At 41.4% G+C, this 121,896-nt stretch overlaps 10 protein-coding genes, 1 long non-coding RNA gene and 1 pseudogene across 11 annotated transcripts in view; 11 read left to right on the top strand and 1 right to left on the bottom strand.

Moving 5' to 3' along the window:
• Nucleotides 1–21,547: 21,547 nt before the first annotated feature.
• Nucleotides 21,548–27,409, top strand: pbk.L (PDZ binding kinase L homeolog; the record flags this gene model as incomplete). Its single annotated transcript, NM_001095491.1, is given in 8 exon segments — nt 21,548–21,645; nt 22,466–22,544; nt 23,184–23,277; nt 24,162–24,304; nt 25,119–25,288; nt 25,638–25,767; nt 25,936–26,109; nt 26,749–27,409. Coding segments are annotated over 7 exon segments (978 nt in total). The 3' UTR covers nt 26,955–27,409.
• Nucleotides 27,410–33,148: 5,739 nt separating this feature from the next.
• Nucleotides 33,149–46,067, bottom strand: LOC108717277 (N-acetyltransferase ESCO2-like). Its single transcript, XM_018264161.2, is given in 11 exon segments — nt 33,149–33,655; nt 34,353–34,534; nt 34,667–34,807; nt 36,873–36,962; nt 38,805–38,936; nt 39,363–39,501; nt 40,291–40,336; nt 40,507–40,582; nt 41,243–41,576; nt 41,578–42,468; nt 45,731–46,067. Coding segments are annotated over 11 exon segments (2,208 nt in total). The 5' UTR covers nt 45,775–46,067; the 3' UTR covers nt 33,149–33,522.
• Nucleotides 38,933–40,660, top strand: LOC108717278. Its single transcript, XR_001935837.2, has 3 exons — nt 38,933–39,026; nt 39,422–39,528; nt 40,100–40,660. It is a non-coding gene; the product is annotated as an uncharacterized LOC108717278 (long non-coding RNA).
• A 2,322-nt stretch (nt 46,068–48,389) lies between the features above and the next one.
• LOC108716395 (taste receptor type 2 member 40) lies at nt 48,390–51,408 on the top strand. The gene has a single exon (XM_018262486.2). It carries the CDS (start codon nt 49,237–49,239, stop codon nt 50,149–50,151), a length of 915 nt encoding a protein of 304 aa, XP_018117975.1. The 5' UTR covers nt 48,390–49,236; the 3' UTR covers nt 50,152–51,408.
• Nucleotides 51,409–59,805: 8,397 nt separating this feature from the next.
• On the top strand, nt 59,806–60,835 carry LOC108716394 (taste receptor type 2 member 13). The gene has a single exon (XM_018262485.2). It carries the CDS (start codon nt 59,806–59,808, stop codon nt 60,727–60,729), a length of 924 nt encoding a protein of 307 aa, XP_018117974.1. The 3' UTR covers nt 60,730–60,835.
• An 8,754-nt stretch (nt 60,836–69,589) lies between these two features.
• Nucleotides 69,590–70,612, top strand: LOC108716289 (taste receptor type 2 member 9). The gene has a single exon (XM_018262411.2). It carries the CDS (start codon nt 69,590–69,592, stop codon nt 70,610–70,612), a length of 1,023 nt encoding a protein of 340 aa, XP_018117900.1.
• Nucleotides 70,613–75,784: 5,172 nt separating this feature from the next.
• Nucleotides 75,785–76,914, top strand: LOC108716393 (taste receptor type 2 member 39). Its single transcript, XM_018262484.2, has one exon. The coding sequence runs from the start codon at nt 75,974–75,976 to the stop codon at nt 76,874–76,876; it is 903 nt and encodes a 300-aa protein (XP_018117973.1). The 5' UTR covers nt 75,785–75,973; the 3' UTR covers nt 76,877–76,914.
• Nucleotides 76,915–84,685: 7,771 nt separating this feature from the next.
• Nucleotides 84,686–85,846, top strand: LOC121393576 (taste receptor type 2 member 7-like). The gene is given in 2 exon segments (XM_041562398.1): nt 84,686–85,352; nt 85,355–85,846. Coding segments are annotated over 2 exon segments (882 nt in total). The 5' UTR covers nt 84,686–84,881; the 3' UTR covers nt 85,766–85,846.
• A 15,783-nt stretch (nt 85,847–101,629) lies between these two features.
• Nucleotides 101,630–102,507, top strand: LOC108716288 (annotated as a pseudogene).
• Nucleotides 102,508–105,538: 3,031 nt separating this feature from the next.
• On the top strand, nt 105,539–106,492 carry LOC121393575 (taste receptor type 2 member 39-like). Its single transcript, XM_041562397.1, has one exon. It carries the CDS (start codon nt 105,539–105,541, stop codon nt 106,490–106,492), a length of 954 nt encoding a protein of 317 aa, XP_041418331.1.
• An 8,373-nt stretch (nt 106,493–114,865) lies between these two features.
• Nucleotides 114,866–115,984, top strand: LOC108716287 (taste receptor type 2 member 102). The gene has a single exon (XM_018262409.2). The coding sequence runs from the start codon at nt 114,947–114,949 to the stop codon at nt 115,922–115,924; it is 978 nt and encodes a 325-aa protein (XP_018117898.2). The 5' UTR covers nt 114,866–114,946; the 3' UTR covers nt 115,925–115,984.
• Nucleotides 115,985–121,021: 5,037 nt separating this feature from the next.
• The window catches only part of LOC108716392 (taste receptor type 2 member 39), a 1,356-nt gene continuing 481 nt past the window's right edge, over nt 121,022–121,896 (top strand). The window contains exon 1 of the mRNA XM_018262483.2: nt 121,022–121,896. This exon is cut by the window's right edge and continues 481 nt beyond it. Coding sequence (XP_018117972.1) covers nt 121,022–121,896 — 875 coding nt within the window.

Genomic DNA, 121,896 nt, shown 5'->3' with positions numbered 1-121,896 from the left:
CTGTGCACTCTCCACTAGCTCGGCTATCATCCAGCTAAGCTCTCTTACTGCCCTGTAGGTGAATATGGTGTCTAAGAACATGTTGGACCTCCACAGACTGATATGGCTGTGCCAGTAACAGTTTCTTTGCCAGGACAATCAAACGTAATAGCTAGAACATGCCCCAAATGCTGAATTTCCCCTTTGTCTTCTCTTTCTGATGTCAATATCAAGTGAAAGGAATAAAAGCAGTTGTAGAGCCACAACTATAGTTTTACGATCGCAGTGAGGTCACTTCTAAAAGAGGCAACAACCTTTTTTTATACTTGGATTTGGATCCAAGTATAACATTTGGAACATTCCTGCGGTGGAACATGATGTTGTCAAGTTTGTACTTGCTGATTGACTCATAATGGCATCGCATGGTAACATACTGTTTATTATGGCAAGAGATGGGCGGAAAGAGGGGCACGAGCTTAGCCGTTCTATATTGGTGTGTTGCATTTCATAACATGGAGACAAATATGTTTTTGTCCTTGATGTTCAATTAGAAATAGAAAATGTTACTTCACTATGTTTATAATGCTCCTGTAGTTCTAACCACAAAAAGTAATTGCTCCATAGATTATATTGTAAATAGAGGGATTAAGGGCATAAATTCCTCCATTTGAAAAGTAAAGTAAATGGGGAAGTTCCAAGGGAATGATGTTGCAGTTGTACAATTCCCCATGTAGGGTACTTATCTGGATTAGGGTAGGGATGTGGATAAATAGATGGCGTAGTCGTCAGGGAACGATGCTGCAATGGTGCTGATCTGCATTTAGGATCTGGCTTAGTCTAAGAAGGTGAAGCCATCCTCAATAGAATGATGTTCAGTGGTACCATTACTAAAGGTACAGAGTCAGAGCCAGCTTGGTGTAGGCAGGTGAAGTTGTCCCCAATGGAAAGCTGTTGCAGTTATACCATTACAACGTAGTTGGCCATCTTAAATACATTGCAATATATGGACAAACAATCCCTGTTTTTCTTAAAGGGTAAGGCATTTTTCAGTAGCAGTAGCACAAATGTCTCTGTCTTAAATATATTGATAATGGGTTGGGTGCAGAGGACCTCTTGTATTTGCAGTTGTACCGTTACTCAGTTAGGGTATAGTGTCATTTTAATGTAGGAATGTAATTGTTCCCAATAACCTTACACTGGAAATATGGAAATAGTATAGTCTGATATGTCTTATTTTCCTCACGCTCTCCATCCAAGGCAGAGCCAGGGGGTCTTGAACTGAGAAACACAATAGCTAAAGGGGAAGTATTTGCCTCTTTCCCCCAATAACAGATCTGCTGTAGAACTCTTCCTAATGATTATATTGAGGGTTTGGGGCAGATAAGGCAGAACTTGGGGCAAGAAGCAGTCAGGGCTCACGTGTTGGGCAAACAAGACCCAGGTTTGGAGAAGGAACTCATGTCCGGGTATAATAGGAAGAAGAAGTGCCATGGAAGCAGACTTATTACACATAGTAATCAAGCTGATATTCGGATAAGAGCCCGCCCCTTCCCTACAGAAGGGCCTTGAGTGTAACCAGGAATCCTTTGCAGAAGGAGCTGCTCCATTTCTGTAGCTGGAAGGGGGGTCAGGGATGTGACCAATGGGAACGTGATTCATCTGTCGGCCCAGCTGCTTCCTAAACCCATCCAAGTTCTACACAGCGATGGGAAAACCTTGAGGCCGATGTTTCTGAGGAGAGACTGGGAACGGGTGCTGAGCCATTGCCCTAATTGCAAGTGACGGCTCTGGGAAAGTGAGTCTGACACGGAGAAGCTCAACAGCAAACTGCAAAGAAATCCCACTTATTTCTATGAGACTCAATGACTCTTCCTCTAAACCATGACATATGCCTGATTTTTAATCTATTGCTCCTCCCATTGCTGTTACTCTGATTGGCTACTTGTTCCAGTCCTGTTACCATTCTTATGCTCTAATTGGCTACTTATTCCAGCCCTGTTACCATTCTAATGCTCTGATTGACTATTTGTTCCAGCCCTGTTATCTTTCCAGTGCTCTGATTTGCTACTTGCTCCATCCCTGTTATCATTCAAATGCTTTGATTGGCTACTTGTTCCACCCCTGTTATCATTCTAATGCTCTGATTGGTCCTGGATCCAGTCCTGTTACCATTGTAATTCTCTGATTGCCTATTTATTCTGTCCCTGTTATCATTCTACTGCTCTGATTGGCTACTTGCTACATCTCTGTTTTCATTCCAATGATCTGATGAATGCTATGATTGGGTTTAGGCGGGTTTTGCTGTAGCAATGTTCTGATTGGCTACAGGTTGGCGAAATCCAGTGCATGAAAGGGGGAAGGAGAGAAGGCATAAGATTATAATGGGTCAGACAATCATAGTGTATGTATAAGCTGGTACACACATTTACTAATGGACCACACGCCGGACCTCATGGGCTGCCTAGTCTTATTATTAGTGGGAAAATAAAAACAAGATTTTATTCTGTGTAAACAACATGAATTACAGCCCTGTGATATTAATATGACAAGACACGGAACAGTCTGATCCGTAATTCAGTGGCCACCTGCAGAGCATATTCCCTGCTCCGCACACCCAACAGCTCCCAAACTGACAGTCTCTTGGCTCTGCCAATAACGGCTCCGCTTGTTCCTGACTTTCTAACCTATTCCCTGTGGGCTTTCATAGTGTAGATCCAAGCGACATTCCTCTGCGGTACTGACTGTCTTCTACAGCATTGCACTTAGTTTTTCTTAAAGGGGAACTATGCTAAAATGAAAATTTAATATAAGCTTTCTCATATTGAAAAAGGAAATATTGTAAATATAACCAATTAAAAATTCTGACCCGTTTCTGAAATCATCAAATTACTCTTCACTATTTCTCTGTCTATCTTCATGCAGGAGTAGGGAATCTGCCCTAAGCTCCCTGTGTGTAGCAATCGAATGATTTGATCCGTGTGTGGGGTTCAGCCCACAAGCCACACTTAAGAAGAGGCCGAGTATCAGTAATTACCTCTTTGTATTTTCTCACTAAGGATTAGATGGAATTGGCCTACGACTGCCAATATAACAACAATGCACCTTCTCCATCTCCCAGCAAATACAAAGGGAAGGGACCCCGTGCTGTTTCAGGGCCCGGGCCCCAGAGAGCCAAATACAGGCAGTGGGTGAAGAATAATAGTATTTGTGCTGGAGCAGATATGGAGGGGTCAGACAAGGGACAGGCTCAGTGATATTAAAATGTGGTCAGTAAATATGTGCCGGGGACGGTGCCAGGAAAGCAGGTTTTTATTTAGGTCACATCATTAATTGCGAGCTCTAATGCCGACTAAAACTCTACTGCTCCTCTGAGAAATGGGAAATGGACAAAGGATTAGGTGCGTTGGAATCAGTGTCCAGAAGTGGAGTAAACAGGCCCTCAGATTCCTGACAGCGATTCATATTTTGTTCCGTACTTTGCTCCGAGGGAAAAATATGTTCCTCTTATTATTATTATTATTGGGGCTGCTGCTAATTTAATTGCACTGGGCACAAGCATTACTGGTACTGTAACCTGGTTATAATATTGCCATGAAACAGGGGCAAGATTCAACCAAGAGAGTTTAGCTTTCCCTTTAAAATCAGCCGAAAACAACAATTACATTTGTATCACAGCCGACAAACCTTCCCATTTTCTCTGTATTATGTACCACGTGTATTGGGCATGAGATCCCGAGGGTCCCCGTCCCACCGCCTGGGTGAATGGGGCTTGTAACCCTTTCTTTTGGGGGAAATGATGTTCTGTGTAAATCCCCACACTGTATTCAATACATGGAATAAAGAACTTTGGGATCCTGATGCCAAAGAACATTATTGATAATGGCATGTCTATAACAAGGGCGTGCCACCAGCTAATTACATCCCTGTACTTGGGCCCAGTTTGCCTCTGGCTGGAATTCTCTCTTTGGACTCACGCACATTGTACTGGTGCCATATTGGGAAGGATCTGAGCAGAAACGTAATTGTGTTGCTATTGTCTGGAAAATAAATATAATTATTTAGCTTTATTCCCTGGCTGGTATTCTACACAAGGGACAGGCACAGGACTTGTATGTGCTTAGCAACTCCATATTGGCCTGAGGTTTAGTGCAGGTGGGCAAAGCACATTGTTTTCGGAAGACCCCGTGTCCTGGAGTGTAAGTAAAGCAGAGCCTTCACCCTAAATCCATCTTAATAGATTACACAGAAGAAGCCAAAGTTCTCCCAAAGTGACACCTCAGGCACCTCCACTAAATAGTGTGTTTCCATTATATCAGTTTCCCAATCTCCCCCCAGACTCCTCACTTTCCCACCCTGTCAGTAGAATGACCAGTCCCAGGCGCTGGATGTGGAGGAGTATCAGAATATTCCGATGTTACTGGGGTTCTATTGTATCACATCAAGTCAGGGGGTCCAGCCATGTACATGAATGTGAGGTTAGGACAGTGGGGGTGTAAGCTGTGGGATCCATAACAGACACTTTTCTTCTCTTTAAGACATTTTATTTACACACAGGTTACAAAACAAATCATAAAAATAACTTCTGCCCACTGGGCTCTACCTTCACACATAAGAGTTCCCTTACTAAACTGGGCCCCTTGTGGACTACCAGTAAGTAAACACATAAGTTGGGGTCACCATTATATGAAAGTATATGTTAGTGCAGTTGAAAAAGGTCACAAGCAGGAGCCGAAACGTTGGCAAAAATTATAAAACAAAGCACTTTAATAAACACAGATACTGGGATGAGGACCAACTTTATTAATATATATATATATATGTATATATATATATATATATATATATATATATATATATATATATATATATATATATATATATATATATATATATATATATATATATATATATAGGGAATCCGTGCAAAATCATTGCACTTATCCCTGTAAGGGCAGAGAGCCTGTGTCTGTCTGTAAGCTGTTACCTAGCAACCAGCTAGGAAGTGACACAGCAGCTAAGGAGGCAGGCAGGAAAAGGAAGTCACAGAGCCTGGCATAGAGAGTCGCATGGTGGACAGAGAGAGACCAGAGAGCTGCTGGTGGGACCAGAGAGCTGAGAGGCTGCACCACAATATTCATTTGTATCAGACTGGCACAGGGAAGCCACATACTGTGCCTGGAGAGACAGAGAGTGTGAGAGGAATCCAGACTGGAGGAACAACCAGCAGGAGATTCTGAGCATCCAAAGGGGCTGCTAGTCTCACTGTATGTCTGACTGTGCTGGACTCACCTGGAGAGACTCTAAAGTATCCAAAGAGGATTTGTGTGAGTATCCTGTTTAAAGGGACAGTACCCTAAAGAGCGCTGAAGATAAACAGACTGTGTATTAAAGGACATTAAAGGACTTTACCTTTTTTCTTAGCTAGACAGATTGCGCTAGCAAGTTAGTTAGTGAGGCCCTATTGCCACCGGTTAGGAGTTCTGCCTGTATTAGGTGCCCATTTATTTTATATAAACCGTTATTCAGTTTAACCAATAGTGTGTGTTATTATTGTATTCCTAGTGGGGCCAACCGTAGGTGCATTCCCGGATCCCACTAGGTGGAGGCACAGTGCTAGTAAGTACCAGGTACCCAGTCTCTCCCAATACCACTGTGGAGTGGCTCAGGTTTGTCCCGTGTCATCAGGTAAGTGCCACACGTGGAGTGTAACACCGACAAAGGGGTGTCGAAATATATATATATATATATGTACTGTAACGATCGCCGCCCGGAGCAGGCCCAGGAGCTCCGGGCGGCGCGTCCTCTCCTGCCGGCGTCGCTCCCAAGATGGCGGCGCCCATGGCCGCCACGTGGGTAAGCGGCGCCGGCGCGATGACGTCAGTGCGCCGACGTCGGCGCAAGGACGTCAATGACGTCATTAAGGTGCCAAATTCAAATAAAAAGCCTGTTTAGACGCCAGGATGGCGCCCAAGTATAGGAAACCTTGCCCTAAGTATTTCCTGGGTTCCCTGTGTGCTAATATTCCTTATCCTGATCCTGATTATTATCCTTGACCCCTGCCTGGCCTTTGGACTTTGCTGTTATCTGCCTGCCCCTGAACTCTTGCCTGGATTCTGACTACTCTCTGGATTAACCCCTTGGACACCGCGACCTTGCACCCTCAAGAAGGCTTCCTCCTTGATCCCGACTACCTCCCTGGAGGGAGCTCCCGGCTCCCTGACATTATACTTGGGCCATGGATCCTACTGAGGAAGCTACGCCTGATGTCGGACGAGCGCTCCGCGGACTGGCATCCCGCATGGAGGAATATGAAGCCCAGCAGTACCACATTGCACAGGCACTCGATACCCTTCTCTCCCGAGTGCCTCCAGCGCCTCCTGCTTCCCAAGCGGCTGCAAATCCTCCCTTGGCGGACGTCTCATCTAACACAGGTTTCTCGTCTGGTGAGCCTCGTATTCCGCCTCCTCCTCGCTTCAGTGGGGACCCACAGGCTTGCAGAGGTTTTGCTACACAGTGCCAGATCCAGTTCGAGTTTCAACCCTCGCACTTCCCCAATGAACGTTCCAAGGTGGGGTATGTAATGTCTCGTTTGGTGGGCAAACCGCTTGAGTGGGCAACATCTCTTTGGGAGAAGAATTCTCCACTGACTTTTGATGCCAAGGCTTTTCTGCAAACATTCCGTACTGTGTTTGATGCCCCGGGTCGGGTCACTAATGCTCCTTCTCGTCTCCTGCAACTCCGACAGGGAAACCGCAGCGTCAGTGACTATGCTATTGACTTTAGAACTTTGATGGCTGAAACTTCCTGGAATGACGATGCCTATAAGGCCGTATTCTATCAAGGTCTGTCTATTCGCATTAAAGATGATCTTGTCTCCAGGGAGTTCCCTGATCTGCTGGAAGATCTGATTGCACTGTCCATTAAAGTGGACACTCGTCTCAGAGAGCATCAAGTAGAGAGGGAGCATTGTAAACGATTTCAACCCGTGTTGGCACCTCGCTTCCAGAGACCTCTCTTGCAAACTCCAGCTGCTCAAGCTCCTCCTTCTCCTCCGGAGGAACCGATGCAGGTTGGAAGGGCTCGTCTCTCCGAACAAGAAAGACTCCGTAGACGAATGGCTGGCTTATGTCTGTATTGTGGCGGACAGTCTCATTTTGCGAATTCTTGTCCAGCGAAGCCCACGAGTTCTGTTCCCCGAGGTATATCTAGGGTAACACATGTAGGGGGCACTACTCCAAAGTCTCAAGAGAACACTCACAGGTTTCTCCTTCCTTTACAGATTCGCCTAGCCACTAAGACTATTGTTGGCTCTGCTTTCATTGACTCTGGAGCTGCTGGGAACTTCATGGACGCTCTGTTCGCCAAACACTTGGAAGTTCCCTTATTCCCATTGTCTACTCCTCTCCGAGTCACAGCCATTGACGACAGACCCCTGGAGGCTGAATTTATCTCCATGACGACTGGGGAATTGCCTGTGCAGGTTGGGACATTGCATAAAGAAAGACTTTCGTTCCTAATTATTTCCTGCCCATCCGTTCCAGTTGTGTTGGGTCTTCCTTGGCTGCGCCTGCATAATCCTTCCATTGATTGGTCCGCAGGACAGATTTCCCGTTGGAGCCCATTTTGCCAGCAGCACTGCCTTCCTGCTGAACCCCTCCGGAGGGTGAATATCTCTTTGTCTGATCTGAAGACTCTACCCCCCTTTTACAAGGAATTCGCTGATGTGTTCTGTAAGAAGTCTGCAGAATTCCTTCCTCCACATCGACAATACGATTGTCCTGTCGATCTCCTGCCTGGAACCATGCCCCCTAGAGGTCGTACTTATCCTCTCTCTCCAGCGGAGACCACTGCTATGAAGCAGTATATCCAAGAAAATCTTCAGCGGGGGTTTATTCGCCCTTCTACCTCTCCTGCCGGGGCTGGATTCTTCTTCGTGGAAAAGAAGGATGGAGGCCTTCGTCCTTGCATCGACTACCGGGGTCTTAATAAGATTACGGTTAAGAACCGGTATCCCTTGCCCTTGATTGCCGAACTCTTTGACCAATTGAAGGGGGCTAAAATCTTCACTAAGTTGGATCTCCGTGGGGCGTACAACCTCATTCGCATCCGTGAGGGTGATGAATGGAAGACGGCTTTCAACACTCGTGACGGGCACTATGAATATCTCGTTATGCCCTTTGGCCTTTGCAATGCCCCTGCCGTCTTCCAGGAGTTTGTTAACGATGTGTTCCGGGATCTCCTAGGAAGGTTCGTAGTCGTGTACCTGGACGACATCCTGATCTTTTCTAAAGACCTAGAAAGCCATCGCTCCCAGGTGAAGGAGGTACTCTCTCGTTTGAGGAAGAACTCTCTCTTCGCCAAGTTGGAGAAGTGCGTCTTCGAGGTGTCTAAGATCCCCTTCCTAGGATACATTATCTCTCCTGAGGGATTTGAGATGGATCCCGTGAAAGTGTCTGCCATCCAGGAGTGGCCTCTCCCGCTGTGTACCAAGGCAATCCAGAGATTTATCGGATTTGCTAATTACTATCGGCAGTTCATCCGGGGGTTCTCTTCCCGCATTGCACCTATCCTGGCCCTCATCCGGAAAGGGGGTAAACCCAGCTTGTGGCCTCCATCTGCCATTGATGCTTTTCAGTCCTTGAAAGAGGCCTTCACGTCCGCTTCTGTCCTCCGACACCCCAATCCTGAACTACCCTTCTGCATCGAAGTTGATGCTTCTGAAGTCGGAGCCGGAGCCATCCTGTCTCAGAGACACCCCGCTGATGGGAAGTTGCACCCCTGTGCTTATTTCTCCAAGAAGTTCTCGTCCGCAGAGCAGAACTACGATGTCGGGAACCGAGAACTCTTGGCTGTTAAACTCGCCCTTGAAGAATGGCGTCACCTCTTGGAGGGTTCTCTGATTCCTGTTCAGATTTACACCGATCATAAGAATCTCGAGTTCATCCAGTCCCTCAAGAGGCTAAACCCCAGACAGGCAAGGTGGGCTCTCTTCTTCTCTCGATTTAATTTTATCTTGACTTATCGCCCAGGCTCCAAGAATCGGAAGGCCGATGCCTTGTCTCGTAGCTTCACTCCGGTGGACCGCTCTCCTGAGAGACAAGAGCCAATCATCCCTCCAGTCAAGATTATTGCCTCCCTGTATCCACAGTTTGCCGACCAAATCCTGGCTGGTCAGTCTTCTGCTCCTTCCGGTACTCCCATTGGGATGGCATTTGTTCCTCCTGAGCTGCGTCTGCCTATCCTGCAACAGACCCATTGCTCCAGGCAAGCCGGACACCCTGGCCCAGCTAAAACTCTTGAACTCTTACGACGCCTGGTCTGGTGGCCTGATATCCGCAAAGATGTGAAAGACTTTGTTGCTGCTTGTAATGTTTGTGCCACATCTAAGTCAAGCCACTCCCGCCCCAGTGGGTTACTACAGCCCTTGCCAGTTCCTTCCCGTCCCTGGACCCACCTGTCCATGGACTTCATTGTCGAACTTCCTCCCTCCTGTGGGAACACGGTGATCTGGGTTGTCATTGATCGTTTCTCCAAAATGGCCCATTTCATCCCTCTGAAGAAGTTGCCCTCTGCGGTGGAGTTGTCCCAGCTATTTATCCAGTACATCTTCCGCCTGCATGGTTTCCCGGTGGAGATCGTCTCCGATAGAGGCACACAGTTTACTGCCAAGTTCTGGCGTTCCCTATGCAAAGACCTGGGAATTGTTCTTCAGTTTTCATCTGCATACCACCCGCAGACGAATGGGGCAGCTGAACGTGTCAACCAAGCCCTGGAACAGTTCTTGAGGAACCACGTTTCCCTTTGTCAAGATGATTGGTCTGATCTCCTCCCGTGGGCGGAATTTGCTCATAACAATGCCTGCCACACTTCCACTGGAAGGTCCCCATTTATGGCGGTGTATGGTCAACATCATCAAGCCTTCCCACAAGACTTTGTGTTGTCCGATGTTCCGGCCGCTGATGACCATGCAGCCCACATGTCTGCTATTTGGGCCGCAACCAAGTCCAATCTGGAGAAGAGTGCTCTGGTTCTTAAGACGTTTGCAGATCGTAGACGTAGACCCTCTCCTCCCTACAAGGTCGGTGATAAAGTCTGGTTGTCTTCCAGGAACATTCGGTTGAAGGTACCATCTCCTAAGTTGGGTCCGAGGTTCGTAGGTCCTTTTTCCATCCTGGAGGTGATCAATCCTGTGGCTGTCAGACTTCAGCTTCCTCCTGAGATGCGAATTCCCAACGTGTTTCATGTCTCCTTGGTGAAACCCGCTACCTCCAACCGCTTTTCTGTTGTCCAGCCTCCTCCTCCTACTATCTCTGTGGATGGTCAACAAGAATATGAAGTGGAGAAGATCCTTGACTCCAGAATCTCCAGGGGGTCTCTTCAGTACCTCATCAAGTGGAAGGGCTTTGGCCCTGAAGAATGCTCCTGGGAAGGATACTCTGATGTCCATGCTCCTCGTCTGGTGAGGGAGTTCCATTCCAAGTTTCCCCAGAAGCCAAGTCCTGGTGGTCCGGAGGCCCCCCGTGAAGGGGGGGGGTACTGTAACGATCGCCGCCCGGAGCAGGCCCAGGAGCTCCGGGCGGCGCGTCCTCTCCTGCCGGCGTCGCTCCCAAGATGGCGGCGCCCATGGCCGCCACGTGGGTAAGCGGCGCCGGCGCGATGACGTCAGTGCGCCGACGTCGGCGCAAGGACGTCAATGACGTCATTAAGGCGCCAAATTCAAATAAAAAGCCTGTTTAGACGCCAGGATGGCGCCCAAGTATAGGAAACCTTGCCCTAAGTATTTCCTGGGTTCCCTGTGTGCTAATATTCCTTATCCTGATCCTGATTATTATCCTTGACCCCTGCCTGGCCTTTGGACTTTGCTGTTATCTGCCTGCCCCTGAACTCTTGCCTGGATTCTGACTACTCTCTGGATTAACCCCTTGGACACCGCGACCTTGCACCCTCAAGAAGGCTTCCTCCTTGATCCCGACTACCTCCCTGGAGGGAGCTCCCGGCTCCCTGACATGTACTCACTCAACCAAACAGCATCTTCCCTGGGTTCCACCAGCATGAATAGAACATAAGGTATTGTAATTGAGCCTGTTGAGTGTGGTACCTTTTGTGTCTATTTTACATGCACTCACTTTAAGTTTTCATTCGGTTTTTTTGAGGTCCCACCAATATATAGACTTCATTTACCTGATTTTACATTTTCCTGGATTTTACATAATTTTTTTCCCGGATCCTGATGTAAAATAGGGGTTCTATATTGTTTTGACCCAGAAATAAAGAATAAAAAGTGCCTTGCAAATCAGTAATCCTCCCATATACACATACAAGGCAAGTTTGACTTTATCTTCACTAATCCGGGGAACTCATTCAATTGTGTTTCTGTTCGGAATTGCTGGTCCCAGTTGAACACAGAGCTTTGCTTTATTCATCTGCTATGTGTCAAGTTATCAGTCTGGCAGGGATATAGGATTTATTTGCTGGCTCAGAGATTTGGAACTGGTATTTACAATCTCCAGGAGAGCTGGAAAATGGATCCGCACCAGCGAAATAAACCTCAAACTTTCCCACCCAAACTGCCACCCAATAAGTTCATCTGCAAAGAAATAACAGTGGTTTGGAAGGCAATATATTGAAAGGGGGCTTTTAGCTGTTAAAGTTACACTAATACTGAAATAGTCTTAGTCTGAAGCTTAGAAAATCAGTCCCACTGAACTACTTGCCCTGCGTCTGTGCCACAGGCAGGGGCTCTCTCGCCTACATTCCTCTTCCAAAATCATGGAGGAGCTCTCCCATAGTCTGAAAGGTTTTATTTCTTTTTATTGAAAACTATACTTCATTTTATATAAAATATAATATAGCTCAGTTCAGCCCAACAATAAAGCAACGGAGGAGCAGGGAACATAAAGGTAAGTAGGACCACAGGACCAACACATTTAAGGAAGGGGGGAAGGAGAGAGACACATTTTCTCCCTCTTTAAAATGAAGCAATTCCTGGAGAACCTCCTGGACTGCTTCTTCCATGTGGAACAGTCCATAAAATAACAGGTGGTACATATGTGAGACACCCGGCTCTTAATGGAATCAGACTACTGACGCAATTTCTCTTTTGCATGAAGTCTAACTTCATCAAAATCCTTGGAGTTTGGATTGATGGTGGGATGAGAGGATGGTAACATAAGATTGGTATTTGAAGCAACAGAGAGAAATTTAGATTCTTCTTGTCCTGCAGTAAATGGCCCAGGAATGGCTACAGAACCATCACTAGGACAATTTCTACTTTAGCTGGGGCTACCTTGCTAAAGAATCCATCAGTGGAGATGGTTGGCTATTGTGATAGCCACTTGTTTTTGAACCTTCCTATTGTACCATGTTCTTCTGGGTTGCTAAGTTGTCATCATCTTGCTTTGGATTTGCTCAGGGCCATTTCTGGATCCATTTAGATGACTGTTATCTCAGTCACTGCCATATTAGTAATTGTGGAACTCTTCCATGAGTATTCAAAAAAAGTAATCAACAAACATCCCCGAATATCAGCCACAGACTAGCCCCACTTCTCCTGCTTTGAGAACCAAGTTTGAGACTTTCTGCAAACCTCAATGAATAACCCCAATCTTGGAACAAAAATGATTGACTCCCTTATCAATATCTGCTCAGAGTGTGTCCAACTACTGATTGAGTGACTAAAAAGTCCTGTCTGGGAAGCTGTGCCATAGATAATATTCTTGTTTAACGTATGTGCAGGTTAGTTCGGCAATCAGTCATTTAGTTCTACACTCAGCACATCCATATGTAACGTATCTCAACTGCAGGGCTGATTTAACTTCTCCCTCAATCTGCACCCAAAGGAAACAGGCCTGTCTTGCAGTTCACTTACTACCAGGTCCATAATGGAGACAGAGCTTGGAGTCCTTGCAGACGATAAACTTGGCTGTAGCAAGCAATGCCAGTCAGCAGCATCAAGGGCAAATAAGGTCTTGACTTGTATTAAATGGGGCAGAGAGTCACGGGAGGAGGGGATCCCACTGTATAGAGCACTTGTAAGGCCCCATCTAGAATATGCCCTACAGTTTTGGTCTCCATCACTCAAACAGGACATTATTGTATTAGAGAGGGGACAGAGAAGGGCAACTAAGCTGGTAAAGGGAAAATCTTAGCTATGAGGAAAGACTGGCCAAATTGGGGATGTTCACTCTGGAGAAGAGGCGCTTAAGGGGTGATATAACTATGTATAAATATATAAGGGGATCATATAATAATCTCTCTAATGATTTATTTACCAGTAGGTCTTTCCAGCTGACACAAGGTCACCCATTCTGATTAGAAGAAAAGAGGTTCCGGGGCATTCGTCAATCAGGGATTCCTAATTTACTTTATTCATACATGTTAATGAGTATAAAATTTGCATCAAATGTTATTTACTTTTTACACAATCTTCTAAGGCACAGAACATTTACACAAGTGTTAAAAGTATATAACCACACAGATTTAAACGTTATATGAGTGGGAATAATAGAATCCCAGCTTTTATCACACTCGGGACACACACTTGCAATTATATTGTAGCATATCACTGCCCTCTTCAGGTACAATATCAAAGTTAGCTTTCCAAATAAATTGAATGTAAATGAAATGCAGCCATTAAAGTACCATACGCCAAGTTGCATGAGGTGAAAGGTGCAAGGGAACACTGTAACTAAGACCTGGCCTGACCAGCCAGTAAATATAGAGCTAGATTTGAGTGGCGCTCCATGTTGCACCAGTTTTATCAAGCTCCTATTGTACATATGTCAAAATCCCTGGCCCATCTCACTGTATAGGTGTCACGGTCGGCACCCTAAATCCAGAACCCAAGCTAAGCTCCCTGGTCTCGGCTCTCACTTCTGCCTTTAACCGCCGCCCTTCACCTCGGAAGGAGCCCTCGGCTAATCGAATGCCGCCAGGTCTTAACAGAGAGAGGAGCAAAGCTAACGGTTCTGAACGAGCAAAGGGGCACGATCGTCTCACCAGGATACTGGAATGGAAGAACACCACAGGAGAGCAGACAACACAGCTGGAGCAGGCAGGCCGGGCCAGCACAAGCAGATAGAATGGTCAGACAGGCCGGAATCAGGATAGAGAGCGTAGAATAGTCAATGGACAGGCAAAGGTCAGATTGGAGAGGTCAGGGTAGTAAATCAGGCAGGCAAGGGTCAAAACACAATAGATCAGTCAGGCTTCACGAGGAATAACACCCAGGAACTTCTAAATAGAACCTAATAATGGGCAATTAGCTGAATACTGAATTCCCCTTTTAACCGTTTGAATTTGGCGCCATTGTGTTCTGACGTCACACGCCAGCGTCACTGCTCCTTTAAGAAACAATCGTGCACGCCGCTGAAGGAGCAGCGGTGGACCTCGCTGCCCACTAGACCACCAGGGTAAGTCCTGACAATAGGGGTCAGTCATATACACACAACACACAAAAACCCACTTAGACATCTATTACCTATTGGGAAATGTATGAATGTCAGGAAGCCATTTGGAAACGTGAATGTGGTGTTTGGATACTCTTAGTTGGAACCACTTTGAGGTTCCTGATGAGCTTGTTTGCTGAATTAAGAAGAAAGTCTTCATTGGTTCTCCATGGGGTGTGATCTGATCATTGGCTAACAGGGGAAGCCTTTATAAATCTAGCAGAATATCCTACATCCCATATGATAGAGATCTTCAACTCAAATTTTCAGTGGTGTCTCAACCTCCCTTAGTTAGGATAGATTATATGTGTGTGACACAGAATATAAGGGTACAAACTCCAAAACTTCACCATAAGCATCTGTAGGTACCATAAGTGGGACATATCAGTGGGACATATCAGTAGGAGTTGGAGTCATATCATCTCCCCCCTTCCCAGCAGCCCTTCAGCAGGCTAACAACAGAACAATGGGAAGCTAACCAGATAGCAGCTCCCTGACACCTTTGCTGAAAGATTTTGTTTGCATTGCTAAAGGTTCCCTAGCCCCACCTAGTGGTAGGCATGAGAATAGTATCCAAGCAGGAAACATGGCGGGATGACTTGGGTCGTATTGAAGTACAATGGGAAGGGGAGAAAAAATATCTGTCTCAAAGCAGTTCCATCTTAAAGTGCTGGCTTCTTCTCAAAGCTCAGGATCAGGCACAATGCACTGAGATGCACCTACACACCAATATTACAGCTAAAAAAATAATTTTTTTGGATCAAGAATAAAATGTTATATGGTAGAGTGAATTATGTGCAATGTAAAAAGTGTAATTTAAAAATGAAAAGTAAACCATAAAAATCAAGACAGAATCCCTTAAACCAATCCTAATCCTAGGGATACACAGTGATGCTGAAACACAAGTTTTGATTTGGGAATATATTCTTTATAGGAATATTTCAGAGAATTCTTTTGGTTGCCTCTGTCTAAACCGACAATTCAGTAGCTGCCGAGTCTATGTTAAATACAGAAATGATTACGGTGCTGGGAACATCTAATCAGAAGTTGGAGCCTGAGCTCTGATGAGGGTTCCAAGTTGGACAATTACAATGGCCCCAGACTTTTTCCATTAATATGTCAGTTGCGCCGTAGGGTTAAATCCAATCAAACCGAATGGAAACAACAAAATACTTGAATTTCAGAATTTTTTTTGAAGATGAGGAAATCATTGATTAAAAGGAATGATCATTAGACCCTTTGCCTGAGTTCATAACCTTCCACTGACATCATTTGGCATTAATTAGTGTTAAGTAGGAGCTGTCGATTTTAATATTACGTATCAAAGGGGAAGTACAGACGGAATGCGTTGCTAATCCCAAAAGAAGAGACATACACTGGACTGAAGCTGGTCATACATGGTCCATCCAGGCTGATTCAACAGGTTATTGGCCCATGTAGGGGCCCCACTGATGAGCCTGCCCGTCCCAACCACTGTCTATAATCAACCAGATATGTACAGGTATGGAATCCATTATCTGCAAACCCGTTATCCAGACAGCCCCAAATTACAGATTGGCCATCTCCCATAGACTCCATTTTATTTAAATATTTCAAATTTTTGAAAATTTAATTTTTCTCTGTAATAATAAAACAGTAGCTTCACCCAAACTAAGATGTAATTAATTCTTATTGGATCTTATTGGGTTTATTTAATATTTTGATGATTTTTTAAAAGGCCTGGAGGTCCAAATAATGGAAAGACCTCCTATCTGGAAAATCCCAGGTCCCACACATTCTGGATAACAGATCCCATACCTGTATTGGGCAGGTTTTATCCTGTCAGAAGAGTATTGATGTGGTCTTCATCCAACAGTTCTCTGTAGGCTCTGGGGTCAACAATCAGATCTGCTTAATTTGGCCCATTGTGTGGGTGGCTAAACTGGGCCGAGATCCACTTATGATCTCACTGTGTATGGCCAGCTCAATGTTTTATGTAAATATCTGGCATACACTTTATATGTATATGTTACTGAGAAGCACTTTATATTTGAAGTGTCAGAACATTCCATATCCATTACTTCCTTCTACGCCCATCCAATAGGCTGCTGCAGTGTAGAAGTCCATCTATAAGTGTAATGGAGTACAATGCAAAGTTCTATATGCCCCAATTTGGTGCATAAAGACTGGCAAGAGTGAGAATGGACTGTAGAATGGCAGCAATGTCATGTAGAAGAAAAGAACTTGTGGGAACCAGCATGGGAAACTGTTGATTACACAACACAATGTTATTAATTACATCTGGACCTGGGGAATGAGAGTTGATTGAGAGCCTTAGGGGTTCTTGTTGGTTGCTGTAATCCAAGAAGTCTTCTTTCAGCACTGAAGAACCTTTAAAACATTTGAAATCAGTTAAGTACACAAAGGCCTATGGAGCAAGTAGTACACAGTTCTCTTTGCACAACACTCCTCCTCCTCACCACCACCACCACATTTCCTTGGAAACAGAATGTTGCATTATAGGTAAAACAGGGTGGGTTTAGTGCACTTACTGCTTAGCCCCTGTTGGTAAATGAGGTCCTTAGTCCTTATTGGTCAATTAGACCCATCATTTATGCCCCCCATTTAGACAGTGATGTAACTTGTTGTTGGGCTGGAAGGGCAAATCTTTCAATGAGTACCTCATTTTACCCTTACCATATCATTGATGCAAATTCTATCTAAAATCAGAACTGAGATGGAAGAAGCTGAAGGTTTACTGTACTGAGCATGCCCATGAGCCCAGGCAGCAGCGAGGATGCTGGGAGTGGAGGTAAGATGGCGGGATGCTCATTAGAATGTACCCTGGGCCAATGTATTTTTCAGAAAAGACTAGCACTGGCCCAGAGATCACCGTTTACAATAATTTGGGGGATGGTGCGTAACATACTAGCACCCCCTCACAAATCCACTTCTATCATAGGAGGAAGGTTTGGGAGATTAAAGAGATACTGACACCTGAAATTAAACTTTTTTTTACATCTATTATAATATTGGCTTTGCAAGCTACTTCTAACTTTGCCATAAAGTATTTGCATGATGCTTTTACATTACCTGTCTGATCCCCCATGTTCCTGTATGAGGGGCGGCCATATTTGTGCAGCAGGAGTCCGTTAGCATTAGAAACTCTAACTCACAGGCTGAGATGGGACAGTCAGGTTGGCAAAGTCAGTGTGTCAGAGAGTCAGGCTTAGGAACTTCAACTAACAATTATATACAAAAACAAACCTCTCAGCAAAAAATGATCAACATGACCTATAGGTAACAATCAATGTACATTCATATGCTAAAATTCATTTTTTAGTGTCAGTATCACTTTAAGCACAAGAGAAACAAACATATTATATATTATACTTCATCTCAGCACAGGAATAAAGATCAGGAACAAAAACACTGAATGTGGGAAAGAAAAGTCAACTGGAAAATAAAAGATGAGCCAATGGTTTCTGTTTTGATTGGTCTGATTTCTATCCCACGCAGCGGCGCAAACCAATGAGACACAGCGACTCACAAGAACATCATCCTTGTCCAACTGGAAGTCTAGTGAGATCTCTGAGTATCTCTGATATGAAAACTCAGTGTGAGTGAGAAAGGCCACACCCAAGAGCTGATAGAGAGTAAGCCCACATGGTGCAGGGTAGTAGTGTTTAGAACAAATAGTAATAATGGAAAAGATCCAGCCAGTGAGCGGTGCTGTACACTCACACTCATACCTGCCTCCTGATAACCACATGCCGGAGCTCTTTCCCATCACTGCAGAACATAAATGTATTGTGTGGAACGATGGGACAATAAGAGATGATTTACCTTGGGATTGGGCACTCGCTCATTATGTGCTTATGTCTAGAGAAGGATCAGTCGATGGTCCCTGTTTGTATGTTACACGTGTGTGGGTGAGAGAGCCGGCGACTCCTTTATTATGGATCCATGTCACCCAAATTAGCTGCCTGCTCCAGGATCAACCTCCCACTGAGGGGGCTCAGTGCTCACAAGGGGGCTTTACTGAAAATAATACTGGTGTTCTGTCCCATGGCAATGAGGGCTCAGATAAATACTGTATATAGGAAGGTCAGTGATCCCAATGTTATTAATAGGGAATAAAGATAAATATATAGGAAGGTCAGTGATCCCAATGTTATTAATAGGGAATAAAGATAAATATATAGGAAGGTCAGTGATCCCAATGTTATTAATAGGGAATAAAGATAAATATATAGGAAGGTCAGTGATCCCAATGTTATTAATAGGGAATAAAGATAAATATATAGGAAGGCCAGTGATCCCAATGTTATTAATAGGGAATAAAGATAAATATATAGGAAGGTCAGTGATATGATTCTAATGTTATTAATAGGGAATAAAGATAAATATATAGGAAGGTCAGTGATATGATTCTAATGTTATTAATAGGGAATAAAGATAAATATATAGGAAGGCCAGTGATCCCAATGTTATTAATAGGGAATAAAGATAAATATATAGGAAGGTCAGTGATCCCAATGTTATTAATAGGGAATAAAGATAAATATATAGGAAGGTCAGTGATCCCAATGTTATTAATAGGGAATAAAGATAAATATATAGGAAGGCCAGTGATCCCAATGTTATTAATAGGGAATAAAGATAAATATATAGGAAGGTCAGTGATCCCAATGTTATTAATAGGGAATAAAGATAAATATATAGGAAGGTCAGTGATCCCAATGTTATTAATAGGGAAAAAGGTAAATATATAGGAAGGTCAGTGATCCCAATGTTATTAATAGGGAATAAAGATAAATATATAGGAAGGTCAGTGATCCCAATGTTATTAATAGGGAATAAAGATAAATATATAGGAAGGTCAGTGATCCCAATGTTATTAATAGGGAATAAAGATAAATATATAGGAAGGTCAGTGATCCCAATGTTATTAATAGGGAATAAAGATAAATATATAGGAAGGTCAGTGATCCCAATGTTATTAATAGGGAATAAAGATAAATATATAGGAAGGTCAGTGATCCCAATGTTATTAATAGGGAATAAAGATAAATATATAGGAAGGTCAGTGATATGATCCCAATGTTATTAATAGGGAATAAAGATAAATATATAGGAAGGTCAGTGATCCCAATGTTATTAATAGGGAATAAAGTATATACAGACATATAATATACATATAATATATACAGACAGACAGGTGTGGTGCTCGGGGGTCAGTTAGGGTTGCCACATGGCCAGTATTTTATTGGCCTGGTCAGTAAAAATGTTGCTTGATGTCAATGTTATTTATAGGGAAAAAACACGAAGGTGGGTATTTTTTTTTTTTTTAATAAAAATAAAATCTGGGTAAATAGACAGGCTGTGCAAAATAAAAAATGTATCTAATATAGTTAGTTAGACAAAAATGTAATGTATAAAGGCTGGAGTGAGTGGATGTGTAACATAATAGCCAGAACACTACTTCCTGCTTTTCAGCTCTCTAACTCTGAGTTAGTCAGTGACTATAAGGGGGGCCACATGGGACATAAGTGTTGCTTTTGAATCTGAGCTGAATGCTGAGGATCAATTACAAACTCACTGAACAGTTATGTCCCATGTGGCCCCCCTTATAGTCACTGACTAACTCAGAGTTAGAGAGCTGAAAAGCAGGAAGTAGTGTTCTGGCTATTATGTTACACACCCACTCACTCCAGCCTTTATACATTACATTTCTGCCTAATAAACTATATTAAAAACATGTTTTTTTTTGCACTATTTTGTCTATCTATTTACCCAGTTTTTATTTTCACACTGAACTGTTCCTTTAAGGATGGGGCAGTTGGGAATGTCACTGGTGGAGACGTTTGTTTCTGGGGGAAAAAGGAGACAAATATGACAGAGATCAGTAATTATTGTGGCACAAATACCACTGAGGTGGGGACCCTCCTGCTTACAGTTGCCATTTCTTGAAAAAAATTATCTTTTTTTGCCTATTAACAACATTGGGATCAGCCATCATTTCTACTGGCCAGACCAATAATACAGTGGCCAGGTGGCAACTCTAGTCGTGCTGCTGGGAGGGGCAGATGAGGAGCAGGTATTGGCTAATGGAGTGGGAGTGGCACATGAGGGGCAGGTATTGGCTAATGGAGTGGGAGTGGCACATGAGGGGCAGGTATTGGCTAATGGAGTGGGAGTGGCAGATGAGGGGCAGGTATTGGCTAATGGAGTGGGAGTGGCACATGAGGGGCAGGTATTGGCTAATGGAGTGGGAGTGGCACATGAGGAGCAGGTATTGGCTAATGGAGTGGGAGTGGCACATGAGGGGCAGGTATTGGCTAATGGAGTGGGAGTGGCACATGAGGGGCAGGTATTGGCTAATGGAGTGGGAGTGGCACATGAGGAGCAGGTATTGGCTAATGGAGTGGGAGTGGCACATGAGGGGCAGGTATTGGCTAATGGAGTGGGAGTGGCACATGAGGGGCAGGTATTGGCTAATGGAGTGGGAGTGGCACATGAGGGGCAGGTATTGGCTAATGGAGTGGGAGTGGCACATGAGGGGCAGGTATTGGCTAATGGAGTGGGAGTGGCACATGAGGGGCAGGTATTGGCTAATGGAGTGGGAGTGGCACATGAGGGGCAGGTATTGGCCAATGGAAGTGAGAGGACTGGGAATCACGTGAGGCTTGTGTGGGAGGAGGAGTAACAGTCACTATTAGTGGCTCTGTGTGTAGAATACAATGTCAGGGCCTAGTTCCACTCCCAGACCAGACACACAGGGAGAGACACAACTGCCCTCTGATGTGACAGGGACAAGTTTAACGCGGGCTCCTCCAGCTTGTGACAGAACTCTCATCAAGCCCTGACAGATAACTGATACAGACACAATTTAGCCGAGTACAACAGCAGAGGGCGCCATGTTCAAGCCCACAGGCCGCACCACTAATCACACCCTCGCCGCTTTCTCAAGTGCAAATAGTTTCCCGCGCGCGCTGAGGTGGGAGGAGCTTATCCGGTCGCCTGTTTCCCGCGCAAGCGTTAGTTGAAGGGAGCGCGCGGGAGTAGAGCGGCGAGAGCGCGCTCAGTCAGTTTGAAAATTCAGGCGGGAAGAGGCGGAGCTTCCAGTCAGTGTTGTTACCGGCGTTATCTGCTCTCCTCACCGGCACCGTATGTAACGTCACTGTCCCCCTCACTGTCCTACTCACTGTCCTTCTGCTGTCTGTCCGCTTGTTGTGAGGTTCTTTCTGTCTCTCTCTCTCTGAGATTTGTCTCTTATCCGCAGCTGCACTACTGTCTGTAGGCTGCCGGGAGTTGCCTGACATTTCCGGCCTGCTGAGAGCGAGGCTACAGGGAGTTGCTCCTCTAGGGTCACAACTCCCAGCGGCCCGAGAGGAGCAACTCCCTGCGACCCGAGAGGAGCAACTCCCTGCGACCCGAGAGGAGCAACTCCCTGCGACCCGAGAGGAGCAACTCCCTGCGACCCGAGAGGAGCAACTCCCTGCGACCCGAGAGGAGCAACTCCCTGCGACCCGAGAGGAGCAACTCTGGGAGTTGCTCCTCTTGGGCCACTGGGAGTTGCTCCTCTTGGGCCACTGGGAGTTGCTCCTCTTGGGCCACTGGGAGTTGCTCCTCTTGGGCCACTGGGAGTTGCTCCTCTTGGGCCACTGGGAGTTGCTCCTCTTGGGCCACTGGGAGTTGCTCCTCTTGGGCCACTGGGAGTTGCTCCTCTTGGGCCACTGGGAGTTGCTCCTCTTGGGCCACTGGGAGTTGCTCCTCTTGGGCCACTGGGAGTTGCTCCTCTTGGGCCACTGGGAGTTGCTCCTCTTGGGCCACTGGGAGTTGCTCCTCTTGGGCCACTGGGAGTTGAACTGACCAATAGGAATGACTGTATTAATGAGTGACAATGATGCTAAGAGATGATTGGTTGAGAGCTTTATAGCTGTTATACTGTGACCAGTAGAGGTGCTGCTGCTGCATGGAGCTCATGCTGTGACTCAATGGTCCCACACATTGTATATATTGAATATAACCCTATTATTTTCCCTGTGTGTGCGCAGGTCACTCTGGAGCCCAAAATGCAGGACACGAATAGTTTCAGAACTCCCTGCAAGGTGCCCATGCTGAAGTCTCCTCCCGGTAAGTTACTGCGGGTTCCCACTAGGGTTGTCACAATTTCTTCTCCTTCCTATGTATTTATCTTCCCTATTAGAGGAACCATTCAGTGTGAAAATAAAAACTGTGTAAATAGACTGTGCAAAAATAAAATAAAAATGTATCTAATATAGTTAGTTAGGCAAAAATGTAATGTATAAAGGCTGGAGTGAGCGGATGTGTAACATAATAGCCAGAACACTACTTCCTGCTTTTCAGCTCTCTAACTCTGAGTTAGTCAGTGACTATAAGGGGGGCCACATGGGACATTTCTGTTCAGTGAGTTTGTAATTGATCCTCAGCATTCAGCTCAGATTCAAAAGCAACAGATATGTCCCATGCGTCCTCCCTCAAGTCTCTGATTGGTTACTGCCTGATAACCAATCAGTGGAAAGCAAGAGAGCTGAAAAGCAGGAAGTAGTGTTCTGGCTATTATGTTACACATCAACATTAGCATGAAGCATCATTTCTAGCAGCTGATAACTACACTTCCTGCATTCGGCATTAGCGCCCGGGTGCTCCCTGCTGCGGCCACGGCAATAATGTTCATACACAGACTGTGAGTACACGTGGTCATACCCCAGGGCTTGATCTCATCTTAAACATACACACCTTTCTTTTTAGGGGTTAACACGCCTCCCCCTTTTGTGATTCCGGCCTCTCCGTTTATGCAGAAGTTTGGCTACGGCACTGGCGTCAGCGTCTATCTTATGAAAAGGTGAGTCACGTGTGTTCTACCCTCTAATTCTCATGCTCTCTCTCTCTCTCTGCAGCGACCCCCAGTTCCCTATATTCAATTCCATCTCTATTGGCAAGAGACAAATGGTGCCTGACCCCTTAGCAATATTCGGTAAATAATATCATTGTAAATGGAGCTTAGAGATGTCATCAAATTACTCACTGAAACTTGTTTTTTTAGATTGCGAATGTACCCCCTACTTGCAGATATAAGGATATTGTATGTCATCAGGGAGTTCCATCACCATATAATGGCACAGGCGAAGTGCTTTTATACAGGTCATAAAACTCCAATAACTGATAGACACCATTTACAAGATACTCATGGTTCATGTGTATTGGACAAAATTAATATACCCAGCCAGAACCCCTCGGTGAATTCTCATATCCTTATCATTTACAGTAGGGGGTACATTATCCCTTATAATACATGAGTGATACTCAGAGTTCCCTGTATAACTCAGCCTGCAGCCTTGTGCCTTTATATGGTCACAGAACAACCCCTCAGTGACATCTAATATCCTTATCATTTACAGTAGGGGGTACATTATCCCTTATAATACATGAGTGATACTCATAGTTCCCTGTATAACTCAGCCTGCAGCCTTGTGCCTTTATATGGTCACAGAACAACCCCTCAGTGACTTCTAATATCCTTATCATTTACAGTAGGGGGTACATTATCCCTTATAATACATGAGTGATACTCAGAGGTCCCTGTATAACTCAGCCTGCAGCCTTGTGCCTTTATATGGTCACAGAACAACCCCTCAGTGACTTCTAATATCCTTATCATTTACAGTAGGGGGTACATTATCCCTTATGTCATTCCAATGATCAGTTCATTATTGTTCCATTGTGCAGATCCCCCAAGGGTCTGTCTCATTCCCCTTGGGCAGTAAAGAAGATAAGCAAGCTGTGTGATGCCTCCAGCCGGAACCTCTATGAACATAGACTCAATGAAGAAGCCAAAGTATTACGGAACTTGCAGCACCCCAATATTGTAGGTAAGTGGGTGCTGCTTTGTTAGTTCAGTGGTACTATTGAATTCAGGCCTGTGTGGGTTTGTGCTGTACATAGGAACAGTTCAGTATAAAAAAAAAAACTGGGTAAATAAATAGACTGCAAAATAAAAAATGTATCTAATATAGTTAGTTAGGCAAAAATGTAATGTATAAAGGCTGGAGTGAGTGGGTGTGTAACATAATAGCCAGAACACTACTTCCTGCTTTTCAGCTCTCTAACTCTTGAGTTAGTCAGTGACTATAAGGGGGGCCACATGGGATATAACTGAGTTTGCAATTGATCCTCAGCATTCAGCTCAGACTCAGTGGAAAGCAAGAGAGCTGAAAAGCAGGAAGTAGTGTTCTGGCTATTATGTTACACATCCAGTCACTCCAGCCTTTATACATTACATTTTTGCCTAACTAACTATAGATACATGTTTTATTTTGCACATACTATTTATTTACCAGTTTTTATTTATACAGTGAACTGTTACTTTAAATCAGAGACATGAATTGTATTTTTGGAGCAGATTTTTCTGCCCCTTTGCCTTCCTAAAGGAGTGGGAGAAGACATTTTTGAATTTTTTGGTTTTCCTGAGAAAAATTTTGCTTGTGGTTATGGTTTTTAAAGTAAAGGATTAGGTACCGGCAATCTAAGCGATTCAAACAGGGGACAAGCCCCTTATGTGTTTATTAAGTAACAAGGTTTCAGTGGCGTTCCCCCTTCGTTAGGTGATTTTTTTTTTGGGGTGCAGAGACCATGGTTGGGGCATGGAGTGTTGTTGCTCTAACGAACAAGTCTGTGTGCTTTAAGGTTACCGAGCCTTCGCTAAATCTAAAGATGGCAGCTTGTGCCTGGCCATGGAATATGGGGGCGAGAAGTCTCTGAATGATCTCATAGAGGAGCGGAATGAGAAGGAGGAGGGGCCCTTCCCAGCATCTGTCATTCTGAAGGTGGCAGAGAACATGGCAAGAGGCCTGAAGGTGAGAGCCCTCTCCCCACGTGTGTTACAGCTGATGCATAGGCTTCTCATTGGATTGGACTGTTATATACCCCTCTCTGTGCCTGACCAATAGCATACGGCTTGGCATCTATATATCTCATTCAGCAGCTTCCTTCATACATGATCCTACAAAGACTTTTACACAATATCACGGATATATGCGATCTATAAGTGAGCGCCATACCTAGGTCCAAAAGCATTATTTGCTTTATCCTACAAAGACCCCAAAGTCACATAAGAGGGGTCTGCACTGGATGTGAAGCATGTGCAATGGAATATTTCACACATAATCGGGCAGAGCAAACTGTTCTTTTCTTCTTACCCTTTAGTATCTGCACAATGAGAAAAGGATACTGCACGGGGACATCAAGTCGTCTAACGTTGTTATAAAGGGAGACTTTGAATCCATCAAGATCTGTGATGTTGGGGTGTCTCTGCCTCTGGACGAGAACATGACTAGTAAGCAATCTATCACATGGAGGTCTGTCCGTACTCTCCCTAATGTATACTGTGTCCATGTGTCATAATTAGTACAACTGGTAGTTGGTGCTGAGTAAATTATGAGTAAGATAGTGTTGCTTTTTGTTGTTAAGCAAGTTGCATCCAACTCCCTCTCTCCCTTTGCAGTGAGCGACCCAAAGGCCTATTACATTGGCACCGAGTCATGGAAGCCAAAGGAAGCCTTGGATGAAGGCGGAATCATAACGGACAAAGCCGACATCTATGCATTCGGCCTCACCCTGTGGGAGATGATGGCCCTGTCCATACCCCATTTAAATCTGCCTCCTGAAGATGATAAAGGTTTGCAACAAATTATTCAGAATTCGTTTAAAAAAGCCCAGTAATTCCCAGATCATTATATACGTCCCAATCGGGAATGGGAGAGCAACGACAATGTTAAGTTGAGGTAGAGTCCTGCAGCAGGTCGGGTACCCGCGGATTACCCGCAAAAACCTGCAGTACCCTGTGGGTTGCGGGTAGACGTTCCGGGTGCGGGTACAGATGTGGGTCAGCCAGCGGGTCTTCTCAATAGCAATTTTCACTCCTTTTTTCGGATCACGTCTACTTCCGATGATGCCACTTCTGGTTTACAATGACAGCACTTCCTGATACTTGATGTCAGTGGGTCCGGGTTGCGGATAAGGTACTTGCGGGACGGGTAGCGGGTCCAAGCGAGTAAGAACGTGGGTTGCGTGTTCGGGTTCCAGGTATGGGTTCCAAAAAATGGACCTGTGCAGGACTCTAGGTTGAAGCACCAGCAAATGCAAGTAAAATTCTTGAGTTTTGCCAATCCACCAAAAGATACTGATGGTCAGTCAAGGAGTCCGAAGGTTACAGTAGTTTAGGATGTATGAGGTCAGTGTTGGTATCATCTCCCTGTGCCCTCAGTAGGGAGTTGTTCTGTTGAATTCTAGTTGTGTATGTGTTTCCTTTGCACAGACGATACATTCGATGAAGACGACTTTGATGAAGACGCTTACTATGAGGCTTTGGGGAGCCGGCCTCCCCTCAATGTGGAGGAACTTGACGATTCCTACCAGAAGGTTATCGAGCTCTTCTACATGTGCACAAACGAAGACCCAAAGCTTCGACCCTCCGCTGCCAAAATCATTGAGGTTTTGGAGGCAGAAGAGAAGAAAAGCTAAACATTTTGTTCGTTTTGTAATTCGTTCCGTCTGTAATTTAGTTGAAACCAGAATGTTCCAAGACTAAATGTCCACATAGAAGTAAATAACTAGTCGCCCTGAGATTTGTGTTTTTATTTAAAATGTGTCCGTTCAGTTGCATATTTACCTGCCAGCACATGGTATTGTACACATGAGCCGTGCTTACTGGATATGATATAATCACATTTCCCTGTGTGAAGGTGGACGTTTGAGACTGATCTGCACCCCTTAACAGTATCTCCCAGTAATTGGCTAATGCTTGTAGTTTGGGGGTACAAGAGTGGCTTGTGCTGCATGTGATAACGTATGTACAGATTCCTACAAACGTTCCTTCTCTTTCATGTCCCTGTTTGTGTTATATCTATGTTTGATTCCACTTCCTACTTACTAAAATTGATTATAAAATAAACCTAAGACTTTTATACAAAGCTAAAGGTGGTGTTTGTTAATGGTGAAAAATGCAAGTTCTGGATAGAGGAACTGAAAATTGGACGCAAGGCCTCGTGCTAAAGCCCTGCAGGAGGATGGGCCCCACAGACTGATTTACCTGCAGAGCAGCTCTGCTTATCTACATAGAGGACTATCCTCACTTCAGTCACGTTGGCAATTCTACCAATAGGAGGGTAAGACCCAGAAGTTTTGGAGGATATAAAAATGGATTTTAAGCCTGCACAGTTATGACTCCAGATCTTCTAGTTCATTGCTTCCCAGGCTGGTGCTTCCAAGCAGTGGAGTGTGGGGCTATCTGATACCTGTGGGTCTGGCAGTTTTAGATCACAAAGATGGGTTGCTGGTGGTGGACTCCATTTGTGGTAGTGTGAGACCTACCATCTTGATCTGCTGCACATTACCTTCTAGGTAGCCCTCTCTGGTGCTCTCATCAGCAGGCTCCTCCTCCTTGATGACCACCAGCAGGTTCAGTTCCAAGTAAGGGTCGACAGATTAAGTACAGGTCTCAGTTTCACCACCAAGGCTTCTCTCCATGAGGGTCTTTAATGGTACGGAGGTTCCAGTGGGCCGTACAGCTGCTTTCCAAGGTACTTTATAGATTATAAAGAGCCTTTCACCATTGGTGATGCGGTTTGTCTCCAGTATATAAGAGAGGCGTCTAACTGGAAACAGATAGATGGCATACTCAAAAAAGTATTAAATGCACTCATACTTAATGTAATTATTCATTAGGGCACTATGGGAAGGGAATTACCAGATTCAATGTACAAAGCTGCAATTGCACTTAACTGGACAAATACCCCAGAGTCCCATTTCTTTAGCAGCTGCTGAGTGAAACAGTGTCTTTCCTGATCCTCACATAGCAGTGGTCAGTCATGGGTTAACATCTCACTGACTGGAAATGGCAAGCTAATAACCCCCCAAGACTCTCACCTCGTCTTTTTTTTATCCTGTTGTAGTGAGGAAAGTATTCATGGGTTTAAATACCAGCAGGTGCCTCCTTAAAGACGTGTGGAGGCATGAATGGCTGGGACGGGAAACTGCTGAGGAGAATGGTGAGCGTGATGTGCACTGGCTAGCCGCCACCAGAGTCAAAATGGTTTTCACGCTGGAACACATTAGGCATAACCTGAAGTTAGGGTGCCATTATCTGACTAGCCTTGTACAGAATGTCACATTCCTTGCACAGGGGGCAACTCCAGAGACAACCTTGGTCAGGAGGAACACAGAAAGGAGTGTGAAGCCACGATAATTATGCCTTGGTCCCGGTACGTCAGATCAAATCTCCCATCTCATGAATTGGATGCTTTTGTGGATTCTATGGCATCCAATGGCAGTGAAATCTGGGTCACTCAGCTCTTTGGTCAAAATCAGATTCTTGTGTCTATGTCTGATTCTTAGGAATCTGTAGAATATTAGTCTGATGAGGAGGCAAGATCAGGGCTGTCCCCCCTTGTGAGGTCCCCACATGAAAGTCTGCCTGCTGTGTCTGTTTACCATGTGAAAGCTTTAAAAGGTATCACTACAGAGATTAACTGGCCCCTGCATTGTTTAAACTTCAAATTCAGACTAATCCCCTGTATTCACACCTGTGATCCCCCTGCATTTTTCCACTTGTAACACTTCAATTGTTCACACCTAGTTCCCAGACTGAAACTGGCCACATTGTTCACCCTCATACAAACTGCTGAGGGGGGACACCAGCACTGTGTCACTGTATTTAGTACATATTAGACTGGTCCTGATTCCGTCTCCTGCTCTGCTCTGCCTTCCCTATGCTCCCTGTGTGTGCCTGAGTTTATATGCCCAGGACTTCCCACACCAGTCAGTTGTACTGAAGAAGCTGCTCGGATGAGTAGTGAAACATCTTTAATGATTACTCAGCAAGTCCAGTTGCTTTAGAATTACCTATGCTACTGTATATATACCCTGACCTGGATGAATGAAAATCTTCATAATCGCATGGTGGGAATTTTCTCCACCCAACCGCTGAATCTGTATTAGAATTTCTACAAGGGTTTGAGAAAGGACTAAGCTTGAATACATTGAAAAGTCATATATAGGCTTTCTCTGCTCTTTCATCAATGGGCTTCTCATCCCTTGGTGGTTATATTGATTCAAACTGTCAAGCACCTTTAACCAAACATCAGAGACAAAGCACCTCCTTTGGGATCTTCCTCTAGTCCTCAAAGCATTGATGTCCGATCCTTTTGAGCCTATTGAAGATATTCCTTTAAGCACATTAACCTTAAAATAATCTTTTAGCTGACACATTTGCCAGTAAAAATACTAAGTGAGCTTCAAGTGTCGGGGAAACATTGATTTTTCCGGATAATGCAGTTTTAAAGCTGAGGTGATTTTCTACCCAATGTAGTATCAGATTTTCACATCAATCAACTAGTGGTGCTACCTACCTTTTTCACAAATGAGGAGCAACTTTTATGGCATAACATGGACATGGTTAGGTGCCTTAAATGCTCCATTAAAAGTACAGAAACTGTTTCGGAATCACGTCGGCTCTTTTTGTAATTTCTAAAGGAATCAGAAGAGAAAGGCTTCTAAAAACATTTTGGCCAAGTGGATTAAAGATCGCATCAGCAAGGCTTATTCTTTAAGTGCTACGGCTAGTCCTAAAGTTTTAACGGCCCACAGCCCAGAGCAATGACAGCGTCTTGGCCATTCATGGCTCAGGCTACTCCAAAGGAAATTGCAAAGCAGCAGCTTATTTCACACTATAAAATTGATGATGTGTTTTCAGCAGCCCAGACTTACCTAAATTTGGGCTTAAAGTTCTTGAGGCTGTTTAATAAATCTGTTTGGAGGATGCCAAATCCCAGTGCCAGCTTGATCAGACCACCTTTATTCCAACGTCAAACTACTCTCTGAGAATTTATCTTCATTGTGTGTGTGTTCCATTTACCTGTATATTAAGCAGGGCTTTCTGGTGTATCTAGTATAGAAAATACATTCTCTCATTAACAGCTCCAAGTCTCCTAGTGGGCAACCCCAGTTGGTGAAGGGCACATGGAGCATTGGCTCAGCTGCTCTTATTGTGCATTTTGTTTTTCATGCTGAGAAGCAGATCCGCTCCCTTCCCCAGCTCCCTTAATCTGCACTGAACAGTACAGCTTCCACTTGCATGCAGGCCCATGGAGCAGAGGTTGGAGCGAAAACCAAAAAGCAGGCTTTTTCAGGCTGACATCCTCTCCAGCAGGGCCAACGTTCTATGAGCCCTGGCCCTTTAGGTGGCCATACAAGGGCAGATTAAAGATGCCAATATAGGTCTTTAGACCAATTCGTCCGCTTATCTGCCCGTGTAGGGGGTGTTCAGACAGGTCTCTCTCAGGCCAAAAGTTGGGCAGATATCGATCGGGCAGGTTTGATTTTTTTTTTGTCGATCGAGGAACGCACCAGCTAGTTGTTGTAGTCTTCGTCCCATCAGCACCCATTTCTTTTGTTGTAATCCAATTGTTTGGCCCTAGGGCCGAATGATAGGATTAAACCAATATTACCCTGCCTTTGATGGGCATATTGGCCAAACGAGCAGATCTTATCGTGTATGGCCACCTTTAGCCCCACCAAGATGGCTATAAATCATGCAATAAGGTAATGGAGCAGCCTTGATGATCTTCAGCATAGGACAGCCGTCTCACTATTGGGGTTATGTAATAAAAGCCACTAAATTTGCCCAGTAGCATAAACCCATAGCAGCAGGTGGAATCTACTGGTCACCTGCTTAAATGCAAATATCTTATTGGTTTCTATGGGTTACTGCTCCTAGTGCCTTTTATTTTCATATGGAGGTGTGTGTCTAATTCTATGCTCTGCTGGAGCAACAAGTCTTGCAAGATTTAGGGGCACATTTATTACCATAAAACACCGGTGATGCAACAATCAGCAATTAGATTTGACCAGTCAAAAGCAAAGATCTGATTGGTTGCTATGGGCAACATCACCTGTGTTAATAAATATGCCACCCCCAAGCTAGCACAGGAATGTGCACAACGATTTCAGAAGACTCTCACGTGTATTTGCTTGAAATGTTTAATGTTAACCAACGTTTCTCAGAGAATAAAAAACAGTGAGCAGGTACCAAACACTTCCCGTTCTTATTTCATGAAAGAGAGAGGAACCGGGAGTCATCCCAACGGAGCAGAACTCTCCTTCCCTGCAACAAGACACTTACTCCATCGAAGCAACGCACGCATCTCTGCCGTTAAACACTTTACATATTTACATATAAAAGAAGTCATGTGACAGACGTATAGTAATTGCACAGCGAAGACGGAAAAACGCTGCCTCGTGAGATGTTTGTATTATAATGGGAATTCTGGGATTATTCTCACATATAAAAGAACTCCTAGAGACAATTTGCCTAAAAAGAAACAAGAGAACGGTGGAAACTGCTGATTTAATGTAACGACACACAAGGGGATTAGTCGCCTGCGGTAAATCTCCTCTTCTGCGGTCTCCTCCCAATGTTTTCCAAGTGCTTCGGTTTTTTTTTTACAAAGTTGCCTCAAGGTGAAACTTTCAGCGACTTCAGAAAAAATAAAGCACCGCGAGCACTCCTCGCGAGTCGTGACCCGTAGGAAGTTCCCGGGGCGAGTACAAAACGGCACAATGTGAATAGGGATGTACCAAATCCAGGATTCAGTTCGGGATTCTGCCTTTTTCAACAGGATTTGGCCGAATCCTTCTGCCCGGCGGGGAGGGAAATCATGTGACTTTTTGTCAGAAATCAAGGAAGTAAAAATGGTTTTCCCCTTCCCACCCCTAATTTGCATATGCAAAGATTCGGCAGAAGGATTCGGGGGTTTGGATTTGATGCATCCCTAGTGAATAATGAGCCTCATTCTGGAGATGAAAACAGATACAACCAACAGAACATGAACAAATAATTAAGTATTTACAGAACATACAGATTTGCACAAATATACACACAACTCCTTATGCAACTAGGGGACATTGGCTGTTCTACATTCCAATGGATCCCCACTGATGGGTATCCCCCATTTTGGCCTCTAATCTCGGAGGCACTTTTGGGGTGGCTGAGTACCTGCCCCCCTGCAGATATGCACCATAGACTCTTCATTCAATATGAAACCCTAATAAAACAAACATTCTTACTGGTTATTTATCATGGCAACGCTGGGGCTTTTAGTTTGAAAGGGTATTGTTTTAAAGGAGAACTTAACCCCCCAATAAGAAAAGCCCCTACCTACTACCCTAGATAGTCCCCTCCCCCTGCTCGCTCCCACATGGTTGATTACCCGTGAAAGAGCCCCTAACACAGTACTCGCGTATAGCTGCAGAGTAAGCACAGCGGAGCTCATGGATGCATCTTCTGGCTCTTCGGTTTCTCTTCTTTTCCTTCGGCAATTTCCGTCACTTAAAGGAGAATTAAACTGTTTTTAAAGAAAAACCCTACCCCATGTAGACCCCCCCTCCCAGCATAGCTGCCCCCTGGGGAAATGCATCTAACTGGCTTCGGAGTTCCGGGTCTTCGTGTTGTCTTCCAGCGCTTCAGCAATTTTCGGGAGTTTTGCCGCATGGGCAGTTGTTGGAAACAGGCAAATTGCTCCAACTGCGCATGTACCACGGTCTACCACTCAGATTACCGAAGACCTGGAAGATAGCTGCGTGGAACTCTGATGCCTGTATCTGCGCTGAGGGGTAAGTATAAAGTTAGGGGCATTTCCCCAGGGGGCAGCTATGCTGGGAGGAGGAGGGAGAGGGTAGGGGTTTTTTTTTTGAAAATGGTTAAATGGTTGGATTCTCCTTTAAGGCGCATGCACAGTTGCTATGAACAGGAAAACTGCTCCAACTGTGCATGCGCCAATATGACGTTCAGAAGATGTCGGCCATGTGCTCTGCTGTGCTTACTCTGCATTTATCCGTGAGTACGGTGTTATGGGCACTTTCAGGGGTAATCAACTATGTGGGGGGGAGAAGCAGGGATAGGGGCTTTTCTTATTGGGGGGGTTTAGTTCACCTTTAAAGAATTTTTAGAGATCCACCCACTGCCATCAATTAAAACCAAAGCATTTATTGCATGAGGGAAGGTGCAATGGAACAACAACAACACCTCTCCCTCCTAACTGACAAAATTATACACCAGGAAATCCGGAACCTTGCAGTAAGTGCTGGCAAACAGTTTGCCATCAGGAGTCGGGTCGGAGAAGGCGATTTCTTCAGCGGAAAGGACTGAGCCGTATATAAAGGAACTTCTGCAGCAGCAAAAACCAAGCAATAGTTTTACTACATGTCCCAAAGAAGGTCTGGAAAATCCACTTTCTTCTAATGTCAACTCTCAGCAGTCTCTGAAGCTTCACTTAAACCTGAACGTGTAATGTCACTAATGTAGAGATGCCCCGAATCCACTATTTGGGAATCGGGCCGAATCCCAGAACCAAATACTAATCTGCATATGTAAATTAGGGATGGGAAAGGAAAACGTAGAGGAAAAAAATGTAGCTTTCTCGTTTTGTGACAAAAAGTCATACGATTTCCCTTCCCATCATTCGTAAATTCGAACGTGAGATTTATCAACCTTGACCCTGGAAACAGTCCTAATTTGAATATTCTCCGCCTAAAACCTGCCGAGTTCATGTACAAGTCAACGGCAGAGGTCCGTCGAGCCGTCCTGACATCCAAATTTTATTTCGGAGGAAAACTCTATTCATAAGATTCGAAATTTCGGGTCGGAACTATTCGATTGAATATTAGACGTTTGAATTTTTTCTTAAATAACCTCCCAGTCGAATTGTGAGTATATTCGAATTTATTAGAGTAAAAAAAAAAAATTCACATGAATTTGAAATTCGACCTTTGATACATTGGCCTCTGTTTTTGTGCTCGGATTTCCTGACCAGTCAGAACCTTTTATATTGAACCTTAGGTAATAATGGGAAAACAACAACTCACCTGACTGCATCCACCATGCGGCTAGCGATGGCTTTTCTGCGCATGAGGGCAAACACCCAAATTCTACTGATGCCACATAAAGCAGGTTCCGGCTCAGTGGAGCACCTCCAAGCTCGATGGTGTTCTAGAGGTTCCCTGTGTAACGAGTGTGGAGACGGGGGCTCTGTGAGAACTCGATATGCCTAAAAGAGATGCAGCAAATGTAAACTACACAGACGTGGTGCAAGCAGATATCTAGAGCACCACCAGCTCCTGGGCTCTGTCTCATATTCAGGAACATGTTCTGTATAACTCCATAATGAAATGAGACGCACCTCTCTGATTGGCTCTGCAATTAAACAGCCAACAATCTTCTCGTTCGATACAAACATGTAGGTTCTGGTCTGGCTTGGGCACCTCAAGGAAACCTGCTGAAATCCCAGCTCTGAATCCACCAGCTCCCGAACTTCTTCCGCCTTTAAAATAAATCACAGGGAAGGTCACGAGATGGGAAGTCGGGAAAGGGTTAAGGAATTGGTATAAATGTCAGCTGATCAGTTTGTCTGCGCTGATCTGTCAAACACTTTTAAAGGGGAGGTTCGCCTTTGAGTTAACTTTTAATATGTTATAAAATAGCTAATTTTAAGCAACTTTTTAATTTGTCTTCATTATTTATTACAGTTTTTTAATTATACGCCTTCTTCTTCTGACTCTTTCCAGCTTTCAAACGGGGGTCACTGACCCCATCTAAAAAAACAAATGCTCTGTAAGGCTACAAATGTATTGTTATTGTTACGTTTTATTATTCCTCTTTTTATTCTGTTCCTCTTCTATTCATATTCCAGTCTCTTATTCAAATCAGTGCATGGTTGCTAGGGGACTTTGGACCCAGATTGCTGAAATTGCAAACTGGAGAGCTGCTGAATAAAAAGCTCAAATAATAAAAATCAATTACAATATTCCTCTCTACATCATACTAAACAGTTCAAGGTGAACAACCCCTTTAATGTGAATGGGGTGTTAGAGTTCAGTGCTGCTGCTGATCAATAAAAGCCCTCTGTATGCTAAGCCCTGATGCTCTTGGTTGGTGCTCCAGCTCCTGGATTGGGGTAGAGAAGTATCAGTGAGTGCAGGGCAACACATAAAAAGATACCGTATATACTCGAGTATAAGCCGACCCGAGTATAAGCCGAGGTACCTAATTTTACCTACGAAAACTTATGGACTCTAGTATAAGCCTAGACACAACTACAGCCCTGTCTCCCAGCAGCGCACATTCCACCAAAGCGACCCCCCCCAGCGATCAACCGGACTTCTTTGCAAAGTTGATGGTGACAGAGAATTGCCAAACGGATTACTGTGTGCATTGTCCCACTGTCCCACTACCATGTGCAGAGGGTGCTGTTTGATATTGTCATCACTGTTAATCTTTCGTATAACCAACAGAGGATGCTGTGTGATATTGCAGTCACTGTTATTCTTTCATATAACCAACAGAGGACACTGTGTGATATTGCAGTCACTGTTATTTTCATATAACCAACAGAGGGCGCTGTGTGATATTGCAGTCACTGTTATTCTTTCATATAACCAACAGATGGCGCTGTGTGATATTGCAGTCACTGTTATTCTTTCATATAACCAACAGAGGGCACTGTGTGATATTGCAGTCACTGTTATTCTTTCATATAACCAACAGATGGCGCTGTGTGATATTGCAGTCACTGTTATTCTTTCATATAACCAACAGAGGGCACGGTGTGATATTGCAGTCACTGTTATTCTTTCATATAACCAACAGAGGGCACTGTGTGATATTGCAGTCACTGTTATTCTTTCATATAACCAACAGAGGGCGCACTGTTATTCTTTCATATAACCAACAGATGGCGCTGTGTGATATTGCCATCACTGTTATTCTTTCATATAACCAACAGAGGGCACTGTGTGATATTGCAGTCACTGTTAATCTTTCATATAACCAACAGAGGACGCTGTGTGATATTGCAGTCACTGTTATTCTTTCATATAACCAACAGAGGGCGCTGTGTGATATTGCAGTCACTGTTATTCTTTCATATAACCAACAGAGGGCGCTGTGTGATATTGCAGTCACTGTTATTCTTTGAAACAACCAACAGAGGGCGCTGTGTGATATTGCAGTCACTGTTATTCTTTCATATAACCAACAGAGGGCGCTGTGATATTGCAGTCACTGTTATTCTTTCATATAACCAACAGAGGGCACTGTGGGATATTGCAGTCTCTCTCCAAGTGAACTGTTGGTATAGGAATGATTAAAAGTGACTGCAATCTCAGCTACTGCCTCTGACCCGAGTATAAGCCGAGGTAGACTTTTTCAGCACATTTTGGATGCTGAAAAATTCGGCTTATACTCGAGTATATACGGTACTTATTTCCCAAAACAGTGACTTGGACAATATGGGAGGCTGAAAGGAATGTGCGTTTCCGTTGGCAATAGCAACAGGGAGCCATGAGACTTGTTCTACAAGAGATACCAGAAAGCATTAGGGGTCCCACCTTTTTCAGGGCGTATTTAGGGTCATCCGGCGACATCATTATGATTTTTCCATCCCAGAATTCCGTAATAACTCGCTCTTTCTTCCAGCCCTGGAACACAATGAAGTCATTAGTAATCAGTAAACTCTGCATTCTCTACTAGAGTCTCCCCTTATATTACACTGTGGCCTTAAAGAGATACTGTCATGGGAAAATGATTTTTTTTTTCAGTTAACATCGGTTAATAGTGGTGCTCCAGCAGAATTCTGCACTTAAATCAATTTCTCAAAAGGGCAAACTGATTTTTTTATATGTAATTTTGAAATCTGACATGGGGCTAGACATATTGTCAATTTCCCAGCTGCCCCCAGTCATGTGACTTGTGCTCTGATAAACTTCAGTCACTCTTTACTGATGTACTGCAAGTTGGAGTGATATTACCACCTCCCTTCCCCCACAACCCCCAGCAGCCTAAAAACAGAACAATGGGAAGGTAACCAGATAGCAGCTCCCTAACATAAGATAACAGCTGCCTGGTAGATCTAAGAACAGCACTCAATAGTAAAATCCAGGTCCCACTGAGACACATTCAGTTCCATTGAGTAGGAGAAACAACAGCCTGCCAGAAAGCAGTTCCATCCTAAAGTGCTGGTTCTTTCTGAAATCACATGACCAGACAAAATGACCTGAGATGCACCTACACACCAATATTACAACTAAATACACTTGCTGCTTCAGGAATGACATTTTATATTGTACAGTCAATTATTTGCAGTGTAAACAACATTTAGAAATAAAAATCATGACAGAATCCCTTTAAGGGCAATGTTCCTTTTATTTTAAAGGAGAACTAAATTCCTACTTAACCATTAGGGACACTGCACAGGCCTCCTCCCCAATCACATGAACCCAACCCCCAGCAGTGCCCCCCTGTACTGGCTCAGGTTATATTTCAGACTTTACAGATACATCAGTTTATAAGTAGAGCCCAGACTCCCTTGTCTCCTATTATAGGGTCCCCACCATGCGGTTCCCCTTGGCAGACCCTGGGCACTATTGGTATGGGACCTGTTATCCAGAATGCTCAGGACCTGGGTTTTCCGGATAAAGAATCTTTGCATAATTTGGATCTTCATACCTTAAGTCTACTAGAAAATCATATAAACATTAAATAAACCCAATAGGCTGGTTTTGCTTCCAACAAGGATTAATTATATCTTAGTTGGGATCAAGTACAAGTTACTGTTTTATTATTACAGAGAAAAAGGAAATAATTTTTAAAAAATTTGAATATTTAGATAAAATGAAGTCTACGGGAGACGGTCTTTCCATAAGTAGAGTTTTCTGGAGAACGTTTTTTCCAGTTAACGGACTCCATATGTGTAATTGAAAAAAGTAAAGAAGTGCAAACAGTTAACGTAGAAATTATATAAATCTTAGTTTTATCATTTTTTTTTATATTTAATTTGTTTATTCAGTTTATGGAAAAAAATACAAGATAAAGCAGAGCAATCAAAGGGAGTTTGTCATTACACAATCATAATCGATATATCAAAAAAGTTGTACATATACATCAAAGAAAATGAGAGATTAGTTTTATCATTTATACAATTTATATATGTACAATTATGGGACCTGTTATCCAAAATGTTTGGAACCTGGGAATTTCTGGGATAACAGAATTTGGATCTTCATACCTTAAGTCTACTAGAAAATCATATTAACATGAAATAAGGCCAATAGGCTGGTTTTGCTTCCAATAAGGATTAATTATATTTTAGTTGGGATCAAGTACAAGCGACTGTTTTATTATTACACAGAAAAAGGAAATCATAAAAATTTGGATTATTTGGATAAAATGGAGTCTATGGGAGACAGCCTTTCCATAATTCAGAGCTTTCTGGTTAACAGGTTTCCAGATAACGGATCTAATACCTGTAGCACAGCACTTACCACATATCTTATTCCCTCTAGAAGCCTCTGGTGATACTGAACGTGCTGAGTTTCATCCTCCAGATTGGCTGCAGCATAGACCATCCCACACGTGCTGCACGTTACTGGCCCAAAGTGCCTCTGCCCGGCATCCTGGGGGGAGAAGAAGAAGCAATAATGCTCATCAGCAGGATTCAAGATCAAGAATATTTGCAGCTGCTTTCGGATTTAACAGATGGAAATGTGTGACAAACAGGAGTATCCGTCCCAGATCACTAGGGGGCACCACATACAAATGAGATTCTCAATTGAAATATTAGTGTGCCATGGCAATGTTGATATTTATATTAAATGCATACGGCAGCTTTGGCTACTTGTGTCTCAGTGCCCATAACTGTGGCTATAATCTCTCTATATCAGTGGGTTATGTGTAGCCAGTGCTTTGTGTCGGAGTCCAGTAACCCATAGCAACCAATGTGATACTTGTAATTATTCTAACTGCTGATTGGTTGCTAGAAGTGGCCCAGATCTGTAGCCATTACCAGGAGACACGGGGGGGGGGGGGATAGAGGAACTTACAATGACGAGCTGGTCCTCAGTCACCCTCCTTCCTTCTCTCTTCTTCTTGCCTTCTTTAGGGAATCTGAAGGGAGCAGGGGCATCAGTCGGGGGGCTGGAGAAGGCAGGGGAGGCCAGATCTCCTCTCAGCTGCAAACGTCTGGATCCAGAAGAACAACAAACAAAGGTATTTCCCCAGCTACACGGGGACATATATCCCACCCTTGTTCTGTGCAAGAAATGGGATTTCTATCCTACATGATAAATCCTTTTAAGCATTGGGGGTGCAAAGAGAAACACAAAGTTCCTGCCTGATTAGGGGAGATCCAACAGGATGTTCCCTAACTAAAATAGGGTGACTAGGGAGCACTGGGAAAAAACCACATTGGTACCCAATCCAACAGCAGCTGCTACGCTACATCCCACATAGAGATGCTGATGTTCACTCACCCTAAAGTAAGGATGCACTGAATACAGGATTCGGCCGAATCCTTCTGCCTGGTCAAACCAAATCCAAATGTGCATATGCAAATTAGGGGCGGGGAGGGAAATTGCATGACTTTTTGTTACAAAACAAGGAAGTAAAAAATGTTTTCCCCTTCCCACCCCTAATTTGCCTATGTTAATTAGGATCCGGATTCAGTTCCGTCCGAATCTTTTGCGAAGGATTCAGACGAATCCAAAACAGTGTATTCAGTGCATCTATTCTAAGTCTATTGTAAATCCCTAGAACTGACCACAATGCTCTCTTTCTGCAGCTTCCAATCACATCCCTCAGGTACAATGGAGGGGAGAACTCACTGTCCAATTAGAAGCTTCAGCCAGTTTCCAGCCCTGCATTTGTTGCTACACATGATTGTGGGAGCTGCAGTTCAGCACCAGGTGGTTGGCAGATACATACTGTGAGTGTATAGACCCTGCACAGGACACATAAAGGAATAGCACTTACCTCTTATTGGCCGCCGGGGTGCTGAAGATTGGAAAGGCAGTTGAACCTAAAAGACAAAAGGGAAGAAAAGAATTACAGCAATTCTTTGCCGATATCTGATAGGCCGATAGTCAAATGGGAAGTGAATAAAGCACCCCTGATATCTATGGATGAATAGATCAGCTGAACTACAAATAACTGCAGCATGTGCGCAGGAACCCAGATGCCTCACATTACCTTTATTATCACACGGTTTTTGTACAACTCTGTCCTGATGCTCCGAGTCCATCACAGAAGACTCCGGCTCCGCTTGCTGCCCACAGAAAGGATCAGTTATTAACAGCTATAGGTAACCCCCCAGAGTTTATTTATAATAAAAGCCTGACACCAATGTACTGTGCCCTGTACCCTTTATTGTTATTATTATTATATGCCACAGATCCGAATGGGACAATCAGGCAACGCCACCTCTTTAAAGGAGAAGGAAGCTACCAAAGTAGTTTATTAGCCACAATAGTGCAATAACTATATTTATTCTGTAGAATGCTTTACCATAGAGCTCTAGAAGCTCTGTCTGTTTGGGATAGCAGCTGCCATATTAGCTTGCTGTGACATCACTTCCTTTCTGAATCTCTTCCTGCTCACTCATAGCTCTGGGCTCAGATTACAGCAGGGAGGGGAGGAGGGAGAGAAGCAAACTGAACATGCTCAAGCCCAAGCCCTGGAGGTTTAAGCTGAAAACAGTTAGTCTGATACAGAAGCCCATGAGTACACAATAGAAGGAAAGAAACGTGCTGTTTTTTTTGACAGAGGACTACTGTTACTGGTGTATTTATATAGACCTTTCTGATTTAGCCTTTCCTTCTCCTTTAAATAGCAGTGTACTCTCTATGCAGTAGGGCAGAGATGTAGAACTGGTGGCATATAGTGGGCAGAGCATGGTTGGTGAACTATAACTAGATATATAACCTACCTGCATGCCAGTATCTGCTTGCTCTGGAGAGGTAGGTAGACTCTCTTGACCAACATTATCTCTCCGGACTTTAATTTCCTCGCTGCTTTCAGACTCCTCGGCCACATGATTCAGTTTCATTCCTCCCTTCTCTTCAGAGGGCTCATTGCGCCTCTTCCTCCCCTCTTCTTGTCTCAGCTTCTGTCCTTCAGCCACACAGACTACCCTTTTAATTACACTGTGAGGTGGCAAAGCTTTAGTGATGGGCATGGAGCCTTGCTTCACCCACTTTGCAGAATGGGGGAATTTAATATTTGGAGACGGCCTCTTGGGAGCAGAGTGGGGTCTCTTGCCTTGCTGCTCCGACCGTGAGTTTGGGCCTTGGCTTCATCTTCAGCCCCAGAAAGGTGGTCTTCATGCCGAGAGTGCTGGTGGGTTCTGGGGTGGGCTTAGAAGGAAGGGCATTTATCTCAGTTCCCCTTTCACTGGTGGATTTATCACTGTGAGGGGATGGGGTGGGCCTATGAGGGGTCTTCCTTGCACTGTGAGGAGATGGGGTGGGCCTACGAGGGGTCTTCCTTGCACTGTGAGGAGTTGGGGTGGGCTTATGAGCGGTCTTCCTTGCACTGTGAGGAGATGAGGTGGGCTTATCAGAAGTCTTCCTTGCACTGTGAGGAGATGGGGTGGGCTTACGAGGGGTCTTCCTTGCACTGTGAGGAGATGGGGTGGGCTTACGAGGGGTCTTCCTTGCACTGCCCGTAGGAGTTTTCTTGCCTTTATTGCTGGACTTACCCTTGGCTTGCAGCTGCTTGTTGTTGGGCTCAGTCCTGGGACTGGGTGAAGAGGAGATGGAGCCGTCGCTGCTGCTCGATGATGATTTACTTTCATTGATCAGTTTCCGGTCCAGAGGGGTCATATAGAACTTGTCCCGTTTGTAAAAGGACCGAGTTGAGAGGGAGGCAGTGAATGGGGACGCAGGTCGGGGTGAAGAGACAAGTGGGGGGTTTCTATTCACTGCTCTGGGCACGGCCTCTGTCTGGATGGGTGAGACCACAAGTTTCCTGGCAGTGTTACACTTCACCCCGATAATCTCCTTCTCTGTAAGGTCAGACATGTCTGTGCAGCTTGTGACGGGGGGGCTCTTCTTTATATTTCGCCCACTGCAGTTCCAGGTCGTAAGGGGTGACTGGCAGTTGATGTACGAAACCGTCAGTTTTTTCACTGGAGTTCCATAGAAAGCCTGGCGCCTGGGCACAGAGAGACACACTCAATGGAAATATTCATGTAACAAACACTTTCAGTTACTGGCACTACAGGGGTTACTTTTTCACCCCCACACCCAGCCAATCAGCTGCCTCCAAGTTCCCCATGTGTGATACCACCCTGATATTACATTATAGCTGCCCCGCACAGGCACTTCAGCTCACAAGTCTGTCTCCCCCCACCTTCAGCCTGACCTTATTACACTGGCACTGGAGGACAAGCTGAAGGGAGTTTTGGGCAGGACTTGGGGATCTCCTCCAAGGAGAGCAGGCAGGACAGGAGTATTTGGCACATGATGGCCACAGGGGTCAATATCCCCTTTATAAGAAGAGACACTTGCGTATTCAGTGTCCAAAAAAATTAATATTTGAACAAAATTCCCTTTCTAAACAAAAGTCTGCCAACCCAGTTATAGAGGTTTCTATGGAAATGGTCACAACTCTATCCGAGTCCCCTCCATCCTCCAAAATGAAAGAAGAGCTTGATCTGAGCTGGTTGGTGGGAGGTTACTCACGTGATTAAAATCCGACTAATAAAAGCAGTAATAAACAATAACAATAAGTGTGTAGCCTTAGACAGCATTTGTTTTTTAGATGGGGTCAGTGACCCCCACTTGAAAGCAAGGAAAGAGTTGGAAGAAGAAGGCACATAATTCTAAAAATATAACAAAATAAATAATGAAGACCAACTGAAAAGTTGCTTAGAATTAGCCATTCTACAACATAATAAAAGTTAACTACCTCTTTAATGTTAAAATTATTTTTAAGTAGACTTATTATTTGGTGATCCAAGTTATAGAAAGATCCCTTATCTGGAAACCCCTAGGTCTCATACCTGTATAGGGAGGGGCCAGGTCTCTGAGGGGAGTGCTGGGAGTTACAGGTCTCTGTGGGGAGTGCTGGGAGTTACAGGTCTGTGAGGGGAATGCCGGGAGTTACAGGTCTGTGAGGGGAATGCTGGGAGTTACAGGTCTGTGAGGGGAATGCCGGGAGTTACAGGTCTGTGAGGGGAATGCCGGGAGTTACAGGTCTGTGAGGGGAATGCCGGGAGTTACAGGTCTCTGAGGGGAATGCCGGGAGTTACAGGTCTCTGAGGGGAATGCCGGGAGTTACAGGTCTCTGAGGGGAATGCCGGGAGTTACAGGTCTGTGAGGGGAGTGCCGGGAGTTACAGGTCTCTGAGGGGAATGCCGGGAGTTACAGGTCTCTGAGGGGAATGCCGGGAGTTACAGGTCTGTGAGGGGAATGCCGGGAGTAACAGGTCTGTGAGGGGAGTGCCGGGAGTTACAGGTCTGTGAGGGGAATGCCGGGAGTTACAGGTCTCTGAGGGGAATGCCGGGAGTTACAGGTCTCTGAGGGGAATGCCGGGAGTAACAGGTCTGTGAGGGGAATGCCGGGAGTTACAGGTCTCTGAGGGGAATGCCGGGAGTTACAGGTCTGTGAGGGGAGTGCCGGGAGTTACAGGTCTCTGAGGGGAATGCCGGGAGTTACAGGTCTCTGAGGGGAATGCCGGGAGTTACAGGTCTGTGAGGGGAATGCCGGGAGTAACAGGTCTGTGAGGGGAGTGCCGGGAGTTACAGGTCTGTGAGGGGAGTGCCGGGAGTTACAGGTCTGTGAGGGGAATGCCGGGAGTTACAGGTCTCTGAGGGGAATGCCGGGAGTAACAGGTCTGTGAGGGGAATGCCGGGAGTTACAGGTCTGTGAGGGGAATGCCGGGAGTTACAGGTCTGTGAGGGGAATGCCGGGAGTTACAGGTCTGTGAGGGGAATGCCGGGAGTAACAGGTCTGTGAGGGGAATGCCGGGAGTTACAGGTCTGTGAGGGGAATGCCGGGAGTTACAGGTCTGTGAGGGGAATGCCGGGAGTTACAGGTCTCTGAGGGGAATGCCGGGAGTTACAGGTCTGTGAGGGGAATGCCGGGAGTTACAGGTCTGTGAGGGGAGTGCCGGGAGTTACAGGTCTGTGAGGGGAATGCCGGGAGTTACGGGTCTCTGAGGGGAATGCCGGGAGTTACAGGTCTGTGAGGGGAATGCCGGGAGTTACAGGTCTGTGAGGGGAATGCCGGGAGTGACAGGTCTGTGAGGGGAATGCCGGGAGTTACGGGTCTGTGAGGGGAATGCCGGGAGTTACGGGTCTGTGAGGGGAATGCCGGGAGTTACGGGTCTGTGAGGGGAATGCCGGGAGTTACGGGTCTGTGAGGGGAATGCCGGGAGTTACGGGTCTGTGAGGGGAGTTACGGGTCTGTGAGGGGAATGCCGGGAGTTACGGGTCTCTGAGGGGAATGCCGGGAGTTACGGGTCTGTGAGGGGAATGCCGGGAGTTACGGGTCTGTGAGGGGAATGCCGGGAGTTACAGGTCTGTGAGGGGAATGCCGGGAGTTACAGGTCTGTGAGGGGAATGCCGGGAGTTACAGGTCTGTGAGGGGAATGCCGGGAGTTACAGGTCTCTGAGGGGAATGCCGGGAGTTACAGGTCTGTGAGGGGAATGCCGGGAGTTACAGGTCTGTGAGGGGAGTGCTGGGAGTTACAGGTCTCTGAGGGGAATGCTGGGAGTTACAGGTCTGTGAGGGGAATGCCGGGAGTTACAGGTCTGTGAGGGGAATGCCGGGAGTTACAGGTCTGTGAGGGGAATGCCGGGAGTTACAGGTCTGTGAGGGGAATGCCGGGAGTTACAGGTCTCTGAGGGGAATGCCGGGAGTTACAGGTCTGTGAGGGGAATGCCGGGAGTTACAGGTCTGTGAGGGGAGTGCTGGGAGTTACAGGTCTCTGAGGGGAATGCTGGGAGTTACAGGTCTGTGAGGGGAATGCCGGGAGTGACAGGTCTCTGAGGGGAATGCCGGGAGTTACAGGTCTGTGAGGGGAGTGCCGGGAGTTACGGGTCTGTGAGGGGAGTGCCGGGAGTTACAGGTCTGTGAGGGGAGTGCTGGGAGTTACGGGTCTGTGAGGGGAATGCCGGGAGTTACAGGTCTCTGAGGGGAATGCCGGGAGTTACAGGTCTGTGAGGGGAATGCCGGGAGTTACAGGTCTGTGAGGGGAGTGCTGGGAGTTACGGGTCTGTGAGGGGAATGCCGGGAGTTACAGGTCTCTGAGGGGAATGCCGGGAGTTACAGGTCTGTGAGGGGAATGCCGGGAGTTACGGGTCTGTGAGGGGAATGCCGGGAGTTACAGGTCTGTGAGGGGAATGCTGGGAGCTGTAGTTCAGTAGATCTAATAAGACAAGTTACATCAGATCCCCGTGTCTCACACTTACCCGTCCGAGCTTAGTTTCCTCTTTTGGGGGGTTCTCGCCGCCATGTCACGTGGGAATGAGACTGATACTTGAGGTTAATGTTTATCCCGCCCTGTGTCCCCCGATACTCAGCCTGGGGGTCTCGGAGCCGCTCACTATTAGGCGCCCTGACACATTTGCCGCCACTCAGTTCGAAGCACTTCCCGTCAGTCAACGCGGCTTCTGACCAATGAGCGTCAGCCTGGCATTCCCGCCCCCTCGCTCGCTCCTCTCACCAGCTGGAACAGACAGCGCGCGCTCCCGGGAACCAGGTCACGTGATGTGGGCGCTAAAGACAAGTGTGTGGAAACAAGTGTGTGGTACATTGACTCCCAGTGGCCCTTCCTCTGTCACTCCTACACTGACACCCTGAAGTACAACTCCCTGCACCTCATAGCACCAGGGACAGTGACTATTGCACTTGGGCTGGGCCTCTGAACTGGTAACACTGGGGCCTGTGTACAAATATAGAGCTGAAGCCCCGTGTTATTATGTACTAGAGACTCCCAGAGACTCCCAGAGACTCCCAGAGACAGCACTGAGACCTGGAGACAGTGAGTGAGACAAACCAACAGTACAGATTATAAATATATATACAGTAATTATATGTGTTCTCCATATTAGCAATGAAGCAGGGTGTCCCCCACATCCCATTCCCAACCCATGGTGCTAATATATATATATATATATACACTGAGCAAACTTAGGGACTGTTCCTGCTGAATTGTGCTTAGTACAGGGAATACCTATGCTGTCATAGTTTTATGGGATCTCTCTGTACAGACTATGAGCAAACTTAGGGACTGTTCCTGCTGAATTGTGCTTAGTACAGGGAATACCTATGTACCATAGTTTTATGGGATCTCTCTGTACAGACTATGAGCAAACTTAGGGGACTGTTCCTGCTGAATTGTGCTTAGTACAGGGAATAACTATGCTGCCATAGTTTTATGGGATCTCTCTGTACAAACTATGAGCAAACTTAGGGGACTGTTCCTGCTGAATTGTGCTTAGTACAGGGAATACCTATGCTGCCATAGTTTTATGTTATCTCTCTGTACAGACTTTGAGCAAACTTAGGGGACTGTTCCTGCTGAATTGTGTTTAGTACAGGGAATACCTATGCTGCCATAGTTTTATGGGATCTCTCTGTACAGACTATGAGCAAACTTAGGGACTGTTCCTGCTGAATTGTGCTTAGTACATGGAATACCTATGCTGCCATAGTTTTATGGGATCTCTCTGTACAGACTATGAGCAAACTTAGGGGACTGTTCCTGCTGAATTGTGCTTAGTACAGGGAATACCTATGCTGCCATAGTTTTATGGGATCTCTCTGTACAAACTATGAGCAAACTTAGGGGACTGTTCCTGCTGAATTGTGCTTAGTACAGGGAATACCTATGCTGCCATAGTTTTATGTTATCTCTCTGTACAGACTTTGAGCAAACTTAGGGACTGTTCCTGCTGAATTGTGCTTAGTACAGGGAATACCTATGTACCATAGTTTTATGGGATCTCTCTGTACAGACTATGAGCAAACTTAGGGGACTGTTCCTGCTGAATTGTGCTTAGTACAGGGAATACCTATGCTGCCATAGTTTTATGGGATCTCTCTGTACAGACTATGAGCAAACTTAGGGGGCTGTTCCTGCTGAATTGTGCTTAGTACAGGGAATACCTATGCTGCCATAGTTTTATGGGATCTCTCTGTACAGACTATGAGCAAACTTAGGGGCTGTTCCTGCTGAATTGTGCTTAGTACAGGGAATACCTATGCTGCCATAGTTTTATGGGATCTCTCTGTACAGACTATGAGCAAACTTAGGGGACTGTTCCTGCTGAATTGTGCTTAGTACAGGGAATACCTATGCTGCCATAGTTTTATGTTATCTCTCTGTACAGACTTTGAGCAAACTTAGGGACTGTTCCTGCTGAATTGTGCTTAGTACAGGGAATACCTATGTACCATAGTTTTATGGGATCTCTCTGTACAGACTATGAGTAAACTTAGGGACTGTTCCTGCTGAATTGTGCTTAGTACAGGGAATACCTATGCTGCCATAGTTTTATGGGATCTCTCTGTACAGACTATGAGCAAACTTACGGACTGTTCCTGCTGAATTATGCTTAGTATAGAGGAATACCTATGCTGCCATAGTTTTATGGGATCTCTCTGTACAGACTATGAGCAAACTTAGGGACTGTTCCTGCTGAATTGTGCTTAGTACAGGGAATACCTATGCTGCCATAGTTTTATGGGATCTCTCTGTACAGACTATGAGCAAACTTAGGGACTGTTCCTGCTGAATTGTGCTTAGTACAGGGAATACCTATGCTGCCATAGTTTTATGGGATCTCTCTGTACAGACTATGAGCAAACTTAGGGGCTGTTCCTGCTGAATTGTGCTTAGTACAGGGAATACCTAAACAAAAGTAACTATAAAAGTAACAGCTTGGCTACATGTATTATTATTATTATTATTATTATTATGACTCCTTAAAGGAGAAGCAAAGCTACAGATGCAGTTTACTGCCAATAGATTAGCCACAATAGTGGAAGCCATAACACTATATTTATTCTGTAGAATGCTGTAGAATGCTTTACCATACCTGAATAAAAAGCTCTAGAAGCTCTCTGTTTAGTATAGAAGCTGTAGTATTAGCTTGGTGTGACATCACTTCCTGCTTGAGTCTCTTGTTGCTGGTCAACCTCTCCGTCTTCTCCATTCTCCCCAATGAACAGGTCAAGCGTGTTTTGTTCAAGGATCCAGTTGTTTGTTTTCTCGTCAGTCTGAGTCTGAGTTCAGAGATGTCAGCATCAGAACTTTCCCTGCACTTATGTCCTCATCCATGTGTTTATAGATACATCTGTAGATATATATATATATGAAGATCTTTTCTAGCTAGTATAGTGTTGTACCAGCCCCAACCTACCCAATCCATGAGTTTCAGGCCTGCCCAAACAGCACCTTTCCCTGCCTCCGAAGCTCCACCCACAACACATAGAATTATTTTTTTTGATTGGGGTTAGCATAATAGACAGAAAGACAAGGGCATATACAGTATATATCTTGTTTATGCATCTGCAAAGAAACCATACGAATGATTCCAGGATACCCAGTGCTCATGGGAAGTTCCGACAGGCAGACACAGGTTTAAGCGTCGGGATTTTATGTCTTATTACAGTTATGAGATAGAAGGAATGTTCTGTGGCTAATTTGGTCTTGGGGTGCAGAAGAACTTGGCAGTGAAGATTGTTGAGCAGGAAGGGAGCCCATCTGAGGCTTCAGAGTTATCATACACTACTTATCCCACATGCAAACCATTGAGTGAAAAGTGGATTTGCATCATAACCAAACGACCTTACTGGTTGTGCGTTTACCGGATGCACTCTATATAATCACCACTTGCATCGCTAATAATTTCTGTACATCTGAGGGACCTGTTCCGTGGTTGAGGACACAGTTTGCATCAAGTCTGGAGCAATGGACATGGAATTGTCTGTGACTGTCACACTGTTCAGCCAACTGGCCCTGGGGGTGGCAGTTAACGGCTTCATCGTTGGGACGTATCTGCTGGAATGGAGGAAGAACAGAAGTCTCCATATAAGCGACACTGTGCTGATGTCCCTGGCCTTGAATCGATTCCTGTGGCAACTGTTTCATACGTTGGCATCATTGTTTTCATTCGTACAAGTCACCCTCACAGCCACGTACAAGTTTCTCTATTGCTTCTGTGCCTTTCTCAACTGGAGCAGCCTGTGGTTTGCCGCCATACTCAGTGTCATCCACTGCGTGAAGATCTCAAACTACAACAACTCCCTGTTCATCTGGCTCAAGCTGAGGCTCTGCCGGCTGGTGAAATGGCTCATTGTAGCCAATCTACTGACTTCTCTGGCTTTCACCATTGCACCTCTGTGGTTTGTATTTCCCCACAATCAATCCACTTCAATAGATGTTCCGCAGAACAACGCAACCTTGAACCCACTACAAAACATTCCCAGCCCATTATTTGTACTGTGCTTGGGTTCTCTTCTGCCGTTCCTCATATTCTGTGTCGCCGTTTCGCTTCTGATCAATTCGCTGAGAATGCACGTCCGACAGATGAGAAGCCGAGCAACAGGTTTCCAGGTGTCTCACGTGGAAGCTCATTTGAGGGTGATAAAAGGCATGGTCTTTTTCCTTGTCCTCTTTCTCCTGTATTTCTCAGTCATTATTTTGGGAGCAGATAAGAAGACTGACAGTAATTGGATATATTTCTATCTAGGCTTAGCCTTCTACCCATCTCTCCATTCTGCTGTCCTGATCTATTCCACTCGCCAGTTAAGAACGGCATGCTTAGCAATTTATCATGGAGCCAAAACGTGCATTTGTGTACCCCATGGAAATATATGTGACTGATTACCACCGGATCTATACTAACTTGTAGTCCACCTGTATTGCTTCTCAAACTCTTGTAGTTTCCTTTTACTTATCCACAGTCCGGCTGGCCACAGCCCTATTCACCTCCTTCCATAGGCTTCATATTGTTGTGGTATGGTGTCACTGAGAGCTCAGCCAGTCATGAATACTCTCTGATGGACTTCTTCTAGTTCAGCATTAGCAGACTTGCCCTAAGTGTCTTCTGACGAATACCAGCATACCTTTAGTTTCAGGTTCTTCTCTTGTCTTTTAGGGGCACCTCTGCTGTGATGAGAACCTTCTGTAGGTAGCATTTTAGCATAGAAGCATCCAATAACCTTCTCTATGCTAGCCATCCTATTCTCCAAAGCCCCATTTGGGTTAGAGAAGGAGGACAGTTGGGGGGGGGGGCAGCGAGATGGCTCTAATGCCTTGGGCTGCAGAACATCCATTCCACATAGATTATTTGATCATCCCTGTGGCAGATTAAGGTTTCCTGGAGTCTAAGGCAGTACTTTGTACGTTGTTGCCCCTTTCAAGACTAGTCCAGTCCAATTCTACTGATGGTTCCAACAGTAACTTTGCACCACCATTGGTGGTTATCTGATTCTGTAGTACTAATGGTGGCAGTTGGTTTGGTTGGGGAGTAGGACAGGCTGGTTTAGGAGGAAGAGTTGGCCTATTGGTTATGTGCTCAGCCTTTGATGAGGCATTTCATGCTAGGTACCCTGGTTCTATTCCCCGAGGCATCTCTTTATGACTCTTGGTGTCTTGACATACTTGGCTCACCTATAAGGCTAATGCCACACAGGGCTGATTCTCAGTCTGTGAAGAAGTATGGCTTGAGTGTATTGGGGTGCCAGATACATGAAATAATGCCATTGCCATTCACAGTAAATTCACTAATTTACATTACCCAGTTCATTATGCCCCCCATCAGTCTCCATCAAAGCCAGGACCAACATTTAATATACATCAGGATTTCCCAGCCTCAAAGATGGAGAACCAAGGACACAATGGAGGACTTTCATTCTTTGCATGGCCATTATTCTAAAAACTATCTCAGCTTGTACATTTGTTATGTTGCACGTCTGTCCAACTGAATCTAATCCACCTATGCCACATGCACTTGCACCATCCATATGTCTTGCCTTAAAAGGGTGTTGTGTTACTGCTGAACCAGCCCTGTTGGCTGTTTTACTGAGAGCGTGCTGATTGGAAGAGATCCGCAGCCAATCAAGCCCCTGTATCTATCAGCAGGCAATAATCTTATGTAATTATTGAATATGTTATAATTATATAATCTACCAAAACAACAATAAAGTCTAGTATTGCTGTGTATTTCTTTTGGTGATTGATCCTAAATAATTCTGTATATATCAGTCATATATCAACAACACCGGTGGTGGGAGCTCACAACAACGCAGCCTTTATTGACAGGACATAGTTCAACTCAGTGGACCCTTTCGCTTTGGGCCCTTTCAGAATCCTGTGCCCCGGGTAGCTGGCAGATTTGTCTATATTATCATCCACTGGCCTGTGTCACCAATGAATAAATAAAAGTAATAGAGTTCCCAGAGCCCATCGCAATCCCTAAGCAACACTGGGATATTCCAATATGGCGGATTGAATGAAAAATATCTTTCTCTGTGATATTTCTAAACCTTAGATTGGGAAAGACACGACTGCTCTACTAACTAAAACGTCAATTTCATGTGACCTCCCTGCTTTGGTTATAGGGCCACATTAATGGGGTTATTTAACAGATGGGTTTTTTGCCTTCCTCTGGATCAACTGGCAGATAGGTAGTTAATAAAAAAAAAAAAAAAAAAAAAAAAAGGTTGAACTCGATGGACATGTGTCTTTTTTCAACCTTACTTACTATGTTACTATGTTACTATGTATGTAAAATTCTAATTTTTCTGATTATTTAATTTTAAAAAAAGTCCGACCAAACTAGAATTCACGATTTTGACCTTGTTTATTATTAAAAAAGCAGGATTTAATTGGAGCGGGGAAAAACTAGATAATATCGAGCAAAAACCCAAATCGTACAATTTTTTCCCTAAAAAGATAGAATTTTTCGGGCTTTTTCCTGAAAAGCCAGAATTTTTCAGAATTTTGCCCGAAAAGTCAGAAATAGTCAGATTTTGGGTTAATTCCAGCTCAGACCATAGAAACTTCCAAATAGGATACAGACCACTCCCATTGACTTATATACAACCTCGGCAGGTCTGAGAAGCCAGACTTTCAGATTCAAACAGTTTTGCATCCTCAGGGTATAATAAATCTCGAAAAATTCAAGGTTTTTTTTCCACTAAAAATTTGAATTTTATAGTAAAAAAAACCTCAATATTTTTGAGTTTTTAGCATTCAGACTTTAATAAATACCCTCCTACGCCTTGTTGTGACGAATATTGGCATTGTTTTTCAACTTGCCTTTCCCCATAACTGATCCATTCCATTCCCTTTATCAGCTTAGTCGCTCTTCTCTGTACTTTCTCTATTTCATTAATGTCCCCCTTATATATTTATATATAATGATCATATCCCCTTATATATTTATATATAGTGATCATATCTCCTTATATATTTATATATAGTGATCATATCCCCCTTATATATTTATATATAGTGATCATATCCCCTTATATATTTATATATAGTGATCATATCTCCTTATATATTTATATATAGTGATCATATCCCTCTTACATATTTATATATAGTGACCATATCCCCTTATATATTTATAGATAGTGATCATATCCCCCTTATATATTTATATATAGTGATCATATCTCCTTATATATTTATATATAGTGATCTTATCCCTCTTACACATTTATATATAGTGACCATATCCCCTTATATATTTATATATAGTGATCATATCCCCTTATATATTTATATACAGTGATCATATCCCTTATATATTTATATATAGTGATCATATCCCTTTATATATATTTATATATAGTGATCATATCCTCTTATATCTTTATATATAGTGATCATATCTCCTTATATATTTATATATAGTGATCATATCCCTCTTACATATTTATATATAGTGACCATATCCCCTTATATATTTATAGATAGTGATCATATCCCCCTTATATATTTATATATAGTGATCATACCCCCTTATATATATATATATCCCCTTATATATTTATATATAGTGATCATATCTCCTTATATATTTATATATAGTGATCCTTATATATTTATGTATAGTGATCATATCCCCCTTATATATTTATATATAGTGATCATATCCCTTTATATATTTATATATAGTGATCGTTTCCCCTTATATATTTATATATAGTGATCATATTCCCCTTATATATTTATATATATCGATCATATCCCCTTATATATTTATATATAGCTATCATATCCCCCATATATTTATATATAGTGATCATATCCCCTTATATATTTATATGTAGTGATCATATCCCCCTTATATATTTATATATAGTGATCATATCCCCTTATATATTTATATATAGTGATCATATCCCCTTATATATTTATATATAGTGATCATATCCCCTTATATATTTATATATAGTGATCATATCCCCCTTATATATTTATATATAGTGATCATATTCCCCTTATATATTTATATATAGTGATCATATCCCCTTATATATTTATATATAGTGATCATATCCCCTTATATATTTATATATAGTGATCATATCCCCCTTATATATTTATATATAGTGATCATATCCCCCTTATATATTTATATATAGTGATCATATCCCCTTATATATTTATATATAGTGATCATATCCCCTTATATATTTATATATAGTGATCATATCCCCTTATATATTTATATATAGTGATCATATCCCCCTTATATATTTATATATAGTGATCATATTCCCCTTATATATTTATATATAGTGATCATATCCCCTTATATATTTATATATAGTGATCATATCCCCTTATATATTTATAAATAGTGATCATATCCCCAGTGATCATATCCCCTTATATATTTATATATAGTGATCATATCCCCTTATATATTTATATATAGTGATCATATCCCCCTTATATATTTATATATAGTGATCATATCCCCTTATATATTTATATATAGTGATCATATCCCTCTTACATATTTATATATAGTGACCATATCCCCTTATATATTTATAGATAGTGATCATATCCCCCTTATATATTTATATATAGTGATCATATCTCCTTATATATTTATATATAGTGATCTTATCCCTCTTACACATTTATATATAGTGACCATATCCCCTTATATATTTATATATAGTGATCATATCCCCTTATATATTTATATACAGTGATCATATCCCCTTATATATTTATATATAGTGATCATATCCCTTTATATATATTTATATATAGTGATCATATCCTCTTATATCTTTATATATAGTGATCATATCTCCTTATATATTTATATATAGTGATCATATCCCTCTTACATATTTATATATAGTGACCATATCCCCTTATATATTTATAGATAGTGATCATATCCCCCTTATATATTTATATATAGTGATCATACCCCCCTTATATATATATATATCCCCTTATATATTTATATATAGTGATCATATCTCCTTATATATTTATATATAGTGATCCTTATATATTTATGTATAGTGATCATATCCCCCTTATATATTTATATATAGTGATCATATCCCTTTATATATTTATATATAGTGATCGTTTCCCCTTATATATTTATATATAGTGATCATATTCCCCTTATATATTTATATATATCGATCATATCCCCTTATATATTTATATATAGCTATCATATCCCCCATATATTTATATATAGTGATCATATCCCCTTATATATTTATATGTAGTGATCATATCCCCCTTATATATTTATATATAGTGATCATATCCCCTTATATATTTATATATAGTGATCATATCCCCTTATATATTTATATATAGTGATCATATCCCCTTATATATTTATATATAGTGATCATATCCCCCTTATATATTTATATATAGTGATCATATTCCCCTTATATATTTATATATAGTGATCATATCCCCTTATATATTTATATATAGTGATCATATCCCCTTATATATTCCCCTTATTTATATATAGTGATCATATCCCCTTATATATTTATAAATAGTGATCATATCCCCAGTGATCATATCCCCTTATATATTTATATATAGTGATCATATCCCCTTATATATTTATATATAGTGATCATATCCCCCTTATATATTTATATATAGTGATCATATCCCCTTATATATTTATATATAGTGATCATATCCCCTTATATATTTATATATAGTGATCATATCCCCCTTATATATTTATATATAGTGATCATATCCCCCCATATATTTATATATTTATATATAGTGATCATATCCCCTTATATATTTATATATAGTGATCATATCCCCCTTATATATTGATATATAGTGATCATATCCCCCTTATATATTTATATATAGTGATCATATCCCCCTTAACTGTCTCTTCTCCAGTGTAACAATCCCAACTTGTCTTTCCCCATAACTGATCCCTTTCATTCCCTTTATAAGCTTAGTTGTTCTTCTCTGTACTTTCTCTATTTCAATAATGTCCATTTGGGCTCTGGAGACCCCACAACAGAAACAAGTGCCCCATAATGTTTGTGAAGAAGACATTTTTCATAAATTCATAATGAATGTACCTATTAGTCAGTACCCCACTATACCATACCATTTTTGTTTATTGGGTAAGCATTTGCAGACTTCACTTTGGCTATGTTCATACTCCCCGTTCTGTCTCTGCTTGTAGAATCTGCCTCCTTTTGTCTAATAATTTTCATGGTACCCAGTTAAGCAATAAACAAAGTTGTTCTATTAACATTCAAAACCTCTCAAAAAACAAAACAAAACCAAACTTTTTTATGGAAAAAAGTTGGTGGATGCAAAGTGTTTCTATATGACCCTGTGATCACATAAATGCTGGAGACACACATCTAAGGCTTTAATTGACTTCCAAATAGCTTCGGCCATAAATAAATCTCCTTTCTGCTTTGGTTACAGGATGGACGAAAAGATTGTGGTGGATTATATTAGAATCATTTGCACATGTTACGCAACGCCAGATGGAACTTGGGGCCCATTGAGCCAACAATAGTCAAATCCTAATTTCCTATTTATCCGAGCCTTAGAATAAGCAGAACACTGGTACAGGACATTATAAAACCCAAAGAATTCATGTTTTGCATTTGCACGGAATTCTGTTTTTCATAAATAAGAATATCCTCAATAGACATTTAAAGGAGACATTTTGTGTTAAAAATAAGAATATACAAGTGCCTTATACTCATTTAGATATAGAAGAATTGTGCTTAAAAAAGTAGTGTTTCAGGCTGATTTATTGAATATTTCTGCAAAAACCCTAATAATCCCTCCCTTCTCTTCCACTTCCTGCTCCCTGAATTCAGTGCAGGGGAGCCGGCTGCTCTCAGCTCACTGTACTGTAGGACAGGAACCAGTCAGCAGCTAGCAGGACCTGATAGGGAACTGAAGACTGTCTGTACTTTTGGAACTGCTGGGCTGTGATTGGCTGTCCCCCTCGTACTGTGCTTCTGGCAGGGACCACTCATTTGTATCAGGGACCATAGCAGATCTATAGAGAGCTCCAATAAAGGGACCATTTAGTTAAATGGATTCTGTCATGATTTTTATGGTATTGTTTTATTTCTAAACTACTCTGTTTACAAATAATTCACACTACCATACCAAAATTTATTCCTGAATCAGCAAGTGTATTTTTTATTTTGGGCATCTCAACCAATTGTGCCTGATCATGAGCTTTTAGAAAGAGCCAGCACTTCACAATGGAACTGCTTTCAGATAAGCTATTGGTTCTCATACTCAATGTAACTCAATGTAAATATTGCAGTGGGACTAGGATTTTTACTATTGAGTGCTGCTCTTATCTGCCAGGGAGCTGTTATCTGGTTACCTTCCCATTATTCTGCTGATGGGCTGCTGAGGGGGGGGGGGAGTGAGGGCGTGATATCACTCCCTAGTAAAGAGTGACTGAAGTTTATCAGAGCACAAGTCACATGACTGAGGGCACCTGAGAAACTGACAACATGTCTAGCCCCATGTCAGATTTCAGAATTAAATATAAAAAAATCTGTTTGCTCTTCTGAAAAATGGATTTCAGTGCAGAATTCTGCTGGAGCAGCACTATTAACTGATGTTTTATTATTCATTATTGCCTACAAGATTAGGGGTTTCACTTTTACTACATGTCTCCTTTAACTGTTGCCATGCATTTTAAAATGATTGGGAAACAATGAAAACAAAACACTTTCAGGCAACAGGGCAGGGCTGGCAGGTCAGGTAGGCAAGGGTCAATATAGGAACAAGCCTGGAGCTCCTACTATCGTTGCAATGACCAGTGAACTGGCAACATTGGGCTTTAATGGTTTGAATTTTGTATAATGCTGATGTCACATTCGGAGTTTCCTGGGAGATCTCTGGTGTCTAGTGAGCATCCAGCATCTAGTGAACTCCAGTCCTCTGCATGACTGTCCTGACATTGTGGATCCATGTTGGCTTAGTGCTGTCACTGCCGAGGGTTGGAGAGCTCAGGACATGATGGATTAATGTGGAGTTAAGGCGCAGGCATGCATTATGTTACATCATGTTACTGATATCAAGCAAGCTACTAAAAGCAGTGGATATGCGCTTAAAGGCAAAGAGGCAAATTTACTAACAGGAGTAGAGGGCAATTCGCTAGTGAAGGAGACTGTTACGTGTAGTTTTGTGCCCTATCGCCAGACAAATTTTGCTCAGGCAAATGCTCATTACTCAGCAAACTCACAAAAGTGAGAATTTTACAGAAAGTTACCTCTTTCGCCAGTTTTCTTCGTCAACTTAGACCTGGTGAACTGATAAGATGAAGCTTCATCCTCCTCAATCTTATGTCAGTGACATCATACCCTGTATGCTGAAAAGTCATAAAAGGTCTAAATAACAATGGCGTTTTTCATATTTTAAAGCGGGGTTGCCTTCAAAAGTTATAACTATTAAAGATTTTTGTGTTAACAATTTTTTTAACCATTTGAGGGGCATGCCACATTTGTTTTAGGGTGGGCTCATGTCTAGGGCATTAGAGGGTCTCTTGTGTCTTTATTTTGCTTCATCACTAATAAAGACGTATATATGACCTATATGTACCCGCCCTATTCAAATTGACCTGTGTAAGTGTACTGACGAAATTTCGCTAGACAGATTTGAACGTTAGCAAAAGATCTGTCACGGTCGGCACCCTAAACCAGAACTAATGCCAAGCTCCCTGGTCTCGGCTCAGCTTCACCAGTAGTGTGACCGCCTTTGGCTTCGGGAGGAGCCCTCAGCGTACTCAGATGCCACCTGGACTTTTCGAGAATAGCAAAGCGAGGAGTTCTGGCAAGCAAAGGGGCACGACTGTTGTTAAAGTCAGTTAGGCCGATGGTCATGGTACAAATGGAGCAGGCAAGAGAATTGTCAGACAGGCAGGATTGAGGCAGGCAGATATCGAGAATCGTCAGGCAGGCAAGGGTCAAACCGGGTTGTCAATCAAGGGATTTAGCAGGAAGAGTTGTCGAAGGCAGGCAAGGGTCAAAACAGATAATCAGGATCAGATTCAAATGGAATAGCAATTGCTAACAGCACCAGGAACAAATCCTATCACGGGCAATGCAAAAAGTAAAACTGCAGCGTTAAATACATTTGAATTTCACTCCATTGCGCGCTGACGTAATCACGCCAGCGCGCATGCGCCTATAAAAAGCGGAAGTGCGCGCCGCGCGCACACTAGGAAGCGGGCACACAGAGGGAAGAGGAGCGGCATGGCGGGCGTCCCCGCCGCACCACTAGACTACCAGGGACAGGTAATTTTATTGCAAGATCACTATGAAATGTTGGCGCTGACGAACTAACGATAACGAAACTTTGCAGAGTTTGCCAACTTCGCATTTTAATGAATTAACGTAGTGGTAACAAATTTGCGCCTGGCTAAGTGGTGCGAAGTGCGGCGGAGTGTTCTATGGCGAAGATTTGTCCTTTAGTGAATTTGCCCCAAAGTGTTTTCTTTTTGTCCCAAAACTATGGAAGCAGACCAAGATGTGCAGTGTATTTCAAAAGAAATCAATGTGAGAATTGTGGAAAGTGTAGAAAAGCAGGAGAAGAAGAAAAGCTCTTATTTGTTCCCTGTGGAGATGGTGTACATGGTGGCTATTGAACTGCTTCAAACGTTTCACCTTGGAAGGAGACATGAAATCCCACAGTTATAGTTTGCTTTGCTGCCCTATGATGTAGTTCTGTAACAGCCACTTAAAACGGATCCAAAGCTTGGCCTGGGCTGCACCAGCATCTGCACAATGCAAAACATACAGTAAAAAATAGATTGAATGGCAGATTTGCATCATAATCAAAGTAACGTATCACATGTGCTGGACAAGCAGGACATTGGCTGCTCTATATAAAGACCTGAGCAGATGATATCCGTAACATAACCTGTGACACTGGGGATCCCGTTCCCGTGTCAGACCTCAACTCTGAACCGCAATCATGTTCTAAGGAATAACTATGGATTTGGCTCTGCAAGTCATAGTGTTGTTTCAGTTCTTCCTGGGGATCACTGTAAATGGATTCATCGTCGGGGTATTTTTCACGCAGTGGATAACTGGTGGAAACCTCAATACCATTGACACAATCCTTATTGTTGTGGGTCTAATGAGATTCCTCTGGCATTGGGTCATTTCTTTGACCAATTTATTGCCTGACATTGAGTTACCGGTATCTGCTACTTTTATTTCTTTTATCAGCTCTTTATTAAACTGGAACAGCTTTGGGCTGGTTTCCGTGCTCTACGTCACCTACTGTGTCAAGATCTCGAACTATAACAACGCTGTTTTCCTTTACATCAAGCTCAGGATCTCCAAAACATTAAAATGGCTAACTGTGGCCACTCTGGTGATTAATTTGGCTTACAGTGTCATTTCAGTTCCGTGGGATGTTGTTTTGTCCCATCAGAATAATTCCGACATTTTGCTTGGGAACAGCCCATTTATCATTACAGGGATAACCACGGACTATAGCTTCGTTCTGTTCTGCATTGTGTTTTCCATTTCATTTGTAATACGCTTGGCCTCTATGTTGGCTTTGATCCACTCTCTCAGGAGGCACATGCAGCAGATACAATGTAGTGGGACCCCCATACAAAACCCGCATCTGGCAGCCCATTTAAGGGTAATAAAAGTACTGATATTATTTCTGTCCCTTTACATTATGTATTTTACATCATTGATCATTGGTTCACTTGATAAGTATAAAACAAAACGGCTATCCATTCCCTATGTTATTATTCTCTGCTTCTACCCCTCTGTCCATTCCGGGGTCCTGATCTTCTCCAACAGGAAATTGAGAAAAGCCGGTCTGGCCATGTATCATAGATCCATTAATTGTGCAAAGACCAGGAAACCAAACACCCAAATCCAGAACACAGTGTGAATATGTTGAGTACGTATTTGCCTACTGTAACTGTTCATTATTGTTTCACGTCTGCCAGTTTGTTTGCCTCTGTCTTTCCTACTGATGCTAGACGGAGATTTGATACTCTAACATCCACAGTCCCATACTGTGTTATGGCTGACAACATATCAAATTCACTTGCTAATGGACCTTCAAGAACATATTGAGTAAAACGGAATGAAGCCTCATAATAATCCTTCCTTGGAGACTTAACATCTTTTGACTGATCATTGCTCTAGTCACATGGATGGTAGTGAGGGGTAGACTTGAAGCTACAGTCCTTGTTTGTAGGCCAAGTCAATTGTCAGAATGTCTCTACACCGATAAATGTAGGTAACATCACAGTTTTGGTCAACGGTTGTAAGTCTCTTCACTGTGCTAGTGTCCACTGGACTGGACTGGGAAAAGGAGCTTTGTTCCATGCTGTACTGTCATCTACAAACGATTGAGTCAATCAATACATTAGTGTGCAAGGTCTACAGATTCTAAATAAGCAATGAACCTGTGGAATTATTTCAACTGGAGGGTTACTCTACTATGTATGACCATTGCCATGCTCCCTCATTTGGTGCTTGTGGTACAAGACTCAAAAATAGATGTCTATCCAGAACAGAACTCATTTTATTAATGGCCACATCTGAGGAACCAAGACTTTATTATCCAGTGAGAAAGAAACACAGAGATACAGCCATCAGCATCTACAAATCTACAAGCATTACATTCACAATGTCCAATTGTTTTGTAAATTGCTTTTTACCCTGTTATATCATTGACTTGCTGTCTGATGTCCTTTGTTTGGGACTAATCCTTCTTATATTAACACGGCGCTTTTCTCTTATATAGTTCAGCTGGGTTGAGGTCAGGTCTTTGTGCAGTCAGGGTCTGCCACCCCTATCTCAGTAAACCCATTGTGTATGGACCTGACTTTTTGCATGGGGGCATTATCCTGGGAAAATGGCCTTTTCAATTATTGCCATAAATTAGGAAGCACAGAATTGTTAAGAATATCACTGTAGGCCGTAGAGTCAAGATTTCCTTTACCATGAAAACAGACCCAGACATAGATTTTTCAGCTGGCATTAATGATTCAGTGTGAAGAACATGGGTCCAGAGAACATGATTCCATTGCTCCAGAGTCCATTGGAGGTGACCATTAAACCATCCATGTATTATGCATATACAAAGGTACAACACTTAAAAATACAATATAAAAAATATATATATACACAAATACTCACTTTAGACCTGGATATTTTGCCTGTTTGTAATGATACATATTTTTTTTAGATATTGCAGTCTATGTTTTTAATAAAATCAAAAAATAATTAATCACCCAGCACAAAATAGTCTTCTTTCCAGGCAGAAATTTGTTGTTGCAACTTTTTTAAATGTAAATATTGTCCCTGTAACTTTATAAGGATCAAATAGGAGCAAAGGCAAGAAATATTGTTTTGTTTTTTGTCATATTTTTTTGATGTTTCAAAATGTTTTCTATGACATATGACAACCTGCTGCATTGTGATAGGTACCTTCATCAAAACATTTATTTTAATACCTATAGTATATTCTGTCTTAATAGGATATTTTACAATAAAGTCACATAATCTTGTGTGCATTTTGGTTCCACTTCAATAAACAATGGAATATACTTATTATTGCTATCTTTTAGCAAGGTGAGTGAACTTGTTTTTATGGATTCTTTATATTGTGTTAACTTATGATTAATCAAAATGCATTGAATTAGCTTCTCTAAACAGCAAGTGCTTGAGAGTGTCTTATAAGTCATAATAGAGAATTCCAGACACAAGCAGAACTTGAAGAAATAAGAAGAGAGACAAAGGTCAGAAGCAGCGAATAGGGCACACAAAGAACTGTATTTTGATATCTGAGCTAGATATAGAAAATATAATCAATACATTTTAGAGAGGTTCAGTTTTAGGTATCACTGCAACATTAAAGAGGAGACCACAGAAAGTCCATCTGTGAACTGGTTAAGGACAGACGAGGTGAAGTCTGGAACATAGATAGATAGTTCTGGTTCAGATGAAGCTCTAGAACAGTGATCTCCAACCAGTGGCTCAGGAGCAACATGTTACTCACCAACCCCTTGGGTGTTGTTCTCAGTGGCCTCAAAGCAGGTGATTATTTTTAAATTCCTGGCTTGGAGGCAAGTTTTGGTTGCATAAAAAAACAGGTGTACTGCCAAATAGAGCCTCCTGTAGGCTACCAGTCCACATAGGGGCTACCGAATAGCTGAACAGCACTTATTTGGCACCCCCAGGAACTTTTTCTATGCTTGTGTTGCTCCCCAACTCCTTTTACATTTCAATGTGGCTCATGGGTAAAAAAAAGGTTGGAGATCCCTGCTCTAGAAGGATGACTATGGAATAGTGACTTTTGTGGGTTATTGGTTACTTTGGTGAGGGCAGTTTCTGTTGAGTATACTAGTTTGAAGCCAAGTAACAGTGTTCAAGAATGAAGCTGTGAGTGAGGTGTTGGATCAGGTGATGGTAAACAAACATGACCAACTTTTGGAGGTAAAAGTTAGAAGAGAAACTGTAGGCTACTTGGTAGGAGAGCTGGGTTAAGGTCTTGCTTTATAGAGGATGGGATTAATTAGTGCTTGTATGAACAAGGATGGAAAAGAGAAAACTAGGTTGTAACAGGAAAGCATAAACTTCAACTACTAGAAGAACTTGGAGTCAATTCATGGCTAAGCAAAGGATTGAAGTTGCTCAGTGTATCAGTCATATCATTATGCCATAGTGCAGATTGTTGCAGTGTATTATTATGATGATGCTACCATACACATCAACTCATCTCATCATGTCTAATGATCCAGGTTTCACACTTAAAGAAATTTGGATTAATAATTATTGTAGTATAATGATGTTTTGCATTGATTAAGATATCAACAATGTGTCACTGTCAACTATAAGAACTGATAATCTAATATAGTGAAAACAATCTATATACTCTAGCCAATATACCCACGTGATACAAATAGATAGTGGTGTGAATTACCCATATATATATATTTGAATAGAATGTGGATACATTAGAGGCCCATTTACTAAGGGTCGAATATCGAGGGTTAATTAACCCTCGATATTCGACCATTGAAGTAAAATCCTTCAAATACTTTGATCAAACGATCGAAGGAAAAAACTATTAAATCCTTAGAATCGAATGATTCAAAGGATTTTAATCCATCGATCAAAGGATTTCCCTTTGATCGAAAAAAGCTTAGAAAGCTTATGGGGAAGGTCCCCATAGGCTAAAATTGGTGCTCGGTAGGTTTAAAGTGCCGAAGTAGGTAGTCAAAGTTTTTTTTAAAGAGACAGTACTTTGACTATTGAATGGTCGAATAGTCGAACGATTTTTAGTTTGAATCGTTCGATTCGAAGTCAAAGTCGTAGTCGAAGGTCGAAATAGCCTATTCAATGGTCGAAGTACCCAAAAAAAAAAATTTGACGTTTTTTCAGTTCGATTCCTTCGCTCAAGCTTAGTAAATGTGCCACTTAGACTCCATAGAAAGTTGCTCCAATGAACAAAAATTACATAATAAAACAAAGCTGCTCAGGAACTAAGTATCTTACTGATTGAAGAACTAATGACTTCTTTTCCCTCTCTGGATGTATAAAGCCTAGAACCATAGAGAAGGACAGAGAGAAAGTCAATAAGGTTTGCGTCATTGTTCCATTAATAAAATCCCAGTCATAGTCAACAATATGCTGAATAAAAGTGGCTTCTTTTCTGCCAGTGGGTGGGTGATTATGGGTTGGAAATATAGAGTAGAGGAGCAGTAGATATTCAGATTAGGTTAGGATTTTGTTGGCTACAGTAAGGCTTCAGGTAGAGGTCATGTCACCTATGTGTGGTTAGAATGTATCTGTAGCTTAGAGAAGATGATCCCGTAAGTTAGATCCAAGATCTTTAGAAACAGATTTTAAAACCAAATTTAGAACTAAGAGGATGTTGTACCTGCTTCAGGTGCTGTTCTTGTGATGCTTGTTTTAAGGCGTTGTACTGCTCAATGGAGTCACTGAGCAGTCAGTTTTCCCAAGGGACATGTCCCACAAATTGGCTAATTGGTCATCAAAATAAAGGAAAATAAGTTTATGCAAAAGTATATTTGCAAAATTAAGGCACTTTTATCGTCATTATTATTCTCACATAGTAACAAAGTAAGAGTGAGGTTGAAAAAAGACACACATCCATCAAGTTCAACCTTTTAAGTTTATATATATTTATACTGTGTATATATATATATATATATATATATATATATATATATATATATATATATATATATATATATATATATATATATATATATATATATATATATATAAGCAATGCAGAAGAACAGCACTCACTGGACTTGCTGAATTAATCTTCCAAAGGTTTATTTTGCTCAAATTTTCGGTCCCCCACCGAAAGGGACCTTCACCATGAATCAAGCAGTGCACAAAATTTTTGTGGGTAAAAAACAACTCAACCTTTAATAAATAGCCCCCAAAATGATTTGGTATTCCATATGTTTTTGAACCAAAGACTCATGCTGCTTGTTTGTGATAAAAAACATTAGTGAATTATTGCACAGGCAACTTCTTTCACATTTCCACACTGTCAGTCACCACAAAATATTTCCTTTCAGGGAAACAAGGCTAAATCTAATAACATTAAGGGGGTTATTTACCAAAACTCAAATTAATCTAATTTTGTTACTGAAACAAAGTTGGCCTGACTCCCATCCACAACTTTGACTCATTTATCAATAATTCTTTTTAAAAAAGTTAGAGTGAAAACACATTGTGACAAAATCAAGCATCAATTCAAATTGTACAATTGATGCCAAAAAACCCGACTTTATCGAATTGTCACAATTAAAACTTGAATTTATGGGATGAAAACCAACGTGGATCAACCATCTTCAGGGACATCTGCCACTGACTTCTACATGACCTCGACAGTTTTGAGGTGGATTTTTTCCAGATTTTTAGCAGCTTTGGGATATAATAAATCTCTAAAAATTTGATTTCTTTTTTCCTCTAAAAATTTGAATTTCCCTTTTAAAAACATGGCCAGAAAAATACGATGTTTATTAAATAGGACCCTAAATATCCTTTAAATTGTAAGAAGATAAAGCTGTTTTTTTTAATTAGCTCAACCTGCTCAGTTTAAAAAAAAATAGAAAATTAGATTTTTGTTTACTTAGAATATGTGTTATATACATCGATTTCGGTTACAGTAGATTTATATGTTACTTTTAAAATATGTTCACTTTGAAAGGAGAGTTCTGTAGTTTTTATCACACACACTCATGCGCAGTGGATCAAGAGTTTTCATAAAGTTTTTTCTAGCTTTGTCCCTGTTTTCCAACGTATTTTTTGAATACATTCTAAAGACTCAGGGAGGAAGACTTATGAATCAAATTGTTTTCCAAAATTCAATCGTAAAATAAATCACAGATAAACAGGATCTGTTTTTTTTTTCTTGAAATGTTTTTGTTGAGTTTTCCAATGAAACATACACAACTTTTTGACAATTACATTAGTGTAAACTGATGAACATAAACAAAAAAACTTGACCTCTTTGCTGCTGTTTCCTGTTCTAGAACAAATGCTTTATATATAATTCATATAATTTAATAAAAGGAACAATAACATAACATGACACCACTCAGTGAATATAATGTGAATATAAATAATATACAGTGTCTGCATCTATACTATGAAAACAATGAAATTATTTCAATCCTCATTACAATCTAACGTATATCTGTAACATTCGATCCACTTGGCTTTTGTATCCAAATAAAATACCAAGTTTCTATAAAATCTTGTTTTAAACAAGGCTTTCCTGTTCTCTCATCGCTTCTTGCCAACTATGTGATTTTCTTGGGATAAAATGTCTGTTTAGGATGGAGTCACATCTTTCAAACAAAACAGAAATAAAGTTTTCATGGTGGCTGTAGTAAATTAATACTGTAAATCATATTGGGAATTGTTTATCTCTAGACCTTCCAACATAACTTGTTAAAATCAATATTTAGCCAAATATTGGAGATCATTTTTGAGCATTTCTTATAAAGAAACTTTTGCAAATGCAACCAAACCATATGTGTAACGGTTGGCACCCTAAACCCAGAACCGATGCCATCACCCTGGTCTTGGCTCGTGCTTCCGCCTGTAGCAGCCGCTTTGGCCTCGGGAGGAGCCCTCAGCTACTCAGATGCCTCCAGGTCTTATAATAAGAGGTGCAAGGCGAGGGTTTCTGGACAAACAAAGGGGCACAACTGTAAGCAAAAGTCTTTGGGCAGAAGGTCGTGGTACGAGGCGTTAGGATCGTAGTCAGATCAGACCGGGTCGAAGCAGGCAGAGAGTAAACATAATCAGGCAAGGGTCAAACCAGGAAGTCAATCATAGGGGTTAAGCAGAATCGAAGTCGGATAACAGGCAAGGGTCAGGTTTCAGAAGTCAGGATAGTCGAATAGCCAGGCAGGGGTCACAACAGGAATCAATCAGAACAGATAGCTCAAAGCTCAAAAGCACCACAGGACAAACTTATCACGGGCAAAGTCCTGTAGCTTTAACAGGCTATTTATACTTTAAAACTTACGCCAGCGCGACTGCGCCTTTAAATAAAGCAGAGGCACCGCACGCGCCCTAGGAACCTGGAAGTTCGGGAGAGGAGCGGCAAAGAAGGCGTCACCACCAATGTCGCGGCGGGCGTTCCCACAGCACCACTAGGCCACCAGGGTAAGTTCTTATTACAATATGGCTCCTAGGGCAAGTGCATATATAACAAAATGGAATTTTCTTTTATTTATTTATTTTTTCACCCACACCTATTAATATTACTATACAGTTTTCCATATCCTGGATTAAATCATTTAGAATGTTGGACCTTATAATAGTACAAAAAAAAAATATGTAAAAAAACTTGATCATTTGTCAAGTGTTTTCCTGACCGTATGCTTCTGAGATAAGAGATACATTTATCAAATCAGTAATAAATTCAGCTATAGTTTTAGCCAACCACTATTATTAAATATATATATATATTTATTTACTTTGTGGCTCACAAGTTAAGTGCAAGTCCCAAACCACACACAAGAGTTCGAGTCTGGGCTGGTCCTGACATTGTTGTTTTCTTTTTTTCTTTATGTTTTGTATTAAATAGAGGACATTCTTGTCTCTTATGGGCAGCTTGAACCACCTTGGCTCATGTTCTGTATTGTTATTTCACATTTCTACCCCACTGCCCATTCTCTTATCTTGATTTATTTCAACATCAGACTGAGAAAAGCCTGTGTAGCAAAGGACCATGAGTCGGACAAAGACCAAACCCAGAGTGTAGATTCCTTTGATTTTATCTGATTGCTAATGGGACTCTGCTTTACATTTTTGAATGATCTATTTTTCATCTTGAAATGTACTTGTTCTTATATAAAGGAGACTTTTGCTCTATTGACAAGTCTATCTTTACATTTCCAGTATGCAAGGTATATGAAATAAATGTATATTTTACTCCTGTATGTTTCATTTATATTAAGTATCAAATATCTATTAGGTTACACCTAACAACACAAGATAACACTTCCTTATACTCCTGAATCTCAATTCCTTTCACTCCAGTAGAATTTAAACAGAAACACAAGGTAATAGTATAGATGATTTCTTGTATATAATATAAATATAACATGATAGGCATCTGTACAATGGACTGTAACTTTGTTCTTCCCTTTTCCCCTCATTACAGAGTGAATATGGTCAATGTTACTTGTATGTTGGGCACAATCACATGAAAGCATCAAGTACTTACATGGCTTTGTCCTGATGTATTTCAACTGAAGCTTAGAACTACATCTCCTTATACCTTCCGAATGCCATCTCTGTGGGATCTTTCACGTGACTTGTTTTAGGAGAGAGATAGGTCGATAGGATTGTGAATTGGTGGGGTCTCTATCCTTTTTTGGAGGAGGATTATTCGGGCTTCATTTGCTTCTGGCCATAATGGAAGACATTGGAGTGTATTGTTCACGAGTGTGTGAAGTGTTGTGATGATATCTGGCAATAGGATTTTGTAAAATTCATTTTTGCTAAAGCCATCTGGGCCTGGAGATTTGCCTAGTTTCAAGGTTTTGATTGATTGTAAGATTTGGGCTTTTGTAATTGGTGCATCAAGTGTGTTCCTTTCCTCTACAGTTAGTTCAGGTAAGTTTGCTTCTCGCATGAATTTGAGTCCTTCTTCAGGGTTGTCAATCTCTGAAGCATAGAAGTTTTGAAAATAATTGTGTCATTGTTTTGGTAATTTGTGTAGGAGATACAATCCATCCTTGGTTACCCTGGAGTTTATGAATGTATGTTTGTAGGGTTTGTTGCTTCATGCATTTTGCTAGTAGTTTGCCTGTTTTGTTTCCCCATCGAAAGTATCTATTGCGCATGTGGTCAATACTTAGTTGTGCTTTTTCTGTTAATAGAATATCAAAGAGTTCTTTGGTTTTGTTTGTATTTCTCGTGGGATTCCTTTGAGTTAGTGGTTTTAAATGTAGCATATGTTTGTGTGAGTTCCTTTAGTAAGGTCTTATATTTGGCATTATATTGGTGTTCCAAATATGTGATGATATTGCCCCGTAATACCTTAATATACATTTTATACAAATATTAATATGGTAAAATTATTTACACAACATAATCATGATAGATTCCCTTTCATCCATGACATCGGTTTCACAGCTCATATAACAAGGCCTTTTCACAGGAAGGCACAGTTTATTTAGAAGCACCATGCAAATCCTACTAGGGAAATCTCTATCTACGGCAAGTACCAAATGGCTGTATTTGGTTATGTTCATTTGCATGGCAGACAGTTTTTCTGTACAGAGACGAGGTGGAGGATATCAGTCTCGGCCATTTCATGCAATGTTCATTGTTTTAAGGGTGCCTCCTGGGGAACAATGGATTTTCCACTGAAGATATCGCTATTGATTCTGCTGTGGATTGAGACTGTACTGGGAATTCTTCTCAATGCTTTCATTGTGGCCATGGCCGTCATTCGGTGGCTTGAATCTAACAATCTACAAATGATTGACTTCATGCTGGCCAATGTGGGTATGTCCAGAGTGGCTCTGCTGATATCATGGGAGTTCATCTACCCCTATGTACCCACCAATACAGCCCTGTTAGGGGTGACTGCAATATTTCTCAGTTTGTGGAGCCTCTGGAGTGCTACAATTCTGTGCGTATTCTATTGTGTGAAGATCTGTCATTATCAGCATTGGTTCTTCATGTATCTCAAGCTGAATATGTGCAAGTTGGTTCAGGGCTTGTTCTTGGTGTCGGTTGCAAGTTCTTTGATATTCAGCCTAACCTTCAAATGGCTTGTGTACACAAATCTCATCAGCAACTCTACCAACTCTACTGCGCAGGGAAGTATCATCGTCGAGGTCAATAATGCCAACCAGTTCTTGCTCATCCTGACCGGATTCTCTGTGCCGCTCTTCATATTCTGTGTGGCAGTTACTATTCTGATCAGATCCCTGTGGACACACGCTAGGAATATGGCCGGTGCAGATTTTATCAACCCTCAGCTTCAGGCACATTTGAGTGCAGTTAAAAACATGATTTCTTTCTTGTTTTTCTATATCGTTTTTTTTGGAGTGGTTGTTGTAGCGAGTATACCCTCACTGGTGGATGATACTGTGTTGCAGCTGGTCTTTAACATTCTTTGTTGTTCCTACCCACTGCTACACTCTCTCATTTTGGTACTGAACCACAGAAGGCTCAGAGAAGCTCTTTATTGGTGTTTCCATTGTAAGTTTAAAACCCATTCCACACATAGAAATGCATCTTAGCTCAATCAAACGATGGAAATATGAATATTCCCATCTTCACTCTTACGAGCATAAACTGTATGTGCACTACTTGTACTTTGTGTTGCCTTATCTGCATGTTCTCATTCAACAATATACTACTATCTGCAAATTAGTAGTAGTAATCTGTTGGGTTGTGTTTTTCCTTCTTTAATTAGTTGTATTGTGGATCAGAACAATACTAGTTGTATGAAACTTTGATGAAAAAAACCCAAAAGCATGACATAAACAAAAATTCTATAAATGACCTGTAATATCTATTCTAATAAACATTGCATATGATTGTCATCAGATAATCAGAGTTTAAGTGGTCTTATTGCAACTTACATATTATTATAGAATATGCCTTCTGTTGTAAATTACAAGCATATTTGTAGTTCCCTGAACTGTATAACTCAGCCTGCAGCCTTGTGCCTTTATATGGTCACAGAACAACCCCTCAGTGACTTCTAATATCCTTATCATTTACAGTAGGAGGTACATTATCCCTTATAATACATGAGTGATACTCAGAGTTCCCTGTATAACTCAGCCTGCAGCCTTGTGCCTTTATATGGTCACAGAACAACCCCTCAGTGACTTCTAATATCCTTATCATTTACAGTAGGGGGTACATTATCCCTTATAATACATGAGTGATACTCAGAGTTCCCTGTAAAACTCAGCCTGCAGCCTTGTGCCTTTATATGGTCACAGAACAATCCCTCAGTGACTTCTAATATCCTTATCATTTACAGTAGGGGGTACATTATCCCTTATAATACATGAGTGATACTCAGAGTTCCCTGTATAACTCAGCCTGCAGCCTTGTGCCTTTATATGGTCACAGAACAACCCCTCAGTGACTTCTAATATCCTTATCATTTACAGTAGGAGGTACATTATCCCTTATAATACATGAGTGATACTCAGAGTTCCCTGTATAACTCAGCCTGTAGCCTTGTGCCTTTATATGGTCACAGAACAACCCCTCAGTGACTTCTAATATCCTTATCATTTACAGTAGGGGGTACATTATCCCTTATAATACATGAGTGATACTCAGAGTTCCCTGTATAACTCAGCCTGCAGCCTTGTGCCTTTATATGGTCACAGAACAACCCCTCAGTGACTTCTAATATCCTTATCATTTACAGTAGGGGGTACATTATCCCTTATAATACATGAGTGATTCTCAGAGTTCTCTGTATAACTCAGCCTGCAGCCTTGTGCCTTTATATGGTCACAGAACAACCCCTCAGTGACTTCTAATATCCTTATCATTTACAGTAGGGGGTACATTATCCCTTGTGATACTCAGAGTTCCCTGTATAACTCAGCCTGCAGCCTTGTGCCTTTATATGGTCACAGAACAACCCCTCAGTGACTTCTAATATACTTATCATTTACAGTAGGGGGTACATTATCCCTTATAATACATGAGTGATACTCAGAGTTCCCTGTATAACTCAGCCTGCAGCCTTGTGTCTTTATATGGTCACAGAACAACCCCTCAGTGACTTCTAATATCCTTATCATTTACAGTAGGGGGTACATTATCCCTTATAATACATGAGTGATACTCAGAGTTCCCTGTATAACTCAGCCTGTAGCCTTGTGTCTTTATATGGTCACAGAACAACCCCTCAGTGACTTCTAATATCCTTATCATTTACAGTAGGGGGTACATTATCCCTTATAATACATGAGTGATACTCAGAGTTCCCTGTATAACTCAGCCTGCAGCCTTGTGCCTTTATATGGTCACAGAACAACCCCTCAGTGACTTCTAATATCCTTATCATTTACAGTAGGGGGTACATTATCCCTTATAATACATGAGTGATTCTCAGAGTTCTCTGTATAACTCAGCCTGCAAATCATGTCTCAAGAAGAAGCAAAAGTATGTAAACACCAGAAAAAGTGATTTACAAGCTGAAGCCATAACCAAAAACAAATAGTTCTGTTGTTCTTTAGACAATTTAGGAACTATCTTATTTTTTTTAAAAAAAAGTTTCTTAAATCTAAGACTGCAAAAAGTGGGGAAAGAATTATATTAGTTTTGGTAGAGACAGTTAAGTAGTATTCTTCTTGGAACATGGCCACAAATAATGAAAAACATCATCATTTCCTTTTTTGCATTTAGGACAAATCAAAATGGGTTTTAAGTTTGAATATTTTTTTTATAAATGTTGCTATACTCAAGATGTAGGGGTAGTAATTTTTGGTCCCTCCAACGTTCTGAAAATATATATCTATTATATATTACGTTTTTGGCTCGATGTCCATCTTTAGGAATGAGGACACCTTTCAGCTGCATTTTGAAGAGATAAAAAGTGTTGTGAAGGATCATCAAAGTGGGATCATCCATCAATGTAAGATGGATTTTTATATATATTTATACTATATTTATTATTTTTTTTGAAAAAATTTTAGCCAAAAAGTTTGATGAAAGAGATTCAGTCTGTCCTTGTTTTTCCAAGAGAGAAGAACAGAGTTTCACTTTGACTTTGGGAATTTGTCCAAAATGAAATGGAAAGGAAAAAGGGTAAATTTTAAAGCCTTTATGTTTACATAAAAGTTTTCAGGTTGAAATTGTGTCTCTTTAAAGAGGATTCTTTTTGAAATCCATACGTTGATTTGCCCAACATTTCCTTCTTGGTTAACCATTCTACTAAGTATTTTGTGAATATTAAGACCACCTAGTTTTTTAGGATTTCTTAGTTTTATGCTTTTTATTTTGGTCTAAGTTTAACATATCACAATGCTTTAATAAAAGTGGTAAATCCAAGATTGGAACGGAAAGTTTTGGGAAAACCAGCATTTTGTAAAAGGCCAGTCATACCATCAAATTGAGGGAACTATTTATCTATTTGTTACACACAGAGTCAGTGGATTTAAAACAGAAGAGAAATTAAGGGAATATGACTTAGGTCACCAGAGAAATAAATACCTTTCTTACCTGAAGAAGGTTTAATTTAATTTCTAAGCAAAGTTCTCAGGATGGAGTCAAAAATGTCAAAAATGTCAATATTATTCATTTTTACGAAAAATTCCACAGTACTGGAAGAAATTGAGAATATTACCTAAAGGTTTCTTGGGATTTTGAATAATAATATGTCTGTGAAAGGTAGTGTTTTCGTGGATTTCCCACTTATTTGTAGACCTTAAAATAAATCAGAATTATTATCAAATTTTATTTATATCCTCCACCACCTCACAGACACAGCAGGCAGCATATTCAGGGTTTGTGACCTGGGTTTAGGGCTGGTGGCAGTCAAATACACATGGTACAGGCCAGAACTCAGGGCAGGGGGGAGGCAGAAGTAGAATTGGGAACCAAGACATAGAATCAGGAACAAGTAATAATTTGCTGGATCTTGAAGCCAGTCTGGGAAATGTAGCCTCTCCTAAACCTCCCGCACAAGGAGCATCACATGACGATGAGACAGAGCAATATCATTTAACCACATCAATTGTTAATTTTGCACCATTCCAAGTCACTCAGTGCCTATATAAATTAATCTTAGTGGGTCCAAGGGTACTAGTATGTTTACTTGTTGTGAGATAATCAGTCCACAGTTTAACCCTCTAAATTCTAAGTTTTTCTCTGATATAGGCCATAGAAGAAATCATTGAAGAAATGTTTGGGGTTCAAATTATATTAAAATGGTGAACTCTGTTCCAGCTATGGTTGCCACCTGTCACTGGTTTTCAGAAGGGCTGCCCAGATCAAAACTGCCTGCCCAGTTTTCCAAATTAGGAAAACCGGGCAAGATTCTCCTAGATTGATGTGGCAATTGACCAATTGTCATGTTATTGACCCATCACCGTGACATAATCATCTCATCCAGTGAAATCATCGGCCTGCTCCATGTTGCCACTAGCCCACCCACTCACTGGACCATGCATCAGGAGAAGGTGGCAACCCTAGGTCCAGCGGGACCACTCTACTTTAGCCACCTCTTAACCATTTGGTCCACTGCTCCTTTCTCTTGGAATCCTCATAAATGCTTTCATTGTGGCATCCAATGCTATTTCATGGTTGGAAACACCTTGACAGTATTGATCTGATTCTGACAAGCTTGAGGCTTTCTAGACTTACACTTGAATAATCCATGTCCTATCTGAAGATTAGGAGCACATGGAGAGACTGAATGTAACTTCCCTCTATTTTGGCTTCTGAGGCCTCTGGTTTGGAACTGTCCTATGTGTTTTCTACTGTGTGAAAGTCACTAACTACAACCATTGCTTCTTCTTCTATGTGGAACTGAAGATCTCTAAGATGATACCCTGGCTGTTATTAAAAAGGAATGGAAGTTATTCCCTGGTCAGTAATGGAAACACTTCTCTTCCAAGTGGACCAGATTTAGTGAGCTGAGTATTAGTTACCCTTTTTAGTGTGTTCCCCTATTTATTGTTCTGTTTTTTTAACTGCAGTTGAACCTTTAACCTTGTTTTCTACAAAATTGGTAAATAATAATGAGTTTGATAAAGTTAAACATGATCCTTCAAGTTTCCTAATCTAATCCCTAGGCTCTGTCTTCAACTCTTGTCTTCTTCTCTATCATTTTTTGTAGCCTAAACAGCAGACGTGTGTCATAGTATCAACAGGGATACTTTTTGCAATAATTGCATATCTAGTTTTAGGCATTTCTAACGACTGTTAGATAGATTTCCAAGAGCACATTTACTTAAGGGTGGCTTAGGAATTTTATTTTACCCACAATACCAATACCACTGCTGAGTTTGCCCGGCACCCATAGGTGCAAATGGAGCACAAAGAGTTGACAAAGTCATAAAAATAAGTCTATAAAGCCCATAGGCAAATTGAGGTCTCCACCAAACCTTTGCTTCCTACAACAGGAATTAGGCATCAAGGCATGGTGCATACCTAAATTTAAATGAATATTTGATGCAAAGTTTATTCTATAACCTTTAAGTGATGTCATACTAGTGTGGTCATGATGTCACAGTGAACCAGAAGTGGCATAATCTGAGGTGGAGGGAAATTCTATTGCGACTTGCAAAATGACCTTGCATAACAAAATCGTTTTTGCAGGTAACCCATGGGAATCCACAGGTACTCTCATGGGTTAATGATAAATCCAGCTCATTTTGTTGCAAACCAATATTTTAATAACCACTAGGAAGGACATCAATGATGAATATATTGTGAGATACATGCAAATCATACCAAGAATAGATTTAGACTTGTTTTGCATACAAGTGGTCTGATTATACAGAAGTTAGAGGAATATTGTTTCAGACTTTCAACCTCTGTCTTATTGAGGAGAAGAAGAAGAAACTGTACCCTGGCTTTGCTACAAGGTTTTGGAACCAAGGGTACATTGTAGAAAAAAGATGTTATCCCTACTTCTGACTGCAATGAAAATATTATGTTTGGCTGAGTTTACGGTGGGAATCCTTCTCAATGGTTTCATCGTGGCGGCCAATGCTATTTCATGGTTGGAAATGAAGCATATTGACTCTATTGACCTGATTCTGACAAGCTTGGGGCTTTCTAGACTTGGTCTTCTGATAATGTGGGTGATCCATATCCGGTCAGAAGTATATGAGCATGTAGGGATAATGGAAGTACTTTCTGTGTTTTTTGCCTATTGCAGCCTCTGGTTTGGAACAGTTCTGTGTGTTTTCTACTGTGTGAAGATCACCAACTATAACCATCGCTTCTTCTTCTATGTGAAACTGAGGATCTCCAAGATGATTCCCTGGCTGTTATTTGTATCAGTGACAATCTCTTTCATTTGCAGCCTGCCCTTTGAATGGATTATGAATGACGCTATGTTCCCATATAATTCCACAAATGGCACTTCTGGGACAAACATGGCCGCTGTCTTGTACATCCCATTTATCACTTATTCGGCTGGAAATGTTGTGCCATTTTTCCTATTCTGTGTTGCCATTACTCTTCTAATCAGGTCCCTGTGGAAACACACGAGGCACATGGCTGGGGGTGAGACTGGATTTGGGAACTCTCAGCTTCAGGCTCATTACAATGCAATTAAATGCATGATGTCTTTTATGTTATTATATATTGTCTTTTTGTCATCCTCTATGTTCCTGGCTCTACCAATGGTGCTGAAGAATAATTTATTGCTAATGTTATGCTTTTTTATTGCTGGTTCTTACCCGAGCCTTCACTCTCCTATTCTCATACTGAGCAGCAGAAAACTCAGACGGGCTCTTTGCTGTTTTCTTTCTTACACAAGTACATTTACTTCAGAATTATCCCCCTGCCAGTAATGGAAATGCCTCTGTTCCAAGTCGACTAGATTCGGTGAGCTGAGTATTAGTCGTCCTTCTCATTGTGCTCCCATATTTATTGTTCTGGTTGAGCCTTCAAACTTGTTGTCTTCTAACATGTTAAATAAGAATGAGTGTGATAATAAACACTAATGAGTGTGATAATAAACTTAAATGTGATCCCATTCACTCTTGTCTCCTTTTCTGTAATTGGATGTGCCCTAAATATGAAAAGTGGGTCACAGTTCCTAACAGGGATCCTATGATTTTATTTGCCTTTTTGCAATGATTGCATTTTTAGTCTTAGCAACTGTTGGATAGTTTGCCAAGATCACATTTACTAAGTGATGTAATGTCTGTTTTTTGGCTTCTGCAGCCTCTGGTTTGGAACAGTTCTGTGTGTTTTCTACTGCGTGAAGATCACCAACTATAACCAACGCTTCTTCTTCTATGTGAAATGGCTGTTATTAGTATCAGTGACAATCTCATTCATTTGCAACCTGCTATTTGGATGGTTATGGAAGACGTTATGTTCCCATATAATTCCACAAATGGCACTTCTGGGACAAACATGGACACTGTCTTGTACTTCCCATTTATCACTTATGCGGCTGGAAGTTTTGTGCCATTTTTCATAGTATGAGCTGCCATTACTCTTCTAATCTAACACACATAGCTGATTTGGGAACCCAAAACTTCAGGCTCACTACAATGCAATTAAATACACAATGTTGTTCATGTTATTTTATTTTGTCTTTTTGACATCCCCTATGTGTTCCTGACTCTTCCAATGGTGATACAAAACAATTTATTGCTAATGTTATGTTTCATTATTGCTGGTTCTTTATCTGCACTCTCCTATTCTGATAGGAAATGTTGTTTCATTTCTTATACAAGTACATTTATTTCTAAGGAAAGGAACCCGTTCCCCTGTCAGTAATGGAAACACCTCTACTCTAGTGGACTAGAGTCAGTGAGCTGACAGTTAGTTGCCCGTCTCATTTTGCTCCCAGAGTTTTTGGACTTTATTTTAGCAGTAAAAGTAAAAAGGATATCGAGAGTTCTGCTTGTCCGCTTCCTCTGCCGGTAGATCGTCTGTCTGTTCTCCCTCAGACTCAAAGGAAGGATCCAAAGTTTCAAAGGAAAACCAGCGCTCACAGCACGAGGTCAGATTCACGGAGAAAAGAGAAAGAGAGAGTAAAGGAGAAGAGAGAGATTTCCGCCAATATGGTGTAGTATTTTCCAAATGTATACACACACCTTTATGTGATTAGCATATACAATAAATAAATAAATAAAAGTGTCCCTTGTATCCACTCCAGCGTATTACCCACTATCAGGACCGCCATCAGAAATCGCAGGGCCCCATACGACAAAGTTTTCTGGCCCCACCTACAGGTCCGCCCTCCCCACCACACAGTAAAAAATAAAAGAAATATTGGTGGCTAGGGTTACCACATGTTAATAAAAAGTAAAAAGATATTGGTGGTCATTGCCCCCATAAAAAAAACATTTGTGGCTAGGGCCCCCCCATTAAAAAATATTGGTGGCTAGGACCCCACATGAGAAAAAAAAAAATTGATGGCCAAAATAGGTAGCCAAGCCCCCCCCCCACATTATAAGAAAATTGGTGGCCAGGGCCCCTTAAACGTCCATGCCTTCCCGAAGTCAGCAGATCTCAGAAAGATGGGGGGCCCTTACCCTCGGGCCCCCTACAACTCTCATCCCCTGTCCCCCCCTGATGGCTGCCCTGCCCACTATCCTAGACTTTATCTCATGCGGATTTGTATAGCGGGGTACTCACGAACGTTTAAGGGATACTGCGCAGTAAAGAGGCGTAGATATCAGCAGCGGGTTTAACATGCGGCTCCAAAGCTTCATCCCACTATGGAAATTCACTGACATAGTGTAAAATTGTAAACATCTTTAATGAACAATTGTTAAAAAATGCACTCACAATATTCCAGTGATAAAATCGCATAAAATATTTTGTCTCCCACAGTCACCGCTTCAGCGTCCCCAAGAGTCTGCAAACTGTTGGTGTTAGGTGCGAAAAGTCGCCAGTGTCTTTTCCTACCGCGTGTAGACCTCAGGCGCTTAGCAATGGCGTATTAGCCTTGACGCGTTTCGTCCTTCGACTTTCTCAAAAGGCTTCAAATTGTAATTTGCGCATGTGTTTTTACGTCCTGGCGATGGTTCCAGTGGCGTATTTTCTCCTTCCTTCCTCTTTGTCCTGTCTAGCTGCTGGGTTGTCATATATTCATCTCTATAGTTCTTTAACTCCTTATGACCCATCTGTTGCCATGGAGTCCCAATCCATAGCAACCCCCATAGTTTCAACATATTTACCAAAAATTTTACATAAATGTATCTCTCTTTTACAATATTATATAAATATATTGGCATATGTTTTTACAAAGTTATACAATAATAATTTATTTTAGCAGTAGTCTACTCTTTAAACTTGTTTAAAACTTGTACTAAATTGTTAAATCATTGAGTTTAATAATAAACTTAAATGGCCCTTTGTGTGTCCTTTTCTCACGTTATCTGATCCAACCCCTTGGCCCTGTCTTAAAATCATGTCCCCCTTTTCTGTTACATTATGTACCCTAAACATGAAAGATGTGTCATAGTTGCTAAAGGAGATGCTATCATTACCTTTCCCTTTTTTTTAGTATTTCTATATTCTATATAATGAAATATATATAATTAAATATTATATTATTATTATATTATTATTACAACTATTTCCAGGTGCAGAAAGGAGCACAAAGAGTTGTTTTAACCTGTCTAATTGCTAGTTGATCCAGAGGAAGGCAAAGAACCAATTTGATCACTTGCTGAACACCATCCAACCCCATCTTATACAAGGAGCAAGACAACAGTATCTTCATGCAAAGGCAAAAATTAAATATTGAGTGTTGCTACATGTAGCGCTATAATAAATTGAGTGGCACCATCTCTATTATGAGCTTACTTTCAAATATAACTGTGCCACGGATGAGACCTTTCTCTCAGGTGTAAGCCATCGCAACGGTTTGGAGGCAGGGTGTAATGCAACTGTAATAAAGTGCTATGCACAATAAGTGGGCGCCATTGGTTCTTTATTTACAGAACAATCCACATAGGAGTACATAGGACAAGCATTAAGGATAGCATTTACTCACTTATTATTCAATTGTGGGGTATGTCTAATTCCTGCTAATTCAACTTACTGCTCCTTGCTTTCTGCAACTCACCACCCAAATCAGCTACAAAACTTTGTATTACCATTGGCAATTATTCAATTGTGGGGTATGTTGTTGATTTAAGTTTATCTAGCAACTTATGGTATGTCTATTTTATTGCCACATCTGGCTCAGTCCCATTAATTGTTTAATTACTGGTGTTCTGTTAGATAACCAGACTATGAAATTCTTCTGTCTTTAAACTTGTCTTAATTAATCAATTGCTGGCCCTCACCCATGTGACCCTCTTGCTGTATATCAGGACATTCACTCTAGGGGAAGCATAGCAGGGGTGAGCATGGCAGGAGAGCTATGGCAGATGTAACAACTTAAAGTCCATCAAGTGAAAGTCCATCAAGTTTAAGTACAACATATAGAGTTAGACAGACATAGTTGGACAGCAGTTGGATCAGAGTTGGACTTGAATCTCCAAGCAAACATTGGACATCTCATCAGGACATCACTGCTCATCAATTCTTCTATTAACAAAATAAGATGGATTATACCATTTAACTATGTTTAATTTGATTGCCTTCTTTTTCTCTCTCTCTCCTCTATACTTCTGCATATATCCTCTACACTCCAACATCCATCAAACTATCCTGAAATTGTAATCTCCTCTTCACTGCTCCCATCACCCTCTCTCAATCTAAGAACCCTGTCTTGTATTGTTAAATCTCTTATCCCCTCTCAACCCATTAAACAATACACTGCTCGCACTGTCAAATCGAGGTCACACCTTGTGTCACTTACATTATTACTGTTACTTGCAGCTGGGGACATCTCCCCAAACCCTGGTCCAACTCACTCACTCATTCCTCCCCTATTCCCACTCTCAGGCATTTGTCAATGTTTCCAGTCTCTAAAACTTCACGCACTTCTAATCCTGCAAACGGTATTCACATAAAACCAACACCCTCCCTGCCTTTCTCATGTGCCTCTGGAATGTACGGTCAATCTGCAATAACCTCACAGCAGTCCATGATCTCTTTATATCCAAATCTCTTCACCTTCTGACTATCACTGAAACATGGCTCTCTCCCACCGGAACTGCTTCACCTGCTGCCTCTGCTATGGAGGCAGCGCTTCTCACTAAGTCACACCAATAGATCGGTAGACCGTCATGGCGGTTGGGTAGGATTTTCTTCTTTCCCCCAAATGTAGGTCTCATTTTAGGGGACTTCAACATCCCCATTGACAACTCTGCTTCTCCTGCCACCTCTAAACATCTCTCTCTAACAACTTCATTTGGTCTCTCTCAGTGAACCGACTCACCTACCCACATCGAGGGTCATGCTCTCGATCTTATATTCTGCCACTCATGCTGCCCATCCAACCTTACTAACTCTCCTTACCCTCATCTGACCATCACCTACTCTCCTTTCAGATAACACTTTCACCTGCACTATCACAACCATCTCTCTCCACCCACACGTACAGAAACCTTAACGCCTTTGATCCACAACAATTATCGACAGTATCAGCACAATCCATCTCTGACATTAACAATCTTTCCTGTCCAAATAGGGCAGCTTCTCTCTACAATGATTCTCTTTCAACAACCCTTTACTCCCTTGATCCTTCTATCACCCGTCACAGCCGACCAGTTAAACCCCAACCCTGACACACTAATGTAACTCTGTACCTCAGAAGATGGAGGAGATCAGCTGAACGACGGTAGAGAAAGTCACAAACTGATCCTGACTTCATCCACTTCAAATTCATGCTCTTCTGCTACAATTGAGCGCTATCATTAGCTAAAGAACAATACTTCTCTTCTTTAATCTCCACTCTGTCCTCTAAACCGCAGCGACTGTTTGCCATATTTAACTCACTCCTATGCCCCCCTCCACCTCCTCCACCCATTAACGTAACTTCCCAAGATCTTGCTCATTTATTTAATGAAAAAATCAATTTCATTAGGCTGAGCATATCGTCTGTCAACAATCTAAAACTCACCACCAGCCCACTCACATCCACTTTGCACTGCTTCATCCCTGCAACACTAGATGATGACACCCAACTCTACTTGTCTACTCCCGATCTTTATAATTCGGTCTTTTCCCAAGTTACAGACTTTCTCTCTGCTGTCTCCTCCTGGATGTCACAGCAGCACCTGAAACTGAACCTTTCTAAAACAGAACTCATTATATTTCCTCCAAGATCAAGACCTCAGATATCACTCACAGTAAACAACACCACCTTTCATTCCACCACACAGGCTGCCTAGGAGTCATCTTAGACTCTCAACTGTCTTTTTCACCACACGTTCAAACACTTGCAAAATCTTGTTGCATTCAACTGCGCAACATTTCACGAATACGACCCTATCTCAGTTCAGAATCAACTAAAACACTGATTCAGTCTCTCATCATCTCCCGCCTTGATTACTGCAACCTACTCCTCGCAGGTATTCCAACAAGTCACCTTTCACAACTCCAATCTGTTCTAAATGCGGCCGCTAGACTCATTCATCTATCTCACCGCTCAACATCAGCTGCTCCCATATGTATGTCCCTTCACTGGCTCCCAATCTCTTCTAGAATCAAATTCAAATTACTTACACTCACATTCAAGGCCCTTAATAATGAAACCCCTCCCTATATTTCATCTCTAATCTCCAAATACTCTCCTTCATGAAACCTACGCTCTGCTTCTGATCTTCCCTCACTTCTCCTCTGATCACTTCTGCCCATTTTCATCTACAAGACTTCTCTCAGGCTTCTGCTTTTCTCTGGAACTCTCTGCCACAAGCTGTCAGACGTTCTCCTTCTTTCCAAACTTTCAAGCGCTCCTTAAAGACCCATCTGTTTAAAGGGGGTTATTCGATGTACCTTAATTAATCATTGCTGTATCAAAAATCACAAATTGTTTCTAAAATCCTAATGTCTCAATTGTACCCTAACCTTTACTTTGTAAACTCTAGTTTGTAGGGCCCTCTAATCCTATTGTACTCTGTAACCCTTGTTTGTTATCCACCATGTATTCCCTTTTGTTATAACTAAGGTAAAGCACTGCGTATCTTGTTGGCGCTATACAAATAAATGATGATGATGATGATACTCACAGTACCAGAGAAACAGCTTAGTCCCTGCAGGCAAGGGAACAGTTACAGCAGTAGTTAAACAGCAGTTAAGAAGGTACCCCAGCTTTCAGCTAAGTGGAACCCAGGGGAATCTCTACATCCCTATGTACTTAGTCTAAGCCTAAATCTATGCACTTATTCCCTACTTCTGGGCAATTAGTACATAGGATCTTAATCCCACTGACTCTCCTCATCAGAGCCTTGAGCTGCTCAACTAAATAACCTGTTTGCCACTCCTAGAGTGATCTATTTTGGAGTATGCTTATCCTGTACTAGGCCTAATATACCTAGGTTCCACTGCCCATTCCCTTCCTGCCTGCTCAGGTAAGGACTAAAGCAAAATGGACCCAGACCACATGGTTACCTAGACCTTTATACTATAGCACAGTGCCATCTACAATACACTATGAGAACAGCAGGGGCTTACATAAGCAGAGCATTTACACAAGTCCTCATTAGGACCCATTTAGCCATCTAAAACCTTTAGGATGTGCCTGCCAATATTATGTGAGGGTGTCTAAATTATCAGATCCCTACACTACATAAGAGCAGTAAACCTAAAGGAGATTTTTCTGTGTTCAAGTCTACGAATGTTAAAAATATAACTGATCCATATTGAAAAAAATGTATGTAAGTGAGATAAGTAATGTTCTTGTATTGCGGATACATGGATATAAGGCTAAAAACATTTACCAGTGGAGAAAAAAATTTCAATTTAGGGTGTTATTTACTAAACCTCGATTTTATCCTGGTCTGGGTTTTTTGAGATTTATTATACCCCGAAGTCCAAATCCGAAAATCCACCATCTCAAACCTGTCTAGGTTATATACAAGCCAATACAATTTGAAAATATTTGGACCTGTGCTGAGTTTCGTCCCATAATCCAAAAAATCCAGGTTTTGGTGCTATAACTTGAAAAAAATCTAGCGATTCAGGCATCAAATCGGAAAAATTTGTATGACTCTGGTTTTATCAAGTTTTTTTCTGAGTTATTCTATTTTATTTAGAAATATTCTATTTTGACATGAATCTGGAACGTTTCTTAGAACTGTTGAATTTATAGGAAATTACTTCTAAGGGACACCATTTATGTCTAGTGTCATGAAAGAGTTGTGCAAGTTGTTGCAAATAAAGCATCTCTGGACATCTGTATACCACCCTCAGTCACATGGCCTTGTCAAAAGGTTCAATAAAACCATAAAAACTATGCTCTGCAGAGTGATTGACACTTATCTAATGTTCTCAATCATAAGTGATGTCACTGTAATCTGGGTGTGAACCAAAAGTAATATCATATGAGGGTTAAACATTAAAAAAGAGTATATTTCAAGCTTCAGAACCCTGCCCCACTCACAACTATACCCTCAGTAGCAAATCCTACCTGCAAATCTGACAAATACTCACATTTCTTCAAGAGACCCACGGGTTAATGATAAATCCAGCTCATTTTATTGCAACCCAATATTTTAATAACCACTAGGAAGGATATCAGTGTTGAATATATTGTGAGATACATGCAAATCATACCAAGAATAGATTTAGACTTGTTTGCATACAAGTGGTCTAATTATACAGAATTTAGAGGAATATTGTTTCACACCAGCAACATTTCTGACTTACTGAGAAGAAGAAACTGTACCCTGACTTTGCTACAAGGTTTTGGAACCAAGGGTACATTGTAGAAAAAAGATGTTATCCCTACTTCTGACTGCAATGAAAATATTATGTTTGGCTGAGTTTACGGTGGGAATCCTTCTCAATGGTTTCATCGTGGCGGCCAATGCTATTTCATGGTTGGAAATGAAGCATATTGACTCTATTGACCTGATTCTGACAAGCTTGGGGCTTTCTAGACTTGGTCTTCTGATAATGTGGGTGATCCATGTCCTATCAGAAGTATATGAGCACATGGAGATACTGAATCTAATGTATCTGTTTTTTGACTTCTGCAGCCTCTGGTTTGGAACAGTTCTGTGTGTTTTCTACTGTGTGAAGATCACCAACTATAACCATCGTTTCTTCTTCTTTGTGAAACTGAGGATCTCCAAGATGATTCCCTGGCTGTTATTTGTATCAGTGACAATCTCTATCATTTTCTGCCTGCCCTCAATTCTGGTGGAGAGACTAGAACCGAACAATGTCACAGATGGTACTGGTGGAGAAATATGGAAACCATTTTCTTCATTCCCTACATAGCTGCAAATACAGTGCCTTTCTTCATATTCTGTGTTGCCATTACTCTTCTAATCAGGTCCCTGTGGAAACACACGAGGCACATGGCTGGGGGTGAGACTGGATTTGGGATTCCGCAGCTTCAGGCTCATTACAATGCAATTAAATGCATGATGTCTTTTATGTTAATGTATATTGTCTATTTTATTGGCTCTATGCTGATGGTGCTTAGTAATCATTTTTTGCTAATATTACTTTCCGTTATTGCTGGTTCTTACCCAAGCCTGCACTCTGCTATTCTGATACTGAGCAATAGAAAACTCCGCCGGACCCTTTGCTGTTTTCTTTCTTATAGAAATACATTTATTTCAGAGAAAAGGAACTTATTCCTCTGTCTGTAATGGAAACACCTTTCTTCGGAGCGGACTAGATTCAGACAGTGATGTATTACCGTATATACCCGAGTAGCTGAGATTGCAGTCACTTTTAGTCATTCCTATACCAACAGTTCACTTGGGGAGAGACTGCAATATCCCACAATGCCATCTGTTGGTTATATGAAAGAATAACAGTGACTGCAATATCACACAGCACCATCTGTTGGTTATATGAAAGAATAACAGTGACTGCAATATCACACAGCGCCATCTATTGGTTATATGAAAGAATAACAGCGATGGCAATATCACACAGCGCCCTCTGTTGGTTATATGAAAGAATAACAGTGACTGCAATATCACACAGCGCCCTCTGTTGGTTATATGGAAGAATAACAGTGACTGCAATATCACACAGCGCCCTCTGTTGGTTATATGAAAGAATAACAGTGACTGCAATATCACACAGCGCCCTCTGTTGGTTATATGGAAGAATAACAGTGACTGCAATATCACACAGCGCCCTCTGTTGGTTATATGAAAGAATAACAGTGACTGCAATATCACACAGCGCCCTCTGTTGGTTATACGAAAGATTAACAGTGATGGCAATATCACACAGCGCCCTCTGTTGGTTATATGAAAGAATAACAGTGACTGCAATATCACACAGCGCCCTCTGTTGGTTATATGAAAGAATAACAGTGATGGCAATATCACACAGCGCCCTCTGTTGGTTATATGAAAGATTAACAGTGATGGCAATATCACACAGCGCCCTCTGTTGGTTATATGAAAGAATAACAGTGACTGCAATATCACACAGCGCCCTCTGTTGGTTATACGAAAGATTAACAGTGATGGCAATATCAAACAGCGCCCTCTGCACATGGTAGTGGGACAGTGGGACAATGCACACAGTAATCCGTTTGGCAATTCTCTGTCACCATCAACTTTGCAAAGAAGTCCGGTTGATCGCTGGGGGGTCGCTTTGGCGGAATGTGCGCTGATGGGAGACAGGGCTGTAGTTGTGTCTAGGCTTATACTAGAGTCAATAAGTTTTCCCAGTTTTCGTAGGTAAAATTAGGTACCTCGGCTTATACTCGGGTCGGCTTATACTCGAGTATATACGGTACTTGCCCTTCTCCTTGTCCTCCTCTATTCTTGGACTGATTTTTAGCTTGTAATCCGACAGGTCCTTTGCTGTTTCATCTGCTGTTTAAGAATATAAATATAAAGAACTGTGTCCCCTTCTCAGTTGGGATGTCTCTGTTCTGACTGCTCTAGATTCTCTAAGCTGAGTATTTGTTATCCTGTTGTTCCCCTTCTCAGCAGCAGTTGAATCTTGAAAATAGTTTTGTGATAAATTGGTGAATATTGATGACTTTATGAATAGTAATGATAATAATAATAATGATATAAAAGTGGTTCTTTTATGAGTCCTACTCCTTTTTCAATAGCTGAAGTCATTTACTCAAACCCCTTGTCCATGTGATACATTCTTGTCCTTTTTTCTGCACCTGAAATGCTATTGTTTCTCTAAACTATTTCCCTTTCTTTAATATTTCTATTTTGATTGTATACAGTTCCAATTAGTTGTGGGCATGCATCAAATCCACGACTCAGTTCGGGATTCAACCTTTTTCAGCAGGATTCGGATTTGGACTAATCCTTCTGCCTGGCCGACCTGAATCCGAATCCTAATTTGCATATGCAAATTAGGGGTGGGGAGGGAAATCGCATGACTTTTTGTCACAAAACAAAAAAGTAAAAACTGTTTTCCCCTTCACATCCCTAATTTGCATATGTAAATTAGTATTCGGTTCGGTATTGGGCCGAATCTTTCACAAAGGATTCAGGGGTTCGACCGAATCCAAAATAGTGGATTCTGTGCATCCCTATTTTAAATTAAGTAAATTAAAGGACTCATTGACCGTGGGAATGTTGTCTACATCAAGAGTTGTAAAAATGGAGTGCACATGTGATGTGTTATCTAGAGTATAATATTGTGTATGTTTCAGTCAATGAAGCTGATGTCAGAATGAAAGTAGAAGAGTTCTGGAGAGTGTGGCCTGAGTAATGTTATGTGTGTCCTGATCAGCTGGGGGCGCTATTGGTAGAACATACAAAGACAGGTGTAATTCACAGGCCTCTCTTGCACCAGAGGGCACTGCACTTTACTTATATTCTGTAAAGCAGGTAAAAATAACACACTGGTGCTTTGTATAGAGGACCACATGTAGTGCAATTCTGCACCATTATTTGCACCAAGCCCAGTATCTTGCCGTCATAAATGAACGCTCTCTCTACCAGTCAGGGCCCCTATACTGGTGGGTATTACCGGGGTACTGACCACACTAATACTGTACTTACGGTGGGCCAGAAGAGGCTATAAAGGAGCTCCTGTAGCAACTCCAGTGTGTCTGCCCCTGTGAGCCCCCTGGTGGGTAACCAACCAAAGGGAGGATATTTGCAAGGATACAAGTGTGGGGCCCCTGTGTGAGGGCAGGTCTGTATATGTGTCTGCTGTGAGGGAGCAGCTACTAATTCCAAGGAGAGCTACTTGGGGGCAGGTTATAAGAGCTCTTGGTAAGGGGCATTTTACATGGGACTGAGCTGTGCATTTTTTTTTATCCCATCTGGAGTGAAACTGTGACATTAAGGGGAAGATTTATCAAGGGTTGAATTTCAAGTTCATGGGAGTTATTTTAAAGTCCCATGAACTCCCATGAACTCGATATTCGACAAACTGCAACATTAGATAGGTACAAGGAAGGGTCGGATGCTTTATTCACCAGTAGCTCCTCCCAGCAGACAGGAGGGAGCCAATGAGATTGGAGGAGGGAAAGGGGAGTTACAGGGAGAGCTGGGAAGTGAATCAGTGGTACAGGCTGATATATTAGATAGGTACAAGGAAGGGTCGGATGCTTTATTACCAGTAGCTCCTCCCAGCAGACAGGAGGGAGCCAATGAGATTAGAGGAGGGAAAGGGGTGTTACAGGGAGAGCTGGGAAGGGAATCAGGGGTACAGGCTGATACATTAGATAGGTACAAGGAAGGGTCGGATGCTTTATTCACCAGTAGCTCCTCCCAGCAGACAGGAGGGAGCCAATGAGATTAGAGGAGGGAAAGGGGAGTTACAGGGAGAGCTGGGAAGTGAATCAGTGGTACAGGCTGATACATTAGATAGGTACAAGGAAGGGTCGGATGCTTTATTCACCAGTAGCTCCTCCCAGCAGACAGGAGGGAGCCAATGAGATTAGAGGAGGGAAAGGGGTGTTACAGGGAGAGCTGGGAAGTGAATCAGGGGCAGGGCCGGACTGGGAGCAAAAAGCAGCCCGGGCAAAAAAAATCAAAGCAGCCCACTTGTAAACACTCAATGGTCTTGTAGTCATCCACTTATATATTAGGGTAAAACTGCAAAAAAGTATGTGCATAAAGAGCTGCCTTTCTCATTTAAAGTGATACTGACATTAAAAATTTTCATTTCAAAATATTAATCTACAATAAAAATTACATATAGGTCAAGTTGATCGTTTTTTGCTGATAGTTCTTCTTTTGTAATTAATTATTACTTGAAGTTCCTAAACCTGACTGTTTTGCCAATCTGACTGTCCCATCTCCCAGCCTGTCAGTTAGAGTCTCTAATGCTAACAGACTCCTGCTGCACAAATATAGCAGCCCCCTCATAGAGGAACATGGGGGCAAGAAAAGTAATACTAATTTGGCATAGTAGTACTTTTATGCCAAATTATAAATAGCATTCAAAGATAATGTTATGATGGATATTAAACAAGGTTATGTAATGTAAAATAAGTTAAAGATTCTGCAGCCTTGTGCCTTTATATGGCCACGGAACCCCTCAGTGACTTCGAATATCCTTATAATTTACAGTAGGGGTACATTATCCCTTATAATACATGAGTGATACTCAGAGTTCCCTGTATAACTCAGCCTGCAGCCTTGTGCCTTTATATGGTCACAGAACAACCCCTCAGTGACTTCTAATATCCTTATCATTTACAGTAGGGGGTACATTAACCCTTATAATACATGAGTGATACTCAGAGTTCCCTGTATAACTCAGCCTGCAGCCTTGTGCCTTTATATGGTCACAGAACAACCCCTCAGTGACTTCTAATATCCTTATCATTTACAGTAGGGGGTACATTATCCCTTATAATACATGAGTGATACTCAGAGTTCCCTGTATAACTCAGCCTGCAGCCTTGTGCCTTTATATGGTCACAGAACAACCCCTCAGTGACTTCTAATATCCTTATCATTTACAGTAGGGGGTACATTATCCCTTATAATACATGAGTGATACTCAGAGTTCCCTGTATAACTCAGCCTGCAGCCTTGTGTCTTTATATGGTCACAAAACAACCCCTCGGTGACTTCTAATATCCTTATCATTTACAGTAGGGGGTACATTATCCCTTATAATACATGAGTGATACTCAGAGTTCCCTGTATAACTCAGCCTGCAGCCTTGTGCCTTTATATGGTCACAGAACAACCCCTCAGTGACTTCTAATATCCTTATCATTTACAGTAGGGGGTACATTATCCCTTATAATACATGAGTGATACTCAGAGTTCCCTGTATAACTCAGCCTGCAGCCTTGTGCCATTATATGGTCACAGAACAACCCCTCAGTGACTACTAATATCCTTATCATTTACAGTAGGGGGTACATTATCCCTTATAATACATGAGTGATACTCAGAGTTCCCTGTATAACTCAGCCTGCAGCCTTGTGTCTTTATATGGTCACAGAACAACCCCTCGGTGACTTCTAATATCCTTATCATTTACAGTAGGGGGTACATTATCCCTTATAATACATGAGTGATACTCAGAGTTCCCTGTATAACTCAGCCTGCAGCCTTGTGCCTTTATATGGTCACAGAACAAACCCTCAGTGACTTCTAATATCCTTATCATTTACAGTAGGGGGTACATTATCCCTTATAATACATGAGTGATACTCAGAGTTCCCTGTATAACTCAGCCTGTAGCCTTGTGCCTTTATATGGTCACAGAACAACCCCTCAGTGACTTCTAATATCCTTATCATTTACAGTAGGGGGTACATTATCCCTTATAATACATGGGTGATACTCAGAGTTCCCTGTATAACTCAGCCTGCAGCCTTGTGCCTTTATATGGTCACAGAACAACCCCTCAGTGACTTCTAATATCCTTATCATTTACAGTAGGGGGTACATTATCCCTTATAATACATGGGTGATACTCAGAGTTCCCTGTATAACTCAGCCTGCAGCCTTGTGCCTTTATATGGTCACAGAACAACCCCTCAGTGACTTCTAATATCCTTATCATTTACAGTAGGGGGTACATTATCCCTTATAATACATGAGTGATACTCAGAGTTCCCTGTATAACTCAGCCTGCAGCCTTGTGCCTTTATATGGTCACAGAACAACCCCTCAGTGACTTCTAATATCCTTATCATTTACAGTAGGGGGTACATTATCCCTTATAATACATGAGTGATACTCAGAGTTCCCTGTATAACTCAGCCTGCAGCCTTGTGCCTTTATATGGTCACAGGACAACCCCTCAGTGACTTCTAATATCCTTATCATTTACAGTAGGGGGTACATTATCCCTTATAATACATGAGTGATACTCAGAGTTCCCTGTATAACTCAGCCTGCAGCCTTGTGCCTTTATATGGTCACAGGACAACCCCTCAGTGACTTCTAATATCCTTATCATTTACAGTAGGGGGTACATTATCCCTTATAATACATGAGTGATACTCAGAGTTCCCTGTATAACTCAGCCTGCAGCCTTGTGCCTTTATATGGTCACAGAACAACCCCTCAGTGACTTCTAATATCCTTATCATTTACAGTAGGGGGTACATTATCCCTTATAATACATGAGTGATACTCACAGTTCCCTGTATAACTCAGCCTGCAGCCTTGTGCCTTTATATGGTCACAGAACAACTCCTCAGTGACTTCTAATATCCTTATCATTTATTAAAGTAGGGGGTACATTATCCCTTATAATACATGAGTGTACTGGCCTTCATATATTTTTATGCATTTTCCCTATTATTTACATTGACATGAAACAGCCTGAAAAGTAAATGGAGGAGGTTAGAGGATCTCCTCATCAGCTAAATACTTTGCATGGTCAGTAAAAACAGTCTGACAGGCTTCAGTGCAGCCAGCTCCAACACTGGCTGCACTGGGGGGGTTTAGGGCCCACCAGGGCTGCCACATTAGGCCCCCAAGGGCCCCCTCTGTAACCCCCCCTCCATTGCAGGGCCCCCTCTGTAATCCTCCCCCACCCCTGCTGCTCGCACATACTGTACTTACTTCGCACAATCTTCTTCATGCAGGGGAGGGGAGGTGAGGAGCGTCTGTTCTGTGCAGTGGGTCTGAGCCGGCACGGCCCACCCATGCTCCTGCACATCCTCTAGATGTCGCTACCAACACCGCTTTCCAGCCGTTACTATGGCTCCCTATTCATTTCCTCGGCAGCTGGGAATATTGATGTTGCTGCTGAAAGGCAGGCAGAAGGGGCGTGTCGCATGGCTCCGGAAACAGCCGGAGACGCTGCAGCACAGTTTCTTATTAGGATTAGGAGTGAGAGAGCGGGCGGCCCACTTGAATGAAATTTAAAGCGGCACGTCGGGCAATTGCCCGAATCCACAGATTGTCAGTCCGGGCCTGATCAGGGGTACAGGCTGATACATTAGATAGGTATAAGGAAGGGTCGGATGCTTTATTCACCAGTAGCTCCTCCCAGCAGACAGGAGGGAGCCAATGAGATTAGAGGAGGGAAAGGGGTGTTACAGGGAGAGCTGGGAAGTGAATCAGTGGTACAGGCTGATACATTAGATAGGTATAAGAAGGGGTTGGATGGTGTTTAGCAAGTGAGGGAATACAGGGATATGGGAGATAGCTCATAGTACAAGTTGATCCAGGGACTGGTCCTATTGCATCTTGGAGTCAGGAAGGAATTTTTCCCCCTCTGAGGCAAATTGGAGAGACTTGGGTTTTTTCCCCTTCCTCTGGATCAACTGGCAGTTAGGCAGGTTATATATAGACTTAAGGTTGAACTTGATGGACGTGTGGCTTTTTTTAAACAAACTTACTATATTACTATGTATTTAAAAAATAGAATTTTTGCTACTCAGGTGAATTGGATCGACCTGCAAACTCGAATCAAATTTAAAAAGAATTTGATTTTACTTTGATTCAATTTTTTCTCAGAAAAAAACTGAATGCCAGGAAGGCAGCAAACAACTCCAAGTCCCCCATAGGCTAAACCAGCAATTTGGCAGGTATAAAGTGGTAAATAGTCGAATTCGAATTCGTAGGGCCAGTGTATGATAAATTTGGAAAATCGAACTCAATTTTTTTTAAAAAACTATTCCCTAGTCGAATTTCACAAAAAAAACCCTCCAAAATTCGAATTCGATTTTTTTACTTTGACCCTTGATAAATGTGCCCGTTAGCGATGATCGAAATTTTTTTCAGAGTTTCGCTACAAAGTTGACGTGCAGTGCAGTTTCGCAATTTTTTGTGAGACAGACAGAACTCCCCACATGCCCCAGTGCAGGAGTGTTATTTCTTTCTTTCTATATAAATGTATTTCTTTCTTTGGGTATTTTATTTTCCTAGTGGAACCCCTCCCTCCTCCCAAGGTGTATCCCTCAGCTCAGTTCACTAGGAGGAGCCACTGCACCATAAAAGCCCAATTTCCCAGTATCTTCCACAAGTGAAGAGGTCATGTGTCCTGAGGTTTGATCCTATTCTAACAGAATGTGCCAAGAAGGGTGACAGACAGATTGGGCTTCCTTGGATTCTGCTCCGGGGCCTCCAACCCTAATGTTAAACATCTTATTTATATTTACTGGGGAGTCACCTGACCCTCTCCATTAATTAGTGATACCCCAAGCATTTCTACGCCCAAAGGAGCTTATTTTCTCATATCTGTGTGAATCTGGGTACAAACAATGTTTCCCTATCACAGATTTCTTTTCAGTCTTAAAAAATCGTATTCTCACTTTTTTTTCGTTCTTAGAAAATGACACAAACATGATTTATTTTACATTACTTCTAGTGATGAGTAGTGGGTTGGGCAGGTTTGGGCCGACCTTGTTGCTCCTCTTGTGGGTTGTGGGTGGGTTTAGGTTGAGCTCTTCTGCCTGCTCTCTCCACCCATGACCTTACACTTCCGACTTCCTGTTTTATAGGCCCTGCCCCTTTTGTGACTTCATCGGTGGGTCGGGTCAGGGCGGGTCTATAAATGGAGGGCAGAAGCCGGGTCCAGGGTCATCAATCCACATGTAGCGCTATAGTAAATTGGATGACACGTTCTCTACTATGAGCTCCACTCAGAAACTATGCTCCGGATAAGACCTTTATTTCCTAGGGAGTAAGCCCTCGCAAACAGTGTGGAGGCAGGGTGTAGTTAAACTGTAACTTGATGCAGGGTGTAATAATTGGGTGCCAGTGGTTTTATACTGTAACGTAAACAAAGAAAATATTTATTGAACAGCCGATGCGACGAAAAGACCCGAAGTCACGGAAAAAGCCGAAGTCCCGAAGTCACGAAGCGCCGAAAAGACCCGAAGTCACGAAAACAGCCGAAGCCGAAGTCCTGAAGCAGCGCAAAGACCCGAAGTCACGAAAGGAGGCGAAGTTGAAGTACTGAAGCCATGAGTTCAATTCTACTGAACACCAGTTTGTGTTTTTTTTTTTTTAATCCCCTGGCCACCAATGTATTATTTTAATATTCTATAGGCCCCTGCCACCAATCTTTTTTTTAAAACTTTTGTTTTTGGGGCCCCAATTCTTTTTTTTAACTCGTAAGGGGCCCCTTGCCACCATTGTTTTTTTTTGGGTTTTTTTTTTAAAAAAAAAATTAATTTTCTTTTTGGTGGCCCCAAATTTTTTTAACTTGTAAGGGGGCCCCTGCCACCAGTTTTTTTTTTTTTTCAAAAAAAAATTATTTTTTTTTAAAATTTTTTTTGGGGCCCCAATTTGTTTTTAACTTGTAAGGGGGCCCCTGCCACCATTTTTTTTTTTTTCAAAAAAAATTTTTTTTCTCCAAATTTTTTTTTTGGGGCCCCAATTTGTTTTTAACTTATAAGGGGGCCCCTGCCGCCAATGTTTTTTTTTTTTTTCAAAAAAAAATTAATTTTTTTTCAAATTTTTTTTGGGGCCCCAATTTGTTTTTAACTTATAAGGGGGCCCCTGCCGCCAATGTTTTTTTTTTTTTCAAAAAAAAAATTAATTTTTTTCAAATTTTTTTTTGGGGCCCCAATTTGTTTTTAACTTAGAAGGGGGCCCCTGCCACCAATGTTTGTTTATTTTTTAGTTTTTTTTACATTTTTTTTGTTGGGGCCCCAAGTTTTTTTTAACAGGGGGCCCCTGCCACCAATGTTTTTAAAAAAAAAAAAATTTTAATTTTTTTTTTTTTGGGGCCCCAATTTTTTTTATAAGGGGGCCCTGACCATCAATAGCTTTTTACAACTTGTGTGGGGGGGGGTTACTTTTTTAGCGCTGATGTCTGTGTGGTCTTTTAACTGCGATGTGGGCGGGATATGGGGCGGAGCTTGGTCGTCAGTGTGGGCGGGGCCCAGGGGGCCCCAAAAATTTTGTTGTACGGGGCCCCGTGATTTCTAATGGCGGCCCTGGAAACATGTGAACTAAATGCTATGATTGATAGGGGTTCAATGGCCTGGACCATCAGTGAACAAGTCGAGGAGAAATTAGTGCAAGCTGATTTACTAAAACAACGTTCTGGTTCACCAAATGGTATTGTAAAAAGTAAAACCAAGGGATCATTATGAAATACTGTTAGAAATGTTTAAATGTAAAATGATTGTGCCAATATTAGTGGTGCCAGGACAAACCGATGATATAATAATTGGTACAAATGTTATACCATTGGCTGAAAAAACTTTAAGAAACATTGAATAGGCTTATATTATATGCAGATGGCATAATGATTGCATTAATGGATTTAGTATATATACTCTCTAAGCTTATGAAAATACTACAATATTTCCTATTGCAAAAATGAATGAATGCAAAACACAGGATTTAATTATTAAGTTCCTCTTAGAGGCAAACAGGTCTTAAACCATCAATTTAAATTTGACTGGCGAAAGAAGCATATTACATCTAGCAATTAAACTAAATTATTTAAATGTCATTTGTATCCCCTATTACAATATACTAGAGAAGAGGTAAAATATGGAAAATGTATATTTCATGGATGGGGAGAATATCAGCTATAAAATTGCTGTATCCCATAAAACATTTTCCAGAAAATTAAAAATATATTTAGTAAATTCATATGGAAAAGCTCCCAGAGTCTCAAACAATATACTTCAAAGAAACAACAGAGAAACAGGACTTGGAGCACCGGATATTAAAAAATACCAAATAGCCAACATACTATATCAAACAATGGAATTACTAACTCCACAACCTCAGAAAAGATGGTCAGAAATAGAGACCACTCAACTAAAGCCATACTCACCAAACATTGTCTTGAATTCATAGATAATTTATTACCTGCAACTGTAAAAACAGCAAAACAAATCTGGAGAGAACAAATGGAAAATCCACTGAATTCTTCTCTTCCTTTTCCATTGGTGCTGATCTCAATTCTCGAACCCATATTAGACATAAGGCTTAAACCATGGAATAAAAAAAGGTTTGTTAAGATTTATAGACCTTTACAAAAAGGATCCATTCAAATCATTTCTGTGTCTCAGAGAAGAAATAAATAGAAAGAAGGAGGATTTTTACAAATACAAAACTTTTTAGTGCAGAGACACACTCTCAGATTCAGGGAGATTTAGTTGCCTGACGATAAATCGGCTCTTCTTCGGGGCGACTAATCTCCCCAAACTTCCCCCCGCCAGGTAGAATCTAAATTAACAGCGGGATGGCACTCAGAGCTAGTGATGGACGAATTTGTCCCGTTTGGTTCGCTGGAAAATTTGCGAATTTTGGTGAAAAATTTGTAAAACGCAAATTTTAACGCTGGCGTCAATTCCCGGGTGTCAGAATTGACGCAGTCGACAATTGAAGTCAATTGGCATCCGTTTAATTGGCGCTGGCATCAGAATTGACGCCATCGTCGGAATTGACGGCGTCATTAAAAAACTTGAGGCAGACGAATTTTCACAGCCAATTTGTGAATTTATTTTCCAGCGGCTAAATGCGGAAATTTGCTGTGAATTCGCACCTGGCCGAAAAAATTTGGCCATCACTACTCGGAGCACTTCTTTTTTCGAAGTCGCCCGAAGTTTCCTCGTGAGGCACCTCATGAACTTCCCCCTTGGTCCTCTCATATTAAGTTCTGGCAGCATCCGTGTAGCGGAGGGCTCCTCCCTAAAGCCAAAGGCGTCTGCTATAGGCTGAAGTGTGAGCAGTGACCGGGACCTTGGGGTTTACTCTGGGTTTTGAGATACCTTACGTTACACCAGGAGATACTTTTAAAATCCCATCGATGGAAAAATGGCAACTTAGACTAAGAAAAAACTTCAATATAACAGAATGGCAAAAAATGATCCTCAGAACTCCACCAAATGAATAACACACCAAGAAAAGTACTATAAAATATATACAGCTGTTACCTAACCCCCTGAAACATATCAAAAATGTACCCAGGCACTCCAGATGTCTACTAGAGATGTGACAAAGATATAGGGGACATTCTATATGGTTAAAAGATAAACGCTAGCAGACTCCTAATCGCCAGAAATTGGAAAAAAACAAGGAATACCAACTATTACTTAATTAATAGAAGTCACCAAAAACATGCAATACTAACTAGCAATACCAAGAGTCAATAATGATTAAAACCATACTGAAATATGAAAAGAACACATAAAAACATAAGAATCATAGAAACATATCTTAAGAAGTATGTTCTATTTTCTTATTTTATTTACTTGTTATGATTGAAATGTCATAGTTGTAGAACAATATTTGGACATGGAAATTATTTTGTTTTGGCTGGAGAGGGACGTTTTTACTTGGAGAGGCTACCAGAGAAAGAATTCTATTGGAGAACTTATATATATGAATATATAGCAGCTGGTGTCACCTTGAGGAGTCTAAGGGGTCTATTTACTAACATTCGGATTTCTATTTCTTTCACGAATCATGTTTTTTCTCAAAAAATTCATGCTTTTTTTTTTTTTACTCGTTTTTTACTCTAAAACACTATGGGGCAAATTCACTAAGGCGCAAAGTGCCGAACGCTTGCGTTAATTCGCTAGCGTTTGGCATTTTCGCTACTGCGCAAATTCACTAACGAACGCTGGCGTAGTTTCGCTAGTGTTACTTCGCAACCTTACGCCAGGCGAATCTTCGCTAGCGACGAAACTACGCAAATTCACTAACTTGCGCAGTGTACTGAACGCTACCTTTTACGCTAGACTTCCTTTTCGCCACCTCAGACCTGGCGAAGCGCAATAGAGTAGATAGGGATTGTTTCAAAAAAAGTCAACATTTTTTCTAAGTCCCAAAAAATGCTGGCGTGTTTTCTACATGATGGCTGATAGGCTGAAAAAGATCGAAAATTTTTTGGGGCTCCCCTCTTTCCCCCCTACATTTCCTGACTCATGGCAACTTACCTAGACAGTGGGCACATGTGTAGGGCAAAATAAAAATTTTATTTGCAGATTTGAAGGTTTTCTAGGCATTTGTAGTGCATTGAAATTTGAATTTTGCGCCGTATGCAAATTAGCCTTCGCTAGCGCAACTTCGCTTTATATAGCGAATCAACGCTAGCGCAACTTCGCAACCTTACGCTACCCCTGTGCGCAACTTCGGATTTTAGTGAATTTGCGGAGCCCTGGCAAAACTACGCCTGGCGCAACTTCGCATCTTAGTGAATTTGCCCCTAAAACTTTGAGATTTATGAAGTGTAAAAACCATGAAAAACTCTCATACAAAACTATGCCAAGTTGAGGTCAATGGGAACTGTGCTGATCCTACTGGACCTTTTTTTAGCCATTCAGACTTTTACAGGTTTTTGTAATTTTTTTTTGCTAATAATTGTAATTTTTTTAGCTCATCTTTCAGCATCTTTTTCTGTTGCTACTTTTTATATTTGAATCCTTTAATATGTTTCACGGCATTCGTGTTTTTAAAGAATCAGAGTTTACTTCTGAAAACTTCTTAAACCACCAAAATTTGACCTTCGGTAAATGGGACACCCAGATTCAATTTGATGAGTATCTCTCTATTCAGTTCCAGATTACCCAATAAACTTCAAAACTTCATGAGATAAACTGGATTTTTTTTTTTTCAATGGTGTTGAACCCGGCCCTTAAAATTTGAAAGTCTAGGGTCTTGCACCCAGTTTGGATAAAGAGAATCATGAAGAAGATGTCTATTACACGGTACTACTGACCACATTACAAGAGACAAGAGAAATACTACATTTCATATGAATAGACACTAATAAAGGGTCAGAAGAATCCAGCCCTGTACACTAACTCCCACCCAGATTGTTCATTCTCAATGCAAATGGCACAGAGAGATTAAGGTTCCGTTATTTCTCTTGCCAAAAGTAATGTTTTAGTAGAAAAAGATTGTTCCTTTGTTTTATGAGCAAAACACATCAGCAAATCTTGGTAAATCAGCCCCTAACACTCATCATCTATGGTTCAACCTGTCCATAAATAGATTCCAGCATACGCATTGTCCTGGGCATGTTTATATTTATTTAAAAAGGCATCAGGTGAATAATATCTGTTATTTGCATTGGAAAGATGTTTGAATTCAGAATAAGAAAATGGCCAGTTTTGCATTATTGCTGTACCATAAAAATCCATTTCAAGCCAAAGAGCTTTGCATCGTTGTCAGGCAGTAAAATCCAGTTTAATTTGCCCTCGCTAAACCCCATTTACATGGATGAAAACAAATGTAAAAGACAACTAAAGCCATTAATGAAAGAGAAGGAGTTGGAGGAGGAAAAGATGATAGAGAGACAATAGGTTTGGAGGTGTAGAAGCTCTATGATACATGTCGGGGGCACAGCAAAGCTAATACACCCCAAAAAGCCAATATTATCAGAGTTGGTCTATGGAGATTAAATGACTGGTTCAGGTAGGAAGAGAATCTCTGAGGCTGAAGTTTGCCCATAATATACAGAGTCCCTGGGGGAGAAGTTGGCCATAATGATAGAGTTGACTATATGCAATATGACAGTGAAGGCTATGACATTCGAAATCTTTTTCTGTGTGCTTGTGTATTTTTCCAGACTCTGTGTAAATCAAAAATGAAGTAACCAAAAGTGAACCAAAACCTACTGAGCCAAGAGATGATGCCCAGAACAACTGCCCTCACTGCAAGAGAAGATGTTTCTATGCAGATAATGGTGACTAATTGCAAGTTGGGTAGCGTTCCTAATTATATGGACATGTTATAAAAATGCAGAATTGTTTGAGGGCACTCGCACAAAGCATAAATATTATTAGCTGGCCGGTTAGTTATATTAATTATTAGAAATTGGTACGACGTGGTTTTCCTAATTCAAGTATTTATGAGTGTTATCAAACTCTGATGCACCAGGCAGTGATTTTAGGACCTTCAGGATAGAAAATGTCTTCTCCTCCTGCACAAAGCAATGCAGGTACAGTAAGTGCAAATCACTGGTATATGAACATACACCTTATAATCCGGGGGTCTCTTTGAGATGTATCCCTTATTATCATGGAATAGCAGAACAATGGTGCAGCAACTGAAAGGTTGTGTAGGACACAATGAATTTTAGTATAAGTTACAGCAATAGAGAAAGTGCCCAATACATTGCAGTATGAATAAAAGCCAAACTATAGCATAATTGTACTAACAATCCACTTAGAAACAGTCTGTAAGATAGAGATTTAGGGGGTTGTTTATCAAAGGTCGAGTGTTAGAAGGTCAAGCGTTAGTCAAATGAACGCCAAACTCGAATGGTATCTTACGTAAGAAAAAACTCGGATGTGAACAATCCTATTCTGCGAGTTCGAGTCCAGCAATTCGAAAACTAGAATTGATCGAGTTTTTGGTGAATCGCTTGAATCATTCGAGTTTTCGGGCAAAACCCTCTGAAAAATACTCAAACATCTGTTAACCTCTTCAAATGGTTAAAGGGACCTCTGCCATTGACTCCTGCATGTACTTGACTGGTTTTAGGTGGTGTATTTTCAGATTCAAGCTATTTCCAGGGTCAGGGTATAATAAATATTGGATATTCAAGTTAAAAAAAAAGATCAATTTGAGGTTTTTTTAACCCAAAAATGTGAGTTTTGACCATAAAAGTCAGCTTTTCATGGAAAAACAACTCAAACCTTAATAAATCTGCCCCTTAATCTTACTGATAATAATATAATACAAAGGCACATTAAATATGCAATATCATTTGTATACCGACCTGAATGATATGTTCTCCTGAAATGGCCTTCAAACATAGTCTCCCAGTTCTTACAGTTGGGTTGATCAGAATTGAATGATCCCTCCATACAAACTTTGGCTTAAGTCCAAAGCGAGGAAAAAGGCTTTCCCCCCTGGATTTTGTGCTGGTTGGTCTGCCCCTGAATAAGCACATTCAGCTTTGCCTGCTGTGCGCTGCAGTTTTTCCTATGGAACCTGACGATCCTTGAGTGACGGTTGCTTATTGAGTCGTCAGCTGTTATCTTTTCACTCTGATTTGCATTACTCTTCTCCATAATCAAATGCACAATGTGCCAATGATATGCCTGTGTGATACTCAGAGGACACCACTGGGACTCTATCATCAACAATACTGTTTCTGACCCACATCACGGTGGAGAGCCCACAACAAGAAGATCTAAAGAAACTTGACTTTAACGTTTGCAAATGTTGATTTCAATTGAGGTGGCTGTTTTTTCACTGGTTCCAACTGTTATTGGGTTGGTGGTTAATGCCTTCATCACCCTCGTAAACATTCAGTACTGTTTTAGGGAACCGGGGCTGAAACCCTGTGATAAGATTCTAACGGCTCTGTGTTTGAGCAGACTTCTCTTGCAATGCACTTTCCTTCTGGATATTATTGGAATTTTGCTCCAGCTCATTCCTTTCTCGCCATTCGATATCTACTGTATCTTTTATGTGGTGGAACAGTTTTTGGACTTCTTCAGCCGGTGGTTAGCAATGTGGCTCTCTATTCTCTACTACATCAACATCACAATCTTCAAAAATGTCTTAGTCCTTCATCTGAAATCAAGGGTCCCCCACATCACTAGTTATTTGATCCTTATCTCTGCATTCCTTTCCTTTGGCCCTGGACTGATTTATTCTTTGACTAGCAGTGAGGTCTCTTGCCTGAGAGTGTCCAACCAAAGTCTTTCCGAAAATGGAACTTATGAGACCCAAGACTTCTTGGCCATCTCCTTTTTATTCGGACAATGTTTGCCGTCGGTGATAGAGATGCTTTCATCAGTTTATCTGCTCTGGACTTTAGTTGCTCATGTAAAACGCACCAAGACCAATGTCTCAAGCTTTACGGCACCCAGCATGGCTGCCCACTGGTCTGCTATTAGATGTATTCTTTTGCTGTATTTCATGTCTGCTTGTAATTTCATTGGGAACCTCATTTTATATTTCTTCTCTTATGATTCTTTTGGAAGTTCCCTTAGTTACATAACAACCTTTGCTTACCCAACTCTGCATTCAATCATTTTTGTACTGAATCATTCCAAACTAAAGAAAGACCTGGAGAAAATATTGTCCTGTGAAAGACCTTTCTGCGGATGAACTGTAGGTCTGGACTGGAGCGACAGTGTTTAATGTTCTATAATGTAGCTTCAATCATTATATTTTTGATAATGTTGCAATGACTTTTTGTATTTGCAGATGGGAGTGAATTTCCTAGAAGTCAAGCAGTTTATTTTGAAAAGTATACGTAAGAATGAACGCAGTGTTCGGGTTGGTTGCAAATGGCAACTTTAGGGTGATGGTACACATGGCACCTTGAAATCACATTTCCTGAAGGCAACTAAGATCATTGTGGGTAAAACATTGAAATCACATAATAGTGCAAAAATACTTTTGAATGCATTTCAGTGCAATTTAAATGTTTTACCCATTTCCCCATGATTTCCATTCACCCCAACTAAAAGGTATTTTTAGGTTCTTTGTCACTCGCAGGGAGCCTTTATTTCTACAGGCAACAAAGTGTCCCGAATGTCACCAACCTTACTTATACCGTTAAGCACCGATTAAATTAAGACACCCACATGATGTCTGACCCCCCATAATTGGCATGAGGCATTTGCACATGGGCATGAGCTGGGGGAATATTGAATGTTGTAAATATATTCCCTGATAAAATGTGTGAAGTTGAACAAGTGAGGAACAATTTAGGCGCTTGTACCCAATGAACACAGGTTACCGAGAAAGAGCAATAGAGCAGAACTTGCTATGGATTAGAGCTTTATGGGAATAAATCACTAATTTTCATCAAATTCTGCTCTGTGGCTCTTTCTCAGTAACCAACATTACCTGATAAAACAATGGTGTGACGGATGGAGCAGACATCTGTGATGAGCTGGCCATTCACACAGCATTATCATATTCCCATTTCTCATAGAATGTCTTGGGCTCATTGTGGGCTGCTGTTCCCTTTTCTCATACGGTGTCAGTCATTATATATTTCTCATTTATTCACTACAAAAAAAACAAGAGCATTTAATGTGGTGTTACACTTTCTGTATGAATAAAAAAAGATGGATCAGCTTTCTATTGGTTGTTCTGTACAAGGTTATGTTTCCAGGAGCAATTTAGGCCTATGTTCAGTATGAATAAAGGAAATGTCAAACCAACTATTCTGTGCCTTTCTATGAACTGAATATTATTAAAAACATTGGGGCTCATGTATTAACACTGGCACATTTGCACCTGGGCAGTAACCCATCACAACCAATCACTCATTAGCTTTGTAGAACAGTAATAGTAAAAAACTGAGTGAATACCATGGGTTACTGTCCAGGTCCAAATTCGCCGATTGTTAAAATAAGTGAATGTAAAATTGATGAGGGGCTATTCTAAAAACTTTTGCAATGAAAGAGACTGTTCTGATGTTCTTCTGCTTAGGAAAGATGTGAGAATGGTTTTTAATTATTTTCCTAAGCAGAAGAACATAAAATCAGTCTCTTTCTTTCTCCTGACATCTTCCTTGACTAATTGGTGGTCAGACTGGTGGGAAACTGACCAGCAGGTGGCGCTGTTGTAACAAAATTCATTCATATTAACAGTACGTGTAGGGAGGCCCAAAATGCGACTCTATAAGACTGAATCTTCTCCTCATGGACAGATAAGTTGTGGCTTACAGTTGGTACCATTGTTACAGGAGCAGGTCCTCTTGCTCTACTTATAAACTGGTCTACAATACGTCCAAACTTCTCCAGGCCATTTAGGACTCAAAAATCTCCATTGGGAACCTAGTAGTAGGTTATACTGTAATTGGTTCAAGTTGGCTCTATGCCTAGTGGCCTAATGCAATGAAGTTTCTCAGGTTGCCCTGGCACATGTCGAACACCAGGAGCAAAATTTGTACAATTTATGATATTACACCAAACATGGTTTCCCAATCCTACATCCTGCCTACTTCAGTGTGTTATTTGCTGAACAGGTGTACCCTCGCATGGGCGGGTACCAGGATTTTGTCACTGGATCCTAACGGTTGTCTTTCCTAATTGTAGGGATTGATCACTTTCTTTTTGGATCCTGTCCCCTACTACACACAACTAAGCTCAACTCCTCACTCTAAGAGCATACTTCTGAACCACAAGTATTTCCAGAAAGATTTTTTCTCTGTAGTTTTAAATGACCTTCCCCTTTAAGTTGGCTAAAATCTTTTCTCTGTAACATCTTTCTACAGCAACATCTCACTGGACATCTCTCTAAAGAACCAACACTCTTGGAATCTTTTCAATCTCTGTCTTTTCTCTTGTAAAGTTTGGAGAACACAGAGGGCTTTGTGCCTTCAGAGGGTGACCAAGCACAAGATATCTCATAGGCTGAGACAATGATAAAACATATGATAACACATGTATACAAGACAGTCCTCACTTTCTGGTCCAGCCTAGAGCCATGTGAAATATTTTGGGGATTGGAATAGCTGGGACGCAGCCCTCTGGAGCCTTCACTCAAAGTGGTCTGATGTGCAAGGAAGGCTCTCTTGAGCAGTGGCACCTGTAGCCATTGCAAACAGAGATAGACAACCCAAAGTAAAAACAATCTCTATCAAGAGTGTGTGACAGTAACAAAGATTGTCTTTATGAAATATTCATTCTCCTATTGCTCACATCCCAAATCTAGGATTTCAACCTTTGTGCTTAGCTTTCAAATAACTGTGTCTATCAAATTAATGCACTAAAAGGAGCACCATGTCCCATAGAAAGTTCCTTCAATTCCTACCTTTTGTGTCCCAGTAGAAAAAACACCACCTTGTACACAATATATTCAAATCAATTGCATTTGCATGGATATCAAATCGTTGTATATATTATTTCCTAGACAAATTGCCCTCTCTACAAACACATTTTCAAGCCATGAACACTGCTTGTGTAGCAGATGGTCTGATTATTCCTCTTGTTTTTATTTCATTTGCATCAGTCAAAAAACGTTCCCAGTCCAACTACTGACAACCTGGCACACGCCATTATCACTATATATCCCATGCTTTGAGCAGTAAATAGTGGGAATCCTGTTGAAAGGTGGAGTTGCTGCCAGAAGACATCAAGGAACCTGGATTAAGCTTTCCTGATGTCCTATTTGATTGATGATGTGCTTCCAACTGTGTTTTCAGTAGCTGCTGTTCTTCTGGGGCTGGCAGTTAATGGATTTATCCCACTTGTAAACATCAAAGACTGGTTAACAGCAAGAAAGATGAAGCTATCCGATCGGATCTTAACAGTCCTGTGTTCCACCAGATTTTTCTTGCAATTTACTTTTTTTCTGGAACTTACAGGCATTTCTTTTGGCCTGATTCCATTGTCGGCCTATGCTGCCTACTGTATCACTTATGTGGTAGAGCTCTTACTGGACCTTTTCAGTCACTGGCTAAGTATGTGGCTTTGCTGCTTGTACTATGTGAAGATCACAATCTCAAAACATCCTCTGATCCTTCAGCTGAAATCAAAGATCCCCCTTATCACCAAATATGCCATCCTCCTGTTTGCCTTCATTTCCTTTGTTACAGGACTCATATATTATATGAGTGGAGATGAAATATCTTGTCTACATGGTCTTGGCAACACTTCGACAGAAAACAGAACTTTTGAAAACCTTCAGCAACTGTTGATGACCTCGTATGTCTTTGGCCAGGCTTTTCCATTTATGATAGAGATGTTGTCATCAATGTATCTGCTCTCCCTCTTGCATTCACACGTGAAACACACCAGAATCAATATTCCAAATTTTAAGGCACCCAGCATGGATGCCCACTGGTCTCTAATTCGATACATTCTTTTACTGTATTTTTTGTCTATGTGTAATTTAATTGGTAACCTGCTCCTCTGGAAAATAACATTGAATAATACTGGCCGTTCGGTTGGTTACTTTATCATTTTTTCTTATCCTACCTTCCACTCCATAACGCTTATCCTTTGTAATCCCAAGCTGAAAAGGGAAATGGTCAAAATGTTCTTCTGGCCAAGAAATGCAGTTTGCGGCTTCCAAGGAGACGGAGAATTCAGAACAGAGACTGTTACACAGTGAATAGTGTGCAGGATTTTGTAATATCTTTTATGATACTCATTGTAACTATTTTCCAATTTAGTTTGATATCACTGTAATAAAATCATTAAATAAATTAGATTCATTTTAATATTAAATGTTATACAGAATAATAGAGGGCACTTATTGAATAAGTTACATTTTACTGATAATCTTACATGTTGTTTTATAAATGAGTTTGCCATTGCCATTCTTAGATACACATTTATAGGATCCGTTGTCCAGAAACCCATTATCCAGACAGCTCCATGGGAGATGAAAAGCCGTCTCCCACGGACTCCATTATAAGCAAATAATTCTAATTTCTTAAACTGATTTCCTTTTTCTCTGTAATAATAAATCTCAATTAAGATACCATTCATCCACATTGGAAGCAAAACAATCCTTTTGGGTTTATCAAATATTTTAATTATTTTTAAGTAGACTTAAGGTATGGAGATCCAAATTTAAGAAAAATAACAGGTCCCATACCTGTATATAAATTTGTAGGTGAGACATATTATCTTTAAACAGAAATGGGCTGGTTGCTGGAGGTGTGAAGGAGATGGTGTCCATACTCTTGTAGAACATAATGTTTGGTGCTGAGACTCTAAATATTATTTTATTAGCACTCCAGACAATTAGCCTGTATTTTATTATAGCAAAAAGTCTGTCTGCATGGTTGGTCATATGTGTTCCTTTTTAGAATACAAACACACCAATGATTCGTTTGTATAATAAAACAATTCTTATCCTTGTTTTAATGCAGAGGTCTGACCTAGATCAGATTAATTCAGTAAGATTTATATATAGAAGGAGAAAAAAAGTACCCCGCTTAATCACTCCAATAACAGTAGTCACAAGATGGGCCAACTTGTGGCCTTATTCAATTACCTTAAAGCTCAAGTATAAATATAAAGCGCAGTGCTATATTTATATTAAATTCATTAAAAAACAACTAGATCTAGAGTTGATCAGTGATAATTTAAATAAATATATATTGACCATTAAGTGATTCAATTTTAAGGTAAAAAAATTGATACTTATACGCCGACTTCAGCAGTTTATAACTGCTTTCTGTGTTTACAGATCTTTTAGTTTGTCTAAAATCAATTTTAATCACTTAAATTATCGGCCAACTATTGGAGGGGTGGTGGGAACTGCTCAGTTCATATCTATATCTCTCCTACTACATATCTAATTTCCCAGGAGGCCGTGGATTTGTGGTTTTTAGGATACAATAGCCTTCAACAGCAATAGGGCTTAGTTAAATTTGAGACCACCAGTCCCGGTTGCTCTGCCTTCTCAATCTTTGTGGTGTCCCAGGGAAAAACAATAGGCAGCAGATTTGGGACAACTCCACCTCCTCTTCTTTTCCAATTTCTCACTTGTTTCATGAACTGAACATTTATTATTTATCCTATTAATTGTGGTCACTCTAATTAATTTAACTTATTACCTTCTAAATAATATATTTTTTGCACTATTAAGCACTTTATAAATTATTTATTTAATTCTCAAGCAACGTTGCTGCTGAAGTCGGCGTATAAGTATCAATTTTTTGACCTTAAAATTGAATCACTTAATGGTCAATATTGCACTGCACTTTATTTAAATTATCACTGATCAACTCTAGATCTAGTTGTTTTTTAATGAATTTAATATAAATATAGCGCTGCACTTTATATTTATACTTGAGCTTTAAGGTAATTGAATAAGGCCACAAGTTGGCCCATCTTGTGACTACTGTTTTTGGAGTGATTAAGCGGGGTACTTTTTTTTCTCCTTCTATCTATATAAATCTTCCTTTTTAGAATAGTCCATATGTAGAGGAACAAAAGCCGAGCTAACAAAGTCAAGTCTCCTTGAAAATACTGGTCTCTGAGGAGGGTTACCCAATAAATAAGTCCAAGCAACTGTATTTCTTATTGGAACTGTTGGGGAAAATCCAAAGACCAGAGATCACTTGAGGTGCAAAGGGTTAACCAAGTTTATTATTTATATAATAAACATACACGAGCTACGTGGGTCCTGTACTGAAGTGAGACAGAACTGAGAACAAAGGATTGACCAGACATTATATACCCTCTGATAAACAAATATTCATGAGAAGGGGAGTAAAAGGGAGTTTTAGGGAGTAACGAGGGATAGACGTCAGAGTGGGATAATTGGTATTAGGTTGTTATGAGAAAAGTAAGGGAGTAACTGCACATGTGCTTCAAGGATGATTCTCGTAGGCACAGAATACAAAAACAATACAGATATTGATAAGAACCAACTTGGCAGATGTTACACATAACCTTGGAACCGTTTCTACAAGAGCCTCATTGGCACTTTGAAACTGTTCCCTCCATTGAGGGGGGTCAAGATAACTTTTCCTCCACAATTCCCCCGTCAGTATTTCTGACAACAATAATACAAAACAAACAAGGAATTATAGCATACCTTATAAATGCTACGAATACAACCTATATGAGGATACGTGGGGTATATACTGTGATGATTAAATGAAGTCATTTTTTACCTTTAGTGTTCCTATAATAGAAAAGAACAGGCTTAGAAGAACTAGACGTTGAAGTAGAGCAGACAATAAGGAGGTACAGCAAGAACAACAGCAACAAATGATGTTAGGAAGACAATAGATGATTAGGAGAATGACACCAACACAGACAAGGACATAGGATGGTATGGAAAATCTTTGCGAACCAAGCTCTGATACCTTGGAACCATGTGGATGGGTCCAACCAAGAGAAGATGGATTGTTCCGTGTGATTGGTTAGAAAGGAGTTGTTCATCTGCTGAACCTTTACTAGGTGCTTGTCAATAACGTCTTCTACGTCATATGAATTATCAATGTAATTAGAACAGGCTGTCTTTACCTCTGTACATAATCCTCCTTGACTAGCTGTAAAATAATCTAAAACTAAACGATGCTGCATAACGTCCTTCTTCAACTCTTGCATTTCCTGACTGTCTATCTTAGAAGAAGAGTCGTATTCATTAGTAATGTTATCAAGTAGCAACGACAAATCACACATGAGACATCTGTTAACCCAGGGGATGTCAAAGAGAGCTCTGGCATTGCGCTTAGCTAGCAAGTGTGCTGGAATCGGAGCTATCTTAATATCTTTAGCTTCCATATACCATGTGGGAGGAGGCAATCTAGCAATCATACATACCCCGCGGGAACCTTTTGGTAACCAAGAATAAGCACATTTACCACAAACAAAGTAATAAGGTGAAGGTAAAGTGTAAGGAAGATCGAGACCTATAAGGTAGGTTAGTCTTAGCAACATGTCGGTGCTTAACATACATGTAGTGAAAGGATAAGTGCAATTAACCTTGAAATATGAATAATTTCTTCAGTCAGTGCTGAACTTATCTAGCACTAGTGAGGCTGAGTCACAATTAAGGTCCCCTAGATGTAAGTGATTTGATGAAATGTTGAGACAAAGGCCATCAGAACATAAGTGTACCGACTTACCAATATCCTTGGACGACACAGTTTTATTAAAACACACTACTGTGGTGAGTCCTGAGATGGCCATAGGAATGGTGTTATACTGAAGAAGTGTGAAATTGCCTCGTGGCATGTTAACTATATCGTGAGGGGATAGAGGTTCTGCTATGTATGGCACACTGCGAGCTGTGAAAGGAAAGTGTGTACATATCCAACAATCAGTAATATTGAGTGCAGATGCTGCCATAACATGCATTTTAACAAGAGCATTATCATTAGGCTCAAACAGTTGTACATATGTCTCTTGTGACAACTTTAACATGAGCTGGTGATGAAGATGTTGGTGAGGCTGCTGTCGTGTTGACTTGTGACTTGTCTTCAACGACAGGCTTTATGAGTGATCAAATCAGCAATGAAGATAAGGATGTGCAGCGGGAAGAGCTCTCCCTTGATCTTATTACGGGAAACATTCCCAGCATAGGGAGCTGACGGCTCTATGTACAACCACTCAACTCTGTAGGGCTAGAACTTCTAATACATCACTGGGGTACTGTCTATTTATGTACTTACATACTTGTACTCTTGTCTCGTGATTCCATGTACCATTGGGAGGTCTGGCAAAGGACTCTCTGTAAGTTTACTCTACGTAGGCAAGTAGGACACTACACTTTGCCATATCTATCCACAATCACCTTTACTGGTGAACACGCAGAGGTAACTGAGCTCTATTCACATCCGGTATCACCCTCCTGATGAATGCGCAGGGGTGGCCAATCCCTGTTCACAAGTTTCCTCCCTTCTAGGGTGAGATGCTCCTAACAGAGACTTACTCTCCTACTGGCTTAACTCCTTTTAGTGACCTGAGATGCTCCTAACGGAGACTTACTCTCCTATTGGCTAACGCCTTAGTGCTTAGAGTTCACTGCCCTCTTCCCTCAAGCTCGCACACTAATATTGGGGTGCATTTGTATCGGGGGTACCACTGGTTTCTTACATGGTGGGTTAGTACAAGTCTTATAAGCAGCGAAAGCATGAAAGAGCTGGAACTATTTCACTTAACAATTAGTTCCCAGTCACACGCACATTCATACAGGACACATGGTTAAAACAAACATAGACTTTTCCTCCACAGAACCATGAAGGGTATTCCAGTAGCCCTAGAAAGAGAGTACATTGTGGTGTGAGCAGTAGAGATGTCGCGAACTGTTCGCCGGCGAACTTGTTCGCGCGAACATCGGGTGTTCGCGCTCGCCGGAAGTTCGCGAACGTCGCGCGACGTTCGCCATTTTGGGTTCGCCATTGTTGGCGCTTTTTTTTGCCCTCTCACCCCAGACCAGCAGGTACATGGCAGCCAATCAGGAAGCTCTCCCCTGGACCACTCCCCTTCCCTATAAAAACCGAAGCCCTGCAGCGTTTTTTCACTCTGCCTGTGTGTGCTGAAGAGATAGTGTAGGGAGAGAGCTGCTGCCTGTTAGTGATTTCAGGGACAGTTGAAAGTTTGCTGGCTAGTAATCGTTTTGATACTGCTCTGTTATTGGAGGGACAGAAGTCTGCAGGGGTTTGAGGGACATTTAAGCTTAGGTAGCTTTGCTGGCTAGTAATCTACCTTCTACTGCAGTGCTCTGTATGTAGCTGCAGTGGGCAGCTGTCCTGCTTCTGATCTCATCTGCTGACTGCTGCAATAACAGTAGTCCTTGTAAGGACTGCTTTTATTTATTTTTTTGTTGTTTTACTACTACTACTACTACTACTACTATAAGAGCCCAGTGCTATTAGTCTAGCAGTGTTGGGGAGTGGGACTGGTGTGCTAATCTGCTGCTCCTAGTAGTTCAGCAGCACCAACTTTAATTTTTTTTTTTTAATATTCATTTTTTTTTTATTTTACTTTTTTTTATTTTACTACCGCTGTAGTAGTGTATAAGTTGACCTTTTAGGCATTATTTGCCCTGTAGGCATTATTTGCACACTGTTTTCTTCAACCCGCCATCGAGCTGTGTGACCTTGTTCACATTCTGTCTAAATATCCATAATATTACCGTCTCCAGAAAAAACACCGGAGTCACTTTTTTCAAGCAGCCATAATATATTTTACGTGATTACGTAAAATATATTATGGCTGCTTGAAAAAAGTGACTCCGGTGTAGTAGTGTATACGTTGGCCTTGTAGGCATTATTTGCACACTGTTTTCTTCAACCCGCCATCGAGCTGTGTGACCTTGTTCACATTCTGTCTAAATATCCATAATATTACCGTCTCCAGAAAAAACACCGGAGTCACTTTTTTCAAGCAGCCATAATATATTTTACGTAATCCGTATCCACCGCTGTAGTAGTGTATACGTTGGCCTTGTAGGCATTATTTGCACACTGTTTTCTTCAACCCGCCATCGAGCTGTGTGACCTTGTTCACATTCTGTCTAAATATCCATAATATTACCGTCTCCAGAAAAAACACCAAACAATGCCTACAAGGTCAACGTATGGCAGTTGTTTAAAGAGAACAGTAGATTACTAGCCAGCAAAGCTACCTAAGCTAAAATGTCCCTCAAATCCCTGCAGACTTCTGTCCCTCCAATACAGAGCAGTATCAAGCAGATTACTAGCCAGCAAACTTACTATCATCTGTCCCTGAAATCACTAACAGCTCTCCCCCTACACTATCTCTTCCAAGCACACACAGGCAGATTTTTCAGATACATTTTTGCCCTTGATCCCCCTCTGGCATGCCACTGTCCAGGTCGTTGCACCCTTTAAACAACTTTAAAATCATTTTTCTGGCCAGAAATGTCTTTTCTAGATGTTAAAGTTCGCCTTCCCATTGAAGTCTATGGGGTTCGCGAACCGTTCGCGAACCGCTCGCGTTTTTGCGCAAGTTCGCGAATATGTTCGCGAACTTTTTTTCCGACGTTCGCTACATCCCTAGTGAGCAGTCTAAGACTCAGCCAAGGAATTAGTGGAGTGATAGACAGGTGATCAGCCTTTAATGTGGGACCTCATGCTAAAGACCCTGATTCAGTTCCCCGAGGTGACTCCTTGTGACCCTGAATAAATCACTTTTACCCATGTTGAATAAAAGGTGCAGCAACCAATGATATATTTGCTTTTAAAACATTGACCAGTAAATGCTGTCTGATGATTGGTCCTTATAGTACATAACCAAGGTAATCTCCGGATGTCCCAGCATATGCAGTGTGCCTATAGTGACTGAGCTTTTAGTCCCCTGGCAGAAAAGTACTATAATGATTAATATTTGTATGGCAATCAAAGTCTGGTAGATGTTTTGCCTCTGCTTTACATAGAATAAACTCTGCCGCCGCAGTGAATGTCAGTTACTAAACAAACTCACTAGATTTCTGCTTTGGTTCATTTGCATCAGTCATTTGTGTTGAGCACATGAGTTCAGACCATATACTATTAGAACATTCAATGCTTCAGCACAGACCACTGGGCAGATATACAGAGAAAGACAACGAGGATAATACAATATATTGGTCTATATTTGACTGCATTACAATCACGACAGGGACTGCATTTCTAACACTTATTAACATCATTGACTGGTCAAGAGAGAAGACTGAAGCTCTGTGAGAAGATCTCAATGATTTTGAGTTTTCTTACTATGGATTTATTTCTTGGGATTCTTGGGATTGAAGTGAAACTCGATTCTTGTCTACATCTGCCACATTCTGTATTTATGATGTTTTTGAGATTTCTCTGGATTATTTCAGTCACTGGGTGTTTTAGTTTTGCGTATTAGGTGATGATCCCAAAATCTACAAATCCCTTCATGCTTTGTTTTAAATTGAGGATCCCTACAATAACAAGATGTGTCCTCTGGAGGGCTTTCCATAGTTCCATAACTGATGTTCTCTATGAGTGGTCTTGTCTATGTAAGGCTGATGCCAATGGAACTGTCAATGAGATCTCTATGATATCTCAACTATTAGCAATTTTCCTTGGACAATTTTTACCTTTTATGAAATGATTTCATATTTTTCTTCACCCAGCATGGACACCAACTGGTGGCTTTTGGGAAGTCCCAAACATAAGCAAACTGCAGTGATTTAAACAACGTAGAAAGCACAGACAGTAAGGGGCACATTTACTTAGCTCCAGTGAAGGATTAGAAGGAAAAAAACTTTGAATTTCAAATGTGTTTTTTGGCTACTTCGACCATCGAATTGGCTACTTCGACCTTCTGTTGATTGACGGGTGGTCCCTCACTCCAAATGTATCAGGGTTCTATCAAATAGAGTCAGTGGCACGGTCCAAGCCACAATATATCCAAGGTAAAAGTAAAGTTCACTCTGGAGAACCACATTTAGATAAAATACACTGAATCGAATGTGGTTCTCCAGAGTGAACTTTACTTCTACTTCGACCTTCGACTACGACTTCGAATCGAACGTTTCGAACTAAAAATCATTCGACTATTCGATAGTCAAAGTACTGTCTCTTTAAAAAAAACTTTGACCTCCTACTTCACCACCTAAAACCTACCGAGCATCAATGTTAGCCTATGGGGAAGGTCCTCATAGACTTTCTAGCTAATTTGGGATCGAAGGAAAATCGCTCGATCGATGGATTTAATCGTTCGATCAAACGATTATTCCTTCGATCATTAGATCCTTTTCGATATTCGAGGGTCGAATATCGAGGGTTAATTAACCCTCGATATTCGACCATTAGTAAATGTGCCCCTAAATGTTATTATTATCTTTATTAAGTAACTTGTGATAATCACAAGTAAATGATCACAATGTAAATAATGAGTTGTAAGGTGTTAATACATACAATATATATATATATATATTATTTGCATGACCATCAACCTCTGCTTTGCATAATAGACACTCTCTTTTCTTTTCACCGTGAGTGATGGCTACTTTAGTAAAGTTATTTTTGCCTCTATTTGCATCAAACAGTTTATACTGAGTACAAAAAGTGACTTTAAGGACATTTGCCACCAGATCATCCCATGCTTCCAGTACAGAGAAATGGGCACAGATATAGAAAGCAAGCAAGACGTTTATAACATGTATTGGGCCATATTTTGTGGGATTATAATTGCGACCGGGCTGGTAGTGAATGCATTTATCACGCTTGTTAACATCATTGACTGGTCAAGGGAACGAAGTCTGAAGCTCTGTGATAAGGTCTTATCGGTATTGTGTTTGACCAGATTTCTCTTACTATGGTTTTTTTTGTTGGAATTGATTGGGGGGTTCATGCAACTCATCCACTTCTCCGCCTTTGGCACATTCTGTATTTTTTACATATTTGAGCTTTCTCTGGATTATTTCAGTCGCTGGTTGGCTATGTGGCTCAGTGTCCTCTATTATGTGATGATCACAATTTCTAAACATGCTTTGGTGCTACGTCTGAAGTCGAGGATCCCTATGATCACAAGGTACATCCTCGGGGGGTCCATGTTGATTTCCATCCTTGCAGCAACGAGTTTCTCTTTGAGTGGTGAAGAGTATCCTTGTGTACAGAACACTGGGACCAATGTCACTGGCAACGTGACTTCTCAATTTACTCAACCATTTATATTGACTTCAGTTTTTCTTGGACAATGTTTACCTTATATGATCGAAATCATTTCCTCCCTGTATCTTCTCTGTACATTGTTTATTCACGTGAAGCGCAGAGTTTCAAGTGCTTCTTCCCCCAACATGGATGCTCATTGGTCTGTTATGAGATACATTCTTGTATTGAATCTCCTGTCTATGTGCAATTTTCTTGGTAACCTTTCTATCTGGTTCTGGATGTCTTATAATGATCTCCTTGGAATTTCACTTGGTTATATATTGGTCTATTCATATCCAGTCCTGCATTCAATAGTTTTTATCCCAAGCAATTCAAAGCTGAAAAGGGAAATACGACATTTATTCCATTGTACAAAACTATTTTGTTGCTCCATGAAAGACCAGCTGGACTCCAGAGCTCAAACTGTTCCCCAAAGATCTGTCTGATGTGGTTGTGCTTTAGCAATCCTTTAAATATCACTTATCAGATTTATTTGTCTAAAGTTGTTCTTTCTTTTAATCTGCTTACTGAAGGGGCTCAGCCTGAAGGCCAGTTAGGCTGAAATGTGGGGTGAGTGCATATGTGTGCCCTGGGTACCCCTGGAACTAAGGCATATTGTAATCTGAGATGCAAATGTACCTGATGTTCTCAAAGCTCAAATCATCACGTGGTTGCCTTTTTATTAAATTAACAAATAAAGCCTTGCCATGAGCTAAGGGGACATTTAAGATGATCACTGAAAATCAAGAGCAAGGTGCATTATGGGCAGTTTTAGAAGTGCAGCACATTCAAGTATATGTGCATATTCTTATTTTTTATATTAATTAAATAGAAGATTAAATTAACAGAACAAACGGTTATAAATAATAATATTTAATAAATAAAAATACAAAGAGCAGTTGCATTAAAGATTAAGAGCATTAGTGTCAATGATCCAAGAGGATGGAGCACCCTGTCGCATAAAGCTTACATTTAAGTGGGATGGTAACTTATAGACACAAATAAGTGCTGCAGGTGACAGTGGGTGACACTGAAATATAAGTGTCAGTTCCCAGTTCAGGGGTTATGGCAGTGCTTCTAGAAGGTTTATTTTGGAAGACCCCCTACTGTCCACAGTCTGAAGTCCATGTTGTAAGCTGAGACATCATGTAGCTGAGATGCCCCAAGCGCATGTGTTGCCTCCAGGTTGGAATCAAAGATAATGATGTTCCTACACATTGTTCTCCACTAAGCTCTGTAAGAATAAAGCTCTATGTCTGCAGTATTTGAAGAGCTTCTGATTCTTATTCTCCCATCACAAATGACACACACACTCTACTTACTACTCTACCTATTAATGGTTTGTTCCCTAGAGAAGGGTAGCCATATTCTCTGAGCCTACAAGATATCAATAGATAATAAATGCCTTCATTTACACAAAGGGCTACAACTTCTCTTTCTTGTAACATTCACTTGGGAGACATTTCAGAAGTCTTGGTAGAAATCTCCAGTAGTCCAGTCCATAGTTACAATGGGTGTAAGCCACCACTTATATACTAATGAAAGTATTCAGGCATCAAGCTGTCACTTCTTGTTAAGTCAGTTAGCAAAGGCACCACACTATGGGGTCCGTTTACTAAAGTGCGGTAAATCTGACTTTAAGTTTCCGCATGTTATCGCTGAGAATATTTTTACGCCAGAATATTCGCAGTGACTAAGTTTACTAAACAGCGATGCGCTCAGAAGTCATTGCGATCACTTGCGGTAACTACGTTAAGGAACCAGTTTACGTTAGCGGTAATTTTAGCGAGTTGCAAATATTCTGGCGAAAAATTAAGTTTTTGCGAATATTTATGCTATAAAATAGTCTTGTTTTATGGCGGTTATTATGGCAATTTTTACTGTGACATTTATGGCCAGAAATGCACTTTCAAAACTCATAAACTTTATTGACTGATGATTATACCATCCAACAACATCACCAGAGTAACACAAATCAAACACGTCTGCATCATATAAACCCTTCTGCCAATAGAATCATAGGAACAAGAAATGATACCAGTCAATCTCTTTGCTTCATAGAAATGCACAGTTTAATGTCGCCAATCACAATGAAACCAAAAAAGTGTAGAGGCCGACGAATCCTTGGACTGTGATGCCACTGCCAATAATACACCTTTAAACTGAAACTGCTGCTGTTGCACCAGATAGAAGCAGAAGCCAAAACATCCCGTCTGCAATAGCTACAGATCTGTCTCCTGTCAGCAAAGAATGATGGGTAAAAAAAATAAGTATTATGGGATATTTCCTGCCCCTTGAGAATTTTCTGGCGAAAAAAATACTTTTACGCCACTACATAGGTGGCGGTAAAAGTTTGCGAATATTCTGGCGTTAATTTTGTCTTTAGCACATTTCGCTGTTTAGTAAACCAGGCGTTAATGTGTACGTAGCGTTATTTTCAGCGAATGCGATAACTAGCGAACAATTATTCTTGCGCAAGAAAATTCGCAAACTTATATTTACCGCAGGTTAGTAAACTGGCGATAACATATTTGGCGAAAATTCTGTCTATATATTGTGCGAATATTTTTAACGCACTTTAGTAAACGGACCCCTATATGTCTTCTCCCCTTGGTTGCTAGATTACTTGCATGGAAAAGATCCAGCCCCTGTACTTAAAGGGATACTGTCATGGGAAAAAATATTCTTTTCAAAACAGTTAATAGTGCTGCTCCAGCAGAATTCTGCACTGAAATCCATTTCTCAAAAGAGCAAACAGATTTTTTTATATTCAATTTTGAAATCTGACATGGGGCTAGACATATTGTCAGTTTCCCAGCTGCCCCTGGTCATGTGACTTGTGCTCTGATAAACTTCAATCACTCTTTACTGCTGTACTGCAAGTTGGAGTGATATCACCCCCTCCCTTTCCCCCCAGCAGCCAAACAAAAGAACAATGGGAAGGTAACCAGATAGCAGCTCCCTAACACAAGATAACAGCTGCCTGGTAGATCTAAGAACAACACTCAATAGTAAAATCCAGGTCCCACTGAGACGCATTCAGTTACATTGAGAAGGAAAAACAGCAGCCTGCCAGAAAGCATTTCTCTCCTAAAGTGCAGGCACAAGTCACATGACTGGGGGCAGCTGGGAAACTGACAAAATGTCTAGCCCCATGTCAGATTTCAAAATTGAATATAAAAAAATCTGTTTGCTCTTTTGAGAAATGGATTTCAGTGCAGAATTCTGCTGGAGCAGCACTATTAACTGATGCGTTTTGAAAAAAACATGTTTTCCGATGACAGGATCCCTTTAATGACTTAATGCATGACCCAATCACGGCTCATTGTAGGAGCCAATCCAGGGCAGCTTTGGGGCATTGAAAGAAACGATGTGTGATAGTCGCTATGTTTGAAGCTGACCATTGACTCATTGAATAGCATTGGAGTTACATCAGGGTTGCATCACTGTCTCTATATTTAAGGAACTTCATGAGCAAATGTGGTGCCTTGGAAGGCCTGAAACACATGGGGAAACACTGTGGGGCTCATTTATAAACTCCACGCAGGGCAGATTGTTTCACACAGTGAATATATTTTCGCTGCGCATGGTTATATAGAGTGCAAACAGAATTGTGAATTTTTTTTCGCTATGCGAATGTTGATAAGATCTTTTTAAATATGTCAAAAATCGCAAATGTCACTTGAATTACATCACAACTTTGGTGGTGGAGAAAATATTTGTGAAACAGTTTCAGTTCAATTGTGAATTTAAGTTACTGTCAACGCTATTTTCGCGCACAACAACCTCGCACCGTGGGCGCACTCATGCAAACGCTAATTTCACAATGTGATTTTGCAATAACCAGAAAGACTGGCAGAGCAGTGCAATATATTAGCGTATATAAAGCAGGTGTAGTACAACCATTTGCGAATAAATATACTCTGTGCGGAATTTATAAATGACCCCCTGTGTCAATTCCACCAAAATTGGTGCTAAAATATGTCAAAAGCAGGCACGTAAAATAACTTGTTTTTGGCAAAGGCTAAGGAATAGCTCCTTCACGGTATCCACACAGTCCTACAGTCCTTAAGTTCCCTCACCTCTGTCTAATTACTAGATCCTGGTCATTTGCTAATTCTTCATCTCACTAGGCAAAACCTTAGTCCAGAGTTCAAGGTCTCCCCCCCTCTGGGCATAACTTTGTGATTTATGAAACACCCCAGGGATGTACTGTAACAGGAGCTAGGCTATCATTAACAAGGCTATTACTAACTATTCCCTTTTCATGGCAACCCTGCAGGGACCTTTGTATTTCTTGATACCTTAACCATTTGGCCAGGTGAGCAGCCTGTAGGGTTGCTCACTATATGTTACCTCGCCTCTACAGCCCCAGTCCAGCAGCAGCCTGATTGGTTGCAGTCAGCCAATCAGGGCTGACTCTGTCCTTTATAAGACCAACCCTCCAAACACTCCTTGCCTGAGCATTGGTTCCCATCCTAGCAGTGTAGCATTGTCCCTAGCTACGAGTTCCTGTTCTAGCCTCCTTCCTATTCTGCCTTACCTTGCCTTGCCTTGTCTGAACCCTTCCCTGTCTTGTCCTGCCTGGCTCTGAACCTTGTCTTGTCTTGATCTGCCTTACCTTCCCCTTCCAGTTCTGCTCCGATCCTGCATTAAACCTTGATCTTTCCTTGCTTTAACCCTGCCTTGTTTACCTTGACCTGACCCTACCTTGCCTGTTCTTGATGCCTGTTTCCTGTTCTGCTTTGTACCTAACCTGTCTTATATCTAGTCTCCTGCTATCCAGTCCCCTCTCCGGGTTATCCCGTCCTCTGCTCCAGTCTCCTTATGCTCCAGTCCTTCCTGCTATCCAGTCCTCCCGCTATCCAGTCCTCCTGCTCCCGATATCAAATCTGCTCCTGATCTACACCCACACTGTCATGTCTTATACTTCTACTCTACCTCTGTCTCCTGGTCTGATCTACACCCACTAGTCCAGTTCTAATCCAGTCTGCTCCTGTCTCCTGATCTGACCTACACCCGCTCCATCCTTGTTCATGTTTGCTCCCCATCCTGTTGTGACTCTATGCTCTCATCACCCTGTTCCTGGTGTTTGAAGTAAGCTCTAGAAGGACAGAGCAGTGTTCCAGAGCCCAGCTGGTTTTATTGCCATGATACAGAGTGACAGGCTGGTAGTGTACGTAGCCCAGAAGAGGTATGTATTTTTGCTATAATAATACAAATAATAAGCAGGCTACATAATGTATTCATTGGAATATTTGCATGAATTCCAGGCCATTTTTATTTCCTAAACAGAAGGGCAGATGTTTGATCACAATCTCTGACCATGGGTGACGGTTGCTTAGCAAGAAGTCTGGGTTTTAGTTTTGTCCCTTTTTAATTTGCATGAAACCAAAACTATTACCATGATCCCACAAAGGTACCAGCACCATACCCTGTGCTATTAGCCGTCAATATAACACAAGGCTCTGTTCTTCCAGCCGTAACAGCTGGGAACTTCCAACAAGAAGACTTAAGGCAGCTGGACTTCCAAGTCATAAGAAATGTTATTCCCAATTTACTTTACTGTTTTTATTATCATGATGCTCATTGTAGGTCTGGCAGTCAATGCCTTCATCTCCATTTTTAACATGAAATCCTGGTCGAGAGAAGGAAAATTCAAGCCTAGTGATAAAATTTTAACGGCTTTGTGCTTCATCAGGTTCTTCTTGCAATGTGACTTCATGATGGAAATCTTTGGAATATGGCTGGAACTTATTCCCCTGTCGGAGTATAAACCTCGCTGTATCTTTTATTTCATCCAGCTGTTCATGGACTTCTTTAGTCGCTGGCTAAGTGCTTGGCTCTCCATGCTGTACTATGTGAAGATCACTATCTTTAAAAATGCTTTCTTCCTACAGCTTCAGTCTCTGATCCCCCGAATTACCGGGTATGTGATCTTTATATCCATCTTCATTTCATTTGTACCAGGACTGATTTATTCTCTGAGTGCAAAACAGGGATTCTGCATGAATGCCAATGGAGTTAATGTGACCACATACACAAGTGATTTACTGACTTTCCGTGTCATCGCATTTTTCTTTGGACACAGTTTGCCCTTCTTGCTAGAGATGCTTTCGTCCATATATCTCCTCTGCACTTTGTTTGCCCACATCAGACACACAAAGTCTTACATTTCTAACTTCACGGAACCCAACATGGATGTCCATTGGACTGTTTTTAGGTACATTCTTCTGCTGAATCTCATGTCAACGTGCAACTTCTTTGGTAACTTTTTCCTCTGGTCCTTCATTTCGAATTTTATTGGAACAGCCATTGGATACTTTTTAGCTTTCTCTTATCCTACTTCCCATTCAATAGTTCTCATACTGTCCAACCCAAAGCTGAAAAGAGAAGTAGTCAACATGTTCCATTGTGC

The sequence above is a fragment of the Xenopus laevis genome, chromosome 5L (genome assembly GCF_017654675.1).
Source record: "Xenopus laevis strain J_2021 chromosome 5L, Xenopus_laevis_v10.1, whole genome shotgun sequence".
Taxonomy (NCBI): domain Eukaryota; kingdom Metazoa; phylum Chordata; class Amphibia; order Anura; family Pipidae; genus Xenopus; species Xenopus laevis.
Note: the sequence above shows the minus strand (reverse complement) of the source record. Positions and strands in the feature narration are given on the sequence as shown.

Coding starts and splice junctions, on each gene's coding strand:
- LOC108716394 (XM_018262485.2), top strand. CDS start 59,806: ATGGATTTGGCTCTGCAAGTCATAGTGTTGTTTCAGTTCTTCCTGGGG.
- LOC108716393 (XM_018262484.2), top strand. CDS start 75,974: ATGTTATCCCTACTTCTGACTGCAATGAAAATATTATGTTTGGCTGAG.
- LOC121393575 (XM_041562397.1), top strand. CDS start 105,539: ATGTCCTATTTGATTGATGATGTGCTTCCAACTGTGTTTTCAGTAGCT.
- LOC108716289 (XM_018262411.2), top strand. CDS start 69,590: ATGGCTGTATTTGGTTATGTTCATTTGCATGGCAGACAGTTTTTCTGT.
- LOC108716287 (XM_018262409.2), top strand. CDS start 114,947: ATGGGCACAGATATAGAAAGCAAGCAAGACGTTTATAACATGTATTGG.
- LOC108716395 (XM_018262486.2), top strand. CDS start 49,237: ATGGACATGGAATTGTCTGTGACTGTCACACTGTTCAGCCAACTGGCC.